The 144,179-nt window shown below is 29.9% G+C and overlaps 1 protein-coding gene and 2 long non-coding RNA genes across 8 annotated transcripts in view; 2 read left to right on the forward strand and 1 right to left on the reverse strand.

Annotated features, from left to right (window-relative positions):
• Positions 1 to 384: 384 nt before the first annotated feature.
• Positions 385 to 31,973, reverse strand: LOC122503125. The gene is made up of 5 exons (XR_006301709.1): positions 31,789 to 31,973; positions 1,136 to 1,256; positions 876 to 1,029; positions 641 to 785; positions 385 to 432 (listed from the first exon to the last, which is right to left on the reverse strand). It is a non-coding gene; the product is annotated as an uncharacterized LOC122503125 (long non-coding RNA).
• Positions 31,974 to 43,834: 11,861 nt separating this feature from the next.
• Positions 43,835 to 116,305, forward strand: LOC122503117 (ATP-dependent DNA helicase PIF1-like). Of its 6 annotated transcripts, none has more exons than XM_043613548.1 (7): positions 43,835 to 43,906; positions 46,370 to 46,512; positions 50,461 to 50,717; positions 63,013 to 63,306; positions 63,468 to 64,825; positions 65,504 to 65,647; positions 65,918 to 66,324. In XM_043613548.1, exons 5-7 carry the CDS (start codon positions 64,780 to 64,782, stop codon positions 66,322 to 66,324), a joined length of 597 nt encoding a protein of 198 aa, XP_043469483.1. In that variant the 5' UTR covers positions 43,835 to 43,906; positions 46,370 to 46,512; positions 50,461 to 50,717; positions 63,013 to 63,306; positions 63,468 to 64,779. The 6 variants fall into 6 exon arrangements, with proteins under 6 accessions (XP_043469483.1, XP_043469484.1, XP_043469486.1 ...); XM_043613549.1 differs by having other exon boundaries at positions 63,058 to 63,306; XM_043613551.1 differs by lacking the exons at positions 63,013 to 63,306; positions 63,468 to 64,825.
• Positions 116,306 to 143,574: 27,269 nt separating this feature from the next.
• LOC122503126 overlaps positions 143,575 to 144,179 on the forward strand; it is a 1,323-nt gene continuing 718 nt past the window's right edge. The window contains exon 1 of the long non-coding RNA XR_006301710.1: positions 143,575 to 143,760. This is a non-coding gene — a long non-coding RNA (uncharacterized LOC122503126). The remainder of the gene's footprint in view (positions 143,761 to 144,179) is intronic.

Below are 144,179 nucleotides of genomic sequence, written 5' to 3' on the forward strand. Positions count from 1 at the left end.
CTTTCTTTCTTTCTTTCTATATTGAAAAAAGAGTTAAAAATGAGTTAAAGCTTAAAAAACTTGCAGTAAAACTAGTAAAAATTAATTATTGTCTGATTATAGAAAACTATCTGATAATCAGAAAATTTTATATTATATTAATTTAAAAAAATATTATAATTAGATATAATATTAATTTCGGATTATAGCATATAATTTTGATAGATATTGAAAAAGTATTATTAGAGATTATTTATTTAAATACCCTTACCAATTCTTTTTAATTAAATACAATCGACTTTCGTTTATTTGTATTTTTTTAAGAATCGATCGAACTATCGTTAACGAGATATTCGATCGAAAGAATACGATTTGAGATAAATTCAGTTCTAATTAGACGACCATCTGTCATGTGTTCGTTGTTTTCTCGTCCTGGTCGTTCGACATGGAACACTATTGATATAATTAATATTAACTTCTAATTATTTACTTATCATTATATATAATTGATTTTAGTAGTTAGTTAGTCTTTAATAGAAACATGTAAACATTTATAACGTCACGTTTTCCCAACATTAAAAAAAATTAGAGCTTTTAAAAATTACTAGTTAGTAAATAAATTGTTTTTGAGAATAAAAAATTATTACTTCAACATACTAACTATCATTGTGAACTTTAACCAGTTCTGAAACAACAATTCGTATCAAAGCCCTTCTGTTTTCTTCGGTAAAAGATTCCTTTGCAGATTTCACTAATAATTCACCTTGTGGATGATTAAGAAGAGTCTCTTCAACTGACGCATAACGCTAAAAATTTAAAATATTTTATTAGTTTAATACATAAAGTGGTAAAAAATTTTGAACATTTAGGAAAAAAAATCCTTTTAATATATTTACCGTAAATTAAAAACTGGTGTAGTAACATTAATAGTATCAGATGGTGAAGTTGATGGACCAGTTGTATCGTTAACTGTTTCCGTGTTTCTTGTAAAATTATTCGAGCCTAGGTTTTGATGGATCAGACTTCCGTAGTTTTAAACTACAAAACGATCTAAAAATATATTTTTTTAAGTGATAGCAGCTACTGTTCTGTCACCGATTTTGGTTTTACTATTCATATTCAATTTTAATATTTTTAATATTATTAGATGACTAACTTGTAGTTTTTGATTTTCTCTAATTAATTTTAAAATTATTTTCCTTGGTCCCATTTTAATTTTCAAACAGATTAGATCTTCTTCTGTTAGTTCTAAAAAAAACTACCATTTATTTCTTCATCTGAAAAAAGAATAATAGATTAATATATTTGTTTAAGGATATCTGTAGAAATTAACTAAATTAAAAATATATATTAAAAAATATGTACAAAAACTAAAGTGTGAAATGCGACCTTTAAAACGTTACAGAATAATGTAACGAAAATTAATGTACAAATCATTTGAGTTAGCATTAGTCCAATAACAGAATGGTTTAAAGTGACCGAGTTCAATTACTTTGACGAACCGATAAACGCTATCATCTGACTGTTTAATGCAATACGAATTAAAATCAGTGTCAAAGTAAGATGTCAAACAAACGGACACTTTCAAATATACCAAAGAGTCTTCTAAAAGAATTATTTAATCTATGCACCCAAAAACTGGCAAATTATCGTCACGAATATGTGCAACTTCAATACAAACATACAATCCCTTACAGTACTTAGTACCATCAACTTTGAGAGACAATGCACAAAATATTTTATCTAAATCAATATATCCCAAATCGTATAAGCCTTGTTAGCTTAAAATGTATTCAACAAGATTTGTGAAACCACTTGTTCACTCGATTTTGTGCAATTTTACATCTCCGCATCCCCATTTGGAACTTTGCGTGCACTGTGAAACACGTATGAGGGTTTTTGGGGGATTTTTAAAATTGTGTACATTTTGAGCTCTTTGCTTATTTTGTGCATGTTTAGCTTCGAATCGAATACAATTATATTGAGCCATCGGGCCAGACCATTCAGTACATTCGGCATATTGATCGACATGATGAAATTTATTTATAATATTAATATCGGGAAACAATCGTTTGAAGGCCTTAATCAAATCTTTAATGAGTGCTCTCATATGCCAATTTTCTTCAGACGACCACCAATTTCTTTGTCAATAAGCTTCGTTTTCCGTATATAATTACGCACTACTATGTATATCATTCTAAAAGGAACAATTAAACACTTTTTTTAAAATTTGTAGAGGTGTGCAAAAAGCTCGAATAGCCGAGGCGAGCAGCAATTTTTTCGTGCCGAGCCAAGCACTTTTTTTTAAAAAATAAACTCCTAACTTCGGAAATGGTGACAGATTGCCTTCCAATTTTCACTATCATCTTTTGGTGTTAAGACGCGAATATACCATGAATTACGCGATTTTTGAGCAAGCCATCTAAGCATAACAGCAAGTAACTATCCTTGCCCCATCCTCCCGTATAAATAAAAGAGATAAAAAATATAAAATTTTAAAATTAACATCAATTTTTTTCAGTTTACGTATACTTCCATGTGGTGAAAGTTCGGCAACATTAAAAATATTTTAACCATTTTAATAGCTAAAGAACGTGATTAACGAATTTTTAAAGACCAATGAGTTTTTAGTTGAAAATTTGTCATATATTATATAAGCCGTTTAAAATTTTAAAAATTGGACATTAGATTCGTAATCCACGACCCCAAAACTCCCAAGTAACAAGTTTTAAACAAATCTAATGAGTTTTTGAAAACTTGTCTGCCATATTGCATCCGCCGTTTTGAATTTTAAAAATTGGATTTTAGATTCATAACACAGTGCAACAGCATTTTTATTTCTAGGATCGCATAGGGTGATTTTTATAGGTTTTTTGATTCCGAACGCAAATCCGTAATCAGAATTGAACCTTCCAATTCTATAACATGAACTGCGCTCAAAAGTTTAGCGTAATAGTAGTCAGTCGGACCAAAATATGAGAAAAATTCGAAGTTAAAAATAAACATTTTGAAAAACACTATCTTTTATAAAATAAAAATGCGCAACTTTTTTCTTTTTAAAATTTTTTTGTAGGGTGAATATTTTTGCCAGTAGAGACAAAAGACTAGAAACTTTTTGTTACACAATTTCATAAAATTTTAAAACATAAATTGTCATAACTCGGACAAATATTGACGGATTTGTTTTAAAATTGGTATGGAATCGTGTGAAGGTCTTTTCAAGATGATAAAATAATAAAAATATGAAAAATGACTTTTTGTTAAACAATATTTAATTATATATCGGGGAGTGTCGGTAATGACGCATTCTATGTTTTAACGACAAAAAGTCTGCGGGAACTTTTGCGTTTAACAAACTTTTAGTAAGGAAGTTTTTCTTTAGAAATCAAGGAAGTTTTCTAAAAAGGTTTTAGACCGATTGTTTAAAAGATAACAAAAATATAGGTAATTTAAAACATCTCGCGACGCAGCTCCGCGTCGTCTGACATGTGTGTTTTCGTCCCATTTGCATTAAACGTTACAAACGCATTCCCTTCCAATTTTTTTCCCTTTTTATTTTGTATTTACTATTATTATGATAACTTATTATTATTTATGATATCTTAATTAAAAAAAATCCCTTCCGCATGTGTAATTTGGTGAAGATAAATTCGATCAATAGGAAGGTATCAAACATAAAAAAGGATTATGTCATATTTAAGGTTGCGACGTATCGATGGTGTGGTTTACCATCCTCTTCATGCTAATTTATTTAATAAAACACCAAAATTAATAAATTACAATAAATAATAAATAACACAATTATATAAAAAATTATAGTACCTGAATATTACAATTTAGAATACATTGCTAATCTCCTAATAAGGGGAAAATAAGTTTTATTCAGAAAACAAATGTCTTCTTTCTTATTAATAGTAAAATCATTACTCAAAATGTGTATCATTTCAGAAATACACTGAGAGAAGACCGAGACGTAATAGTTCCCGCTAGACGTCGCTATGAGCTACTCTGCTTGTCGTGTTTGAGTTGTTCCGAATCGGGTGCTGAGACTCCCCGATCCAGTCAAACATTGTTCTCGCATGTGAGAAAACAACTGGTGGCAAACACTGAAAGTTCTGTATAATCTCGCTTCAGGACGTTCCACGTTTCGCATCGGGGCTTGAGACATCCCGATTCGAGGGTTCACATAAAAACATTCAAAAGTACAACTCAAGGCTCGCACGGGACGTATTAGTTCCCGGACTTCTCTCAGTGTAGATCGTTTTTTATAGTTTGGTTCGCGATCGAGAATAGTGGAATTACTCCAGTCAAAATCATGTTTAAAGTTTAAATGATGTGCACGTACCACTGATGTGTCATTTTTGTTATTCTTATGTTCGTTGATACGGACTTTCAGTGGACGCTTAGTTTGACCTATATAATTCGCTAGACAATCTTTACACTTAAATTTATAAACGAAATTCGTTTCTTGCCATTTTTCGATCGTATCCTTACCCAATTTTACAACTGATTTCAAATTTTTATTAACAATTGGGATAGAATGAATATTATATGACTTCAAAATTTTTGACAATTTAGTGTAATTACAATTATTAAAAGGTAAACAAACTCTAGGGATTTGTTTATATAACTCTGAACGATTTTTTTTGTCAATCAAATCTATGTTAGAAAATTTTTATTTTATTTAATCGAGATTTAATATATTTTTCAAAAAAAGTAGGGTAATCGTTATTTAAAAGAATTTGCTTAACTTTCACTAAATTGTCATTGTGAAACAAAGTGTGAGAAAGAAGAATCGCTCGATCTATAAGATTGTATACTATATTTTTTTTTGTTGAATTGGATGATTTGAACAGTAATTGATAAGTCTACCATAGGAAGTACACTTTTGGTACCACTTATAAATTATTTTATTACTTTCGACACATAAAGTTACATCGAGAAAATTAATTTTGTTATCAACTTGAAGTTCATGAGTAAATTGTAAATTTTTGTTATACGAATTGAAAACGGACAAAACTAGATCAACACAATCCTTGTGAACACATAAAATTGTATCGTCAACATATCTATAATAAAAAAGTGGTACACAATTATATTTAGTTTTCAAAACATTAAGGCAATCACTTTATAAATCATCCACAACAATATCAGCGAAGAATGGAGAAATGGGTAAACCTATTAGAGTGCCATCGATTTGTTTATAAAATTTTTTATTAAAAACGAAAAACGTGTTATTAAAAAGAAATTTTGTGCATTTTATAACTTCAGAGAATGGCGGTACTTCAGAAAACAAAGAACAAACATCTAGAGACATTAAAACGAAATCATCCGGAATTATTATATTGTCCAATTTTTTTATGAGATCAAAGCTATTATTAAGATGAGAATTTGGAACAGTAATGTGTGGTTTTAATTGATTGTACAGAAGTTTTGCAAGAAAATGTGTTGGACTATTAATTAAAGAAACAATTAGACGAAGGGGTACATCTTTCTTATGGACTTTAGGAGGACCATAAAACTTTGGTAAAACTGTGTCAGTTAGAGTCAATTGATTGCACAGCCACACAAAAAAATAAAGTTTCTTGATCTGAGGTCGAGACATATGTATTCCGATGTATTTCGATGCGCTGAATCCGAATCCGCCATCAGAATTTGGCCAATGGGTCCTGGTTTCGCCCTAACCTCAAAAAATGCCCTAAAATCGCTAAAATGGTCACTTTTGATTTATCAAAATTGAATCTAACCGCATGTTGATAATATTCTAAGATCCCTTAATTTAAATTAACTATTCTATAAGCTTTTCAATTGAAAATTCCTATAAAACATTAAATCTATCGAACCTAATCTCAAAAACACATCTAAGATTCCAAACAAACAAATTATACCATACACAGCACAATAAAAATTATGTAAGCTCATTAAAGTTACAACTTAGGTGTTTTTATGATTGCTGATTACGAATCCGGTGTTAGTTTATCAAAATTCAAAATGGCGGATCCAATATGGCGAACAATATAATTAAAATTTGTTTGGATTGGCTTAAAAATCGTTACTCGGGGGTTTTCGGGGTCGCTGATGACGAATCCCATGTCGGTTTCTAAAAATTCAAAATGTCAGATCCAATATGGCGGTCTTTATTATTTTAACGATTATTTTAAATTTATTACTCGCGGAATTTTTCGGGACATTAGATAACGAATCGTATATAAATTTTTATAATCTTAAAGTCTTACGAATTGTTAGAAAACAATTATTAGAAATTTAGTGAAATGGAAATTTTTTGACAAAAAAATTTTTGTACTTGGTTGTAGGCACCCTTGAAAAATCCGCTAAAAATGGAAAAATATTAAAAGAAACCAACACAAATAAAGAAGAAATAAAAGTTTATATATTTTAAGAGACTTCGCCGGAATACAGAACAAAAATGATGACACGTTTTCACACTATGCTCATCGCTAACAGAAGCATAATGCTAGCATGTGAAGTAGCTGTCCCGCATATCATAACGCACATCTAATGCACTGAACGACTATATTCATCGCATTTAATGGAGTTTTCGGCTGTCAATTTCCTTGGCAGAAAGTTTAGATAGATGAGTCAGTAGTCCACATCATTGTCAGTTGGTAAAGCCTCCTTAACATAAAGGTGCCGACAACCGGGAATGACAGTCATTTTTTAAAAAGACTGATGCAGGATTTTGGTTAAACACGAAGGTAAATCACAAAATATAATGACAACACTGCAAAAAAAAATTAAACCCTTTTTTCTGAACGAATCTACAGATTCTACACCCATATGTTGCTCTTTGAAAACAATACAAAATTACTCTTCTATTTATTTAATGCAAATTTTCTTTATTATGCTCTCAGCTATTACACGAATGCATATATTTGTTTAGTTATTAATACAAAAAGTCCGTATTGTCAACGAACACGACTAGCAATACTTAGATCAGTAAAGTCTGCTTGCCGTCGAAGTTTACGTAGAGGTGCCCACAACTGGCGCACTTCATCTAATAAATTTAAAATAATCGTTAAAATAATAAAGACCGTCATATTGGATCAGCCATTTTGAATTTTTAAAAACCGACATGGGATTCGTCATCAGCGGCCCCGAAAACCCCCGAGTAACGATTTTCAAGCCAATCCAAACAAATTTTAATTATATTGTTCGCGATATTGGATCCGCCATTTTGAATTTTGATAAACTAACACCGGATTCGTAATCAGCAATCATAAAAACACCTAAGTTGTAACTTTCATGAGCATACATAATTTTTATTGTGCCGTGCATGGTATAATTTGTTTGTTTGGAATCTTAGATATGTTTTTGAGGTTAGGTTCGATAGATTTAATGTTTTATAGGAATTTTTAATTGAAAAGCTTATAGAATAGTTTATTTAAATTAAGGGATCTTAGAAAATTATCAACATGCGGTTAGATTCAATTTCGATAAATCAAAAGTGACCATTTTAGCGATTTTAGGGTATTTTTTGAGGTTAGGGCGAAACCAGGACCCATTGGCCAAATTCTGATGGCGGATTCGGATTCAGCGCATCGAAATACATCAGAATACATATGTCTCGGCCCCAGATCAAGACACTTTATTTTTTTTGTGTGGCTGTGTTGTTGTAATGTTTATAATTCAAAAAGTCGTTGTCATTGAGCGATTTAAGAATTTTTGAAGTTTTTTTCTTTTGTTCTGATAATGCATTTTTTGAAAGAACAGTGTACGTAGAAGAATTAGATAGAATGTCATTACCCTTCTCAAAGTAAACAGATTTGTATAGGCAAACGGTTGAATTGACCTTGTCAGAAATGGTGAACATGATATCTTCTTTTTCTTCTAGAAATTTTTTGTGACAATTACTTTTTTATTTATGTTCCTCTCATTTATAGAAATATGTGGAACCTTATTTAAATTTGAAGAGAGATTATTTGAAATTTTGTCTCTAATTTAATTCTTAATATCATTACTAATATTTAAACTATTAATAGAAGATTCTACATTTTTAATTGTATCAATTACTTTATCTTTCGAAATGTCATTATTTGAACAGTAATTTGGTCCTAGTGATACAGTGTCAATAACATCATTAGGCAAACTTTTGTTGGTGAGATTTTTTACCCAATGATGTTTATCTGATCTTTAAGTAGATGGTTGAGATTTTTTTATTAAACAATTAAATTTTTTGAGAAATTTTAAATTATTACAAATGGAACAATATTTCTTATGAGACAAATCAATAAAGTTGTTTATAATATTTTTGTTTCACACATCACGAACATCAGTAAGCGATTTAGCAAGTGAACCTTTAACAGTTCATCTTGTTTTAAAGAATTTTTCTTAATTAAAAATAAGTTTTTACTAAAGTTATTCAAAATTGAAATTCGTGATGTGCATTTCAATATTAACTTTCTAAACAAAAAACTGGACAAAATTAAATTTGAAATTAACAATTCAACGTTAAAGAAAAAAAACTTTAAAAATTCTTAAATCGCTAAATGACAACAACTTTTTAAATTATAAACATCACAACAATCAATTGACTCTAACTGACACTGTTTTACCAAAGTTTTATGGTCTTCCTAAAGTCCATAAGAATGATGTACCTCTTCGACCAATTGTTTGTTTAATTAATAGTCCAACACATTTTCGTGCAAAACTTCTGTACAATCAATTAAAACTACACATTACTGTTCCAAATTCTCATCTTAATAATAGCTTTGATCTCATAAAACATTGGACAATATAATAATTCCGGATGATTTCGTTTAAATGTCTCTTGATGTTTGTTCTTTGTTTACTAAAGTACCGCATAATTTGGTTATTGATAGTTTTGAGCGTAGATGCACATCGCTTGCAAATTGTTAATGTTTTGAAAACTAAATATAATTGTGTACCACTTTTTTTATTATAGATATGTTGACGATACAATTTTATGTGTTCACAAGGATTGTGTTGATCTAGTTTTGTCCGTTTTCAATTCGTATAACAAAAATTTACAATTTACTCATGAACTTCAAGTTGATAACAAAATTAATTTTCTCGATGTAACTTTATGTGTCGAAAGTAATAAAATGATTTATAACTGGTACCAAAAGTCTACTTCCTATGGTAGACTTATCAATTACTGTTCAAATCATCCAATTCAACAAAAAATAAATATTGTATACAATCTTATAGACCGAGCGATTCTTCTTTCTCACATTTCGTTTCACAATGAGAATTTAGAGAAAGTTAAACAAATTCTTTTAAATAACGATTACCCTACTTTTTTTGAAAAATATATTAAATCTCGATTAAATAAAATAAAATTTTTTAACATAGATTTGATTGACAAAAAAATCGTTCAGAGTTATGTAAACAAATCCCTAGAGTTTGTTTACCTTTTAATAATTGTAATTACACTAAATTGTCAAAAATGTTGAAGTCATATAATATTCATTCTATCCCAATTGTTAATAAAAATTTGAAATCAGTTGTAAAATTGGGTAAGGATACGATCGAAAAATGGTAAGAAACGAATTTCGTTTATAAATTTAAGTGTAAAGATTATCTAGCGAATTATATAGGTCAAACTAAGCGTCCACTGAAAGTCCGTATCAACGAACATAACAATAACAAAACTGACACATCAGTGGTACGTGCACATCATTTAAACTTTAAACATGATTTTGACTGGAGTAATTCCACTATTCTCGAACGCGAACCAAACTTTAAAAAACGATCTATTTCTGAAATGATACACATTTTGAGTAATGATTTTACTATTAATAAGAAAGAAGACATTTGTTTTCTGAATAAAACTTATTTTCCCCTTATTAGGAGATTAGATTTAAAATAGATGCCACGTGTTTACCTTTGAGTTCATTGACTCCATATTTTAGAAGAGATGGCTTTTTCAAATATTTAATTTCAGTTTGACTTGATCGTTGTATCGAAATGACAGAATTCGTCGTGTGCTTGTCCCTTTTACGTTCACGTTTACGTGTTATTTATTTGTTTAATTTTATGTTTTACATTTATTTTTTAATCTTGACTAGTTGCAATGTATTCTAAATTGTAATATTCAGGTACTATAATTTTTTATATAATTGTGTTATTTATTATTTATTGTAATTTATTAATCTTGGTGTTTTATTAAATAAATTAGCCTGAAGAGGTTGGTAAACCACACCATCGAAACGTCGCAACTTTAAATATGACATAAGCCTTTTTTATGTTTGATACCTTCCTATTGATCGAATTTATCTTCACCAAATTATGATATCTTATTTAAATTATTCAAAATATTATAATGAAATAATAAAACGAAAGTGTAATAGTTTAAATTTCTTTTTATTTACTCGTTTTATAAACTTATTATTTATAATTTATTTATTCATATGTAAGTGTTAATCCCTGCATTCTTTTTTGCTATTCTAATCACAGTAGTTTTTGCTAGGGGGCCGTCCATAAACCACGTGGACAATTTTTCACCAATTTTTGACCCCCCCGCCCCCCGTTGTGGACAGTCGTGGACATTTGTCAAACCCCCTCCCCTCTATACAATTGTCCACGTGGATATTAACAATATTAAAGTCCGTATTCCGTTTGCATATATATATTTTGTCTGTTCACTTTTAGTATGTCTGTTCGCCGTTAGAGGGAGCAAAACGCCCCCCGCTGCGAGGGCTACTTGGAATTGAGTCCCGAGCAACCTTCACAGCGGGGGTCGCTTGGACCCTCAAACCCTCATTAGGAAAAACTGCTAATGACTTTTTCTATAAAATATAAATTTTTTAAATTGTAACATTTTTTATTTTTTATTAACATATTTTAATTCCTTACTTTCTCACGATTTTATACATATGTTGTTTACCAAAAAAATGTTAAAATTTAAAGATTAAGTTAAATATTTATTTAATAATAGGTATGGTTTTTGGTAGAGTTAACTTCATTCTATGTATCTGGAAAAATAATAAATTTTTTTAATTTTAACATTTTTTGGTAAACAACATATGTATAGAATCGTAAGAAAGTAAGGAATTTAAATATGTTAATGAAAAATAAAAAATGTTACTTTTAAAAAAATTTGTATTTTTATAGAAAAAGTCATTAACAGTTTTCCTTAATGAGGGTTTAAGGGTCCGAGCGATCCCCGCTGTGAGGGTTGCTCAGGACTCAGTTTTGACTTGGTGTGCCGTATGGTGGGGGAAGGCTTCTTTCCCTCACGGGACTAACTTGGACATCACTTCTTGTATGTAGTGTAGAGAGTTAACAATCGTGCTTCGTGAGTGGTATATTCATTTTTGAATATATCACATTACTATTTGATATACTTTTTTTTATTTTGGATAACATTAGATATTTTCTTTTCTTTTTTTTGTATAATTTCTCTACAATTGAGGAGCTGTATCGAAGAACTCGCTCGACGCTCGAACAAAAGGGATAATACCAGTCAGGTAGCAGTGAACGACCCAGAGGCCCTCACTGCTACCTGACTGGTATTATCCCCTTTTTTCGAGCGTCGAGCGAGTTCTTCGATACAGCTCCTCAATTTGTAGAGAGTTAATTAAAGTGTTTCGTGAGAGGTATAGTTATATTTTTTTAAATATTATATTATCATTTAATATAGTTTTTTTAATTTTGAATTTAAAGGATAAAGAAATTGACATTTTTTTCTGTTTTGAATAAAATTTGATATTTTTTCTGTTTTAAATAACATTTGATTTTTTTTATTTAAAAGATAAGAAAAGAAATATTGGATAAAATTGAAATTTGGATATTGGATGAAATAAAAGATAAAAAAATAAATATTGGATAAAATTGAAATTTGGATATTGGATGAAATAAAAGACAAGAAAAGAAATATTGGATAAAATTGAAATTTAGATATTGGATGAAATAAAAGATAAGAAAAGAAATATTGGATAAAATTGAAATTTGGATATTGAATGAAATAAAAGATAAGAAAAGAAATATTGGATAAAATTAAAATTTGGATATTGAATGAAATAAAAGATAAGAAAAGAAATATTGGATAAAATTAAAATTTGGATATTGAATGAAATAAAAGATAAGAAAAGAAATATTGGATAAAATTGAAATTTGGATATTGGATGAAATTGGAATTTAAAGTATTTAAAATTTAAAATGGATTAAAGAGAAATATATATATATATATATATATATATATATATATATATATATTGGATGAAATTGGAATTTGATGCATTTAAAATGGATTAAAGAGAAATATATTGAATGAAATTGGAATTTGACGTATTTAAAATAGAATAAAGAGAATATATTGGATAAAATTGGAATTTGACGAATTTGAAATAAATTAAATAGAATATATTGGATAATATTGAATTTAGGATTATTGGATATGTAAATTGGATAAATTTGGAATTTGACGAATTTGAAATATATTAAACAGAATATATATTGGATAAAATTGAATTTTGGGCTTATTGGATATATGTATATTGAATAAAATTGGAATTTGACATATTGAAAATGAATTAAATAGAATATTAGTTGTTGAATTCAAAAGCATTGTTTTATGGGTTAAATATGATTTGATTGGTTAAATATTGATATGTTGGTTAAATAATTAAATATTGGATAAAATTAGAATGTGGCTTATTTGAAATGGAGTTAAATACACTTTATTAGTTGAAATCTTGAATATTGTTTTATGAGTTAAATATTGGTTGGTTTGTATTATTGATATAGGAGACAATGATTTTGTAAGAATTGATGAAATTGTGATGTAGAAAATATAAATTGGGAAAACGTAATTATTATTATCAAAACCCACAAATTGGAATTAAAATTAGATTAAGAAGAAAATATTGATTAAAAAATGTCGAGAATAGAAGGCCATGTTAATTTAAGTGCTAGAGAATATAGAGAAATACTTAATAATAAAAAAATGTTAAGTGATAATCATATTTATGAATTTGGAAAAATTTTGGAAAGAGAATCAAAAAGAGGGGTCATTGGATTTGTACGTATTATGATGGAGTAAGAATTTATATTCCTTGATAAATTTTACATCCGTTTTCATTTATTTTGTTGTAATAAATTTTACGAGGCCTTATGCGGTTTAAACAATTTTATTTATTTTGACGACGTTTCGATACATTGAGTATCCTCTTCAGGTCAAATAATTGAAAATAAAAAACAAACAGTCGTTCCGTCATTTCATCGAAAAAACAAAAGAAAACAGAAACACCTCATAAAGAGGGTTTCCATTAATTTATTATTATTATTTTTTTTTTTCGATGAAATGACTGAACGACTGTTTGTTTTTTATTTTCAATTATTTGACCTGAAGAGGATACTCAATGTATCGAAACGTCGTCAAAATGAATAAAATTGTTTACACCGTATAAGGCCTCGTAAAATTTATTACAACAAGAATTTATATTTTTGATAGTCTTAATGAAAAATGTCTGAATGGAGATCAGTTGAATTATTTAAGTAGATTATATCCTTTTAAGCCACTAGTAGTTTTTGTTACTGTTGATCAACAACCAATGGGTAGTGTTGAATGCGGAGTATATGCAATAGCATTTGCAACATCATTATTTTATAATGTTATGCCAAACACTGTTAATTACGAAAGCATAAATAACAAAATGAGGCAGCATTTAAAAAATGTTTTAAGATAATCGTCTATGTCAGTTTTCAGAGATGAGAAGATCGAATATGAGACATTCGATTGTAGAGTGTGATTAGAAGCGTCTTTTGAAATATGAAAAGACAAATTCTTATAATTTTTTGAAGACACACCCTTGGAATAATGTAAATAATAATAAAATTGTAACAATGGAGCAGTCAAAGAATAAGTGTTCTTTGAATAAAAAAAATTATAATAATTTTAATTCAATTAGTAATAATGATAATAGAGGCTGTATAATTGAGTACTCCAGAAGTAAATTAACAATATTTAAGTCCGTATTCCGTTTGCATATATATATATATATTTTTTGTCTGTTCGCATTTAGTTTGTCTATTCGCCGTTAGAAGGGACATAGAGCCCCCCGCTGCGAGGGCTACTTGGAATTGAGTCCCGAGCAACCTTCATAGCGGGGGTCGCTCGGACCCTTAAACCCTCATTAAGGAAAACTGCTAATGACTTTTCTATTAATAATGAAAAATATAAATTTTTAAATAGTAACATTTTTAACTTTTAAATTAACATATTTAAATTCCTTACTTTTTCACGATTTTATACATATGTTGTTTACCAAAAAAATGTTAAAATTATATTTTATAGAAAAAGTCATTAACAGTTTTACTTAATGAGGGTTTAAGGGTCCGAGCGATCTCCGCTGTGAGGGTTGCTCGAAACTCAGTTTCAACTTGGTGTGCCGTATGGTGAGGGAAGGCTACTTCCCCTCACGGGACTAACTGGGACATCTCTCCTTGTATGTACACTGAAACAATTTTTGGGGTGGCTGCTGACTTTTAATGTCCGAAATTAGTGCCCCTTGCTCAGGGCTCGCAGCTCACCTCAAAAAAGCGAGCATCTACTCCCGAAAGGTGAGCTGCTGCCCCTGAGGAGTTGCTGCTTACCTTTCGGGAGTAGATTCTCGCCTTTTTGAGGTTAACTGCGAGCTTGAGGCAGCGAGCTCTAGCGGCACTAATGTAAAGCCTGCAGCCTCCCAAAAATTCTTTCAGTGTAGTGTAGAAAGATAACGATAGTGCTTCGTGAGTGGTATATTTATTTTTTGAATATATCACATTACTATTTGATATAGTTTTTTTATTTTGGATAACATTAGATATTTTCTGTTTTTTATATAATTTCTCTACAATTTGTAGAGAGTTAATCAAAGTGTTTCTTGAGTGGTATAGTTATATTTTTCTAAATATTATATTACCATTTGATATAGTTTTATTCATTTTGAATTTAAAGGATAGAGAAATTGACATTTACTTTTTTCCTGTTTTGAATAACATTTGATTTTTTTATTTAAAAGATAAAAAAAGAAATATTGGATAAAATTGAAATTTCGATTGATTGGATGTTGGATGGAATTTGAAGTATTTAAAATGGATTAAGGAGAAATATATTGGATGAAATTGGAATTTGACTATTTAACCCCCTGAAAAAAATTTTAATGCATTTTTATGAAACTTGGTACCCTAAGGTTTCTGGGATCACTAATTACTAATCTGACATCAGTTTTTCGAAATTCAAAATGGCGGATCCAAGATGGCGTAAATTTTTTCAAAATTCGTTGAATTTGCTTGAAACTTGTTACTCAGGGGTTTTAAGGGTCGCTGATTACAAATCTAACATTAGTTTTCCAAAATTCAAAATAGCGGATCCAATATGGCGGACAACGAAATAAAAAATTGATCAGATTGGCTTGAAACTGAATACTTGAGGATTTTCAGGGTCGCTGATTACGAATCTGAAATCAGGTTGAGTCGCGCAACATGAATCGAAAATGTGCTGCAACGCGCCCTCTTTTTTCTCAGTGCACTTACGAAAAAATCCTTAAATCTCACACTGGGTGTGCGACACCCGGGGACTTTTAAGTGTGTTCTTTAAGCTGGAATAGGATATTATCTTTTTGAAAAATTATCTTATATTGCTCAGTACATCTATTTTGAAGGAAAATAGGTTTCATAATGATTTATTTAATATTAATAATTAAAAAAGGGTTTTTTTAAACTACTGAAATCACCTTAAACCAAAAACTGGGTGTCAGACAAGCAGAAATTTTTCGCCGTCAACTTCATAAAGTTATCAAATACACAAAGACACTTGACAGACTAATATCAATCACGATACATGAAGTTAAGTACAAAATGTACTGTCCAATATCAACACATGTTCAATTTTTACGAATTTAAATGAGATATTAGAGTAAAAAGCTAGAATATGGGTGTCGCACACCCAGGGTGCGGTTTAAGGGTTAATGTTAATATTTCCAAGCATGTGAGTGTTTAGAAGCACTTGGGATAAATAATAATTAATTATTTTACCCAATTAATGGTATATTAGTCTCAAATAAAATAATGATTTATTATAAATATTTGATACAAACAAATCTGTAGTTCTTTGGAAAAATTATTTTCTTGATTCAAATTAATATTTGAATTAAAATAACATGAATTACTGAATCAAGCAATTTTCATAATAATTGATTTGAAGCAATATTTATTAATTTGAATTATTCCATTTATTTGACCTAAGTAATGCAAATTCGGTAAAAATATCTAAGTAATAGATAATAGACAAATAAAATATTTAATTGAATCAAACAATGTTTTCCATTTTTATTATTAATATTGATAATAATAGTTTAATATACCGACAGATTAGCTCAGTCGGATAGATGCCTCGCTTGGCGGTCGTTTTAAGGACCAAGGGTAAGTACCCTTGATTCGCGCCCTTTTGGCTTAGTATTTTTCCGGCACGTGAGACAATCTGAGCGGGAGGTTTGACGTCGAGGTATAATGATGTGGACCGTCGATTATTGTCCGGTACACACCATTAGAACTCGACTGTCGATAAACCGGTTGTACTCAGGAGAGGTTTTCTACAGTTTCCCTCTCCACTGGCGGGAAAACCCATTAGACGGGTGATCCCGGCGATTGGGGTACAAAAGATCCAAACCAAAAGATCCAAGACAAAAGGTCCAAACTGAAAGATCCAAAATTTGTAAGATCCAATAGACAGAAAATCCAATAGACAGAAGGTCCAAGTTACTAAAAGTTCCAAACGTACAAAAGATCCAACAAAAATAAATTCAAAAGAAGGATAAATTTATTGAATTGTTAAATATATAAAAATATAAATGTATAACCTAAAAATGTAAGTGGTAACCCAATGTATTTAAATATTTAATTTCTTCATTTTGTTGCACGTATTGATCGTACTGTGATACGATATTAAAAATCCGGTTTTCTATTGTTGAAAAATAATTTGTCGGCAAAGCCCTTATTTTTTGACCCAACTGAAGTTGCCTTTGCATGCATTCTGTTTCGCCTTGTTCCTGTTGCAATTCGTTTAAAAAAGCGTATAGGCTCGGATGATATCGTCCAAGAAGAACTTGGAATCTATTATGCCATCCCTCAGACGCGTTATTTGTTCTCGCAATTCCTTGAAGAACGGCATCATATTGGTTCCACAGTTTTGGCTCGTATTTTACAGGCACAGCTTTTCTTCTACCTCTAGCAGTCTTGCCACGAATATAAGTAACCTAAGAAGAAACAATTTATAATTATAATACATGATTAAATACATTGTAATATATTAAAATAATTATCGAAATTGTAACCTCGAAGTATTCTGCAACAGGGACAAATTCCTCTGGTACTTGGTCGAAAAATATATCAAAAACCTTAGGCACATCCGTAGCAGGTACAAACGCAAGAGCGCACATTGTTCAGGAAGTTTTGCTACACTGAAAAACTGTTAGGAGAGCTGTTCGCCCAATGCGGTGAACTGCTGCGTTAAAAAGAAACGCACAGCTCACTTTATTAGCCGCTCGCCAACGCCATTAGTAGTCAAGTTTAGGAGAGCAACTCGCCTAATTGTGATAGAGCTGTGAGTTTAAAGTTAAGTAGCGCTGCACAACAGTCAATAGTGAAACTGCTCTACCAACAGTTTTTCAGTGTAATACAGCATCAGGTATGTTCTGCAGTTTTCTGGCAATTCTCGAGGGTGGACATTCTGGATGTTCGATGGCAAGTCTTTTTAGATCAATTTTCTCTTTGAGAGCTTCTACTTCTTCAGGATCTGGTGCATGACCGTGAGAGTCGGCATCTCCTCCAGAAAGAATTTCAACATTATCTCCTATACTAATTGTAGTTGCCCTAGCGCCGCATTGCTTTTTTTCTTTGCATCTCCAATATATTTTTGTCCCAACTCCAGAACTGTGCTTTGTGTATAAATATCCACTTACATGTAAATATCTCGTTTTGCCTTTTGTTAAAATTTCAATTTCCATTTTAAATATAATTACTCAATAATTTTGAAACACAACAAATTTTGAACTACGTTGACAAACCTAAACTGACGGAAACTGTTATGAAAAGACGGTTATTCGAACAACTTAACAACTTCAAGTGTAAATAAAAAAAATGATTGTCTGAATTGAAAAATTGTTTCCTTTAGTATTTAAATTTAAATTTTTATTTTTGGATATTTAATTCCTTGGACTTTTTGTGTTTTGGATCTTCAAAGTCTTGGACTTTTCGGTTTGGACCTTTTGTTTTGGATCTTTTGTCCCTATACCGAGTAAATGCAAATGCGAGTACTCCTAATTTTTAAGTCGCTCTGTAGGCGCAAAAATTTAGTATTAAGTAAAATTTAAGAAATGTTTGTAACAAATGTTCTACGGTTGTAAAAACACTTGTATAGCCAAGATTGTAGGCTTAAGACGGGTGTATAAACCCCACGATGGTCAGGGTTTTAATTTAATTTTCTACAATTTGAACTGTATAAAATATTTTTTGAATTGTATGTTGAATAAAAGTAGGGGTGGATGGGGCAAGAATAGTTAGGTAAGACCTTTTCGGATCATGTTATAAAAAATCAGTAAATTTTCATTTTCTCTATTTTATTGGATTTAGACTATTTAATATTGATATCTGAAAGTAATAACAATATGTTCTAAACATTTTCTAAATTTTAATATTGAATAAAAATTCGTCTGAACTAGAACCTGAAAGTTAACGAATTTTCTTCAGACGACCACCAATTTATTGGTCAATAAGCTTCATTTTTCCGTATATGTGACCTGGTCTATGAAAAGGGACCTTACGTGTCAAAAAATCATTTTTTACTTTTTTGTTGATTCGGATAGGGTTTGAAATGCTCTTTAAGATGGTGAAAACCAAAAAATCATAAGTTGATTAGAAGTTTTTAAAAAAAATTTTGAAGTTAAAAAAAACAAGAGTAAAAATACGAAAAAACTGATTTTTTTTATTATACAAATTAAAATAACGAAGACGATAATCTTTTTATTATTTAGAAAAGTTGACAGTTTCTTTGACAACTGTCAACAGTTAAAATTCAAATTTGTTATCATATTCGTAATCAGCGAAAAAAACCCTTACAAACATGTGTCACTTATTTATACTTATTGTTGCAAGTTAGAAAACTTAGATTATTTTTTCTATGTTTAGGGAGTTTGTTATTAATTTATATAAACAATTAGTAAAAAAGAAATTTCATTACTTGTATGTTATTTATTTAGATACTGTGATTCACGGTAAAGAAAATAAGCCTAAATTGATTAAAAAATATTAATATTTAAAAAAGTTACAAGGGTTTTTCTAAGTTAAACTTTAACTGCTGTTTTCTCGAAAACTTGTTTTCGCACGTAAGGTCCCTTTTCACTGTCCAGGTCACATATAATTACGCACCATTGTGTATATGTATATGTTTACTATCATCTGTTAGGGGTCGTCCATAAGCCACGTAGCCCCATTTTTTGGGAATGATGACCCTCCCCCCGTAGTACGCTATTACATGTAGGGGAGAGTGGGGCAAGACGGGATACTTAAGGTTTAAAGCGCAAAAAAACGAAAATTATCGAATATATACTTTATTATTATTTTTAATTATCATTTTTGGAAATCAGTCTTTCGTAAAAAAGGCGTACAAAGGCTATCTGTTTCTTAAAAAAGCTTATAATTAATAATATTGAAAAAATTGCAAATCTCCCCATCTTGCCCCGCCGGCGGGTAAGATGGGGTACTTACAAAAAACAACCTATTTCTGTCGACAAATTTTACAAGTAAAAGTTGCATCTTCATCTTCATGCATAACTGCAGTGAGCCCATTGGCCGCAGACAAAAAAAGCAGGCCAGCCTTCATTTGAGTCTAAATAATAACCATTACAATAGAGACAAGGTGCATTTTCTACTTTACCATCGCTAATTGATGATTCAACCTGACAAGCTTTTTTCTTTTTGGTCACTCTTATTTTATTCAGTCTTGATTTTAGTAGTTTTCTTAACTTCTCTTATTTTTTTTTTGCTTAATTTGTGAACCCCGTCTTGCCCCACTCTCCCCTACCCCATCTTGCCCGCACCTACGAAATTTAATAAAACAATCAATTACTGCAATTTACGATTCAACAAAGAAAAAAAAAACATATGCTTCTCTTCTTCTGTAACCCTTGACAGTTAGAAAAAAATTTATACAGTTCATTAACTGTTATTATTAAATAATAAACGCCTCCTAAAAAAGTGAAAAAATGACAAGAAAATCGTCGAAAACAGTTTTTTTAGTAAAACAGATTGTAACCCCAAAAATATAATTATAATAATTCTTATTAACCTAAATGAAAAACAATCATATATTTTGGTGATATGTAAATATAATTTATTGTAAAGATCGAATTTAAGAATCTAATATTTTACAAAACAAAAAAAAACATCTTATTAATTTTAGCACATCAGAATAATAATAATATAACCGCGATTTTTCGTTTAATTTACATAAATATAAAATATAAAGATCCCAAAATGATAAAACAATATAATCAATTCATGCATTCATTCCACACCACAATACATACAAAGAACAATATATAAATAAACAAATTATAAATGTCAAACAAAGTATTAATGTTAAGTTAAGATTATTTGTCGATCGCTATTAATAGATCTTTTTATCGTTTCATTAATTCTTAATCAAATTGATTTAGGATTTCTTTCAAATTAATAATTTTTAATTGAGAATAACCATCAATAATGCTACTTTCTGGTGTGAATCCAATTCAATCGATCCTTATTGTTTCGAATGCCGGATGATTGAACATGAGGCTCTCTCGTTTCTTGTGTCTCTTTTATTTACCAAGAAAGGGGATTCGAGATCACCCAAATTCAGGATATCCGGATAACTCAGGAATCAATATCCTTTAAATCCCAGGAGCATTGATGATGGAGTAGATGATTCAAAAATCACAATTAGTTGAAAATCAATTTAAATTTTACACCACACTATAAAAAAACCATTTCTTATGAAAATCTTTTAAAGAAACAAATATAAACAATAATTATTATGAACTACTTGAAATAAAATACCTATAATTATTTCCACTAGATAAATTATGTGTGGTGTGTAACTTAGAAAACGATCAGCGACCGACTAACAATTTTGGTCACTCATTCTTTCCTTATCGTTCGTTCAATCCCCCACTCACACCTATCTCGTCGTCTTACAATATCTCCAAATTCTTGTGTCCGTTTGTTCCCATACTTTTACAATTCTATTCCCCACAAGATAAAAGATTTGTTCTCATGGCTTTTAGGTTTTATAAACAAGAAACTATCGTCTCGGTGCAGTATTGTGTAAAATATAATCGCGATTGGTTAAAAAACGTTTGTTAAATAGGGCCGGTACCCCGTCTTACCCGCTACCCCGTCTTGCCCCACTCTCCCCTATTAGCGCCATTTTTTCCCTTTGTCGTAGTCAATTGCTTGACCCCCCTCCCCTTCAAGAGGTTACATGGTTTATGAATGTCCCCTTAGTGTTAAGACACGAAAATATCATAAATGTTTCAACGTTTAACATATTTCTTAGAATTTTTAAAATTTCGACATCCATTCTTACATTTGTGGAACGCTATCAGATTTAATTTTCTAAATATTATAAAAAAAAATCTGTCCGCGCAAGCGCGGACACATTCTCATCCGCGCTTCGCGCGGGGGCTCGCTTCGCTCGCAAGTTTCAGCGCGCCTCGGGGCGCGCGATTATTGATCGTCGCGCTTCGCGCTCCGGCGATTATTTCGCACGTCGCGCTTCGCGCTCCGTGTGTTGTTGCGCGCTTCGCGCGCAAATGGCTCGCTTCGCTCGCCGGGGTCTGCAATTGTTGTGCATTATTTATGTTCTTATTTCCTATTATATGTTTCATAAAACAGTTTTTTTTTCTTAAAGTTACTACGACTTTAAGGATAACATTCTCATCACATGTTTTAGTTTGCTGATGATTGCGATATTAAGTGAATTTAAATGTATATTTTTGGTCTTGATGATTAAAATTGTAAAGTTATTTTTAATTATACTAACTCTCTTAGTAAAAACATGATTTGCAGAAGCAGCTAAAATATTTTTAAAGAATTAGTATCAAATTTTTTGTGTAGTGTAGACCGGAGCGTAATGACTAACTTTTCACTCTTTGTTTATTTACTCAGACATTTTTGTTTTAATTAAGTGTTTATCTCCTAAAAAAGTTACTCTGGTATATTACTTTCTCATATGTGATGAGAATGTAAAAAACCATTTCCAACAAGATAGGACCAAAAATTGAAATGTAAAATGGGGTCACACCAGCACAACTGTATTAAAAAAATTTTATTGATTTTCTAAAATGTTATATCTTTTATGAATATATTTTAGTTATAACATTTTAGAAAACCAATAAAATTTTTTTAACCCAGTTGACCTCGCCTGACCCAAAAACTTAAAAAAAAATTAAGTTTCTATGAAAAAATGTTGTAGAGAAAAGTTGTTTGTATTTTTCTAATCGAAAGTAATATAAAATTAAAAATATTGAAATTTGAAAAAATTGAATTTTCAAAATTTTGAAACTACTGTAGTTTGTGTAGTTTTAGACGAAAATGGCTGGCTAACGAACTCGATCTGTATTTTAACAGTAACTTTGTGCATGCAAAGTTGCAAGTTGATGCAATAAGTTTTTCAAGAGTTATCGTAGGGACACCATTGTGTCTACAGACAGACACGAAGACATGCATACAGACAGACATTTTTTCTAGACCATGTTTAACAGACTCAGGGGACTCCAAAACGTCGAGATTTCAAGAAATTAGCGAAAGTCAATTTTCGACCAAAACTAATACTTTCTCATGTGATAATAATGTAAAAATGATTAAAAACAAAAAATATATTCAAATAGTGCAATTGAAAATGAAAAAATCATATTTCGAATTTTATATCGGTTAACCAGAACTCAAAAAAAAATTTGTTTAATTTAGAAATACTAAAAAATTAAATTTTTAATAGCTTTAAAAAAAAATTTCTGAGTAATATGTAAAGCAATATTTCTAAACAATGTTGAGAGACAAAAAAAAATATTTTGATATGAAAATAAAATTTTTTAGTTCTAGATAAACCGTTTGGCTAAATCTGGCCCAAAAACTTGAAAAATATACCTGGCCCAAGAACTTAAAAAAAAAAATTAAAAAATTCATAACTTTTTTGTTTTTTGTTGTACTGAAAAGTGTCCAAAGGAAAAGTTGTTTGTTTTTGCACCAAATTTAAGGAAAAAATTTTAAAAAAATATTTTTTTGAAAATTGTAAAAAATACAAAATTTTGAAAATTTCAAAATTTTGTATTTTTGTTGTTTTTTGACGAAATGGGCTGCCCAACGAACTCAGGCTTCATTTTTCTGGACTAAAAAAGTGTGCCAAATTGCAAGACGATTCATAAAAATTTATTCGAGTTATCTTGGCGACAAATTTTTCTACAGACAGACAGACAGAGGGACAGACAGACGGACAGACACTTTTCTAAAAACCATTTTTTTGGAATCAGGGGGCGATGAAACGTAAAGATTTAGCAAAATTAGACATTGCTCAAAATCGCACAAATCCAAGACTTTCTCATTTTTGATGAGAATGTAAAAACAAATTTTATGGAAAAAATCAAAAAAAGGCAGAATTTTTGAAAATTTTGAGTTCTTTTTTGTTCCCAATTTTGTATTTTTACCTAAATTTGGCATCTAAAAGAAAAAAAGGAAGGTTTCGATATGTTTTTAATGTTTTCTTATGTTTCGGCTAATGCTTCACTCACTATAAATCTCAATTTTTTGTACTTTTTTGGAAAATTTTTTTTTAAATTTGTGTAAGAGATGCAATTGTCGATTCTAATGTTAAGAAAGGTGTATTAGCATAATATGAACTAATTTTTATTAACACGGCCCCAATAGGACAAATTTTCTACTGCAGAGAAGGCTGACAAAAAGTCCAAAAAAACAATAAATAGCAAATTTAAAAAAATATTACATCCTTAAAAACCCTTAGTTTTAAGAATTTAAGAAGGTCTAAAAGATCGATTCGGGAACCCATGTATTAAAAATTCTTTTTTGTATTTTTTTCTCAATTATTTTAAGTAAATGCATTATATCTCCAGAATATTGTGTTAAAATTAAAAGTCAATCGGAGCTAAATGGACAGATTTAAGAGTATTTTTATTAAAATATTTTAATAGTTGCAGAGACACCTTTAAACTTTGAATAACTACAAAACCAAATAAGATATAAAAAATTTGTTTGTTACTAAACATTTGTAGTATCATTATTAATATGGTCAGGATTTTGTCACCCGAAATTAATCCGGATAAATACGAACTCTATACGGTTTGTGAATAACTAGTGAATCCGGAGTTGGTCCGATGAAGTCCGAAACTAATCAGTTAATTTAAACTAGTGATTCCGGAATTTATCCGCAACATTGCCATTTATTCTCAGGTTTTTATCATCTGGAATTAGTGCGGACAATTTAGTGAATGTTAATAAAATGAGAAATGAAGGGATTTCAACTTCCAAAAAATTTTTAGGTAATTTATGGATGGCCTCTAACGATACATAAAGGTTTGAACGCGTTTTTCTCAGAATAACGTTTTCTGAAATGGAGGACACTTCATCTCTGAATCTATTGAATTGATTTTATTAAATGCTAGGTCGTTTGATTTTTTAGCTTGTCCTGTATGTGAATTCACCAAAAAATAGTCAAAAAATTAAAAAAAACATTTTTGTAGACTAGAAATATAATAAAAAAAGATGGTATATTTTAAAACAAAATATTGAAACATATTCAATTTTTTATTTTAATCGATTTTTCAGTAAAGGTGGTGGATTTATATGCAAGACACTTTCCTTTTTTAGAAAAACAGTTTGAATTTTTTGCTTCAGATTTGTCAATTTTGAGATGAACTGTCCGTCATTAGACAATTAACTTTTTAAAAGTTCGAATTTGATTTTATCTGTAGATTATGATATTAAAGGATAGGACCAAAAATTGAAATGTAAAACAGGGCCAGACCAGCCCAACTGCATTAAAAAAATTTCACTAATTTTCTAAATAGTTAAAACTTTTATAAAAATCTGTAGTTTACAACAAAACAAAAAAAAATTTTAACCGTTTTTAAAAATTTTAAACTTTTGTTATTTTTTTGCATAAATAAAATATTAAAACATTTATAAAAAAAATTTTTAGTTCAAAAGCAGTTTACAATAAATTAATGTCATTTACAATGATTACATAAAATTGTCCATTCTTTAAAAAAAAACATTTGCATGATTGTAGATTTAAAAATTCAATATTTTCAATAACAATTTAAAAAAAAGTTAAAAAAAATTTTTTTTTCTTAAATGTTCGTTGGTTTTATTGTAAACTAAATGTTTTTATAATAGTTATAAGAATTTAAAAATTCAGTAAAATTTTTTTAACACAGTTAAGCTGGCCTGGCCCAAAAACTTAAAAAAAAAAAAAAAAAAAAAAAAAAAAAAAACTTCTATGAAAAAATGTTGTAGAAGAAAGTTGTTTGTATTTTTCTAATCTAAAGTAATATAAAGTTAAAAACATTGAAATTTGAAAAAATTGAATTTTTAAATTTTTGAAAGTACTGTAGTTTGTGTAATTTTCGACGAAAATGGCTGGCTAACGAACTCGATCTGTATTTTAACACTAACTTTGTGCATGCAAAGTTGCAAGTTGATACAATAAGTTTTTCAAAAGTTATCGTGGCGACACCATTGTGTCTACAGACAGACACGAAGACAGACATACGGACAAACACTTTTTATAGACCATGTTTTTCGGACTCAGGGGTCCCCAAAACGTCGAGATTTCATGAAATTAGCGAAAGTCAATTTTCGACCAAAACTAATACTTTCTCATATGATGAGAATGTAAAAAATTCGATTTTCAGTGATATTTTAGGATTTTTTTAGTTTTTTTGACCATTTAAGAGACTATAACTTCGAAAATTGAGTTTCTATGAAAAAATGTTGTAGAGAAAAGTTGTTTGTATTTTTCTAATCTAAAATAATATAAAGTTAAAAATTCTGAAATTTGAAAAAATTGAATTTTCAAAATTTTGAAACTACCGTAGTTTTTGTAATTTTCAACGAAAATGGCTGGTTAACGAACTTAACCTTCATTTTTACACTAACTTTAAGTGTGTTAAATTTAAAAACGATCAGATAAGATTTTCAAAAGTTATTGTGCCTACAACATTTTGGTCTACAGACGGACATACATACAGACAGACGGACAGACAGACAGACAGACACACAGACAGACGGACTCGCCGGACCATGTTTTTTGGGTTCAGGGGACCTCAAAACGTAAAGATTTCATAAAATTAGCAAAAGTCAATTTTCGACCAAAACTAATACTTTCTCATGTGATGAGAATGTAAAAAGAATGAAATTAGTGTGAAAAATACTTAATTGAAGTATTATTGTTTCTGTTTGACGATAACTATTACTATTTAGAAATATGATACAAACCTTTTTAAAAAAACGGTTTATGAGAAATAGTATTCAATATTATGAATTGTTTATTTTATGAAGTAGACAGAAAATTTTTCAATAATTGTTAAGTAATTAATTTGTTAATTAATTATTATTATTATTATTATTATTATTTGTTAATTAATTATGCATAATTTGTTAATTTTTTTTTAAATGATATTGAATGCATTGGGTACTATTAATTAAAATTATTGCAAAATTTATTTATTTTCTTACATTATTTTTAAGATAATCAGGGTTCTTATGTTATGGCAGTTGCGCACAGCAAGTATTAACGCGCGTTTACGCGCGTTTGTTTTAGCTAGTTGCAAATTAAAAAAATAAGTTTTTTTTACTCCTGTATGTTAAAAAATAAAAAAGATTATTTTTGAACATATTTCAAAGCAAGAATGTCAGTAAAGTAAGGGAAATGTCAGGAAAAAATTTTGTCGGGGAAATTAAAAAAATTGTGACTTTTTTCGACTCATTTAAAATAATTGCGTCAAAATACCACAATTTTTAGTTAAAAAAAAGTACAAGTTATTTTGATTTTTATAATGCGAAAAATAACTATAATCAGGGTGGCCGCTGGACCGGAAAACCGGGAAATGACAATGAATTTTGAACTTGACCGGGATTTTGGATTTTTTTTAAAAACACACATTATTTTGTGAGAAAAAATAAAAATATTTATTTCAAGACTTAGGTATTAACTATATTTCATTAAAAAAGATTGAACGATCTTCTTTAAAATCTATTTATATTTTGTCAGAGAATTTTATAAAAAGTACTATAAAAATATTCAATTTCTAGAATTTATAAGAAAATTATGAATTTTGCTGTCCAACGTAACAGATTTAGAAAAAGAAAATATTAAATTTAATTTTAAATTCTTTCTATTTCTAACAATAATTAAACAAAATATAATTTTAATTAAACTTGTCAAAAAAATTTCAATGAGAAAAAATTTCACATCGTATAGAATAGTGAAAAATAAATCAATTTAAAAATTTTTTTGCAATAATATTATAACAAAACAAATAAAAATTATTAAAAATTTGAACTAATTAGAACAAAAGTGATACGAAATTTATAAAAATTAATTTTAGAATAATAAATAATGTATATAAAAATAAATAAAATTTCTTTTTTTAGAAAATAAATTTTTAAAAAATCGTATTTTGCATTAATATCAATTAGTTTTTTTTGCAATTATTGATAAGCAAACTTTTCTGTATTTTAGAATGTTAAATTAATAATTATTATAGATTGAATTTTAAAAAATTTCAAATTTAAGTTTTAGAAAAGTTGAATTTTAAAAGATTTTAATTAAAAATTCTGAATAAGTCAGTTTTTAAAAATATTTTTATTCACATTTTTTCAAATTAGTTATGTTTTTAAATATGTACCTAATATTTAATTGAAAAATTTTTAAATTATTCAAAATTTCATGAAATTGTCTTGTAAACAAGTGGATTTTAGAAATATTTTAGTTATTTCTAGAATATAATTGAATTGAAATTTTGAAAATAATTGTTAATAAGTTACAGTAGCAATTCTTAAAAATTATTCAAATTTAAAGAATTTAAAATTTGATTTTTTTTAAAATTTGAATACCTACTATATGGAAAAATAATGGATAATAATTAAATATTTATTTCAAAAAATCTATTTAAGTTCAAAATTATTTTTAGAGTAAACTAAAATATTTTTAGGTTTTAGGAAAAAGTCAAAGTTTTGTCTAAAAATCAGGAAATTCTTTCAATCTTTCATGGAATAATTTATTTTCAGAGTTATTATTTATGACCGGGAAAAATAATTTATGACCGGGAAATGACCGTGAATTTTTTTTTACAAAAAAATGGCCACCCTGTATAAACAAATCTTTTTGAATAGTTGAAATTTTGTAAAATTTAATTGAAAATAATTAATTTATTTTAAGTCTTTCGTTACAATTTTTGTAGAATAAAAAATCTTTAAAGGTAAATTTAAAAATGAAAATTAATGAAAATTAGCTTCTAATTTTTTAAAATTCAATATTCTCAATTACATATTTTCAAAAATTCAAATATATACAAAAAAATAACATTTTAAAATTATTTTTAACATTTTAGAGGAAACAATCATGTTAAAAATTTTTAATTAAAATTTATCAATCAAATTCAAAAATAATTTAAAAATATAACAGAATTTTAGAAGAACTTTCGGAAAATTATTTAAATTAATTGATTCAAAGACGAAGGTTTAGTTGCCCAGTAAAAAAAAGTATTGGAAGAGAGCGAATAGTATTGGCGGTGAGTTTCTGCCAATATGTTTTCGCGTGAAAACCGTATTGGCAGAAACTCACCGACAATACTATTCGCTCTCTTCCAATACTTTTTTTTACTGGGTGGAAATTGTAGAAAATAATTGAATTCAGGAAGGGTTATAATTGTCATTTTAAAAAATAATTAAAATCATAAATGTTACTCATTTTCCGTAAACATTCATATTTTCCTGTAAAAAGAATTTTGTCAGGGAAATTAATTTTAATATCAGTAAATTGTCAGGGAAATTGATTAACTGAAACTTATGATCATTCTGATTAAGCTTAAGATATATTTTTTGGAAATATCTTTGATTATATGTCCACGTTGACATTTGCTTTAACACCCCCCCTCCCCTTCATGGACAAACGTGGACTTTTGATTCCCCCCCCCGCCCCCCAAATGTGTCCACGTGGTTTATGGACGGCCCCTTACTTACTTTTTAAATATTTCAATTATTAAAAATAATAATTAAATTATTGTCATTAAATTAGAGAGAGAGAAAGAGATGACTTGCTCAGTATATAAACACAGTTTTAGATTCAACGGCTTTTGTCATTTTCGTCGATACCACATCTGGTTTTGGCAAATGACGGAATGCAAATTCTAGTTTTGGCAATTTAAAACGGCCAATGGTCGATGTAAATCTGCCACAACTAGTTTTGTCAAAACTGCTTAGGCCAAAACTAGGTTTCGTTCCAAATCACTCTACAAGTCACAATTTTTTGCCAAAACGATTTTTCTTTTTTTCTAAATCTTTGTAATTAAGTTTTTTATCGATCTCTCGAGCCCGGTTTTAAAATTTTGTTTTTAAACATTTTTTTAATAACAATAAGTTTTAAAAAAATCATAAAATCGTAAAATATATTTTTTTCAGCTTCAATCATTCAGAAAATTAATCAAAAAACCTATTAAAAGAATGTTTTCAATTTCTAACCTTAAGTACAGTTTAGGAAAGAAATAACAATTAATTGTTTAAACAATTTAATAAATTGGTATACTTTTGTTATACATCAGAAACATTTAAACATCCTTTTAATAGGTTTTTTGATTAATTTTCTGAATGATTGAAGCTGGAAAAAATATATTTTACGATTTTATGATTTTTTTAAAATTTATTGTTATTAAAAAAATGTTTAAAAACAAAATTTCAAAACCGGGCTCCAGAGATCGATAAAAAACTTAATTACGAAGATTTAGAAAAAAAGAAAAATCGTTTTGGCAACAAATTGTGACTTGTAGAGTGATTTGGAACGATACTTGCGCCGCCATAAGCGAATACATGCACGAGTCCCGGCATGCCGCGCTGGACATTTTATTTTTTTTCTCGTAAAGTTACTGTTGTCCCATAATTAAATTTATAGGAAGTATTCTTGACTTTATAGACAATAACTACAAAAAAAAATTCAAATCAAAGAGGTATTTTTTTCAAAATTTTGATTCAAAAAATTTTTTTAAAATTTTTTCGGGCAAAAAAAATTTTTTTTTTCTTTTTATTTTTTTCTTTAAAGTGCTTCTTATTATGAGCATTTTCCAAAAAAAATTATCTTAATCGGTTAACAAAGAAAAAAGTTATGTGCCTTTTTTGAAAAACCGACCAAAATTTTGAGTAAGCGGTAACTCAAAAAATTTTGAAAAAACTTTTATACATTTTTATTCCATGTATATAAGGGAACAAATTCGGTAAGTATTATTAATATTGCTAAAATCATCGAAAATTTTTCAGATCACTTCCCGTGGAATTGCTCCTTAGTTTTCTTAATTTCAACATTTTTTTACACGAATTTGTTTTTTCTTGTCCCTTTAAATTTTCATGCGCGTTTAATTTTAAGATAATTTCTGAAAAAAATTATTAAAAAGCAATTTACCTTTATGCGATAATTATCGAAGTAGTGATTGAATATCATTTTTTCGGCTCTAATACCTATTGGTATTGTTAACACTGCATTTTTTAACTCGTCAAGTGTTTTTAAAATTTCAAGTTTACTCGAAACTGACTTGTTATCGTAATTGTCGTACAAATTTATCGAACCGTTTGGAAAGTACGCGATTTTTACCGCTTTGCTTATCATTAAATTATTAGGAATTTTTACTCCTGTTTGCAAAACTAAATTAAAATCCTTTACTTTATCCTACATGTCAGAAATCATTGTAAATGGAGGGTCTCTTGAATTTTTTATTAATTCAAAATATTCCTCCGCCGTTTCAATGATTTCCACTTACTTTTTTTACTGCTATACAATTTAAAGTTTCGGTCACACTGGCAGTATGAATGCCCGCGAACTGGATATAAATGGACAACTTCTACCTGAATATGTACTGACAGTAATGAGAGGAAAGAAAAAAGCAAATAATTTTTATTTTGCCCTCCACAGGAATCGGAAAATAAATATATTTTGTCATAATAAGCCAACTTAAATTCGTTTTCTATTACATGCAATAAAAAATTCTAGGTAGTATTTCCCCCTTTTTTAAAAACCCTTCAAAAAATGTGAACATGTAACTTCGCTCATTACTGTCATTAAAAGTATGAAAATTAAAAATGTGTAACCACAAAAGACGCTTGTTAAATTGTTCTGAGACAGACAATTTGGACAAAGCTAGATTTTGTCCATAATCGAATTCGCAGCATAATCGATTTTTCTCTGATAACATTTTTTTTTCATTTCTGAATTGTACAATTTCTTTAAAGTAAGGTCTAAATGGTCAAAGTAATTCAGATTCGAGGAATCTCGTTTATAATGCGACTGCGAATGAGGTATTGATTGGCAATGTTGATGAATCAATGTCTTAATTTCTTCTGTTAATTTTGAAAAATGATTTTCGTGTCGACCTCTATTGTCATTAAGTTGGTCATTGCTGATCATTTTTTTTGCACAGTTGTAAATCTGCCTATGTTGATTTGCATTAATTGACATAAAAATTTCTGACAAACTAAAGCGGATCCTGTAATGCAATGAAATCGATATTCCCAGTATTTAATCTTCCCTACCTTTTCAATACGAGCTTTCAGCGTCATCATTCTACTTAAAGTTGCATTTCAGCATTTTGCACATGATAATCTCCAGATTCCCAAAACGACAAAAACAATCTTTCTGTTGCTGATTTGTGTAACACTCTTTCTTGCAACACTGCGAAACTTCTTCAAATAATTTGGCTTCAATTCTCTTTCCCGACATCGAAATGTATTCTTCTCCCTATGCAATAATATGAATAAATATTTTATTATTACTCTAATACATATTAAATATTTTGCAACTACAAATTACGTCACTAATAAAATATCAATCAGTAAATTTTTTTTGTATAAAAAATTTTTTTTTTAATTTAAAAGGTCGAATCAAATTGAGTACTTGAAAATTTCGAGTACTCGATACATCGAGCTCGGCTCGGCACAAAAAAATTGCGGGTCGGCTCGGCTATTCGAGCTTTTTGCACACCTCTACAAATTTTAAAAAAGTGTTTAATTGTTGTTTTTAGGAAGATATACATAATAGTGCGTAATTATATACGGAAAACGAAGCTTATTGACAAAGAGATTGATGGTCGTCTAAAGAAAATTGGTTAAACCTCTGATTCTAGTTCAGATGACTTTTAACACAATAATTAAAATTCAGAAAATGTTCAATACATATTTTTAACACTTGAGATATCAATATTGAATAGTCTAAATCCAATAGAATAAAGAAAACGAAAAGGTCTTACCTAACTATTCTTGCCCAATCCTCCACTATTATTTGAATTTAAAGCTTGAAAAATCTGAATTTAAATGCTATGTTTTAATCATTAATTATGTTTGTTAGAAAAACACTGTTTGAAGAAAAAGGAGTTGCACATTTTACAAAATAAATGTGTTCTGAATTCATAACTTTCTGAAGAGCAATATTTTCTGTTGTTAAATTTGAACACGTTTATTTTGTAAAATGTGCACTGCCTATTTTTGCAAGCAGTGATTTACAAATAAACATAACACAGCCACACAAAAAAAATAAAGTTTCTTGATCTGAGGTCGAGACATATGTATTCCGATGTATTTCGATGCGCTGAATCCGAATCCGCCATCAGAATTTGGCCAATGGGTCCTGGTTTCGCCCTAACCTCAAAAAATGCCCTAAAATCGCTAAAATGGTCACTTTTGATTTATCAAAATTGAATCTAACCGCATGTTGATAATATTCTAAGATCCCTTAATTTAAATTAACTATTCTATAAGCTTTTCAATTGAAAATTCCTATAAAACATTAAATCTATCGAACCTAATCTCAAAAACACATCTAAGATTCCAAACAAACAAATTATACCATACACAGCACAATAAAAATTATGTAAGCTCATGAAAGTTACAACTTAGGTGTTTTTATGATTGCTGATTACGAATCCGGTGTTAGTTTATCAAAATTCAAAATGGCGGATCCAATATGGCGAACAATATAATTAAAATTTGTTTGGATTGGCTTAAAAATCGTTACTCGGGGGTTTTCGGGGTCGCTGATGACGAATCCCATGTCGGTTTCTAAAAATTCAAAATGTCAGATCCAATATGGCGGTCTTTATTATTTTAACGATTATTTTAAATTTATTACTCGCGGAATTTTTCGGGACATTAGATAACGAATCGTATATAAATTTTTATAATCTTAAAGTCTTACGAATTGTTAGAAAACAATTATTAGAAATTTAGTGAAATGGAAATTTTTTGACAAAAAAATTTTTGTACCCGGTTGTAGGCACCCTTGAAAAATCCGCTAAAAATGGAAAAATATTAAAAGAAACCAACACAAATAAAGAAGAAATAAAAGTTTATTTATTTTAAGAGACTTCGCCGGAATAAAGAACAAAAATGATGACACGTTTTCACACTATGCTCATCGCTAACAGAAGCATAATGCTAGCATGTGAAGTAGCTGGCCCGCATATCATAACGCACTTCTAATGCACTGAACGACTATATTCATCGCATTTAATGGAGTTTTCGGCTGTCAATTTCCTTGGCAGAAAGTTTAGATAGATGAGTCAGTAGTCCACATCATTGTCAGTTGGTAGAGCCTCCTTAACATAAAGGTGCCCACAACCGGGAATGACAGTCATTTTTTAAAAAGACTGATGCAGGATTTTGGTTAAACACGAAGGTAAATCACAAAATATAATGACAACACTGCAAAAAAAAATTAAACCCTTTTTTCTGAACGAATCTACAGATTCTACACCCATATGTTGCTCTTTGAAAACAATATAAAATTACTCTTCTATTTATTTAATGCAAATTTTCTTTATTATGCTCTCAGCTATTACACGAATGCATATATTTGTTTCGTTATTAATACAAAAAGTCCGTATTGTCAACGAACACGACTAGCAATACTTAGATCAGTAAAGTCTGCTTGCCGTCGAAGTTTACGTAGAGGTGCCCACAACTGGCGCACTTCAGCTAATAAATTTAAAATAATCGTTAAAATAATAAAGACCGTCATATTGGATCAGCCATTTTGAATTTTTAAGAACCGACATGGGATTCGTCATCAGCGGCCCCGAAAAACCCCGAGTAACGATTTTCAAGTCAATCCAAACAAATTTTAATTATATTGTTCGCCATATTGGATCCGCCATTTTGAATTTTGATAAACTAACACCGGATTCGTAATCAGCAATCATAAAAACACCTAAGTTGTAACTTTCATGAGCATACATAATTTTTATTGTGCCGTGCATGGTATAATTTGTTTGTTTGGAATCTTAGATATGTTTTTGAGGTTAGGTTCGATAGATTTAATGTTTTATAGGAATTTTTAATTGAAAAGCTTATAGAATAGTTTATTTAAATTAAGGGATCTTAGAAAATTATCAACATGCGGTTAGATTCAATTTCGATAAATCAAAAGTGACCATTTTAGCGATTTTAGGGTATTTTTTGAGGTTAGGGCGAAACCAGGACCCATTGGCCAAATTCTGATGGCGGATTCGGATTCAGCGCATCGAAATACATCGGAATACATATGTCTCGGCCCCAGATCAAGACACTTTATTTTTTTTGTGTGGCTGTGTAATTAAAGGTTAAAAAGCTTTTAAATTTAGCTTTTTAAGATTTAAATGTATATATTATATATATATATTTTGAATTTTGAAAATTGAACATTAGATTCGTAATCAGCGACCCCAAAAACCACCAAACAACAAGTTTCAAGCGAATTTAATGAGTTTTTAGAAAAATTGTCCGCCTTATTGTATCCGCCATTTTGAATTTTGAAAACTGGACTTCAGATTCGTGATCAGCGACCCCTAATACCTCCGAGTAACAAGTTTCAAGCTAATATAAACACTTTTAACACCTTTTGTACTTTCGGGTGAAATTTTGCAAAAAAAATTGAACTTTAGAAATTGTTGATTTTTTATAATGCCATTCGATAGAACGCATATGAAAACATAAGAAATTATGATTGATGAATTTTTCTATTGATTTTTAAGTACCGAAATAAGTCATCAAACTTCATGACAAAATTTTGTACGTTTGGGCGTTAAACGGTTAAGCAAATTATTACTATTATGAACTGTAATGTTTACGGTTATTGGGTCGCTAAATACGAATCTGATGTCAGATTTAAAAAATTTAAAATATCGGATCCAATATGGCGGACATACAGTTTTTTAAATTAATCGTTTTTAAAGAAAATTAATATCTACACCGGTGCGATTTTTTGGTCGGCCCATAGTTGGGCCAACTTTTACAAAGTCGGTCCAACTTCTCGTGCCAGAGGTTGGGCCAACCATACAGATGATAACGGTTCGCCGTCTAATGGCGACGATGGTTGGCACGACAACTCAGAAGGAAGTTGGCCCAACTTAAAATGCATATGTTGTGCCAACTATAGATTTCAATGGTTGGTCCAAAGACTGACGCCAAAGTTGGCACAACTTTAGATGCGCAAGTTGGATCAACCACAATTTTTAAAGTTTGGTCAACTTCAACAGCCAAAGGTAAAAAATTATTAAAAAACTAAATTATTTAAACAATTAACACGTTATTATTAGCAGGAACATCAGATATAACCTTTACCTATTATTATTAAACACAATCTCATACATGGGAGTACATAACGTTAAATGTATATTAAAGCTGCAACAGTCGGGCCTACCGTGGCCCAGAGTTTGGCCGACCCAGAAAGTATAAGTCAATTAAACTGCATTTGACAAAGTTTTGCCAACCGTGGCAAAGAGTCCGGTCGTCCAAAATAATGTAAGTCAATTAAACTAAAATTCACAGAGTTCTGAAAACAGTCGGGCCAACCGTGGTCCAGAGTTCGGCCGACCAAAATAATGTAAGTCAATTAAACTGCGTTTCACAAAGTTTTGCCAACCGTCGGGCCAACCGTGGCCCAGAGTTCGTCCAACCAAGAAAGTTTAAGTCATTTAAACTGCATTTGACAAAGTTTTGCCAACCGTTGAACCAACCGTGGCCCAGAGTTCGGCCGTCCAAAATAATGTAAGTCAATGAAACTGCAATTTACAGAGTTCTGACAACAGTCGGGCCATCCGTGGCCCAGAATTCGGCCGACCAAGAAAGTTTAAGTAATTTAAATTGCATTTGACAAAGTTTTGACAACCGTGGCCCAGAGTTCGGCCGACCAAAATAATTAAACTGCGTTTCACAAAGTTTTGCCAACCGTCGGGCCAACCGTGGCCCAGAGTTCGGCCGACCAAGAAAGTTTAAGTCAGTGAATCTGCGTTTCTTGAGTTTTGCCAACAGTTCAGCCAACCGAAACTGAAAGTCTTTTAAACTACGTTTGGATGAATTGTGCCAACCTTTGTAGCCAAAGTTGGCCGACGGTTGGTTAAACTCTGCATGTAACGGTTGGCTTGCAAAGTCGGGCCAACTGTGGGCACTAGTACTTGCCAAAGTTGGGCAAACTCTGGCAACCAAAACTTCGCTTGCCAAAGTTAGGCCAACCTTGGGCCAACCTTCAAACTCTGGCGGCCATCCCAAATTCGCACCTGGGTAGGGATTTTTTGAGTCGCCCACGGTTTTAGGTCGCCCATGGAAATAAAAGCAGAATCTCCAAAAGAACTACGTGCGCACTATATAACTACGCGGTAAACTATACCTATATGTAAACCTCAGGTGCACACGCAATCCTATGCTTTCATACTCTCTAAATTTAAATAAGCGAAATTTCACTGTTTCACAGCGATAAGTATACAACTAATTCCAAAAAGCGTATATACGCTAATTTATTAGTGAAATTTCACTGATTTTTTAGCAAAATTTCACTAATTCGCAGCGTATATACGCTAATTGGAATCAGTTGAAAACTTATTGCTGTTTCAGATTTAGAGAGTATACAGATGCCAAGTCCCCACTCTTTCACGAATCTGCGTGGTAGATCCTCGAAACTACAAACATTTTATTTTTGTAGGCTAGAAACAGGTTTCTTTTATTTTCTGATTTTTATAGACAATAGCTTTGTAATCAACAACCTCAAATACTCCCCAACCAACAAACTTTAGGCGAATTTGATCCATTCTATATTGAATCCGCCATTTTGAATTTTTAAAATCTGACGTCATATTTGTAGTCAGCCAGCAACACAGAAAAACCCCTCCACGCCAAGTTTCATCAAAAGCAATTAATTTAAAAAATTTCTTTGTCTGACATATTAGATCCGCCAATTTGAATTTTTGAAATCTGACGTCAGATTAATTATTATCAGAGGCCCAAAAACCCCTAGACACTTGTTACATTAAAATTTAATGATTTTAAGGGGAGACTTCACCTTTATTTTGACCCCTATAAAATTAAATTATTAAACGAGGTAATATTTTTTTCTTGCATCATTTTTAACCTAAAAAAATAAAAGATGGCCAAAAATATTTAATTTCAATTTTTTAAGAGAGTAAAATTTTTTTCTTTTCACCTATTACATATTATTGCAAAACAATCGAGAAGTGTTTTAGAATTGTAAAATATGCATGGAAATAAATTGGCCTTAAAAATATTAAAAACTGTAACAGAAGATCAATTTTTAATATTCAAATCTTTAAGGGGTATATACTAGTATATACGTCCTGAAATTTTAAATAATGCGTTTTTCTCAAAACTACATTTTCCAAAACTGCGTACACTGTAACTCGCTCAATTTTTTACAAATTCATTTAAAATTTTAACTGTAACTTCTCAGATAAATTATCTAGGGAAATACACACGCTTTTTAAGATTCATAAATAATTAAAATTGTTATTAACAATTTAAAGTCTATTTTTAGTTCTTGATGCTTTTGCTTCTGTTCGGAGAATGTTCGTTGCACGCAGATTCGCTTCTCGAAAAAAACTTTTTTTATGTTTATCATCAGTCAAGACCCTATTTTATATCAAAAATTATAAATAAATTTTTTTTCTATACATAAAACGTATATATAATAATGCCTCAAAATCTTATTTTGATCCATAGAATAGTTTCCAAGAAAAAAGTTCCCAAAAAAAACGTTCATTTTTTAGTGCGCCTGGGTAGTATGTATGTTAGGATCAAAAGCCGAAAATGGCCAATGGACGAAAAAATAAGCCAAACCTAGTTTTGGCCTAAGCAGTTTTGACAAAACTAGTTGTGGCAGATTTACATCGACCATTGGCCGTTTTAAATTGCCAAAACTAGAATTTGCATTCCGTCATTTGCCAAAACCAGATGTGGTATCGACGAAAATGACAAAAGCCGTTGAATCTAAAACTGTGTTTATATACTGAGCAAGTCATCTCTTTCTCTCTCTCTAATTTAATGACAATAATTTAATTATTATTTTTAATAATTGAAATATTTAAAAAGTAAGTAAGGGGCCGTCCATAAACCACGTGGACACATTTGGGGGGCGGGGGGGGGAATCAAAAGTCCACGTTTGTCCATGAAGGGGAGGGGGGGTGTTAAAGCAAATGTCAACGTGGACATATAATCAAAGATATTTCCAAAAAAGATATCTTAAGCTTAATCAGAATGATCATAAGTTTCAGTTAATCAATTTCCCTGACAATTTACTGATATTAAAATTAATTTCCCTGACAAAATTCTTTTTACAGGAAAATATGAATGTTTACGGAAAATGAGTAACATTTATGATTTTAATTATTTTTTAAAATGACAATTATAACCCTTCCTGAATTCAATTATTTTCTACAATTTCCACCCAGTAAAAAAAAGTATTGGAAGAGAGCGAATAGTATTGTCGGTGAGTTTCTGCCAATACGGTTTTCACGCGAAAACATATTGGCAGAAACTCACCGCCAATACTATTCGCTCTCTTCCAATACTTTTTTTTACTGGGCAACTAAACCTTCGTCTTTAAATCAATTAATTTAAATAATTTTCCGAAAGTTCTTCTAAAATTCTGTTATATTTTTAAATTATTTTTGAATTTGATTGATAAATTTTAATTAAAAATTTTTAACATGATTGTTTCCTCTAAAATGTTAAAAATAATTTTAAAATGTTATTTTTTTGTATATATTTGAATTTTTGAAAATATGTAATTGAGAATATTGAATTTTAAAAAATTAGAAGCTAATTTTCATTAATTTTCATTTTTAAATTTACCTTTAAAGATTTTTTATTCTACAAAAATTGTATTTTTACAAAATTTCAACTATTCAAAAAGATTTGTTTATACAGGGTGGCCATTTTTTTGTAAAAAAAAATTCACGGTCATTTCCCGGTCATAAATTATTTTTCCCGGTCATAAATAATAACTCTGAAAATAAATTATTCCATGAAAGATTGAAAGAATTTCCTGATTTTTAGACAAAACTTTGACTTTTTCCTAAAACCTAAAAATATTTTAGTTTACTCTAAAAATAATTTTGAACTTAAATAGATTTTTTGAAATAAATATTTAATTATTATCCATTATTTTTCCATATAGTAGGTATTCAAATTTAAAAAAAAATCAAATTTTAAATCCTTTAAATTTGAATAATTTTTAAGAATTGCTACTGTAACTTATTAACAATTATTTTCAAAATTTCAATTCAATTATATTCTAGAAATAACTAAAATATTTTTAAAATCCACTTGTTTACAAGACAATTTCATGAAATTTTGAATAATTTAAAAATTTTCAATTAAATATTAGGTACATATTTAAAAACATAACTAATTTGAAAAAAATGTGAATAAAAATATTTTTAAAAACTGACTTATTCAGAATTTTTAATTAAAATCTTTTAAAATTCAACTTTTCTAAAACTTAAATTTGAAATTTTTTAAAATTCAATCTATAATAATTATTAATTTAACATTCTAAAATACAGAAAAGTTTGCTTAACAATAATTGCAAAAAAAACTAATTGATATTAATGCAAAATACGATTTTTTTAAAATTTATTTTCTAAAAAAAGAAATTTTATTTATTTTTATATACATTATTTATTATTCTAAAATTAATTTTTATAAATTTCGTATCACTTTTGTTCTAATTAGTTCAAATTTTTAATAATTCTTATTTGTTTTGTTATAATATTATTGCAAAAAAATTTTTAAATTGATTTATTTTTCACTATTCTATACGATGTGAAATTTTTTCTCATTGAAATTTTTTTGACAAGTTTAATTAAAATTATATTTTGTTTAATTATTGTTAGAAATAGAAAGAATTTAAAATTAAATTTAATATTTTCTTTTTCTAAATCTGTTACGTTGGACAGCAAAATTCATAATTTTCTTATAAATTCTAGAAATTGAATATTTTTATAGTACTTTTTATAAAATTCTCTGACAAAATATAAATAGATTTTATAGAAGATCGTTCAATCTTTTTTAATGAAATATAGTTAATACCTAAGTCTTGAAATAAATATTTTTATTTTTTCTCACAAAATAATGTGTGTTTTTAAAAAAAATCCAAAATCCCGGTCAAGTTTAAAATTCATTGTCATTTCCCGGTTTTCCGGTCCAGCGGCCACCCTGATTATAGTTATTTTTCACATTATAAAAATCAAAATAACTTGTACTTTTTTTTAACTAAAAATTGTGGTATTTTGTCGCAATTATTTTAAATGAGTCGAAAAAAGTCACAATTTTCTTAATTTCCCCGACAAAATTTTTTCCTGACATTTCCCTTACTTTACTGACATTCTTGCTTTGAAATATGTTCAAAAATAATCTTTTTTATTTTTTAACATACAGGAGTAAAAAAAACTTATTTTTTAATTTGCAATATCCACGTGGACAATTGTATAGAGGGGAGGGGGTTTGACAAATGTCCACGACTGTCCACAACGGGGGGTGGGGGGGGTCAAAAATTGGTGAAAAATTGTCCACGTGGTTTATGGACGGCCCCTAATAGAAATATATGAAATTAATTAATAATAATAATAATAAATGAGATTTTTTATAAAAAATGAGTGTGATTACATTTTTGACAAATATTTTACATTTAAAACGAATCTGATGAATTTTGGAAAAAATATCCGTTCTCATTATCACTTGTAATATTAAGCTATTAGGAACAGATTTTAACTTTAAAGTCTTGCAACTTTTTTGTGTATTCAAATATTGCCTTAATTTTTTGTTTCTTTTCTTGATCTTGGCGAGCACATTGAAGGGTTAAATAATTGTCTTGATCAAAGCTGTAATTTTAAGCAAAAAAGACGAAAAAGACGCATTTTTTCGAAATTACAAAATGGGGCTATTAGGATCAAGGCGGTAAAAACCGTTGGAAAACGTATTTAAAGTTAAAGAAGTTATTTTTATTGCTCGAAAGTAAACACAGAATATAAAACAAATGTAAAAACAAAACTAAAAGAGCGAATGTGTGTTTTAAACGTTGCTGTATCATCAGTTGAGGTCGATGATGGAATCACTGGTCGTTTTTTGTGACTTGTCGGTACCAACACTCTTTTACAATTTCCAATCATCTTTGAACACTAAAAACCAAATTAGGTGATAAAAAACAAAAGAAATTACGAAAAACTAACGTTCTGACAACACACTATAACAATACGGAAGAAATAATTGTGTTCCTTATATACCCGCCATTTGTGAATTTTATTTTTTGTTTCTAAAATCTTACTGTAAATACAAAATAAATATATTTATTACTTAGTGAACTCAATAAAGTTTACAATAAGACATCCTATTAATAAAAAACAATCACTTTGAGAAGTTAAAAATGAAACAACATACCTTAGCAATCAAATGTTTTCCACGTTTGAAACTTCACTAAAACACATTAAGTCACTTACAAGCTACTATTGTTCACAAAATAATTAATAATCACAATTATTGCATTGAAAAGTGTTGCCAGTTACCGCAGCAACAATTTTTCAAAAGCAAGTAACACAATTTATCGATAAACGGCGCCGATAGCATCAACTCCACCCGAAAACAGAATTTGGTTCCTAATAGCCCCTGTTTACGGCATTTCAATTATTAAAAATAATAATTAAATTATTGTCATTAAATTAGAGAGAGAAAGAGATGACCTGCTCAGTATATAAACACATTTTCAGATTCAACGGCTTTTGTCATTTTTGTCGATGCCACATCTGGTTTTGTCAAATGACGGAATGCCAATTCTAGTTTTGGCAATTTAAAACGGCCAATGGTCGATGTAAATCTGCCACAACTAGTTTTGTCAAAACTGCTTAGAACAACACTAGGTTTGGCTTATTTTTTCGTCCATTGGCCGTTTTCGGCTTTTGATCCTAACATGTATAACCCCTTAAGTTTTGCCGAAATTTTGAAAACCTTAAACCTTTAATTTTTTTCCAAACTGTGTATACTTACGTAATTTGATGCGCTGATAAAAAAACATCTCTTACAGTTTTTAATATTTTTCAACGTCAATTTTTTTTCAATGCATATTTTACAATTTTAAACAACTTCTCGCATGGATTTGCGATAATATTGCTCTAGGTGAAAAGAAAAAAAATTCTAACCTCTTCAAAAATTAAAATTGAATATTTTTGACCTTCTTATATGTTTTCGGGTTAAAAATGATGTAAGCAAAAAATATTATCTCGTTTAATAATTTCCCCCTTAACATTTTTATGTACGCCAAATTGGATCTGCCATTTTGAATTTTTAAATTCAGTAAGATTTGTAATCAGCGACCTAAAAAACCCCTAAATACCTATGTTTTATTCAAATTGATTGATATACAAAATTCTATTTAAGCCATATTGGATCCGTCATTTTTAATTTTTAAAATTTGACTTTAGATTTGTAGCCAGCGACTCCAAAAACAATAAGTAGCATACCTGCCATTCGTAAAATTGTCGATCCTTGCCCACTGTGGGACCCAGTTATTTTATCAAACGTGACCTTATAGTGGAATTTATGTTTGTTTGGAGTTACATAATTGAACGAGTAACGAAATAATACTTGTTTCTAACAAATTAATCATTATTTTATGGAAAATTCGAAAAAAAATTTACGATTTCTGTCTATTGTACGGCATATATAACTCTAATTTCGTGATCACTATGAATTTTATTTGTGTAATACATTCCAAAGTTTAAGAAAAAATTGTTTTTAATGACAGAATCGCAATTTGCGACTTCAACTTTTGTTGATGATGAAAATGACAATCTAAATGAAATGAATTAATTATAAACAAGCGAGCGTTAGCGTGTGAGAAATATGTCCCTAATATTATAATAAATATAATATAATACTTTTTAATATTTCGAGGCAATATTTCCAAGCAATGTTCTCACAGGGCATATTAAATGTAATATTAATAACTGGGCATTGTTGGAAATTTTACTATGCAACATTTACAGAATATTGAGCATAATTATGCTGTTTGGGTACATTTTAATTTGTAATGATGCAGTTTACTATTTACAAGCGAAAATAGTTACTGCGACTAGATATTTGATATTGTGATTCCGCATTTTGTTCTTTACCTTATAAGTAGATATTGAAGAGTGACTAAAGAAATGAATGTAATCTTACTTTCTTGCTTTTCAGAAGGTAATGATTCATTTTAACCTACCATTAACACTGCGTCAACACGTTATCAAAACCAGATAAGAACTTTACATCTTTATCGAACACAAGGTATCAGTCGTGAGTTTGAATTGACCGTGTACAAATTGTAGTTGAATTTTAAAGAAGTTTATATTTAAAACAGGTGTGAGTTAATAACTGAAATCATTCTTTAAATTGTGTACCTATATTTCTGCTCTATTTTAATTTTAAATAAGTACCGATTTCTTCGACTTATTTTCTATTGGTTTTGAAATATAATATCATATCAGCTTACTGTAAATAATGTATTGTTTATTTTAATTAATTACACAGGTCAACAAAAAAAGACTTACTTTTTTTATGAGATATCGGAATGGTTTCCGATGTATTTTTGGACGCTGAACACGATCCCGAATTCCAAAATTGCCCATCACGTCAGGATTTTGAGAAAAGTGGGGGTAAAGACCCCAAAAACGCTTTTTTGAGGATTTTCAACATTTTTTTTCTCTTTAACCTGACGTGCTAGAAACTTCCACAAGGTCTTAAATTAAAGCTTGTAATGTGCACTACAAGACCCATATCCATAAAATAAAAAAAAATTAAAAGCTTTTTCAAAAAATGGAGTTGAAGACACCAAAAAGGTGTGTTTTTGGATTGCATTCATAGACTTCATGCAATTGCTTGGATTCGATTGAAAATTGTTACTCGGGGTTTTTGGAGTCGTTGATTACGAATCCGAAATTAGTTTTCAAAAATTTAAAATGGCGAAACCAAGATGGCAGATGTAAAAATTAAGAATTGCTTGGATTCGCTTGAAAGTTTGTTACTCCAGGGTTTTTGGGGTCGCTGATTACGAATTCGCCATTTTAAATTTTTGAAAACTAATATCGGATTCGTAATCAGTGACCCCAAAACCCCTAAGTAACCATTTTCAATCGAATCCAAGCAATTGCAAGAAGTCTATTAAAGCAATCCAAAAACACACATTTTTTTAGTGTTTTAAACCCCATTTTTTGAAAGAAATCTTAATTTTTTTTATTTTCTGGATATGGGTCTTATAGTGCACATTACAAGCTTTAATTTAAGACTTTGTGGAAGTCTCTAGCACGTCAGGTTAAAGAGAAAAAAATGTTGAAAATCCTCAAAAAAGCGTTTTTGGGGTCTTTACCCCCACTTTTCTCAAAATCCTGATGTGATGGGCAATTTTGGAATTCTGGATCGTGTTCAGCGTCCAAAAATACATCGGAAACCATTCCGATATCTTATAAAAAAAAGTAAGTCTTTTTTTGTTGACCTGTGTTATTGTTCTCTTTACTTTTATTGTTACAATCTTATATTTTTCTTAGTAACCTGGCTTCAACTTATTAGAAATATATAAAAAAGTTTAAGAGAATTATAAGAAAAATAATAATAAACGTAATTAGAGTAAAATATTTCCTAGTTAATACTTTATAGTTATTGTCAAATTATTTATTATCAGCTTCAAAACTTACAGTAAAACTTAAATAAAATAATTAATTAATCTATTAATTTAATTTATTACTTTAATTAATTTTAATAATTATAAATAAATTTAATTATTAACCCATTAACCTAATAAGTACCATGTAGAAACCAACCAATGTATTAAAAAAGTAACAATTGGATTCATAGGCAAATTGAAAACAGATATATATAAGGTAAATGTACCAATTTGTGAACGTGTATCGATTTGTGAACATTAACGGAAATATGTGCAAATTTAAATATAAATCAATTGAATATAGTGGTACAAGTAATTAATTCCTATTGTATAAAGTATTTTTTAAAATAAAAAACGGTAACTTTTGCTAATAAATGGTTTAATAATACAATAAAAAAATGAATAATTATAGCCTTTGCCATTTGCAAGCAATCAAGAGAAACATTTCACCAACGTGTATCATTTGTCATTTGACCGGTTAACACTTTAAAGTTTAACATAGCAAAAAACTAAATGTTTATAAATTAAAGTGAGTATTTATGAGATTTGATACTAATTTACCTTTTCAACAGCTGTTACATGTAAAGGTGAGTGTATTCTAGCGTACACATGAAAAATACAAATCGGCACACGCAAATTGCATATGCTTCTATTTGTGAACGAGAAGTAAAAACTGTTTATTAACAATGAAATTTTTATATCCTATAAATGTAAATACCTTTTCTACGTGTAGTAATACCTTTTCTTTTCTAAGTGTAGTAGAAATTTAAGTAATTCACAAATTGGGACATTTACCTTATTTTTTTGTTTTTAATTTTCAATTGTTTAAACAAATTAATAAAGATTTACCAATTTGTTCATAAAATTGTTATAAACAAATTATGCAGGCTAAAGGGTGTTTTATCCCAAGTATAATCAAATGGATTTTAAGTAAATGTAGTTTTGAGGAAGAGCAATTGATTCTACTTTTTTTAGTTGGTTCTTTATGATCTAGATATACATATGTGACTGTCCGCGACAAAAGGGACCTTAGCTCCCATGTATTTACATGGAGCTAAGGTCCCTTTTGTCGCGGACAGTCACATATATCAAGGTAAACCAGGTACCTACGTATGTAAACTGATGCTTTTAATTTTGAATTTTTCCGTTTCATATTTGTTTCAGGTTATTAAATTGAAAATGGTTTTAATTAAAACATGATGTTCTCCTGCTTTCCAAAACCAAATATTTTAAGCCAAAGGGGTAGTATTAATCTTACTCCTCTTTCGAGCAGTGAAGAGTCTATTTCGACAAGCAATTATCAGATTGTAAGTTTTTAATATCATTATACTAGAAAATGAAATTTTTAATATTTAATACTAGAACTAATGCAAATATTCAATTTTCTGGATATCATAAGATTGGTTACATATTTAAAAACTGTCCGCTAATTTATAAAAGTAATTACGCCAAGATGTATAAATTTTACATAAGTGTTGACTTCATATTTATTTAATTTAAAGTAAATTATTAAATGCTTTCATTTTATCGTTGCAAAATATTAAAATTTTATTTTTCGTGTCTAATAGGGTAAGAAATGATAATGTGAAAATTATTTTAAAATTATTTAAATATTCAAATTTGAAAAATTGGTTTTTGATAACATCTCTCAGATTGCATTCAAAAGCTAAAACATTTTTGGTTACACTTCTCTACCAATATTGCACTTTTGCTACATCTTTATTCCATCTTTAAGATATTTTAATGAATCTAGAATATTTAAAAAAAAGAGAATTTATGAATATTTCAAAGAAAGAAATTAGAATCGAGAAAAGTTGAATTTAGAATAAATACTTTAGGTTTTCTCATAAAAATAAGTGAGGTTAGGTCCAATACAGTTTTTGCATGTAGATTATTTTCTCAAATAATTATTTATAATTATTTTTTCTAATATAAATAATATTCATATTATTAATAAGTAATAATATTAATAATAATTTATTAACTTAAATTATATTTGAATGCAATACTTATATTTGTCAATGAAATGTTTGCTTCCTGGTGGAGGAAGCTTTGTAGTCGTTTAATTTATAGAATTTTTAAAAAAGCTTTAAACAAATTTTCCTTTATATGGGAATGTGTTATATAAGTGTTATATAATCTTATAAAATAAGTGTTATATAAGAATGTGTTATATAATCTGAACAAATGTCCAGATGTATGTATGTGTGTGTTAGTGTGCGGATTCTGTTTTATATAAACACGATAACTTAAAGAGGTTTCAATGAATTTTGTTAAAAATTGCTAAGTATATTTATTATTATATTATCTCGAAATTGATTGGTGGATTTTGAAAAAACATCGGAAAAAATTTTTTGTTGACATTTTTCAAAGCAATTTTTTTTCAAAAACATTTTTTTAAGTCGAAAATTGAAATTAATATATGGTAAAATCTTATCTTTGCATCAAGACGAATCGATTGGTCTATATGAAGTAGGTATAAATTGTATGAGAATCTGTAGACTTAATCATAACACAGGCCGACAAAATTTCATCAATTGCATGTTGCCTAAAATGTTATTGCTGATTCTTATAGGATTTTGTCCGTAGAATCCAAATTTGACCTTGAAAATATTGGATTGGCTCTAGTTTTCAAGCAACTTACGTTTCAATACGCAAAATACGCATTTTTGGCATTTTTTGAATAAATGTAAAACCAAATACCGAAACAGTAAATTTGTCCGCATAGGACCAAATTAAAGCTTAAATACTACATATAAATCTGCTACGAAATATAAAAATTAAAAATTTCGGACTAATTTTTAAAAATAGTTTACACCTTTATGATAAAAATGACAATTAAAAAAAAATTCTCCATATTGAATGCGCCATTTTGAATATTAAAATCTGAATACAGATTTCTAAGCAGCGACTACAAATACCCCCGGAGAGACTAATTTTTACTTAATTTGTCTTACCTGGTGAAAAGTAATGTTATTTTCAATACGTTTATGAAACAGCGTATGTTCCATTGGACATTAAAGGTTAAAGCGTATATAAATTAAATTTTTTGTTTTTGGATATTAAAGAGCAGTATTTAAGCTGTAATTTGGTCCTATGCGGACAGATTTACTGTTTCGATATTTGGTTTTACATTCATTCAAAATATGCCAAAAATGCGTAATTTGCGTATTGGAACGTAAATTGCTTGAAAAATAGAGCCAATCCAATATTTTCAAGGTCAAATTCGGATTCTACGGACAAAATCCTATAAGAATTGGCTTTCATTGGTTGGGCAACAAAATTTTGTTGGAATTAAAGCCGAAAAATTCGCATTTTTATCAAAAAATCAGTTCTTTCAGCAAAATTATGTTGCTGTACAATAAAATCTTACATCTTATATTTTCAAAAAGTAAGTTTCATTTTAAGTTTAATTTTATAGAATTAAACAAATTAAAAACTGAAAAATTCGCACTGTTATTAAAAATCATTTCCATCTTCAAAATAAAAAAAATATTTCTAATTTTTAATATTTCTGCACGGAAAAAATTAATTTAGCAGATTTTACGAAACTGTTACGGAGTAGCGGATACAGCTTCTTATACGAAACTGAGTTTAGTAAAATGTAAGGAATATTTTAGTATAAACTTTAAAAATATTCAGTATATACTACGAAAGTTCTGTACTTTATTTTGAAACATTCCTTACATTTTACAAAACTCAGTTTCGTAAAAATAGGCCAGTCGGTGAGTGCAAAAAGTGCAACCTGAAAAGTCTAAGTAGTTTCTTGTAGTTTGACGGCCCTATATAAAAGCCCCATAGTTTGCTCTCGATTTCCAGTTGCGAAAAATGGTGTAAACAATCGTTAAAATTCGAAAAACGTGGTTTTTCGATGACTGTTGCTTGCGGTTAAATTTTAGGGGAAAAAGTTGTGATTGAAAGTTACAGAGCTTGGAAATATATTTCGAATGACTGGTCGTAAGTTAAAAACGGTTAATTTGTTTAGTTGCAAATGAATCTAAACCATTAAAAATAGCACTTTTTTAATTGTTTAATAACTTTGTTAATAATTATGGAATTTGATTATAATTAAAAGTTGTTAAAAATTTTTTTAGTTTATTATTAAAAATATTGTATTTTGAAAAAATATAAAATCATTTTTGGATTCAGCGTAAAAAAATACATCAAATTAAAAAAAGAAAGATTAAAATTGGCATATAATTAACGAAGTTATTACCATTTTTGCAAATTGGAACGGCTGAATTGAGTTATGGCGGCGAGAATCACGCTCCTCCGAGTAGCCCCACTCCGCCGTTCAGAGGTTGAAAAAGGATACGTTTACTTTTACTTGATATAAATAAAAAATAAATGCACAAAACATTAAATGCATTTAATGCATTCTTATGTCTCTTTCCTCCTCAATACATTATTGATAATGGAGGAATGCATTCTAATGCATTCTTATGCCTCCTTCCTCCTCAATACATTATTAATAATGAAGGAATGCATTCTTATGCCTCGTTCCTACTCAATACATTATTAATAATGTATTGAGGAGGAAGGAGGTATAAAAATGCATTAAAATGCATTCTAATGTCTCCTTCCTCCTCAAAACATTATTAATAAAGTATTGAGGAGACTTTTATAATAATATAATTATAATATAATATATAAATATATAAATATATAATTTAATAAATATATAAATGTATATAAATTTCCATAAATTACCGCGAAAGTTTTTAATAATAATTTAAACTTTACATATTTTTATGAATTATGGCGAAAATTTTCATAAATTTCTATAAATTACCATACATTTCCATAAATTACCGAAATAATAATTTTTAAATGAGATTTACGCTATAATATTGTTTAAATTACCGGAAAATTTTTTTTGACAGAATCTGTCCAAACAGTGAATTTGTTAATTACTATACTTATGTTGACAACAAAAATTATAAACAATTTTTCCGGCCCGCTATGGATTTTTCTTTCTGGAGCCTTTATCTTCAAAAAAATATATTAATAATAATCATAACGATAAATTTTTTTTTTAAATTTCATAAACCAAATCGTGCGCTACGCGGAGAATCACCCATATATGACCGATGTTATTCCTGAAAAATCAATGAACGTTATAGATATTATCAAATTTTCAGAATTTGAATGACATTAAGTATTGTACCTGTTATAATATTAATTTGTCTATCCCCATAATTAATTTATTTCATTATACTATTAAGATAGTTACTAACAAAAAAATGAAATTATAGATAAGGTCTCTCCCAGATACTACCATTTTAAATGGAACAGCACCTACTTCACCTTCAATATTTACAAACTTTTCTTCTTGTTCCTCGATTCACGAGAGTTATTTTGAGGGAGGAGTTGATGCGCAGAAACACCAACTGTCATCACTATCTTCAGAATTTGATTGCGACATGGCGACATGTAATCCTAGAGGAGGTGTTATTGGAAGGACACCTACTTATCCTTTTGCACCTATAGCAACCTATGAGAAGGATTTTAGGTATGTAAACATTGTACATAGAATTTGTACATTCTATATACTAAATTTAGACTCCTTATTTCAGAAAATTTAGTTTTTCGTTGAGTTAATACTAATTAATTATAAAAGTTGAATTGAAAAACTGAATTCTTTTCAGTATGGATCCAAAATAAATATGGTTGAGAAATTCAATTATTTAATATTTATTAAAAAATCACAGCGAAAAGAAAATTAAAAAGTATATTATAACAACCGATTTAGTCCTACACGGAAAAAATTACGGGACATTAGATGCGCCAAGGACCGTGTCAACAACAGTACATTTCATTTTGCATGTCTGAGGTGCCATTTCGAGATATCAGACGTACGTAATGCACATCAGATACGCCAAACTGGCACAGATAGCGTGCAAAATAAATGTAAAAGAAAATTTGACACAACCTGTACATCTGACGTGCCGATACTTTTTCCGTGTAAATGTCCGTTTTTCTTTGTACAAGTTTGAGCTTAATGTTCTATGTTACGTTTTTTTAAAAAAATCAGCATATCTGCGTTTTTATGGTTTTAAGTATCCACTTTTTGTTTAAAAGTAACTTAGTCACATTATTTCAATTTTAAAACAATCATTTTAGAATGTAAGAAATTAGTAAATAATTTAATTATGCCTAAAGAACTACAACTATAAATAAATTTATTTATAAAATTTAATAGATTTTAAATTCGATCTGAAAAAAGTAAGTAAAGGTTGATTCCATTTCAATTCAGACAGGCTATATGTGTGTAAGTCAAATTATCGTTTTTTATGAAAATATATTATTTTCACACAATTTTAGACGACACGTATTTTTCCGTTTTGCAAAAAAAATTATTTAACGAAGTTAGGCGCATTTAAATTTTTAAAACTCCGAAGTCTGATTACAAAAAAATGACGGTAAAAAATATTAAAATTATTGTATCTTTCTTGAATCTGCATATAATGTAATGATTCTTTTTGTCCTTGATTCCGGATTAAATGTTCTTCGAAATCCCACAGGTTTAATTGAAAAATTTTTAAATTTAACAAAATGTCGGCTATTTTTTGAAAAAAATTAAAATCAAATTTTACATGGGAAATTTTAAATGCTCGGTGGCACGTGTTTATATTAATATTTTTTAAAATAAAAAAATACGTATCAATTTTTTTTGGCATTGGAACAAATTGCGGGGGTTTCTTGCTTTTCTCCACGAAAAATTTTTATACAGTGAATTTTTGGGCCACCATACTGCACATTATCTACTTACTAAAAAACTTGTTTGTTTAATTAACATTTAAAGTTATGTAACTTTGATGAAAATTTTTTTTATCATTGCTAACAAATATTTTTAAAAAGATTAGAGCATTAGCTTCAATTTCCACTTTGGATCATGTAATTCCGATGTATTATTGACGAGTTATAAAATATTTAGTTACCCCGAGTATATACTCGGGGTTAACCGTTTTGGTACAGTCAATTTACCCCGAGTTAACTCGGGTCAAACCGTAGGAAGGTTAAGGCTTCTGAAACAATTTCAAAACTCTCCGTTTTTGAAGCCTTTTTCTCTTTTGTCGCACACTTCACATAGTCAGTCAACAGAGGCAAAATACTCTCAGCTCTTTCAGCAACGGAGGCATTTTCGATCCATCGAGTGTCGCAGAATTTGCTCGGAAACACTATATTTTGCGTAATTAATATAGGCGGTCGTAAGTGCAGGTACATTTTTAAAACGATTATGGGCAGAACGCAAAAATTTTACTACCGTCCAGTTAGCCTTCTTGATGCCAGTTTTTAAAGATCCAGAAACTGTGTGTAATCCACAAGGACCCAACTTCAAAAGCTTCCTGTCTTCAAGTTCTTTGATTAGTTCCAATAAATCAAAATGAAGTTTTAAATTCACATTTGGACCGTCCATGGAAAGTTAAATTATTTTTTTTTACATTTTCTAAAGTTAAAGCTTCTTCGAGCCCGTTAAGCAAATCAACAGCTTTTGTATGACCTAAAAAACTAACAAAACATACTTGCAAGAAACTTCCTGTTTTTCTTCGTTTTAAAACCATACGTTTACGTCCATTTGTTGGCGTTGAGCAATTTTATTAAGACATTCATGAAATCCATCTACTATTCGGTCACATGAATTGATTAAATTTTACAGACACTGCGTGATATATGGAGCTATACCGTGTACAATAGTAGTCAAGTTTTGTGCGTTGCATTTTAAATTTAGAAGCAATTATGCTATCCGTAAACATAATAGAAAACATAGAGGCAGAACTAGCAGCACTTTGAAATGATGAGTGATTCATAATATTTTGAAGACAACATAATATCTCCGCTTTAGTGACTTTATCATTCAGTAAATATTTTTGCATAGCAGTGGTCGGTGCTTTTAAACAATTCGCTGAAGACAGTGTCTGTGAGTTTGCATTTTGAGAAGTATTGTTATTGTTAACAATAGTAACCTCTTTATCTGTAAAAATATTGATCTGCCAATTTTTTATAAAAATATATTATTGAACACATTTTAATTGAAAAAATATTAGAGGTAAAGAAAAATACCTATTATATTAACTGGTGCTACTGTTAGTGAAATGTGTGTCTTCGATTTCAATTGGTGACTTTTCAGTGCAGATTTTCCCATTGACGATAAATCTAAATCTTTTTTACACCATACACATAATTATTGTTTTTGTTTTGAATTTAGGATGTTCTTTAACCCACGCAAATTCAGTTTCATATTCAAGTCGATACGATGTCGTACTTGGTTTAGACGACATTCTTATACATATACTTAGTAACAATAATTTCACTATTATTTATACACTGACCACATATTTATCACGTTACTTATTTGACTCTATTTATTACATTATTGGTTTTAGTTTAATATATATTTATATTTAACTCATATAGGTTTTAGTATTTGATATCCATTAAGAAATATCTTTTATTCTCATTTTTATGTAATGAAAATAATGTCATAAAAAATTTAAAGCAAAAAAAAATTTTTTGTTATAGTTATTAACAATTAAAGTTTTTAACAATATTAAATAAAAATATTTTTTTCTTGAGTTCTTTTTAACCGATTTTAAAAATCAAATAGGCGTTTTTTTGTCTTGAAGCGTAGAATTTAAAAATATATTTTCTTTAAAAAATTTTTTATTGTTTTTTAAATTATTTATTTATAATATTATAATAAAAAAATTGGACAAGTGCGAGTTGCACTCGCACTGCAATGGCGGGTTCCGTACAAAAATATTAAAACTATACTTGTAACATTTATCGGTAATTGGTAGAATTAAAATAAACAATTAAAAAAATATATTAAAATCATTTGATAAAAAAAATAAGTAAAAAAAATTAAAGTGTTGTATATCTAATATTGTAAACAATAATAAGTAAAGGAACAAAATTTTCAAAATTAGTTCCTCTACTTATTATTGTTTACAATATTAGATATACAACACTTTAATTTTTTTTTACTTATTTTTTTTATCAAATGATTTTAATATATTTTATTAATTGTTTATTTTAATTCTACCAATTACCGATAAATGTTGCAAGTATTGTTTTAATATTTGTGTACGGAACCTGCCATTGCAGTGCGAGTGCAACTCGCATTTGTCCAATTTTTTTTAATTATATTTTTAAATTTTTGTAAAAAATTTTTAAAAAGTCTGATAAAAAAAATTTAATTTTTTTTTAGATTTTTAAATATATTTTTTGTGATCAGACTGTAAAAATAAACTAATTAACCCATTTTTAGTTAATCAGATTAAATAATGTAGAAATTAGAAAAAAAAAATTTTCCAAAAAAAATAATAATAAAAAAAATTAAAAAAACGCCTATTTGATTTAAAAAAAATAGCCCGCTACTTATTACACAGCTAGTTCTCTATATTTTTCCTGTAATATTCGCATTAAAATACACCAGTATGCCAAATTTTAGCCCTCCATGTTGAATAGTTTAAAAGTTGAGGGGGGGGAATGGTCACTTTTTATGCATTCTTGGCCAAAAATCTTGTTATTTCCTTGACAACGCTATGGCCATCACCTTTAATCACATTCTCTATATTTTTCCTGTAATCTACGTGTGAAAATACGTATCTGTACCAAATTTGAGCTCTCTAGGTCAAATAGTTTAGCCGCTAGGGGGGGGGCAAGATTTGGCTACGGACACAAGAGTCTCACCAATAGGGTTCTGCCGATACACTGTAGGTGTACGGAACCCTAAAAACAGTCTTCTTCACGCTATACGTAAAATTAAAAAATACTATCGTATTCTGCATACATTTTCGAGTAAGAAACCATTGAGAAAGAAAATAGCCCGCTACTAGAAATAACAATATTAAATTATTTTTGTCGCCGAGTAATCCGTTTTTTTGGTGTTCGCTGCCGCTGCGCTGTTTTCGCGTTATACATCAAGTTTAAATTTTAGGTTCTTTTGTTTTTTAATGTTTTTTGACTGGGCTCATATCTTAAATAAGAAAATGTCTGTTTTAATTCAATTATATTTAATATTTATAAATTATTAAAAAGAATACAAAAATGTTAATTAATAGCTTATAATAATTTAACATAACTTTATTAAATCTCACATGTACTTCAGTCATTAATTCTTTACCGTACACTTTACAAAGTTGTCTGATGTTGAAATTATTCTACACATTATATTTTTCGAATTATCTGGTTTTATCAGACTGAAATTTTTTTTTAAAACTTTGCTCTCTCTATTATATTTAACTGTGGAACTGAATTCAAAGTCAACATTTTTAAAAAATCCTTTTGCCCATTTAAACAAGGTTGCGGGGGATGTTATTTGGTCATCGACTGGACGTTGAAGACTGGCCTTATAGGCCAAATTTTTAACTGATCCACCAACACCATCGCACGCCCCTTTCCTGTGCGAAGTCGCGAAAAAATTCCACTGGACTGAGAAACCAAATTCTTGCTCGTAATTTGAAATATTCAAAAAATTATATTTATTTTTATATTGTGCCCCAGATCCATCAGAAAAAAAATTAATTTTTGCAAATTTCTCGGTCCATGAATTTTTTGCAAATATGCAATCATTTTTGTTGTTGAATAAATTAACAGTGACAGAATCATGCTTATTGCATTCCGAAATTATATCAAAATTATGATGCTCTAATTTATACTGCTTGCGGTAATATATTACGTAAGGGTGAAGCGTAACCTGATCGTTGTTCCAATGATGGGATTGAATAGCATCTTGAATCACGAAACTAAAATTTTCAGAAAAATCAAGCATGACAACAAATTCCCCTGGTTTAATCGTCGCTTTCAAATGTATCAAATAGTTTGATTGGGATTCAGCAATAAAATCGTGTTTTAACAGAAGCGGTAATTCAGTCTTCAGCCCTTCAAGGAAATCTTTTATCTCTTCAGTCTCAATCGACAATTCACACCTATAGTTTAATGTTATTAATAAATATACATATATGAATAGCGAATTTCGAAAAGGGCTCAACTTTTGATAGGGCAACTCGAATATCGTCTAATTCTATTAAATAAGCGTCAAAGTTTTTTCCATCATCAGAATCTTTGCTTTTTTTAAATTTCATTTGATTTTCATTTGGCCAAACAGTACTAGATGTTCTTTTCGATTCATTACTATTTGGTTGAAAAAAAAGGATCGCGACGTTCATTATCAAGATCAGAACTATCGTCTAAACAAGAATTTTCTGGTTCAGGTGTACAATCGCTAAATGATCGCAGTGGTTTCGAAGAATTTTTCATAATCGATCTTCTGCATGAATCACAAATATATTTTCCAATTATAGTCGAAAACACTGAACTCCAATTGTCAGTCACTTTTTTCAGATTTCTATAAATGCACAAATGATTTTTTTTTGCACATGGATTACAGCACTTATTATTTAGGTTGAACCATTATTTATAACAATATTATAAACATTAATTTGCCAACGATTTCTCAGACATTACAAACATATTATGACCATAAACAAATCATCGCAACGCAGACAAACATTAAAAAAACAAAAGAACCTCAAATTTAAACTTGATGTATAACGCGAAAATAGCGCAGAGGCATGCAGCGAACACCAAAAAAAAGGCTTACACGACGACAAAAATAATTTAATATTGTTATTTCTAGTAGCTGTCCATTTTTTTTCTCAATGGTTTCTTACTCGAAAATGTATGAAGAATACGATAGTATTTTTTAATATTACGTATAGCGTAAAGAAGACTGTTTTTACATTCTCATCACATGAGAAAGTATTAGTTTTGGTCGAAAATTGACTTTTGATAATTTTATAAAATCTTTACGTTTTGAGGTCCCCTGAACCCGAAAAACATGGTCCGGCGAGTCCGTCTGTCTGTATGTATGTATGTATGTATGTCCGTCTGTAGACCAAAATGATGTTGACACAATAACTTTTAAAAATCTTATCTGATCGTTTTTAAATTTAACACACTTAAAGTTGGTGTAAAAATGAAGGCTAAGTTCGTTAACCAGCCACTTTCGTTGAAAACTACAAAAACTACGGTAGTTTCAAAATTTTGAAAACTCAATTTTTTCAAATTTCAGATTTTTTAACTTTATATTATTTTAGATTAGGAAAATACAAACAACTTTTCTCTACAACATTTTTTCATGAAAACTCAATTTTCGAAGTTATAGTCTCTTAAATGGTCAAAAAAACTAAAAAAATCTTAAAATAACACTGAAAATCGAATTTTTTGAAAGGAATAAAAGTCAGTTAACTGATTTTGACATATTCTCACCCTAAAAAAATTGAAAAACATAATTGTACACAAAAAAGTTGTAATTTTAGGAAAAACCACTCTCTATTTATATTTTTTGTGCACTTTTTTGAAAAAAATTCAATATTCCGACTCCATTATCTCTGACATTATTGCATATGCGATTTTGCTACCAGAGACTTTTTTTCTCGGTTTTGCATAATCTACAACTTTGCAGTTGACAACTTTTTGCTAAACCCTAAACTTTTCGAGTTATTTCCAAAAAACTAGTTTTTATTACATTCTCATCACATGAGAAAGTATTAGTTTTGGTCGAAAATTGACTTTTGATAATTTTATGAAATCTTTACGTTTTGAGGTCCCCTGAACCCGAAAAACATGGTCCGGCGAGTCCGTCTGTCTGTGTGTCTGTCTGTATGTATGTATGTCCGTCTGTAGACAAAATGTTGTTGACACAATAACTTTTAAAAATCTTATCTGATCGTTTTTAAATTTAACACACTTAAAGTTGGTGTAAAAATGAAGGTTAAGTTCGTTAACCAGCCATTTTCGTTGAAAACTACAAAAACTACGGTAGTTTCAAAATTTTGAAAACTCAATTTTTTCAAATTTTAGATTTTTTAACTTTATATTATTTTAGATTAGGAAAATACAAACAACTTTTCTTTACAACATTTTTTCATGAAAACTCAATTTTCGAAGTTATAGTCTCTTAAATGGTCAAAAAAACTAAAAAAATCTTAAAATAACACTGAAAATCGAATTTTTTGAAAGGAATAAAAGTCAGTTAACTGATTTTGACATATTCTCACCCTAAAATACTCGAAAAACATAATTGTACACAAAAAAGTCGTAATTTTCGGAAAAACCACTCTCTATTTATATTTTTTTTCTAAAAAATCATTAGATTCGCTTGAAACTTGTTACTCGAGGGTTTTTGGGTCGCTGATTACGATTATAATGTCCAATTTTTAAAATTAAACATGTCCGCTTTAATATGACATACAAATTTTTAATTGAAATTTGATAATGACGTTCTTTAGCCATTAAAATACTTAAAATTTTTTTAATGTTTTCCAACTTTCACCAAGTGAAACGCTAAAAGTCTTTTTTTAGGGTTTCGTTGCCAAGGGCCAAAACCTTTAAAGCGAGACTTCGGTGTCCGTCCGTAATTCTTACGTCTTAAGTTTTAAGTCTTATGTATTAAGTCTCAAGTCTTATAGCGAGACTTCGGTATAAAAAGTTCTTAAGTCTTAAGTTTTAAGTCTTATGTATTAAGTCTTATGTCTTAAGTCTTAAGACAACATTACAACCGTTGCTATGTTAATGGTTGACATAACAACCGTTGCCATGGCTACCGTTGCAATGTTAATGGTTGCTAAAACAACCGTTGCCGCGGCAACCGTTGATATAGTAATAGTTGCCATAGCAACTGTTACTATAGTAATAAAAAATGTACAATCTTAAGTACATAACAAATTTAAAAAAAAATTATTATTTATTTATTTTTTTGTGATTGTAGGCCACGAAACCCTATGATTTAGGCGCATTGCGCCTGCTTCTCTCATTGATTTTTTATTTTTCAAATAAATTATGTCTTTTTTTAAATATATTTTTTTGGATTTAATATATTGATAAGTAAAATTATTCGAATTAAAACTGTGAATAATGATTTTTGAAAGGTTTTACAAGAGCTGCAAGCTGGAGATAAAAAAATTGTTTTTTTCAATTTGACCTTGAAATAAGTAATGATTAAAATAAAGCACATACATTTCCATTTTTTTACCTTTAAATTCAAAAATTATAATAACAAATAAAAAGAAGAAAAACACACAAAAAATGAAAAAATAAAAAAGAAAAAAAATATAAAGTTCAAAAATAACAAAAAAAGACTTTCCAGTTCGCGTTTACCTTCACGTGGTTAAAGTTGGCAAACATTAAAAATATTTTAAGTATTTTAATGGCTAAAGAACGTGATTATCGAATTGCAACTGAAAATTCGTCTGTCATTTTGGAGCGGCCATGTTCAATTTTGAAAATTGGATTTCAGATTCATAATCACCGGCCCCAAAAACCCCCGAATAACAAGTTTCAAGCAAATTTAATGAGTTTTTAAAAAAATTGTCCGACATTTCGGATCCGCCATTTCGAATTTTGAAAATTGGACTCCAGATTCGCAATCAGCGACCCCTAAAACCCCCAAGTAACAAATTTTAAGCTAATCTAATGAGTTTTTGAAAATTTGTCGGACATATTAAATCAGCCATTTTGAATTTTGAAAATTGGATTTCAGATTCATAATCAGCGACCCCAAAAACCCCCGAATAACAAGTTTCAAGGAAATTTAATAAGTTTTAAAAAAAATTGTTCGCCATATTAAATCCGCTATTTTGAATTTTTAAAATTGGACTCCAGATTCGTGATCAGCGACTCCTAAAACCCTCGAGTAACAAATTTTAAGCGAATCTAATGAGTTTTTAAAAATTAGTCGGACATATTGGATCCGCCATTTTGAATTTTGAAAATTGGATTTCAGATTCATAATCAGCGACCCCAAAAACCCCTGAATAACAAGTTTCAAGCAAATTTAATGAGTTTTTAAAAAAATTGTCCGCCATATTGGATCCGCCATTTTGAATTTTAAAAATTAGACTTCAGATTCGTTACCAGCGACCCTAAAACCCCTGAGTAACAAATTTTAAGCTAATCTAAACACTTTTAACAATTTCGTACTATCGAATCAAATTTTAAAAAAAAATTGAACTTCAAACTCCATTTTTGAGCCGCCATTTTAATTTTTAATTTTCTCTATAGTCCTATCTTCTAGGTTATATATGGGTGATTTTCACGTAACTGTGCAATTTTAAGATCAGTTTTAAAAGAAAAAAAATTTTGTTTTTTTAATGTTAAATATCACTTTTCCTCATCATTAGAGCATAATATAGTTGTAATTTGAACGGTTTTACTTCAAGAAGGACCCTTTTTTTCTTTTTCTTGTACCAAAAAAAAGCTTAAGATGTGTACTTTCAATTATCTAAAACGAAAAAATGACGCTTTTTTCGAATTATGAAATAATTAATTAATAAAAATTGAAATATTTTACAACAAAATAAAGTTAACGCAATTCTGAAGTTACTACTGTAAAACATTACAAAAATTAATGTATATGCTCCGAAATTTTTATTTTTTGTAAACTACTATCATATTCGTAATTAGAGATCCCAACTATTATCATATTCGTAATCAGCGACCTTAAAAACCCCCGAGTAACCAGTTTCAAGCGAATCCGATGAAATTTTGAAAAAAGTGTTCGCCATATTGGATTCGCCATTTTGAATTTTTAAAAACTATTATCATATTTGTAAACAGCGACCCAAAAACCCCCGAGTAACCAGTTTCAAGCGAATCTGTGAGGTTTTTAAAAAAATGTGCACTTGCTGTATATTATTTATTAAAAAGTCAACTTTGAACGCCATTTTTGATCCGCCATTTTGTTTTTTTCTAATTTTTATTTTACAACATTTTAGGTTAGACATTTTTGACGCGATATTTTTACCTTTGAGACGTATTCCTTCGCCATAAATAATAAAAAAAATTTGATTTTAAAAAAAAAATCTTTAAAAAATTGTGTTTTTTTTAAATTACTGTATGTAATTTGTTTATTTATAAATTTTTAATATTTGTTATTGCAGCATTCGAAAGAGCGGTTCCTGAGCTTTAAGAAATGTCTATTGCAAAATTTTTAGCAATCCGTTTTCATACTAAAAATTGCTCCCAAAGTTCGGATAAAATTTTTGTACATTTGGTCCTTAAAGGGTTAAAAAAATAGCTAATTTTTAAGGAATGAAAAAAGTGTAACCTTGAGTGGACCACTCCTAAAAAATTGTAAAAGTTATTCTATTTTCTTTAATTTATTTAATATTTCTGATATATTAAAACAAAATTTATGCTTATGCAGCTTCAGACCATGATTGTGTCGCAATATTTACAAGTGAAACCACTTTTAATAATTTTGGCACATATCACATCAATATCACAAAAAAATTAATAAAGAACATAAAACATAGTTTCAAACCAATTTATTGTCAATTTATTTTCTTAAAAATGGTAAACTGACATTAAAAATATAAAAAAAACAGGCAGTCCTCTCATGGTTATAAACAGTGGTCCACTCATAGTGAAATACAACTTTTTATGGCAGCCACCACAATTTTTTTTGAGTCAAAATTATCACTTAATTAAACTAAGACAATCAATTGCAATGTCCAAAGTAGTAGGAAAAAAATAAGTTACCTTTTAAAACTTAAATTTTACACTACTTTTACACTTCTGAATCACTTTACTCATTGTAAGAGCGACTTCTTTTTTGGTTTGTATTCTTAAAAATGCGTTACATCAAACAATAACGTACATGTTTATCGCGGAACTTAATTTCTTACAGTTTCTAGGTGCGGTGCTGCTATTCGTTTTATTTATTTCATGTTTCCGCTGTCAGATAACTTAAAAACTCAGGTGGTCCACTCAAAGTGGCGGTCCACTCAATGTGACATTACCCTAAGTTTTTCAAATTAGTTTTAAAACTATTTCTCCCGTTTCTCTAATAACTTGAAAAGTGTATTAGATATTAAATTGTTATTCATTTAACCATAAAATATTAATTTCAAGTTTATGAAAAATATCATATTCAAAACGTTTAAAAAAGCTCCTGTTGAAATGATGAGATTAAAAGTTATTTACATGTGTTTAAATGATAGTATTATAATTATCATAATGTATTATTGTAAAATGTATATTTAAAAAGAAAAAGTGTTATTTATTTTTTGAGTAATATAAAATTTGAAGAAAGGTTGTTAATTTTTAATAAATGATGATTTTAGCAAAATCTTAATGTTTTATTTTACATTTTCTTGTATAATATTTACAAAATTTTTTGTTTAATATCTTATTCTTTTTTAATTTACTCTGAAATATCTACACAAAAGATTTAATGAATAAGAAAGGATCAAAAAAATGTTTACGTAACATTATAAAAACAGAAAGTTCAATGCACAAAGTAGCCCCATCCCGGGGTCTATTTTGTGCACAACTTTTAATGACTACAACTCCGACAAAAAAATTTATTTCATTGACTAACTCATAGGAAACCTTCAGAAGGAAGTATAACATAAGCGAAAGTTGATTTTCTTTTAATTCTGAATTTGAATAAATCACTGAGTTAAAAAAAGCATTTTGATGCACAAAATAGCCCCAGCAAAAATATTTACTATTTACTATCAGCTTGACATAACCAGAGAATTTTATTTTCATAACATTATGAAATTAGCGCATAAAACTAATTTTAGAAAAGTATTCACAAATAAAAGCGTTACGATCAACAGTAATACTGTGCTTCTGCATGGTTGACATAAAGACATTTTAAATTAAGCACCGAAAGTAAAGCCGTGTTTTTTCGAATATTAAGGTGTTTTTTAATAAGTCAACGGTTGCTGAAGCACTGAAATATAAAAGGACACAACTATGTCTGTCCTCTTCTATAATATGTGTTATTGCAGCAACTGTTGATCCATGAATTTGCACCTTTACACTGTACGCCACAGGTGCCACGGAGCCAATATTTTATGTAACACTACGGAGCTGAAAAACATATTAAACATCCAGATGGATCTATTGCAAAGTGGAGTCATTTTCAAACTGCGTATGAGCTGGATTCTAAATCACAAAAAATGGTGAGAGCATTACCTCGAATTAAGGAAGGCCACGTGTATAAAAAAAAATGAAAGTCGATGTGGCTGCGCAAGTGTATAGCAGATCGGTGGCATCTTTTATTACGACAGCTAACAGTTTAGGTAAATTTTTATGATTTATTTATTTACTTACAATAGACACGAAATATATTTTTATATATTTAACGTAAAATAAATAATTAAAAAAACATAAGCATGAATTATGTAATAATTTATATAAGATGTGTTATGAATTGTTTTTTAATTAAAGTTTTCTTCTACAGCACCCTCTTTAATGCCAAATGAAGCACTTGGTGCTGCCAAGTTAGCCCTTTTGGCCATGATAAATTTTGGAGTGAAACGCGTGGAAAATTCCTGAAACTGCGCTTTGTAACAAAAAAAGGAGAAAAGGTTGCTGATCCTCCAAGCTCAATAAATTTCAGACGAAACCTCTCTGCTATGCCCTTAATTTAGAAATGGCTTCAAGAACGTGGATTTTTATCTTTTAAACCGGGTTTCCTAAACCAAGCCATTTTAGAGAACTTTTTTGGATGTTTACGGAGCCACAGTCATCGTTTCGTACATCTAACGTGTCAACAATTCGATGGACTATTTAAAACTTTTCTTATAAACAATTTAACATCGCCGCATTCAGTGGAAGCGAACTGCAGAGACGATGCTAGTAACGTTTTAGAATCTCTTGTCCGATTTTTACAAAACACGAATAGTCAACAAACTCCACCCATGGAACTGCAAGAAAAAGAGTACTTTGAAGAAAATGAGTTAAAAGATAACTAAAGCACCAGGAAATGAAGTTCTAAATCTTGCTTGGTTGAGATATTCAGGAGATTTTTTTTGAATAAATTGGCTAAAAAAATGCCATGTCTAAAAACATGCGCACAATGTAAAAGCAGTTTTTACAGTAGTAACAGTACTGGTAGAAATGTTCCAGAAATTTATGAACCAAGGAGAGAAGGACGGCGAAGAGGTGTGACTTTGGACTATTTCGAACGAGGTTACGTTCATGGGATGACTGTTGTTCGCAAAAAATTAGCTTTAATTGCATTTCAAATAAATTTGAAGGAGAAATTGAAAATTTACGCCACAAGATTTACATTTTATTACATTTTATACAAAAAAAGTAATTAAATTCTCCACAAAAAACATTTATGGGTTTAATAATTAAAATTAAAAATATATGGATTTTTATTTCTGTCAGATTTTTGAAACGCCCGCCCTTTACTTATTAGTTATATTGTACGCCGATAGGCTGCGCGTCTATTACTACGCACTCTGCGTTTGCGCCTCTTCGTTATACTTTGTATTATCTCTCTTACGTTATAAGAACGACTGTGATTTCTCCTCGTGTGTTCCGCTTTATATAAAATGAGTGTATTATTAATAATAAAGTTATAAATATAATTTGACAATTATAAGTGATGAGTGTTAACTTTCTTTCATGAAAATCCCCACCTTCTAAAAGGTTATGGGCACAGACAAACTTTAAAAAGTGTTTTCACGAATCCACCGCGTGAGTTTTGTTTAAAATAGTAAAAGAAAAAATCGAGATTGGAAAAATACGAAAAGACGAGAAGGATGTCCGAAGAAAAACAGAAGATCATTCCAAGTGTGAGCAAAGCTGGTGAGTAAAAATAAAAATCATAAAAGATGTGAGTGATAATAGAATTTGAGAAGTTGCAACACGTCGTCAGAGATACACGTGCGGAGAGCCACATGTGCACATGGTCATAAGAATATTAAAAGAAGAGTTTATAAATATTAAATTAAAATTAAAAAGCATATTTGTGTTTAATTTGAAAATTAATGTATAAATATATTCATAAAAATTTAACGAGTTAGAAATAGAATTCACAGGCTCAAACTTGTTTAGTAAAATGCCGATATAAGAAAGACAAAGAGAAAAATAGACGCCATGTAAGAATAACAAAGAAGCAAATACAAGTGAGTGCGAAGGTGATGGTGGGGATGGGGGGAGAGATACGTACTACAAAATGTTCGAACAAAGGATGAGATATTATGCGCAGTGGCTCGATCTCTCTCTCTCTCTCTCTTTCCTTGGGTCACCTTTGCATGAACTTAAAATCAAAACAAACACAAGTAAAATGTCATGACATTGAAATAGTATTTCAAATAAAATCAAGAAAAGAATATTATATTACAAAATAATAGAATAAAAATAAAAGAAAATTGTACAATATTACTAAATTAAAAAGATATATAGTTTAATAAAAAGAAATAAAATTGATGAGTATAAATATAAATAAAAGATGAGAAGTACATAAAAAAAATTATATTTCAGATGAAGCGACGTTAGAAAAACTGTGGAAAAATTTGGATATAACGTTTGGTTTAAACAAACATCATCCAGAAGATGAGATCCAAATTACAACAGAAGGAGAGAATATCACACTAAATATTGATAACAGAGTATTTTATCACACAGGTGAGCTTACAATTATTTTAAATATATATATTTATTATAAATAAATAAAAATAAATTTTTTTAAATAATCCGAGAAGTTTGCATGAAGATGTTTACTTGATGTTCGGTAATACATTGACATGCATCCTAGGTCAGTCATAATGGTGGTTTTGCTGTGCGAATCATCACGTGACTGATCGTTCTAAAAACAGTTATACTTGATGTTGGGTTAACTGATTTTGGAACATAGTCCTTATAAAAATTAAAAATTAATTAAATTCTAATTTATAGAAAAACGAATGCTGACAGACAGAACATGGGATGCACTTCCATTGTGGTTAGATGAACAAATCCTACAAGATCAACCTGCTGTCATGCCAAGGACGTTCTCGGGTAGCTCGGTCACAGAATTAATGAAAATAGATGAGGAGAATGAGTCAACAAAAATAGATGAGGAAAGAGAAAATAATGAAGATGAGAAATTATATGAGAAGGATGAGACAGGAGGGAAATTAGTAAAATTAGAATTAGAATTAGAATTTCTTTATTTGTTTAAGGAAACCATGAGAACAATTTTTACAGAGCAGCATTCAACAATCATAATAAAAAAAAGAAAGATAGATAATACAATAATAAATAGAATAATCTTGTGCATACAAATACTAAATAAAGCAAAATTTATACAGCAGAAATTATAAATTACCAAATGACTGAGCGGTCAATGATCACATATATAATATAATAAGAAATTCAATTAAAAATTCATACTGTCACACTGTACCACCTACAACTACATATTATGAACACATCATAAGCAACATAAATAGCATATATGAATTTAAATACACATATTTATACATATTTACACGTGCGCCACAAGATAAAAATAAATACAAAGGTAATAAAATCCATAAAAGAAAAGTACATAATTATGTATCAAGAAGCAATAAATATGTAAAAAGTTTTTTTCTAAAAACGAAAAGACTCTGTGAACTTGTTATAGAGCAGGGAAGAGAGTTCCATAGTGACGCAGCAACAACAATAAAAGAATTTTGATATTGACTAGTTCTACACCGAGAAATTCTTAGAACATTAGGGCTTCTAATCTTCCTGGTAGTGATCTCCTGTCTGAAAACAAATTTATTAAACAAATACCCAGGTTCTTCAGAATTTAGAATAGAATATGTCAAACAACCAATATTTAATAAGCGTCTATGTTTAACTGTAAGCCATCCCAGTCTTTCACGATAAGGAGATATATGTTCATCCATTTTCAAATCAAAAATAAATCTAATACATGAGTTAAGGAGTTTCTCAAGTTTATAATTGAGTTCATCAGTAATATTACTATAGACCGCACAGCAATAGTCAAAATGAGGAAGAACCAAAGAAGAGACAAGCTGAAGAAGAAGCGACTGATGAGACGAAGAGAGAAAAACATGATGACTCTGTGACTGCATTTTTCAAAACTGGTGATTAGAAACCTACCTCTAGTAATTTTAATCCTAAACCCACAATTAGTAGTAATATTAAATGCAATTATAAAATAGATCAGTATAAATTAACAAAAAAACTTGAAACCTCTGATTTTGAACCCCCAACTAATAAAAATGAAAATATTTCAGTTGAAGATAGAGTGACCAGACAAGAAAATAAAATTGATAAGTTGATTGTAATCGTGAACAAATTTTGCGAACTTTCAATACAGTCAACTGAGTAATTAACAAGCATTGTTACCCAAATTAAAGATGTGTTAAAACACATAGAAACAGATTCACCAAGCCGTGAAACTTTAAGAGATCTCACAGGTTTACTTAGAACTGACTATGTGCAACAAAATAGAAAAACCAATGAAAATATCAAAGCTTTAGAGGGAATAGCCAAAACTTTTAGACTTGCACAAAATGATATGATGCGCGAAACCAATAAGGTAATCAATGATGATTTACCATCAGATGAGAAAGGAACAAACGATATAAATGATAAATTAAAAATAGAAATCGAACATAAAGTAAAAGAAACTCTTATAAATTTAAAGCAAAAGAATTTAGTAGAAAACTCTGAAAATAGTGAAAACAATTTCAAAAATTTAAAAGTAAACGATGTGGTTAAATTTGAGATTATAAATAAAGGTGGGAATTATAAAAGAGATTACAAATTAACAAACAATGTAGAATTTGAACATTTTAGAGACTATTTCACTTCGGAATTGAGATCTAGCGACCTTTTACACATAATAGATGACAATATTGTTGAAAAAGAATTTGATGAAAAAATCTTAAATGAACAAAAATTTAAAGTTAGAGACATTTTGATCAATCATTTAGATAGCAATTATCACGCAAAGGTCATGCAGTTTCAAGATCCAAAACAAATTTTGAATAAACTTGCCGAAATTAAAAGATGCGAAAGAAATGTCAATTCACATACAGTCAGAAAACAATTATACAATATGAAATATATTTTTGGTAAAAATACAGCGGGTGAGTTTATTGAAAAATTTGAGGACACGATTCGAAATTATGAAAATTCAGAAGGTTCTGTTTCTTTCTCTGAAGATGAGAAGAGAGATGCTTTCTATAATGCTATTATGGTTTCTGTACCTTCTGTACAAACCATTGAATTTGTATCGAAAAATACAAAAGGAAAAAGTATCTCTTATGATCAATTAAAATTGTTGGTTTTGCAGGATGAGACAACGAGAGGAGAAAAAGAAGATGAGAAAGAAGTGAGAACTCTAAACATGGTGAAAAATGATTCAAAGGTGCGATGCTATGAATGTCAAGATCAAGGACATATAGGTGCAGATTGTTCAAATCGTGGAAGAGGAAAGAAATGTTACAAGTGTAACAAATTTGGCGATCACGTTGCAGCTACATGTCCAACTAATCAATTCAATTATGATTATTACAGTAGAGGAAGGGGTTACGGAAGAGGAGGTCACTCAAGGTACAGAAATTTAAACAATTCAAATAATTCGAATAATCAAGGGCGAGATTTAAAAAGAAAAATAAACGTTAATTACCCAAATTACGGTAAAAGAGGGCGAGGAAATTATACTAGAGGGGGTTTCAAACAAAATAACCAAAGATATCAAAATAAAAATTACCACAAGAAAAATGAAAAACAAGAAAAACAATTAAAAAGGGAAAATCAACCAACTAGAAATGATAACATGGGTGAGCAAAACAAAATTCATAATAATTTATAAGTATACTGATATGTCTAATAATAATTATAAAAATTTTTATGATGGGATTTAAATTAAATTTTTAGCTGATTCTGGGGCAACTGATCATATATCAAATTCCAAAATTGTATTTAAAACTTTCGAAGAAACAAATAGTGGAGTTATAAAATGTGCAAATAAAAATGAATCGGCAGACTTAAAAACGGAGGGAGTAGGGAAAATTGAAATAAAATTACACAATGGTGAAATATTTAAAATTGATAAAGTCTTTTTTGCGGAAGCATTGAAAGAAAATTTACTGTCTTTAAGAAAATTCGCCGAAATGGGTTTAGCAATTTATTTAGATAAAGAAAAAATTGATATATTTGATCCTAATTCAAATGAAAAACTATTGTCAGGTGTGTATAAGAAACCATTTTGGGAAATAGAGTTAGAAATAAATAACATTTCAGATAATGGAGAGAATTTTGATGATTTAATAAATAAAGATGTGTTCGTAAATCTAACTGAAAAGGAAAATAATACTCATAAATATCTCACAAGAAGCGTTGTAAACAAAGAAAAATTAATAGAATCAATTAAAAATGAAGAGTCGATTATTTTAAACAAAGAAAATGAAATTAATATAAATAACGATGAGGAAATAAATAAAAATTCAGAAATTGAAGTGAAAAACAAAATAAACAATAATCCTTACGAACAATCAAATTTTGATGTGACAATATGGGACCGAAAATTTCATGACATAAATGATTTACCAATAATAGAATTACCTGACGATGAGAACTTTTTATTAACTAACACAAAAACAAAAGTAAACAATAAAGCTTTATTGTGGCATGGCAGATTTGGTCATGCTTCTATAGATTATCTAAAAGCATTGCAAGGAAAATTTCCTGAAAATAAAAATCTAAATTCTGTAGTTTTTAATAAAGAACTCTTAAATTGCGACGTATGTTTGGTGAGTAAAATCAATAAATTACCATTTTCATTAACTAGATCAAGAGCAACTGCTCCTTTACAAATCATACATGCTGATGTAATGGGACCTATTTCTCCCACTACATATCCCAAAAATTACAAGTATATATCTGTCTTTATCGATGATTTTTCTCGTTTAGCAATGGCTTATCCAATGAAAATGAAGAGTGAAACTGGTAAATGTTTTGAATATTTTGTAAGAAGTGCACGAAATTTAATAGGTCATGATGCGAAAGTATGTTATTTACGTTCAGATCAGGGCACTGAATTTACAGGTGGGTACACGATAGAAGTATTACAAAAATTAGGTGCGAAATTACAACTGGAATGTCCTGACACACCAGAACATAACGGGGTTGCGGAGAGATTCAATCAAACTATACAAAAGAAGGTGCGTTGCTATATGTTTGATTCAAAATTACCAGAGTATTTATGGGACTTAGCTTTAACAGCTGCAGTTTACGCATATAATCGAACTCCACATAAATCAAATAACATGATAATATCCTTAGAAAAATTCAGTCCTGATCACAACTTTGACATTAACCAAATTAAAAGATTCGGTTGTATTGCTTATATTAAAGTACAAAGAAAAATTGGTCCCAAATTTAAACCAGAAGGAAGACGAGTTATATTAGTGGGTTATACACCGACAGGTTACCAGTTATTAAAACCGGAAGATGGGAAATATTACGAAAGTAGAGACGTAAGGTTTAATGAAAAATTAGTTTATGGAGACAAATATAAAAGAAATGAAATACAAAATTTCCCAAGAATAGAAGATGTGACAAACAAAGAAAAATGGTTTACTAAATTTGAAAAAGATGAAAATGATAAAGAAGAGTTAATAAAATCGGAGGGAGAACACAAACGTAAAAGAGGGTGACCACGCAAAAATTTAATAAGTAATGATAAGCAAATTGAAATAGAAAATGAATCAATATTAAAAATCAATCAAGATAATACAGAAACAAATTTACAATTAAACGATGAAACAGTTCATGCTTTACTAGCTGATATCAATTCAGAACCGATAAATTATAATCATGCGATGAATTCAGTAAATAAAAATTTATGGAAAGAAGCAAAAAATGAAGAGTTAATGTCTTTAGAAAAGATGAGAGTTTGGAAATTAATCAAAAGACCAATAAGAACAAAAGATGGACAAAAAACAACTATAATAGATTCGAGATGGTTATTTAAAAGAAAGATAGATTCAAATGGTTGTGAAAAATTCAAATCGAGACTAGTAATAAGAGGATTTAAAGACAAAAATGTATATGAGTTGTCTGAAACATATGCACCTGTGTCAAGATTACCTTTAGTACGAACAGTTCTAGCTATTGCCAATAAATTCAATTTAAAAATTTATCAAATTGATGTCAAAACGGCCTTTTTAAATGGTGAGATAAATGATGAGGAAATATATATGGAAATACCTGAAGGAACAAATCACAATAAAAATGAAAGAGAACAAATGGTGTGCAAATTAGAACGAGCGTTATATGGACTACGTATTAGTTCTAAAAGGTGGAATGATAAATTCACAAAAGCAGTCTTAGATATAGGTTTGAAAAATTCAAGAGTAGAACCGTGTTTATTTATTTGGCGAGAAAATGCGAAAATTTTAATTTTACTTCTGTACGTAGATGATATATTAATAACAAGTAATGATGAGGAAAAATTGTCGGAAGTTAAAAATAAATTGAACGAAAAATTTGAAATAACTTGTTTAGGTGAACCAAAAGAATTTTTAAGTATTCAAATAAATCATGATAAAACGAATAAAATTATGGAACTACATCAAGAAAAATTCATAGATAAAATATTGATCAAATTCGGTTTCAATAATTCGCATCCACAAAGAACTCCCATGAACACATCTCAAGTAACTAATAGAGAAAGAAAGATGAGAGAAGAAGAAATTGATGATGAGATTTTGAATGAGATCGAAACAAAAGCTAATTTTCCTTATCGTCAAGCAGTAGGTAGTTTATTATATCTAGCAGGAGCAACTAGGCCGGACATTACTTATGCAGTTAACGTATTAAGTAGACACCAGGTGAATCCTACTGAAGATGATTGGAAAATGGTAAAAAGAGTTTTTAGATACTTAAAAGGTACTAAAAAAATTGAGTTTACGATATTTAGGTAAAACTGAAAATCTAGAAGGATTTTCAGATGCTAGTTTCGGTGATTGTAAAAATTCATTGACAACTAGTGGTTATTTGATTAAGTTGTTTGGAGATACTATTTCTTGGCGAACACATAAACAATCATATGTGTCACTGTCCACTTGTCATGCTGAGTATGTGGCGATGAGTGAAACAAGTCAAGAATTATTGTCGATGTATAACTCCATCAAATTAATCATCACAAGGCCACTATTGCCGATGGTTTTATGGTGTGATAACAAAACAGCGTGTATTAATGTAGAAACAAACGGTGGGAATAAATTAAGGCACATCATTGAAATTAAAGAACATCACATTAAAGAATGTGTTGAGAGAAAACTTATAGTTGTAAAATGGATTAAGTCAAAAGAACAAATAGCAGACATATTCACAAAACCATTATCTTTCGAGTTGCATAAAACATTAACTAATGAAATTATGAATGTTTAATAATCATTTTTATTTACAGATACTAACTGAGGAATTATTATCATTAACAAGATGAGGAATTATAAGAAGAGTTAACAAGTTATATTTTAATTTTTGTATTAAAAGAAAGACTGACATTATTTTGTTTTTAAATAAGTAAAGAGCAAACGGGAGGGAGTGTCAGATTTTTGAAACGCCCGCCCTTTACTTATTAGTTATATTGTACGCCGATAGGCTGCGCGTCTATTACTACGCACTCTGCGTTTGCGCCTCTTCGTTATACTTTGTATTATCTCTCTTACGTTATAAGAACGACTGTGATTTCTCCTCGTGTGTTCCGCTTTATATAAAATGAGTGTATTATTAATAATAAAGTTATAAATATAATTTGACAATTATAAGTGATGAGTGTTAACTTTCTTTCATGAAAATCCCCACCTTCTAAAAATTTCATATTCCCATTTAAATAATAAATTAATAGGGGAGAGTCTCCAGTTGTGAGACGGGTTTTATTTTTGACCCGTAAATTGTAAACGGGTAAACGAAATTGTAAATAAAATACACCGTTCGAAAGGTAACAGAAATACGCAACTTTTATTAAAAGAAAGTGTAGTGTTTCGATGAACTCAAAAAATTTTACGATACATTTTCCGAGCACATCGCTTTTTTCAAAAAAAAACAATGTCTCCAGTTGTGAGACACTCATTAAAAATTGCTAAAATTGAATCAGTTTGACATAAAACGTTATGTTTAGTAGAAATAATTAAATATATTAATAATATATATTATTATGTACTAAATAATAATATTTATTCGCCAAAATATGACTATCAAATAAGCACAGTTTAATAGCTTCAACAAGAGCATTAAAATTGATTTCTTCTGAATCAATTGACTTTTTTCCACTTGAAATGCCCAAAAATACTAGAAAAAAAATCAAAACAACATTTAAATAGTATGCCTGCAAAGTCGTATTTTTTATGCTGCCCAGATGGGTGTTGACACCGTCTCACAACTGGTGATATGCTGTGTCTCACACCCAGAAATTGGCGCTATTTTGAAAAAGGAAAATTAAATTATTTTCAACCGTAGATTGGAACAATGCAATATTGCATCACAAAATATAAGGAAAACACTAAAAGAAAATGCATGACACTTACCTTTTCCAATTAATTAACTTGGAAAAAAAGTACTTTGCATTTATTGAAAAAACGCTTTTTAGTCGATTATCACACACAGTGTTGGTATTTAACAAAAACAGTTTATATATCCGCTTCGGCGTATACGAAAAAGTTGGATCATATAAAAAGAAATGTTTTTATATAAACCAATCGTCTTTTTAATATTGCATGTTAAAAAAAATTGACTGTCTCACAACTGGAGCTGTCTCACAACTGGAGACTCTCCCCTACAATTTCTATTTTTGTGTTTTTGAAAAAAATTACAAGAAATAAAAAGTTAAAAAACTTAAATTTTATTTTTTGTTTATAATTATACAATTTCTTCTAAACTATTTTTGAAGATTCAAGTTTTTAGAATTAAAAAATTAAAAGTTAATACTTTTTCATCCTTCACTTTTATTTCCTTTATAAATTGATAATAGTTATAACTCGAAATTTCGAAAGAATGGTGATATTATATTAAATTATAATGATAGTAATATGATTTAAATTGTATTTTATTATAATCATCTTTGTAATATGACACAATTTGAGTCATATTCCTATCATTACAATTCAGTATAAAAGTAGTGGGGAACTAGTTCAGCATGAACAACTGTAAGTGGCTCTATAAATCGTCGTCAAATTTTTATCTGTGAGTAAACGTACTGTGGACGCATTTTCGATGTGGTTTTCAAATTCTTGTGATGGTCTTAGATTAGTGTTAGTGTTATCCCGTGCATACCCAAGGTACCACATCACACTTGCAACGTGGGCACAGCATCCAACAATCCTAGCACCAGCTTTGCATTGACAGTACTGTAGTGTATAGAGGGCAGTACTGAATGCGGCACTTACGCAGTACGCAGAGATGGTTAGCGACCACGTGCAAGGAGAGATGCTAAGCAGCCACGTGTTACAAATTGTGTTAAAATTAATATAATTGTTCATTTAATAAATTCAAAATAAATTTAAAGTTACACAAACTAATTATTGTTTTCTATATTGGCGACGAGGTAAAAAATTTATAAAAAAAGAAAGAAAAGAAAAAATTGAGTAAGTACACTTTAAGTTAATAAAAAAATATATATAATAATAATAAAAGAAAAAAGTGTGTCGTTTAATTTGATATTCCGTGCATAGACTTAACTCGGAAGAGTTATTTAAATATGGACACACGTTGTGACGGTCCAAAATTGTAATTCAATATTGGCGAAGGTCCAGTCATGGACACGCTACAGGTCCAGTCATGGACGATTAAAAAAATGTGACGGTCTAAATTATAGACACACATAACAAAAAAAATGTGACGGTCTAAATTATAGACACACATAATAATAATAATAATAATAATAATAATAATAATAATAATAATAATAATAATAATAATAATAATAATAATAATAATAATAATAATAATAATAATAATAATAATAATAATAATAATAATAATAATAATAATAATAATAATAATAATAATAATAATAATAATAATAATAATAATAATAATAATAATAATAATAATAATAATAATAATAATAATAATAATAATAATAATAATAATAATAATAATAATAATAATAAAAAAATGTGACGGTCTAAATTATAGACACACATAACAAAATAAAAGTAATTAAATAGTCACAGTATGGATTATCTTTCTAAACGCAGATAATTGTTTACTTTGCTCATGCAGGTATATAGAATGACTTCACTGACACCGTTGGAGAATTTTGATTGTGAAGGAGATCCTCATGCTCTTGGTTGTAAATGGGAAAGATAGAAGAAAGGTGTTAATATATATTTAGAGGCAGCGAGTATAAAAAAGCAGGAAAAGAAAAGAGCCACTTTATTACATTTGGGAGGCCTTGGACTACAAGAAATTTTTTACAATTTGCCAGGAGCTCATGTAATTGTTACCAAAGATTCAGGGGAAGACCCGTACAAAATTGCAATTGAGAAGTTAGATGAGTATTTTGCCCCAAGACAAAGTAAAGTGTTCGAGAGGCACATGTTTCGACTTACAAAACAAGAAGCAGATGAAAAGTTTTACAAATTTTTAATTCGTTTAAGACAACAAGCAAACAAATGTGGTTTTACAAATATGGAGAAAAATATTATCGACCAGATTGTTGAAAAATGTTCTTCAGGTGTTTTATGAAAAAAGATTTCAAAAGGTGGTGACAAAATGACCTTGCACGACATTATAATAGAAGCAAATCTGTTGGAAAAATGAACGAATGAACGAATAAATGAATGAAATGAACGAATTTGACAACAGAACATCGTTGAGCAGTGCAGTCAATGAAATTGTCAATAAAAGGCTCAAAGGTGAAAAAATGTACCAGATGCGGAAGCTATAAACACGATTCTCAGTCTTCCGAATGCCCTGCAAGAAAAATTAAGTGTCACAAGTGTGGCATAACAGGTCACTTCCAGAAACATTGTCTGACGAAAAAAAGTTTCCAAAAAGAAAATCAGAGAATACGGAAGGCAATTTAACCGAAAAGAGACAAAAATCTGACGAAAAAAGGACGATGAAGAAATTGACTGTTTTCCACGTTGATGACGATACTATTATTGACTGTTGGATTGGAGACGTGAAAACAAAATTGTTAATTGACTCCGGATGCAAATGCAATTTAGTAAAACATGACAGACAATGGAAACAAATAAAGTAAATGTATTTGATATAATCAAATCACCAAATAAAACGTTTTATGCTTATGGAAGTAAAAGTCCGCTAGTAGTTTTAGGATCATTTAAATCTGTTATCAAAGTTAATGTCAAGGAAATAGTTGCATCATTTTATGTTATAAAAAATGGAACAAAAGATCTATTAGGAAAATTAACTGCTACATCTTTAGGCGTACTCGAACTAGGGACTAAAATAGATGCTGTTGAACACAAATCAGAGAAATCTCCTGGAATAGATACTGATACGTTTCCAAAAATTTAAAAATGTGATGGTTAAAATCCTTAATAATGAAAGGGTGAACAGTTCAGAAGAACAATAATTGAAAAAAAAGAAAGTTGGGGAAGAATGGAGACCTGTAATTGAAAAATAAAGAATGAAAAAAAGGAAAATTTATAAAAAGGAAGAGATGTAGTGTATAGAGGGCAGTACTGAATGCGGCACTTACGCAGTTCGCAGAGAAGGTTAGCGACCACGTGCAAGGAGAGACGCTGAACAGCCACGTGTTACAAATTGTGTTAAAATTAATATAATTGTTCATTTAATAAATTCAAAATAAATTTAAAGTTACACAAAAAAAAATTATTGTTTTCTATAAGTACCAACCAGCAATAGGATTTATTCCAATATTGTACTGAATCCACAAGTTGTAAAGTTTTGATGAGGTATGGCGAGACTGAATCTGTACTCTAATTATCGATCTTTCTTGTCAATGTATGAATAGGGAGTATAAACCATCAGCCGGTAAATGTTTATCTGTATAAGATCTAGTTTGCTTAATCTGGTATACATCTAACGTTAATGACGTTAATTCATCCAAAGTAAGTTTTGGGAAATCATTAAGAACAATATCAGCGAATGGTTCAAAAATGACTCGCTTTCTTGCCCAACCCTCTCTTTCTACTAGTTCTTGCAGATGATTGGGCTGTGATACTGATTGTAGCATGCGATTTGCAATTATCTCATCTTCTGGCTTGCTCTTGACACGCGGAGGTCGAAAGGCATTGCACAAAGCGCAAACAATACGGCTGTTTTGAAAGACATGATCTAGTGCTTTCTAAGTTTTTATTAAGCTATTCACTGCTTCAACAACCCATCGAACTTTGGTGACTAGTCTTGATTCATTCGCTTCAAGAGTGTTGTGTTGTTTTCCTTTTTCTAAGATGTGAGGCATCTTTGATACAAGATCAAGATCTTCTAGTAAACCAAGGCAGTCTATAAATCCTCGATCAACAATAAAGATATCATTACTATTCATCCACAGACGTAATTTTGATGAATCTGATCTTAGTAACGATGTAAAAATGCTAGCGTCATTATTCTTTCCATTGGCATAATATGGACCTAAAACATCTATTATATAACCAGTAGTTGTAACAATCATAATAGGTTTAACCAAAGGCCGACCTTTATGCACGGAAAAAGTTTTTCTCTAGAACGAATAATAAGAACTTTTTTTGAAATAAATATTTTATTCATTGTCTGAATGTTCTCGTTTAATTTGCCTTAATTTATAAAGGATCTCGGACGTTAAAGATTATAAACTAACTTTTTTTGAATATAAACATAAGTTCCGTCAGCTACGAGAATAGCTTCATCTTGATTATTCGTGAACAAGATTTAAGCTATTTCAGTTGTATGCTTATTGATAACTTCATCACGTGAAATGTGTTCAATACCAAGAAATCGCGGAACAAAAGATTTGCTTAGAGCATTTCTAGCAGTTGCAGTCGAACGGCCAATATTCCTTTTAGTCATGGCAAAAAGAGTAGACAAGATGGAATGGGAAAGACCCGTGCGCAAATTCATTAAACATAATGCAACACACTTTCGCGGAGAACAATTAGCAGTATGCCGAATATTATCTTGGACGAATCCAACAACCTGATCAAATTGACTTTTATTTAGACCTGTTAGTCAAGAATAATCTTCATCATTCAACGCGCTTGTATTATCAAAATCCAAACCTTTCTTTCTTGCTTTTTCCCGAAGACCGTTTAAAAGCTCCATTACCTCAGTCGCATTTAGATCCGTAAACGGCGATAATTTCATCATATTGACTGCATTACTATTTAAAAATTCTTTCTCTAAATGTTTATTGCAACATCTAGAATTTTGTGGAAAAAAAATGTCATGGTCAACAAATACCTTTAATCTCGCCTGAGGTGAAATTCTATTTCGACCATTTACACTTTTGCAAATAACACATTTTGACTGACAAGCAATACATTTCGAAATTGGTAACCTTAGCTTCCTTGCATTACTCGGGTCTTCAGTGAAATCTTCAATCTCAGGTTCAACATTTTCTTTATAACTAATCTCTTGAATCTTCCTTTTACTCAATAGACCACTATCACACAACTTTGAATCGATTTCGAGCTACGTATTGTAAATATTATTTAACATGTTCAATGTTTAATTACACAGCCCCACAAAAAAAGAAAAGTACACTGCGCGAAAGTCCACAGTACCATACCCCTATGTATTTTGATGCGCTGAACACGAATCCGAAGTCAGATTTGCTCCATCACGTCAGGATTTTTTTCTAACCTCAAAAAACATGTCAGATTTTATGTAATTTATGTAAAATACAAAATTTTTTAAAAATTGATTAGATTTGTCTCAAACTTGTTTCTCGGGGGTTTTTAAGATCGCTGATTACGAACCTGCAGTTAGTTTCTAAAAATTCAAATTGGCGGATCTAATATGGCGGACAAATTAAAAAAATTTGATGGATTTTCACTTTACTTGGTATATAGGGGTTTTCGGGGTCGCTGATTACAGATTTACAGTCAGATTTTAAAAATTCAATATGGTGGATCCAATATTGCGGTCATTTTTTTTTAAATTGATTTATTTTGCTTTAAAATGGGTACTCAGTGGTTTTTTGGATCGCTGATTACAAATTTCAAATCAGACTTTAAAAATTTCTAACAACTGGTCCAATATGACTTGATATGCAAGCATTTTGTGAGTCGGTAAATTTAAAAGTTTCGAAAAGTTTGTTGGTAAACATTTATGCATCAGGAAATGGAGATTTTTGGTAACCTGAATGCCTAAATTAAAATGTATTTATTGAGACGACATCTAGGAACATTTCTAGAAAATTAGGCATAATTTCTGGATGAATTTCAATTCAACAATTGCAGAATACTTTTCTCTTGGACGCAGGCCTGCTAGGACATAATACAGTATTGTATTTCCGTTGTGCTTTGGCACAATATTAATCCTGCTGCTTCGACAGATGTAGTAGGCGATGACAACTGCCCCGAAAGGGGATGTGTAGAATGATTTGCTTCCTGTCTATCGAAGTAACGAAGCCAGCGAAGGCGCGCTGCCTTGCAGGGGGACGTTAGGGTGTGAGGATGATACTGTAGTGTGTCCGACGACGAGTTGACAATGTCCTCGTCAAAGTCGGAAAGCTTTCATACTTAGGCCTAGGGAGGTATGAGAGTTATCACCCCTAGGACGGTGGACTCGCCTGCGATCGGACCAGGATCCCTAGCGTGCGGGTATTTTCCTAAATATCATGGCTTTCAAAAATCAAAACAATAAAAAAACTTCAAACGCTTGAAAAGTTCTTTTTGGAGTGTCAACCTTACAACATACATGTGACAGCAATGCAGATGTATTTTGTTACGTATGCGGACAATTTGATATCCCGAAAAATCGCAAATTAATTATTGAAAACATTAAACAAATTTATAAAGATTGTTTTGATTTTGAGATAGTCAATCAGAATGAAAAATGGGTTCCACATACAATCTGCAGTTCCTGCTACACAATGTTAACTCGTTGGAATGATACGAAAGAGGATAAACACCTGAAGTTTAAAAAACCAACATTGTGGAAAAAACCATTAAATCGAGAAGATTGCTACTTTTGCATGACTAATGTAAAGGGATATAATAAAAATAATAAAAAGAAAATAATTTACGCATGTGTAGTATCTGTGACAAAACCCGAAATTATAAGTCATTTAACTCTTTCTTCTGCAAATATGAAAATCGACAGTTCACCATTAGAGTATGTACTTTCCCATATAAGTGATGAGATTAGTAATATGTAGAAGACAATGATGATATTTATATTTTAGATGGTTATCAGGAAGAAAAGGTTAAAGAAGGCTTTACGCAAGAAGAGCTTAGCAACCTCATCAGAGATTTGAAATTACCCAAAGATGGAGCAGAATATCTAGCTTCAGTTTTAAAAAAGAAAAATTTGTTATCTAAAGGCACCACAGCTTACTTTTATCGTGACAGAGAAAAGGAATTTCGGAAATATTTTACAAAAGACGATAACCTTTTATTAGTATATTGTTCTGACATTGAAGTATAATAATATTATTATTATTATTATTATTATTATTATTATTATTTTATTAGTATAAATGAATTGAAACCAAACGTATATGAAGATCAACATTGGAGGTTATTCATTGACTCTTCTAAAAGAAGTCTAAAGGCAGTGCTAATTCATAAAACTAATGTTTTTGCTTCAATTCCCGTAGCCCATTACACTGAACTTAAAGAAGATTATGAAACTGTCAAATTAGTTCCAAGTACCTAGAACAAAAATTTCCAGAGTTATCTAATGCTAAATTAAAGGAAGGAATTTTTGTTGGGCCGCAAATTCGCAAACTAGTAAAAGATGAAAAATTTATCACAGTAATGAGTAAAAAGGAGAAAGCTGCATGCATGGCTTAGTTTTAAGGGAGTTATTGAAAACTTTCTTGGCAACCATAAAAGCGAGAATTGGGAACTAATAGTGAATGGTATGATCAAAAACTTTCAAAAATTGGGATGCTTGATGAGTTTGAAGCTCCATTTCCTACATTCACATCTAAGTTACTTTCCGAAAAGTTTAGGAGACTACAGCGAGGAACAGGGAGAACGGTTTCATCAAGATATTAATGAAATTGAGAGCAGATATCAAGGCAGATGGGACGTAAATATGATGGCTGACTATTGTTGGATGCTAAAAAGGGATATTGTTCCAGGAAGAGTAAACTTAAAAAGAAAACCACTGCACAGGTCTTTCGAAGACAAACGATTTCGTTACCATAAGCAGACATAAATAAAAATTACATTATTTTCAAACGGACATCTTGATTTTTCAAAATCTAATTGAAGATTTGTTATCAGTGATCCGGAAAACCAGAGTACCCATTTTAAAGGAAAATAAATCAATTTTCAAAAAAATGACCGTCATATTGTATCCGCCATATTGTTTTTTTAAAATCTGACTGCAAATCTGTAATCAGCGACCCCGAAAACCCCTATATAACAAGTAAAGTGAAAATCCAACAAATTTTTAAAATTTGGCCGCCATATTGGATCCGCCATTTAGAATTTTTAAAAACTGACTGCAGATTCGTAATCAGCAGTCTTAAAAACCCCCGAAAAACAAGTATGAGACAAATCAAATCAATTTTTAAAAAATTTTGTAATTTACATAAATTACATAAAATCTAAATAGTTTTTTCAGGTTAGAAAAAAATCCTGACGTGATGGAGCAAATCTGACTTCGAATTCGTGTTCAGCGCATCAAAATACATAGGGGTATGGTACTGTGGACTTTCGCGCAGTGTACTTTTCTTTTTTTGTGGGGCTGTGTAATCAGATACCTTAAAAAAAACCCGAGTAACACGTTTTAATTATATCTAATCAAATTAAAAAATTTTTTCAATTGATTGGATCCGCCATTTTTATTTCTAAAAAGTGATTTCATATTTGTAATCTGTGGCCCCATAAGCTTCCGAGTAACACGTTTTAAGCGAATCGGATCAAATTTGAAAATTTTTTCCGACATTTTGAATTTTTAAAAAGTGACTTCAGATTCGTAATCAGCGACCCTAAAAACCCCCGAGTAACAAGTTTTAATCGAATCTGTTCAAATTTGAATTTTGTCCGCCATATTCGAATCGCCATTTTGAATTTAAAAAAAAACTTTAGATTTATATTCGGGGACCCTAAAAACTGTTAAAGAATGAGTTACAAAATAATTTACCCCGTTTTTTGCTTTTAATTCATAATTAAGTATTTTGATACACGGAGAGAAATCTGTTAGGATTAATGCTCGAAACTTTTCATATACTTTTTCCATAGATTCTTTGATGCTAAAATCCTAACAGAGAGCCTATTTATTGCTCGAGTCCGCCTGAATATTAGGCGGAGTCGACTGATATTCAGGCGGACCTCTTATACTTTTCGCTAGTAAGTGCTTATGCTATATTCATAAACTCTACTCTATGCATTATTCGCAACAGATTTCTCTCCGTGTATTTTTGGACCTTTTGACTTTTGACAGCTCTATTGGCATCGGAAATGAAAATTTGCTAAAAACGCCCATCGGCATCTTAAAGTACATGAATGTAGAAATCTTTTAAGCCCTACAACGTTTAAATCCATCAAAGAAATTTTTGTTTAGAGCTCTGTCCGTGTTGACGTGGAATTTCCCTTATTTATATCAAATATGCAAATATTTTTCATAATTAATTATTTTAATTTAGACCAATATCTCTTTAATTGCGTTAAATAATTATTTACGTAGTCCTTATACCAAATTTATAATAAATAAATTAGTGCTCTTCCATTTGCATACGTAAAAGTATTAGTACACTAAAACTTAGACAAAAAGAATTTTAAAAATTTGAAACAATCTTATAAACCCCTTCGCTGTTTGGAAAAATAATCATATGATTGGCCCAATATGTTCAGCAAAATCTGGTAGATGAATTTTTATGAAACTTAGTATACAAAGGTTTTTGGGGTCGCTAAATATAAATATGACGTCAAAAAAATTCAAAATGGTAGATCCAATATGTCGGACAAAATTTTTAAATTTTAAACAGATATTATAAACAAAAAAATCAAGGAACAGAAAGTGTAATGTAAAACCTTTGCAGCCTCCACGCGGCACATTCTGGGGTCATGATTCGTTTTATCAGCTAATGCAAAGGATATAGAATAGAGTACAAAATTTGATAAAAATCGGGATGAATTAAAAAAATTACGTCCCTCCTTTTGAATTTATAATTTTTTATTTTGAACGACTTTAAATTTAGCGACCCAAAATATCCCTAGATACTGAAATTAATAAAAATCCAAATAAATTTCAAAAATGATGTCCGACATTTTGAATTTTTTAAAATGAATTAAATTCACCGACTCCAGAAACCCTTATACACTAAATGTGACTTAAGGGGACTTTCTGGTTTAGAATTGACAAAAAAGGAAGGTTTTAAAACTTTTATTGTAAGAACAGTATTAAAGAAATTGTAAAAACTATTTTTGGACATTGTAGCACATTGCGTAGAGAAAATTTAAAAAATATGTTTGAGTGTATTTAGTTCAATTTCATAGCTGTAGGTGGCGTCTTCCAAAAGATACCTTTTTTTTGGTACGTTAGATTCCGGGCAACCTGTAATACATAAATTCAAGTTCCAAACGGGAATCTCTTCATAAGGATTTATTCTTGTGCCTAAACCTCAAAAACGATTTTTTTTAAAGGTTTTTTTATTTTATATGTACATTTTTCTCAAAAACTCGCAAAAACGCCGTGTTTTTGGGTCAATTTACCTCCATATAAAAACACAGGCGGTAGAAATATGAGTTTTTAGAGGTTTAGGCACCAGTTTTTTAAATAAAGAATCGAAAAATTTTTGTGATTTCAAAATCGGTTCGGTAGATTTCGAGAAAAGCTCTGTACCAGTTTGAAAAATGAGTTTTCGAGAAAAACGCGTTTAAAGTTTTCATAACATAATTCATTGAGTCATGAATATCAAACAACTTTTTATTACAACAGAACTTCGTATCCCGCTGTTTTTGGGGTCGCTGATTACGAATTTGATGTCCGTTTTGGAAAATCCAAAATGGCGGATCCAATATGGCGGACGAAAAAATAAAAATTCAACCGGATTTGCTTAAAACTTGTTACTCGGGGGTTTTTGGGATCGCTGATTACGAATTTGATGTCAGTTTTTGAAAATACAAAATGGCGGATCTAATATGGCGGACGAAAAAATAAAAATTCAACCGGATTTGCTTAAAACTTGCTACTCGGGGGTTTTTGGGGTCGCTGATTATGAATTTGATGTCAGTTTTTGGAAATTCAAAATGGCGGATCCAATATGGCGGACTAAAAAATAAAAAATTAACCAGATTTGCTTAAAACTTGTTTCTCAGAGGTTTTTGAGGTCGATAATTACGAATTTAATCTTAAAGGGCTTAGGGGGTTAAGTGTGCAAAAACTGCCCCCGCATCTATTTTTCTCAAATTTGGCCCATATATTACTATCCATATGACTATAACTTTCTGCAATTTTGAACTCAAAATTCGCTTTTTTGGGGGAGTTATGGAGGGGGAAAGCAAAATCAAAAAACTTATTTTTCTCGAAAACTACTGAACCGATTTTAATGAAATTTTAAGAGGTTGTAAATATAGATAAGACGATTTTAGAGAAAAAAAATCAAAATTTTTTTTTCAAAAAAAATTTTCGAAAAAAATTTTTGAAATTTTCAAAAAATTTTTTTAGGGTTATTTTTTGAAGTGACCACTTTCTCTTTTATTGTAAAAAGTACCTTATAATGTCCCCTTTAACATATATTTTTTCCAAATTTTTTAAAAATATAGTTTTTGAGTAAAATGTCAAAAACTATGGTCATGCTATTTGTCACGTACGGTAATGCACATATATACATATGGGCAATTTCATGTGATACGGTATAGCCAAATAAGTATGGAAAAAGTGACCCGAATATATTTTTCCCATTCATTCCTACCCACTTAAAAATAACTTTTTGAAATTTTTAACTCAAAATTTTGAGTTTTTTGGAACTTATGGAGGGGAAAAAATCGAAAAACGCATTTTTCTCAAAAACTACTGTATGCATTTTAATCAGCTTTGAATATGTTGAAAAGAGAATTAAAGAGATTCCAAAAAAAAATTTCAAATTTTTTTTTCAAAAAATTGTAAAAATCTTTTTTTTTTTGAAAATTTTAAAATGAAAATTTTTTGAAATTTTCAAAAAAAAAAATTTTCTAGTTTTATTAAAGTGACATTTTTATGTATTTTCATATTTCATTCTCTTATGTGATGTACTTAATAAAAAAATTTTGCCCGACATGATTTCAGGGTGTCACGGTAAATAACTCAAAAACATACCCGGTACATTTTTATGTTGTATGTACATGATTAATTTTAAAAAACATGTCAAATATTTTTGCAACTTATTACTAGTGGGTTATTGAGGTTGCTAAATACAAATCTGAAGTTGATATAAAAAACTATTTTTAGACAAACAAAAAAATTTGGAAAATTTTAAAATCAAATTTTAGGATATTTTTTGAGTTTTTTTACCGTGTCACACTCTAAATATCTCAATATCGACATTATTTTTTAAAAAGTAAGACCGTTAAAAAAGTTAAATAAAAAAAGTGTGATCTACCGCTTCAACAATCCAAAAAGAAAAAAATTTTAAATGCCCAATCAAAATAAAATTTTTTGGATTTTTCTTTGGAAATAATTTTTTTAACATCGATTTCAGATTTGTATTCAGAAAACCCCTAAGTATTAATTTGTAATTAAATAAATAATTAATTAATTAACCATTTACATACAACATAAAAATATACCGGGTATGATTTTTGAGTAATTTTCCGTGACACACCCTGAAATCATGTCGGGCAAAATTTTTTTATTAAGTAGATCACATAAGAGAATGAAATATGAAAATACATAAAAATGTCACTTTAATAGAACTAGAAAATTTTCCTTTTGAAAATTTCAAAAAATTTTCATTTTAAAATTTTCAAAAAAAAAGATTTTTGAAATTTGTTGAAAAAAAAAATTTGAAATTTTTTTTTGGAATCTCTTTAAGTGTCTTTTCAACATATTCAAAGCTGATTAAAATGCATACAGTAGTTTTTGAGAAAAATGCGTTTTTCGATTTTTTTTCCCCTCCATAAGTTCCAAAAAACTCAAAATTTTGAGTTAAAAATTTCAAAAAGTTATTTTTAAGTGGGTAGGAATGAATGGGAAAAATATATTCGGGTCACTTTTTCATACTTATTTGGCTATACCCTATCAAATTGAAATTGCCCATATGTATATTATGTGCATTACCGTACGTGACAAATAGAATGACCATGGTTTTTTGACATTTTACTCGAAAACTATATTTTTAAAAAATTTGGAAAAAATATATGTTAAAGGGGTCATTATAAGGTATTTTTTACAACAAAAGAGAAAGTGTTCACTTCAAAAAATAACCCTTAAAAAAAATTTTGAAAATTTCAAAAATTTTTTTCGAAAATTTTTTTTGAAAAAAAAATTTTGATTTTTTTTTCTAAAATCGTCTTATCTATGTTTACAACCTCTTAAAATTTCATTTAAATCGGATCAGTAGTTTTCGAGAAAAATAAGTTTTTTGATTTTGCTTTCCCCCTCCATAACTCCCCCAAAAAAGCAAATTTTGAGTTCAAAATTGCAGAAAGTTATAGTCATATGGATAGTAATATATGGGCCAAATTTGAGAAAAATAGATGCGGGGGCAGTTTTTGCACACTTAACCCCCTAAGCCCTTTTGAAAAATATGTTTGTCAGTTAATTAAGTTTATTAAAATTTTAATCTATAAAGTTTTTATATCTTTTTTCTTACCATTAATCGGCCATTCCCGGTGAATATTGTAAATCCTCAACCTCAGTCAACAGTTGTAAACGGTCCGCCAATGCCTTTTTCTTCTGAATTCGGCCCTCTTTTACTTTTACTCCATTAAATCAAAATCCAATTAGAATTTAGGATATATACACTGAAAAAATGCTATTGAATCTAAAGCATATGCTATTGCGAGCTACCAAAAGAAGATAATGTTAAATTAATAGCATATATGAACAGTTCGACAGTATTACTTTCAAAATTGATAATGAAGTATTTGATTCAAACGCAATGCTTTAAGATTTTGAACATATGCTATTCATTCAACAATATCTGTTTTTGGCAGCCCGCAATAGCATATCTTTAGATTCTATAGCATTTTTTTTCAGTGTATATGTATTTAAAACGTTCCTAGAACGTTAATGTTTTGTGCCTATATTCATAACTAGCAATCTCAAAAGGCCACAAGTAACCATTTTCAACTAAATTTAATTAATTTCTTAATGTTTGTCCGCCATATTAGATCCGCCATTTTGTATTTTCAAAAACTGACATCAAATTCGTAATCAGCGACCCCAAAAACCCCCGAGTAACAAGTTTTAAGCAAATCCGGTTGAATTTTTATTTTTTCGTCCGCCATATTAGATCCGCCATTTTGTATTTTCAAAAACTGACATCAAATTCGTAATCAGCGACCCCAAAAACCCTCGAGTAACATGTTTCAAGCTAATATCAATAAAAGAGGAACGCCAAATATGTAAATAAGTTAACTGTAGATTGTTGTTGAAATACATACCGTCATAAATATTGTTATAACTTTTGTTTTTGTACATATTTTTTAAAAATCGTTTTGGGACAGTAATTCTATGATACTAAGGAACATTTTTAAGCAAAAAAAAAAATCGATTTTTTTGAAATTCTAAACCAGAAAGTCCCCTTAAATTAAAAATAAATTTTTATAAATTTTACTTGTTTTTAAATTGTTATATTATTTAAAAATAATAAATAATCATTTATTTATTACTTAATTTAGGATCATTGTAATCAATAGTGTGTTAATAATGATATAAAACAATTTATTTTATAATTTACATAAGAAATTGCATTCATTTTGCGCTAAGAAGTTTACTACCCAACGGTCGTTAACAGGCAACGGGTTAACAGAAAAATAATTTTTAAAATTCAAACATATTTTTTTATCTAAATTTACTTGAAAAATCTACATCATATCATGTTTTATATTTTTTGAAGGATAGTTTTTTGTACAAAAAAATTATTTTAAATTGAAATTTTTGTGTATAACTTTGCCGACCTGCAATTTCTAAGCAATAATTACACGTTAATGTCTACAAGTAATTCCCATTCTGTAGAAAATAACCTTTAAGGGGTTAAACCACTCTAGAGCGTCAAAAAGAGGTTCTAATTTGAACATATTTTTTAAAAAAAAGTTTAAAAGTAATAAAAAATATGTTTAGATATCTCTATTAGGTACACTTTAAAGAGAAAAAATATACTTTATAAATTTTTTTTTGTTTAAAAACAGCAGATGTACATGTACGTGATGGAAACCCTTTGTAAAAAGAATTCCTTTGCGGCCGGAAAGGTTTTTGGTACAATTTTCATCCTAAAACAGAAAACAAATTTTTTTCTATTTTTACATCTCAAAAGCTAGAGAAAGACGTAGGGGATTTTTTTTAAGTCGATATTTGTATTTTTTTAGTTACTAACAATTTAGTGCCTATTTTTTTCAGTCAAAAACTCAGTTTTTCCATAAAATGTTCACCATTTTTGCAAAAATCGTTTTAAAAAAAATTCCTTACGTCTTTCTCTAGCTTTTGAAATGTAAAAATAGAAAAAAAAATTGTTTTCTGTTCTATGAAAATTGTACCAAAAACCTCTTCGGCCGCAAAGGAATTCTTTTTACAAAGGGTTTCCATCACGTACATGTACTTCTGCTGTTTTTAAACTAAAAAAATTTATAAAGTATATTTTTTCTCTTTAAAGTATACCTGATAGAGATATGTAAACATATTTTTCATCACTTTTAAACTTTTCTTTAAAAAAAATGTTAAAATTACAACCTCTGTTTGACGCTCTAGAGTTGTTTAACCCCTTAAAGTAAGCTTAAGATCATTAAAAGTATTCATGTTTTTAGAAGTTATTTAAATCCCAACAAAAACATCTTTGATGCAAAAAGTTCCGCCAAGTAAAAGATTTTGTGACTGTCCAAACAATTAGTGAAATAAAAGTTTACCAAGTAAAATTTATAATTAAAATTTTAATAATGATTGATTTTAAATATTTTCTCTCCTACACAACTGGAAGTACATATTGCAGTTGAAAAAAACAACCTGGGCTTAGCTGTTGTTATTCTACATTGCGGCTTATTACATTTCCGAATTAAGTCAATGTTCTTCATAGCATTTTGAATTGTAACAAATAAAATTAACCTTCATAATTAACATTCACAAAAAACGAAATCTAATTACTCGTCATAATAAAAAATTTTCTAGCTTTCAATCCATAATAATATTTTAAAATATTTAACAAATCTGTTAAGTATAGTTTCGTCTCTACGTTTGTATAAATGTCAAAAAATCAAATTTAAGAAAAAAACTAAAGTCTTTCAAAAAATATTTAACGTATTGAAATTTTATGCAATATATATAGAGATTTCAACCCAATCAATAACATTTTAGAATATTTTACATATCCATTTAGAATTTTAATCTCTGCGTTCGTCTAAATGTCAAAAAATTCAATTTTTTTGAGAAAAATCAAAATTTTTAAAAAAAATATGGAGTGCATTAAAAATTCCTGGAATATATATCGAGATTTTAACCCAATTAATAATATTCTAGAATATTTTACATAACCGCTTAGAAGTTTAGCCTCTGCGTTTGTCTAAATGTCAAAAAATTCAATTTTTTTGAGAAAAATCAAAATTTTTAAAAAAATACGAAATGAATTAAAATTTCCTGCAATACATATCGAGATTTCAACCCAATCAATAACATTCTAGAATATTTTACATTTCCGTTTAGAAGTTTCCTCTCTGCGTTTGTCTAAATGTCAAAAAATTCAATTTTTTTGAGAAAAGTTAAAATTTTTCAAAAAATTCCAAGTGTATTAAAATTTCCTGAAATGTATATCGAGATTTTAACCTAATTAATAATATTCTAGAATATTTCAGAAATCCATTTAGGAGTTTACGCTCCACGTTTGTCTAAATCTCAAAAAATCGCTTTTTTTCGGTTTTCCTAACCTAAATTCTATAAAACTATATAAAATATTGAATAAACTTAACAAAATTCTTTCTTTTTTGATTCTTTATCTAACGAAAAAAGAATGAGCCAAATCGATTAAGATTTACTCGAGACATTCAATTTTATCGAAAAACAGCCGATATTTCGAGAATATATATTCGCGGTTTTTGCTTTTTACTTGGCGGCGATTCTCTACCGCGAATCTTGATAACCTAAATTCTATAAAACTATATAAAATATTAAATAAACTTAACAAAATTCTTTCTTTTTTGATTCTTTATCCAACGAAAAAAGAATGAGCCAAATCGGTTAAGATTTACTCGAGTTATTCAATTTTATCGAAAAACAGCTGATATTTCGAGAATATATATTCGCGGTTTTTGCTTTTTACTTGGCGGCGATTCTCTACCGCGAATCTTGATTTTTGTAAAACATTGACAATAATGATTTTTTAAAAATATCTTACACAGAAATGGATTGTTAAATCTTAATACTCAATAATCTAATTCTTTTCACTTACATTACAATTCAACACTTCTTATTTTGGAAATTTCATATATTGAACATTTTGGGCTTTGGAAATTTTGTATTGTAGAAAAATAATTTTTTGATTGTGTATGGAATAAAAAATTCAATTTTGAAGTTCTTAATGTTCTTCGCATGCTTTATAGTGATAGAACACTACTGCGCATGCGTTATAGTAATAGAACACTACTGCGCATGCGTAATAATGATAGAACACTACTGCGTATGCGTTATAGTTACAGAACACTACTGCTCATGCGTAATAATGATAGAACACTACTGCGTATGCGTTATAGTGATAGAACACTACTGCGCATGCTTGATACTGATAGGACACTACTGCGCATGCCTGACATTGGTAGTACACTACTGTGCATGCCTGACATTAGTAGAACATTAATGCGCATGCCTGACATTAGTAGAACACTACTGCGCATGCCTGACATTAGTAGAACATTAATGCGCATGCCTGACAGTAACATAACACTACCGCGCATGCGTGATACTGATAGAACTTTACTGCGTATGTGTTATAGTGATAGAACACTACTGCGCATGCGTGATACTGATAGAACACTACTGCGCATGCCTGACATTGACAGAACACTACTGCGCATGCCTGACATTGGTAGAACACTACTGCGCATGCCTGACATTGACATAACACTACCGCGCATGCGTGATACTGATAGAACTTTACTGCGCATGCGTTATAGTAATAGAACACTACTGCGCATGCGTTATAGTGATAGAACACTACTGCGCATGTCTGACATTCACAGAAAACTACAGCGCATGCGTAACATTGTCCGAACACTACTGCGCATGCGTAATATTGATAGAACACAACGAACGATGAAGTACGGAGTTACACGACCGACGTGTATATATATTATATATATATTATATATATATATATATATATATATATATATATATATATATATATATTTTTTTTAGTGATACCGAACGACCAAACGATGAAGTACGGAATTACACGAACGACAAAACGACAGCGAATATGTTAATATTATAGGAGATATGTATTTGTTCCTTGAAGGGCTTTAAGCCCTAGGAACTTGATTTTCTTAAATAAATAAACTTAGATTTACAAAATAAATAAAGGTAATTTGTTTTGTGAAAATGATTCACCATATTCGTCAACCTATACAAAACATGAAAAACTCGAGAAACATAATCTATCACAAAATGAAAAATATCGAAACGTAGATACATATAAAAATGCACTCCAAATAAGATAGGCTATAGGAGAACTCACATAAAGTATCCTATTTTTTAAAACAATTTGTCAGCGATATTCAATTAAAAAATTTAAATTTTTAACACTCAATATACAGTGGGCGATCCCTAAAATATCACAGAAACTAACATTTAGTAAATCTGATTAATTTTTCATTTTACGTCAACCCTATTGAAACCGTTATATTTAATTCCGAAAGGCTGACATTAAATTCCTAATCATAGACCCCAATAACCCCCGAGTAACAAATTTTAAGCGTACCAAATTGATTCATAGTATTTTTAGGTCCGCCATTTTGGATCCGTCATTTTCAAATTTTGAAAATGTGCCATCAAATTTGCAATCTCAGACCCAAAAAACCCCAAAATTACAAGTTTTAAACAAATCCGATTGATTTTTAATTTTTAAGTTCGCCATTTTGGATTCGCCATTTTGAATTTTGAAAAACTAACACCAAATTCGTCATCAGCGACCTTAAAAACCCCTGTATTGTTAGTTTGTACAAAAATTATAAACTTTTTAAAATTTTGGTCGCCATATTGGATTCACCATTTTTAATTTTAAAAAATAATATGCAATTTTGTAAATTTCTCATATAATTTAACATTAGAGGCCCTTTAGAATTTTTAAAATTGTTTTTTTCTTCGTTTTTTACCATGAAACAAAATTGGACATAGTGTTTTTTGTCATTAAATTCTCTATAGTTCATTTGAAAATTAATATTTCAAAAAGGGCCCAACGGCATTAAAAAGCTGACATTATTATCTTTAATTTGAGCTATTATAAAAGATTTTTGGATTAAATCTGTAATGGAGAGAGGGGGTGGCCCACTTGAGAAAGAATGCCTCGTATCGTCGGTTGGGGGCAGCAACATGCCGACTCAGCTAAACGATGAAAAAGATGCCGTTTCAAACAGAAAAGTGAAAAACATGCTATTTCACGAAAGTTGTGGAAACTATGCCTCGCCGCGAAAGCGCTGAGAAACATACCTTCTCCAAACGAACGGTGAAGAACATGCCTTTTCAACCGTTTTAATTTAATATTAACGGTTGAAAAGGCATGTTCTTCACCGTTCGTTTAGAGAAGGTATGTTTCTCAGCGCTTTCGTGGCGAGGTATAGTTTCCACAGGTTTTGTGAAATGGAATGCTTTTCAATTTTCTTTTTGAAACGGCATCTTTTTCACCGTTTAGCTGAGTCGGCATGTTGCTCCCCAAGCGACGGTATGTATTCTTGAAATGAAATTAAATAAAAAAAAAATGTGAAAAAAAACCTTCTTTAGTGGAGGGGAATCAAAGTTAACTATTTGTTAATTAATATTGTTTATTACAATTTAAATAAATTATTTTATGTTTTAATAATTGTCTGGTGGTCATATTAGATTATTTTGAACTGATTTAGATTATATAAGAAACTAAACTTCCTTCTTTAAAAAATTGTATTAATTTGTTAACTTTGATTAAAGTAAAAAATTGTAAATAATTAATATCTAAAAAATCGGCCTCGGGGTATGTTTTAAGAATTTGTTACCCTTTAACTTAAAACAAAGAAGACTCAAATCGGTTAAAAATTGTAGGCTGTAGACTTTTTTGAACAGTAAATGATAAAAAATCCAACTGTGAGCCGGCGCGCGAGAGTGCAATTAAAACCTTGAAAATTTATTACTAAAAACAAAGACAAATGCCATTCAGAAATTTTCACGGTTTTTTAATGAGATTATTTAAAAAATTGATATTTTTTAATTTTCAATTTTTTTACATTAAACTTCAATGTTTTTAAAGGGGTAAGGCCACAGTAGAATTTTCAAAACATATTTTTTTTAATAGCTGAAAAAATTTTTTGAACCTTGTAGAATATAAAGCAAAAAGGTTTTATACGTGTCTGAAATCGATTTAATTGACATTTCGAGCCCTTTTACCGAGCGCGCCGGGCCGTTCTGCAAAGACTACCTGCGTCTGATGGCAGATGCCATCAGATGCGTCTGTTGGTCAGAAACTACTTAGATGATGATAATACAAATACAGAAGGATGTCTATATGATGCTTTAATTACAGATTAATGGTAAAAAATTTTAAAACTAAAATTTTTCATTTCTTAATACACTGTAAAAATAGGGAGTTAAATTTTAACTCCCCAGGGGATTCTATAAAAGTCGCACCTATTGGGGAGTTAATGCCAATGGAGTTGGATGAAGAGAGTTAAAACTTTACACCCAAATGCTAACTCTCCAAGGAATAAATAACTCGCGCGGGTGTTGATGAAGGGAATTAGTAAATTAACTCTCTTTTAGAGTTGATTTTTAACTCGAAAAATTTAACTCCCGAGTCCGTTAACTCCCTAAATATTTTACAGTGTAGGTATGTTGTATATATTTCAAAACTTTAAACGCGTATTTCTCAAAACACGTTTTTTGAAATCGGCACGCAGCATAACTCAAACAGTTTTCAATTTTTTAATCGGATTTTTTCTTACATTTTTATAATAACATTTCAAAGAGAATCACGTAGGGAATTTTCAATAACTTAATATATACATTTGTTATGAACAATTTAGTGCCGTTTTTTTTGGTCGAAAAATGAATCTTTTTTTTAAATGCTTGCCAATTTCACAAAAATTAATATTTTTTAAATCCCCTACGAGATTCTCTAGCTATTGTCTTGTAGATAAAGAATTTTTTTTTATTTTGTTCTAAAAACTTTGCACCTTATGTGCTGCGTGCCGCGGAGTAATTTAAAAAAAGCATCTTTTTAAAATGTCAGTAACTCCGCCATTTTGTATTTTTTGTTGCAAAAAATTTAGATTTTTTTGTTCAATATATGACTAATAACATACTACATTATTATAATTGTATTCGCTTTCCTTCCAACAAAAAAAAATTCTTGAAAACTGGTTTTTTTGCGTTTACAATGGCCTTACCCCTTAAGTAAAAAAGGTCCTAAACAAATTTAAAAATATTTTTAAAATAAGTGAGTTATAATAAAATAAAAAAAATGTCAGAAATTAAATAATAATCAAAATATTTAATTAATATTTTGTACAGTTGTTTAGGACCCAAAATACTATTAACCCTTTCGTGCCCCTGGTGAATCTAGCGTTTGGATTTGCTTCCAAATTGGTACTCGGGGGTTTTCGGGGTCGCTGATTACGAATCCGATTTTCAAAATTTTCAAAATTAAAAATGGCGGGTCCAATATGGCAGACAAGATTTTAAAAATTGCTTCTATTTACTTAAGTTTAAGTTTTATTGATAAAATAGTAAAAAAAATAATCCATGCTCAATTTTGTAGAAAATATGTTTTTGAATCCACAAAAAATTGCCAAATGAAAAAATTAATTTCCATAATTTTTGAAACATTTTTAATAACACTTTTTATTTGTACAATTGTTAGTCTATTCTGGTATATCAAAATTCATTTATATAATTTTGTAACTAATTTCAGATCATATTTTTATTCTAAATTTTTTGTATATTTTAATTTTTAGATAAAAATTAGGATCTGAAATTAATTGGTTAATTTTTATAAGAATTACATAAAATTTTCTAAGTGGGACATATATGTCCCGGAGGCACGAAAGGGTTAATAAACAAAACAAAAAAATCTGAGACATGAACCTTAAGTCAACTGCGAAATGACTCCCCTATTATAAATGAAAGATCTGGAAAGCGTTCTGAAATGGAATTAATAGTTCTGACTATTTCATCCAAATAAACATAAAAATTCATTCTCTGCAAAAAGTAAGTCAAACAAATCAATTATCCGCAATATTATTAAAGCCATGAAGATTCCAAAAATGATCCTAGGTTGCAACTTACTGTGAGAAGATGAACGCAGACTTGACTTAGAAAAATTTATCCCCGAACAAATACCTCTTCTCTGCTATTCTTTACATTGGATCTTCATTTTCTTGTTAAATCTCTGTTCTCTTATACTAGGCGAATCGCGAGAGAAGGATGCATCGGGTTTCAAGTAATTCTCAAGCAGTTTATTATTTAGCAAAGATTTGGGCTCCAAATTTGAATTACTTTTAGGACGTCAACCTCGGTGGGTTTGAATGAAGATCAACCCAAAGATGCTTGTGTATCAAAATTTTTTTCTGATTTTTTTTCTAGGATGTTCCCTGATAATTGAACCCCTTGATGCAAGAACCAGACATAGACCATTGAAATTAAATGGGTTGCGTCTGGTTCTTGCATCAAGGGGTTTAATTTTGAGCCCAAAATGAAAAAAATCGCTTGAGCCGTTTTTTAAAAAACTATTTTTTTTGATTTTTTGAAAATATCAATTAACTTTTTCTGTAAGAAAGTCAAGGCTTTAAAAAGCTTAAATCGAACTGTGATATAAAAGTCAATTATCAAAACAATTTCTATTGAAAAACAGAACTTTCAAATGAGCAGGAGCTGCCAAATAAAAGTTATCTTGAATGAAAATTTAACACATGACGAATTTTTGAAACAGCAATAATAGAGAGTGAAGCTGCATTTGCACGAAGATTTTCTCGTGCAAAGTGTCTCTTAGTGATTATGTTACACAGGCCTCGAACTAGGTACCTAAATTAGGGAAAAGTACGTAATTTTTAATTAAGTCCCTAAAAGTCCCTAAATCTGAATAAAGGTACGTAAAATACGTATTTTTGACGAAAGGTACGTAAAATACGTACTTTTGAGTAATGGAGATTCTACATTTCGTTCAAACATGCGTGAGCGGTCCACTTTTTCGAGCGAAGTGTATAATCTCCATAAAAGTCGTTCGTCACACTCGCTCACGGTGGTCATTTTCTGAAACATTGATTGTTTCAAATTAGAAGTCATGTGTGTGTTACCCCCACTACCAAGAGTTCTACCTGTCCCTACACAGAATAGAAAGTAAACAGAAAATGGTGTCTAAAGTCGAATTTTGAAAAGAATATTCTTATCAATGAAAAACGTATACTCATATTATACGTATAATTAAAACAGTGCTTTTATTGAAAACAGTAAAAAAATTGTATCGTTTACTTTTGTTTTTATTTCGTGTTTTCAATCGCGGTATCGCATGTGATCATGGGCTTATGTAAATTTTCATTAAAACTATTGGAGAAAACGGATGAAAATGGTCATTTTGTCAAGGAGTGGGCACAGAAACACGACGATAATCATATCTTTTGCAATTTGTGCGTCAAAAAAATCAATATTGGTAAAGGTTTTGTTGCAATAGAGCAACATGCCAAAGGGAAAGGACATAAAGCAAAATGTTCACAAATGTTGGCAAAAAGTCAGCTCGTCTTAGTCAGTAGACGACCTTCTGACTTTGAAAATGTTGAAGCTGAGTCTGTTCGCCCTGAATCTAATATGGTACAATTATATAGCCCACGAGATAAATCAACAATGGCCGAGTTGCAATGGGTTATGAAATGTGTCATATGTAATTGGTCAGGAAAATCCTGCGATGGTATTCGATCTCTTTTTTGTTCTATGTTTGGACAGGATGCAGTTGGTGACTTTTCGATGAGTTCAACCAAATTTCGTTATATTTTGACTGAAGCTTTGGGACCTTTTTTTCGAGACGAACTTCTTGAAGATATGGTTGGAGCTTATTATTCTCTGTCATTTGATGAAACAACGAATTACACAAATGCTAAGGAGCTTCAAATAATTGTAACATATTGGTCAGAATCTGTGGATTTAGTAGTACATCATCATCTACAGTCATTTTTTATTGGAAGTGCCACAGGAGAAATATTATGTGAGAAAATTAATGAAGCCATTGATAATGCTAATCTTCCTCGTTCGAAGATTTTAATGCTCGGAAAAAATGGGCCTAATGTTAACAAAAAGGTGGAACGACTTCTAAATGAAGAAGTTGTAGAAATTCGAGGCAAGCCGCTCATAAATAATGGTCCGTGTAATGTTCATGTAATACATAACTCATTCGAAACTGGAGTTAATTTATTTGGACAGGACGTTTCTGAAATTGTAATAAGACTTCACAATTTCTTTGATGATAGGCCTTTGAGAATAGAAGACTTTCGTTGTATCCAAAGAGAGCTTGATTTGCCTGAACATAATTTTGTTAAGCATGTCAGTTCTCGATGGCTTACTCTTGAAGACGCATCAAAACGTTTGAATGAACAATGGAAAGTTGTTTTAAAGTATTTTCTTGAATTTGTTTCTCTGCAACGAAATGACACTCTTAAAAGCAAACCATTTCAAGATATCGTCGAACTCTTGAAAATTAAGCATATAAAAGCTCAAATTCTATTCGTTTTTTCAAGTGCTAAAGTATTCAACCGCTTCACAGGAACTTTTCAAAAATCAGAACCTCTTATCCACATTTTATATGACGAGTTAAAGCGATTGGGAAAAACTCTTGTTGGAAAGGTGTGCAAACCTTCGTCTATCAAAAAACTTGGACTCACCGAAAAAGTTCTTGAATTACAACATCGGTTGCTAGCTAAAGATTTAAAACTTGACGATGAAGTAGAGATCGAATTATCGCAGGTAAGTTACAAGTTTGTAATAAAAATGTTAATTAACACAAATATTTATGATTTATAATATAAAACGTGACGCTCTTTGAGGAAAAAGACTTTAGAAGCAAAAATTTTTTGGTTATTTTTTGAAATTTTGAAGTGAAAATAAACAAAGACGATCAACTTTTAATGCAAATCAATAATGTGTAAATCTATTACTTTCAAAATATTCAATAAAAACTGATTTCAACTTCACAGAAACAAAAAAAAACTTTTAATCAAAGTAAAACTGTCGTCAAAATAAATTATACCTCATATGCTTCTAAGGTCCCTTTCTTTAAAGCTCGTTAGAAAAGTGTTACTTTTTTTATTTTTTAGCTAAAAAATAATTAAATTAGAATCAAACAATTACAATTTATTGTATTTAATATAAAAACTGCAATAATTTCTTTTTTATTTTCAGTTGGATGAAACGATTCAGTTGGATTTCAGAATTCGGGCCCAGAAACATCTCGTAAATGCCTGTAAGTACATGCTGCAAAAAAGTGCAATAAACAGTGATTTCGTTAGATACTGCCAGTGTTTGCAACCAAAGCAGCGAAAGTCATCATCTAGTATTGAGAAGATAGTGAAACTGGCACGAGTGCTTCTAATGAATATTAATACTAATTTGCTGCGAGATGAATGGAGACTTCTGCAAGATGAAAAAGATAAGCTCGCTGATGTCCGCCTTGATAAATATTGGTCGCAGTTTTTTCAGTTGAAAACGCCTCTTGGTGAATTAAAATACCCGTCAGTCACGCGTGTTGTAAAAGCAGTTTTAAGTTTGTCACATGGGAACGCTGAAGTCGAAAGGGGCTTTTCTTATTCAGCCAAATATCTCACCGAAGACAAAGGGGCAATGAGTGAACGTACTTTGAACGCAGCAATGACTGTAAAAAGCGGTTTGAAAAAATATTCGAATAAACCAGAGTTGGTCTCAACTAGTAAGAAGCTCTTAGGTCTTGCGAGAAATGCCTCTACTAATTACAAGCGATACCTTGAAGAAGAAAGGAAAAGAAAAGAAGAGGTCATTCAAAAAAAGAAAGAAAATGCAGCGAAGGAAGCAGAAAAGGAAGAAAAAATGAAAAGAATGACAACTGAAAAAGATAAAATTACTTCACATGAAAATAAGGTAAAGGAGTTAAAAAAAAATGAAGACTCAAAGAGGAAAATAGAAAATAAACTTTTTGAAGAAGCAAGCAGAAAACTAAAGACCGCGATAGAGAGAAAGAATCTCGTAGAAGTGGAAGTTGCCAAAACTTTATTGGATAAAGTGAAGCAAGCAAGAAAAGAAGCAGATAACCAAAGAAAGGAAGCAGACATGGTACAGAAAGAAATTTCGAAAAAGAAAAACAAACTGATTACAGAGTTCTTCAAAAAATAATTTCGTTTATCGTTTTGTTCTTCTTGCTTATTGTAAAGTAAATTTAAAAGAATATTTTATTTTATTTAAGCATTTAAACCAAATTTCTAATCCTTATAAATGTTTATGTTTTATAAAATAAGTAATTTTTACATTTAAAATGTTAATGTAAGTTAAAAATAAAATTTAGACCAAAAAATATGTTAATTAAAATTTATGGCGTTGTTTATAACTATATTATCGCAATGTGAAATTTAAAAGTTGCACTTTAAATAAAAAAAGCAAAAAAATTTGGTCCCTAAATTGGTCCCTAACTTTTCATTTTTTGGTCCCTAAAGTACGTAATTTTCAGTGTCGAAGGTGGTTCGAGGCCTGTGTTACATTTAGTAAACACTTTAGCAACACGATCAATAAATTTATTAGTCCAGACAATTTTTAATTTGGAAGTACTTGTCCAATAATCTGACCAAAATTGAGCTGATATTAAAATCTTTTTATTTTCTGTTAGTTTGTAAGAAAGTTATACTTCTAAACATTTTCTAATACTTTTAAATATTGATCTATTTCATCCTTTTTGCTTTTATCTGACAATACATTTTTATCCCCCAATTTTTACTGTCTGTATAAAAGAGTATCTTCCTCTGTAATATTTTCAGTACGAGACATTAATATTCTTGTGGCATCATCGTCAATGGAAGCTTGTTGGTTTTCTATAATTTCGTTTTGACCAGATCCTCTAAATAACATTTGAAATTCTCTTATATTTTCTAAACTTCTCTATCTAGAGTTTTTAATTTTGCTGAATTTAACATTCACGACATTCGTCTATTAGATCTGTTAACCCATTAAGGACCAGACGGACGAAAAATTTCAACTGACTTTGAGGACCTCGTTTTTTATTAAAATGCATATAAAAAAATTAGCATATACCATTTTTAATGTAAAATTTACTCCTTTTTCAGATTCTGCAGTTAAAATTTGTTTATACCAGATTGTTAAAAAGTTATAAACAATTTTTTCCAAAAAACACGATTTTTCGAGAAAAAAATTTCATTTCATACGTATTTTCACCTGAAAAAAGTAGGTGGATACTCTTAAAAGCTCAAAATATCGCGTCCATAAACCCTCAGCTACAAAACCCTGAACCGACCAATTTTTTTTTCAAAATGACGGACGCTAATATGTCGGCTAAAACTAAAAAAATGACTCTCATATGAAACATAGTGCTCTAACTTTTTCAAGTCACTGAAATCGCCTGTAATTCGTATCTCGGGGGTTCTTGGGGTTGCTGATTACGAATATGATGTCAGTTTTCAAAAATACAAAATGGCGGATCCAATATGGCGGACGAGTTTTGTAAAAATTAATTGGATTCACCTCAAACTCTCTACTCGGGGGTTCTTGGGGTCGCTAATTACGAATAAGATGTCACTTTTCAAAAATTCAAAATGTAGTATATAATATGGCGGATAAGTTTTGTAAAAATTAATTTGATTCACCTGAAACTCTTCTTGGTGGTTTTTTGGGACCGCTGATTCTGAATATAATGTCAGTTTCCAAATCAGCGACCTCAAAAACTCTGAACTTGAATTTTAAAACTGCTACCTGAAAAAGTCATGAATTGAAGTCACAGGGAAAAGCTTTGTTTTTTCTCTCTGTGTAGGAATCCAGCCTTAAACCTCACAATGGGTGTGCGACACCCAGGGGCTGTACTGTGTGTTTTCTCTAAGCTGGAATAGGATATTATCTTTTATAAAAATTATCTTATGTAGCTCAGTACATCTATTTTGAAGAAAAATAGGTTTCATAATGATTTTTATAATCTTAATAACTACAAAAAAAATTTCTTAGACTACTGAAATTACTTTAAACCGATAACTGGGCATCAGCCACATAGAAATTTTTTGCCGTCAACTTCATAAAGTTATCAAATACACAAAGACACTTGGGAGAAAAATGTCACTCACGGAACATACTGTTAAGTACAAAATGTACCTTCCAATAGCGATACATGTTCAATTTTTACTAATTTAAACAAAATATTATGAGTAAAAAGCTATTATTTGAGAGACGCACACCCAGGGTGCGCTTTAAGGGTTAAATTTTTAAGAACTGACATCATATTCATAATAACCGCCTCCAAAAAACCTCCGAGTAGAGAGTTTTAGGTAAATCCAAATTTTTTTTTCAAAACTGATACGCCATTTTGAATTTTTGAGAACTAACATCATATTTGTAATCAGCAACCCCAAGAACCCCCGAGTTGAAATTTTCTGGCGAATAATTTTTTTTTACAATATTGATCCGCCATATTGGATCAGCTATTTTGAATTTTTAAAAACTGACATCATATTCGTAATCAGAGTCCCCAAGAACCTCCGAGTAGAGAGTTTCAGGTGAATCCAATTAATTTTTACAAAACTCGTCTGCCATATAGGATCAGCCATATTGAATTTTTGAAAACTGACATCATATTCGTAATCAGCGACCCCAATAACCCCTGAGTAACGAGTTTTAGGCGATTTCAATGGCTTGAAAAAGTTGGAGCACTATGTTTCATATGAGAGTCATTTTTTTAGTTTTAACCGCTATATTAGCGTCCGCCATTTAAAAAAAATTGGTCGCTTCAAGGTTTTGTAGCTAAGCGTCCGTGGACGCGATATTTTGAGATTTTGAGGGTATCCACCAACTTTTTGCAGGTGAAAATACGTCTGAAATGACATTTTTTTCTCGAAAAATCGTGTTTTTTTGGAAAAAATTGTTAATAACTTTTTAACAATCTGGTATAAATAAATTTCAACTGCAAGATCTGAAAGAGGAGTAAATTTTACATTAACCTCTTGACTGTGGATGACGTGTATACACGTCATGAAAAAAACTGGCCCAAACAGTGGATGACGTGTATACACGTCATGGCCCGAACAAGAAAACATCTTAACGTATATTCGCAAAAATTCTTACCCGGAGGTTTTTAAGGTCGCTGATCACGATTCTGAAGTCAGATTTTCAAAATAAATAATTTTTTATCCAAAATGGCCGCCAAAAATTTTGAAAAATTTCAAAAGTAGATAAATTCTTTTAAAAATTCTTACTCGGGGGTTTTTGGGGTCGCTGATCACGATTCTGAAGTCATATTTTCAAAATACATAATTTTTCATCCAAAATGGCCGCTAAAAATTTTGAAAAATTTTAAAAGTAGATACATTTTTTTAAAAATTCTTACTCGGGGGTTTTTGGGGTCGCTGATCACGATTCTAAAGCAGATTTTCAAAATAAATAATTTTTCATTCAAAATGGCCGCCAAAAATTTTGTAAATCTTTTAAAGTAGATAAATTCTTTTCAAAATTCTTACTCAGGGGTTTTTGGGGTCGCTGATCACGATTCTGAAGTCATATTTTTAAAATAAATAATTTTTCATACAAAATTTCCGCCAAAAATTTTGAAAAATTTCTAAAGTGGATAAATTCTTTTAAAAATTCTTACTATTTAAACTTTGAAAAACTAATAACAGATGCGTAATTAGCGACCACGAAAACCCCCGAGTAACAAATTTTAAGCGAATCTAATGAATTTTTCAAAATTGTGTCTGCCATTTTGGATCCGCCATTTTGAATTTTAAAAAACTAATGCCAGATTCGTAATCAGCGAACACGAAAACCCCCGAGTAACGAATTTTAAGCGAATCCAATGAATTTTTCAAAATCGTGTTCGCCATTTTGGATTTGACATTTTGAATTTTAAAAAACTAATGTCAGATTCGTAATCAGCGACCACGAAAACCTCCGAGTAACGAATTTTAAGCGAATCCAATGAATTTTTTAATATCGTGTCCGCCATATTGGATCCGCCATTTTGAATTTTTGAAAATTAACACCGGAATCGTAATCAGCGACCCCAAAAACCCCTTAGTACATAGTGTCATGAAAATTTATTCACAAGAAGGTCTTACACATTTTGGGACCATTTTGTTATATTTTAGCTGCACACTGAAGGGGTTAAAAATGGTATGGTTGCTTTATTACTGAATCAAAATAGCCTTTTAGTAAAAACTTGCATACTCGAAACCACTTACCTTCTTCAGCAAGACTTCGATTTTAAAGATCTTTACATAAGTTTAAGCAATCAATTTCACTAATATTCCTTTCTTCTTTTTCCAGCAACGTAGACTCTAATTAATAATTAGAATAAGTAATAGATTCAGACAAATTGACGACGGTGACCTTCATTTTGAAAACTTTCATTTCCGATGTAATTTGTCACCCTGAATCCAAAACTGGAAGCGAAATTGCTCTATCACGTCAGGATTCTAAGATATTCTAACCTAAAAGAGTAAAAAAAGGCCATTTTTGGCAGCATTAGATTCTCAATAAAATTTACAACAAATTTTTTTTATCATTGGAACAAATTTTAAAAGAAAGTACAATTATTCACCTTTTAAAATATTCTACACCCGATCCGATCCGAGTTTTTTCACTAAGGTACAACAATTTAAAGTTTCGGTTACACGACCTAAAAACTGAAAAAAGGAAGAAAAGAATAATTGGAAAGTACTTTAACTTAAGCATCTGAATCTTAATATTTTGGGATCGCTGATTAGAAAACCGATGTCGGATTTTCGAAATTCAAAATGGCGGATCCAATATGGCGGCTGTCAAAATAAAAAATTGATCGGATTCGCTTGAAACTTTTTACTCGGGGGTTTTTGAGGTCGCTAATTACGAATCTGATGTCAGATTTTCGAAATTCAAAATGGTGGATGTAATATGGCGACATATTTTTAAAAAATTTAACGGATTTGCTTGTAACTCTTTAATCGGGTGTTTTTGAGGTCGCTTATTACGAATCTGATGTCACATTTTCGAAATTTAAAATTGCGGATCTAGTATGGTATTGTATGTTAGTAAAATCGAAAAACGTAAAATTCGAACATTTAGGGCATAATTTATACTCTCTTTTAGTAAAAATAATTAAAAGTTTAATTTTCTTTATAAACCTTTAAACATTTTTCTTCAAAGGATCTTCGTATAGTTGGTTTCGTTTTTAGAATATAATACAGAATCACTCCTTTGTTTGTATCTGGACCTGTAAATACATCTTTTCTCAATTTCGATATCTATCACGGTGGGTTTGAATGAAGTTCAACCCAAAGATGCTTGCGTATCAAAATGTCTTTCTGATTTCTTTTCTAGGATGTTTCCTGATAATTTAAACCCCAAAATGAAAAAATCGCTTGGGCCGTGTTTGAAAAAGTCATTTTTTGATTTTTTGAAAGTACCAATTAACTTTTTCTCTAAGAAAGTAAATAATAGTATGTTTTTATTATAGATTTAAATTTCTTAAATTAACATTAAGAAACGGTCCTTAGATGTTGAATATATACGCATCAACTAAAACGCTGTAAAAAATCTATAAAAAGCTCGTTAGAAAGTTGGTTTTTTAAAAATTACTCCCTTCCATTGCATTTTAACTTGGTAAAGATTCTCACAAAAATTAAAGCTTATGCAAATATCTGTAAATTGCAAAAATTTAAAGATTTATCTTTAAAACTGTCGAAGTTATGACCATTAAAGTATAAAAAATTTATCACAATAAATTATTTTCTTTTTATTTCAATAACGTTACAGTTTTAATATCTTTGGTATAACGATGTTGTATTAATTAATCACTATCACTGAAAATTTAAGAAAAGAGAATATCAATATTATTTTGAAATGAGAATCTTATTACAAGCGTCATATGTGTCATTTGTGATTTTCATAATAATGTAAAAAAAATTAGTAATGTCAAAAACTCACGCAAAAATGCATAATGAAAATTTTGTTACCATAATTTCCAGTTTACCTTGTCTAATCACCGGAAACATTCTCTTTGTTTTACCAAAGCACAACAAGCAAATTTGTTGCTTATTTACATTATGCGTTTTTGTGTGTTTTCGACATTATTAACTTTTTTTACATTATTATGAAAATCACAAATGACACATATGACTCTTGTAATAAGATTCTCATTTCAAAATAATATCCTTTTTTTCCTTCTTACATGACTTGAAGCTAGGCCAACTGTCAGAACACACACTTATATACCAACGAGTTTTGCTTTTCTACAAAACGACTTTTTGAGGTTAGGAGTACTCGCATTTGCCTGGACAACCCGTCAATGGGTTTTCTCGCCAGAGAAGAGGGAAACTGTAGAAAACCTCTCTTGAGTACAACCGGTTTATCGACAGCCGAGTTCTAACGGTGTGTACTGGACAATAATCGACAGTGCACATCATTATACCTCGACGTCAAACCTCTCGCTTAGATTATCTCACGTGCCGGAAAAATCCCAGGCTAATGGGCGCGAACCAAGTACCCTTGGTCCGCCCACCGAGCCAGGCATCTATCCGCTTTTTTTAATTTTAATCCTTTAACTGTTTGAGGAAAATACAACATGATTGTCCCAAAATGCCCAGCGGAATCTGATACTTTTTCAAATAGTATAATATATTTAAATTATAACTAATTATTCAATTATTGTAAAAAATATCAATAATGACCCTTATAATGTCTTATAATATTGATATAAAGAAAAATATTTATCAATTTATATACAAATTATATTTATTTTGAGTGAAAATGAACACGACCCACGGATGGGTCGGAAACAGTTATGGCCAAACTTTTTCACGACCCACCAGTGGGTCGGAAACAGGCAACGAGTTAAATGCCAATGATTAATTAATAAAGTATGATTTCATTGTATGCCCTTTCGGGCCTTTACAATCTCCTCAACATCACTACTAAACTTTTCTCTTTGGGATCCCTACTTTTGCGGCTGCAGCCGACTTAGGTTAGGAGTACTCGCATTCGCCTGGACATTTGGCCAGGGGAGAGAAAAACTGCAGAAAACCCATATCCCGAGTACAACCGGTTTATTGACGTCAAGTCATGAATGTACATTTGGATAGCCATCACAAATGCACAAACATAGCCTCGGCGTCAAACCTCCCGTTTGATATATCTTGATCAAAGAAAAAACCGAGACTATAGCGTTTCACAGAGGGTTCTTTGGTTCGGTTTTTTAGTTCTAATTAAGATAGAAATCTCTACTTTTTTTGGATGTTCTCAAAATTATGTTCACTTTAATTTACCTATAAGTAGTAGTATTTTTAAATTTACTGGAAGCAAGTTATTTCACAAAAACTGAAACTTTGATTTTTTCGGGGGTTTTTTTAACTGTTTTTAGATTTTTTACAGGGTTTTAGTTGATGCATATATTCAGCACCTAGGGACCGTTTACTTATGTTAATTGAATTGATTAAAAACCTATAATAACCTTACTATTATTTACTTTCTTAGAGAAAAAGTTAATTAATATTTTCAAAAAATCAAAAAAATGAGTTTTTTTAAAAACGGCCCAAGCGATTTTTTTCTTTTTGGGCTCAAAATTATCAGGGGCCATCCTAGAAAAGAAATCAGAAAGAAATTTTGATACGCAAGCATCTTTGGGTTAAACTTAATTCAAACCCACCGTGCTATAGGTGCGAAAATCTTTTTTTCAAGTACTCAAGACTTCGAATTTCACGTTTTTCGATTTTACTAACATATAATACCATATTAGAACCACAATAATTTTAAATTTCTAAAATGTGACATCAGATTCGTAATAAGCGACCTCAAAAACACCCGAGTGAAGAGTTTCAAGCGAATCCGTTAAATTTTTTAAAAATATGTCGCCATATTACATCCGCTATTTTGAATTTTGAAAATCTGACATCGGATTCGTAATTAGCGACCTCAAAAACCCCCGAGTGAAAAGTTTCAAGCGAATCCGATCAATTTTTTATTTTTACAGCCGCCATATTGGATCCGCCATTTCGAATTTCGAAAATCCGACATCGGTTTTCTAATCAGCGATCCCAAAATATTAAGAATTAGATGCTTAACTTAAAGTACTTTCCAATTATTCTTTTCTTTCTTTTTTCAGTTTTTAGGTCGTGTAACCTAAACTTTAAATTGTTGTACCTTAGTGAAAAAACTCAGATCTGATCAAGTGTAAAATATTTTGAAAGGTGAATAATTGTACTTTCTTTTAAAATTTGTCCAATGATAAAAAAAATTTGTTGTAAATTTTATTGAGAATCGAATGTTGCCAAAAATGGCCTTTTTTACTCTTTTAGGTTAGAATATCTCAGAATCCTGACGTGATAGAGCAATTTCGCTTTCACTTTTGGATTCAGGGTGACAAATTACATCGGAAATGACCTATCCCGTTTCTGGGTCTGAAATTTGTAGGCCTGTATTATAATCTAATACAGGAATCTTGCTTACCTTAACCCTTTGAGAGGCGGTAGGACGTATACGTCCCATCTATAAGAACCTCAATATCTTTGAGGAAAATTAATATTTTTGAGTCAAATTTAGTGCGTTCTCGTCAGGAAGAATAGAGCTTTAAAAATATGTAACCTAGATCATGTTGAAAAAATCCTTATTGTTTAAAAAAATTCATAAATTTATTGTTAAAATCACGAAGTTTTTAAACATTTTATAATCGACTCAAAATTGTTACTCGGGGGTTTTTGAGGTCGCTGATTACGAATATGACATAAGTTTTCAAAAATTTTTAATGGCGGATCCAATATGGTGGACATTTGTTTTATTTAATCGGATTCGATTGAAAATGTTCACTCGGGGGTTTTTGGGGTCGCTGATTACGAATCTGATGTTAGTTTTTAAAAATTCAAAATAGCGGATCCAACATGACGGAAGATTTTTTAAATATTGTCTAGTTTTACCTGAAACTTGTCACTCGGGGGTTTTTGGGATCGCTGATAACGAATCTGATGTTAGTTTTTAAAAATTCAAAATGGCGGATCCAATATGTCAGATGACAAATGTAAAAATTTTTTAGATTGTCACCAAACTTGTTACACGAAGGTTGTTGTAGTCCCTGATCACCAACGTTTAGTTTTTTAATTTAGATTGTCGGTTAATAATAAGCGGAGAAATTTTTAAATCAGTGACTTCGAAAATTCCCAAATAACAATTTTTAACCCCTTAACTGCCGGCTGAAAAACACTAAATGTGCCTAGAATGCTAGAAATAAAAAATTGTCTAATTTGTCTGAAACTTGTTACTCAGGGGTTTTCGGGGTCGCTGATAACAAATCTGATGTCGGTTTTTCAAAATTCAAAATAGCGCATCCAATATGGCGGACGGCTTTTAAAAAATTAATCCAAATTACCTGAAATTTGTTACTCAAGGGTTTTTGGGGTCGCTGATTACAAATCTGATGTCGGTTTTTCAAAATTTAAAATGGCGGATCCAATATGGCGGACATTTTAAAAAAAAATTAATTCGCTTGAAAATTATCACTTGGGGGTTTTCGGGGTCGCCGATAACCAGAGATGTTAAAAATGGGTCTCAAAACCTATTTAAAATGCTAAATACTAAATGGTGTCACAAAAAGTATTTCAAATATAAAATATAAAATAGTTTTTAAAAAGTTATTTAAAATGCAAAATAGAAAATACGCATTTTCAAAATGGTTTTACAAAAGAAAATGCTTTTTTTAAATGAACTTTATTTTTACGTAACTTTTTGACTTTTTCATAAAATAAGATTGTATTCCTTATGAAACTGTTTTATATATTATTCTATTATTTTGACTTTATACAATAAACTACTTTTTTGAAAAAATTGTAAGAAAACTTTGTCAGCAATTAAATAAAATATCTTATTTTCGAATGCTTAATGTGAAATCCTACGTAAATATTGAAACTTTGAACCTAAAAATTTCCGTTTTTAGTATGAAGAAATGAATATTTTCTCATAAAGTTGGGTAAAATTTAAAAGAAAATGAATCAGCTGAAAAATCTCCTTAAAAGAAAAAATTGCTACAATATAAAAAAAATTTTCTAGTATTTTGCATTTTCAAATACAAAATAATGAAAAAACCCATTTCAAATCAAAATGCAAAATGGTTTTCGGCAAATGCATTTAAAATGTAAAATGAAAATAGGCATTTTGCATTTTGCATTTTGCAATTGAAATAGATTTATTTGAAATAGTTAACATCTCTGCTGATGACGAATCCGATGTCTGTTTTTCAAAATGTCAGATCCAATATGGCGGACATTTTTTTAAAAAATTTTGTTTTTATTATAAAAGCAGAACAAGAGTGACAAGTTTCAAGCGAATCCAATTTTTTTTAAATGTCCGCTATATTGGATCCGACATTTTTAATTTTTAAAAACTGACATCGGATTCGTTATCAGCGAGCTCGAAAATCCCCGAGTGATAATTTTTAAGCGAATCTAAAATTTAAAAAAAAAATGTGTGCCATATTGGATCTGCCATTTTGAATTTTAAAAGACCGGCATCATATTCGTAATCAGCGACCCCGACAACCCCCGAGTATCAAATTTCAGGTAAATTGGACCAATTTAAAAAAAAGTCATCGGCCATATTGGATCCGCCATTTTGAATTTTGAAAAACCAACATTATATTCGTATTACTTATTTCTTTGGAAAAAAATTTATGTCATAATTTTAAAAATAAAAATATAGAACTTCCAGGAAATACATTACTTTTAGTTCTCAGACAGAAGATTTTCGTACAATTTTTTTCATTCGACAGTTTTTTAAACTGAATGTACAAACTCAAAATTCATTTCTTTTACAATAAAATCGACTAAGACAAAAAAATAATGCATTTAATTTTATGACATATAACTGAAAAAATTATAGGCAGAACTACTAAATGCTTTCAAGGCCGAAATTAGAGCTCGTGTTTCAGGGCTCGCCTTAAAAAGGCGAGAATCTACTCTCGGAGAGTGAGCAGCAGCTCCTGAGTAGCAGATTCTCGCCTTTTAATTTTTTTTTAATATAAAGTTCATAAAAACAAATACATATTTGGTAATAAATATAACTTATAATAATATTTTTTATAGTCAAATCTTAATATTTAAATCTTTGGAAAATTGTATAATAATATTATGAAAATAAAGAAGCCCCCAGAAAATACATTAGTTTTCGGTTTCAGTCGATTTTTCTCTAAGTTTTTGAATTTAACAGTTTTCTTCCAATTGAATGTATAAACTTATAAACGTAATATATTCAAAATTTATTTGTTTTTATTATTAAAGAGAAAAATCGATAGGGACACACAACTAATTTATTTCCTGTGGAATTCTTAATATTTATTTGCTTTATAATTAACTTACAAAAGTAGGGCAGTCTTTTTTACTTAAATGCCTATTTTATATCTATTATCGCTCATGCTTTTTTTCTAAAAGATTATAATATTATGAATTGTATAAAAAAATAAGTTACAGTTTTTTAAATAGTTTTGATTTTTTTAATAAAAAAATTCTTTTAAATAAATATGTAATGATCTTAAAATTTGCCAAAAGGATTTGCTCGCCGGATGGAGTCCGGGTTCTTAGTTTAGTTAAATTCTATCAATTTATCAAAACAATATTTATCTTTAGGACCGTTTTATACCATGATTTAGAATAAGGTGTAGTCATTAATAAGGCATTAATTAAACCTTCGTAAGAAAGTATATTTTAGTAACAAATAAAATAACAAAAATACAAAATAACAAAATAGTATAAATTTAGAAAACAGAATGATCGTAGAACTTTAAATAGTAAAATTTAGCTCGCTAGTTAACCTTCGAGATTAACGAGTAATAATTAACGATACAATAACTATTAACTCTAGTGATTTTACTTAGTTTACCGTTACACTATTGAACGTTTCACTTATTGCTTAATTTCCGAGTTTTACATTACATTACGTTACTTAATTTTACTAACGAGCTTACACTTAACTAGATTTAATTAAATAATGATTGTTCTGACGCTTATACTCGCAAGGGGTGGTTTCTAGAAATTACCCCCTAGACAACGTTAGGGACGAAAACGGGATTGTGCACACAGGACGGTTAAATGACTTAAACCGGAAACGGGATATCGAAATTCGAAATTACGTTCGATATTCATGTCCTGCCCGAAGCTAGTGCGAGTAATGTGATGGCTCAGGTTGCATCTCCACCAAGTGGCCCCTTGGTGTGGAGAATTCACCTGGTGCGTCATCTTCGTCGAGAGAGTTGCTCCTCAACTTGACGAGGATGGTACAACTACGTGTGTGTGTGTGTGAATAAGAGAGCAAAGGGTGTTACCCTGGTCACGGTTGCCCCCGTGCCCCTTGGTACATCTCCTTCTAGGAATTATTACACAGAGCTAGTGGTAGCGGTAGCCTCCACATTTCACCTGCCCTTTGCAAAAGGTAAAAGGGTTAAGGAGAGTGTAAGAGTGAGTTGCTGTCGGTTTATCTCGGAGCAAGCCCCGAGTCAGTTCGACGGCGAACTGAGGAAATTGTTACTGCAAGCAAGGTATATAGAGGTCTGGTCGATATCCAGGTAAGTCTTGCGGTGGGGAGCGTGACGTTGCCGCGACGCGCGGTGTGTGCGCGGTGGCTACTCTCTTCGCGACTAGCAGGCTAAACGTGCTGTAGTATATATAGATATACTGTCTATACGAAATATCATTTCTTACGTTAGATTTTAAATGCTATCGTTACAAATAAAAATATTTATTACTATTTAAGGCTTCCGTTTCCGGTACCGTTGAGTTGTGCACGCGTTTGTAAAGGGTTAAGAGTTTTTGGCAAAATTTTGAGTATTTTATTGAAGGGTGGGTAGTGTAGTGTTTGAGATAACAAAGGAAATAGTGGTGGTGAAAGTAAAAAGAGTGTATGTGTGCGAGTGGGTAAGTGTGAGTGATAAAAAAGGTAAAAAAGAGAAGTGAATGTTGTGAGGTTAGGTTGCTTGAAGTGAGAGAAAAGAGAGAGAGACAGTGGGAAATATTGAAGGATAAGGTAGATTTCTGGAATGGCTGAATTTGATTCAGGTAGTGTGCGAGAGAGTGAGAAAAAGGCGCGAATATTTAAAAGAGGGATTGGGAAGAATGGAAAGGTGATGACGTGTGAAGACTGTATGGACTTGATGGAGTTAGTGGAAATGTTGAATGAGGCAATGGAAGAGCGTTTTGTGAGAGTGAGGAAGAATTTTGAAACGGTATGTGAATTAGGTGATGAGAGGGGTAAAGAGATTGATGAATTAGATGAGGAAATGGAAAGGATGCAGGAAAAGTGGAAAAGGTGGGCGAGTGAGTTGGAAGGTATGAGAGAAAGAGTGGATGATTTGGAGAAATTTATATTAGAGAAGAAGGATGAGGATAAGAAAATGGAGGTTATGTTAAAAAAGGGGGTGAAAATGTGTAGTGAGGAGAGTGAAAGTGTATATTATGAACAAAAGGTGAATGAGCTGGAAAGAAGAGTGGAATGGATGGAAAAGGATAAAAGAAAAAGAAATATAATGATTAGGGGTATGACTGCAGGTTTAAGTGAAGGAAAAAGAGAGGTGGGGGGACTGGCTGAAAGGATAGGGGTGAAAATTAATATTAGGCAGATGAAAGCGATGAGTATGGATGCGAATGGAATTCCGAGGATGTGGTTAGTAGAACTGGGAAGTGAGGAGGAGAAAGAGGAGGTTATGAGGATGAAAGGAAGGTTGAAAGGATGTGTTGAGAGAATAGATGAGGATAGAACGTGGAGGGAAAGAAGAATAAGATGGTTACTGGGAGAGAAGGCGTGGATCGAAAGAAGGAATGGAAGAGAAGTAAGAATGGGTAGGGAATGTGTGTGGGTGGATGGGGTAAAATGGTGCGTGAGAGAATGTAATGGACGAGTGCTTGAGGTTGGAATAGATGATCGGGTGAATGGGGAGAAATGAAGATGGAGGTTAAGGATTTAAAGGGGTGGGGCGTTAATATGGAATCAGTCAGTATGGACAAAGGGAACTGGAAACGGAAGCCCTGGCACTGGCGAATTTTGAGTGGATGAGTGTGATGAGAATAGGTTAAGTTGCGTGTTGGTTAAGTTGTTGATGTGGAATAGGAGCGACGTTATAGGTTAAGAAATTTTGTACATATAGAATAAGTTGACTTGTAAATGTATCTGGGAGTCTCGAACCCTGCTTATTGCAGGGAGAGTAAATAAACAAATATATATTTATTACTATTTAAAAAATTAAAGTTATTAAATGAAAGAACAAAAATTTTGTAATTAAACGAGAGATTAAAAATGTTATTTATCTGGAAAAGGAAAACAGACGATGAAGAAGCAGCACTTAACAGACTTATGGCTTCTTCGGCAATGGTGGGAACTCGCTTGACTTAGGAAACTTCTGAAAATAAAATTATTAAATGAATATACAAAAAAACACAATATAATAAACATATAAATAGAACAAAATCATTAAATGAATATATAGAAATAAACAGAAAATAGTTAACAAAAATAAAACATAGTCAATCAATAAATAAAATAAAAATAAATAAGTCAACAAAACTAAATAGAAATAAAAAATAAAAAAAATATAACAAAAAAGAAATATAATAAATTAGAATCTTAAGAAAAAATTAAAATAACAATAAAATAAATGGACAAGTTAACAATAAAATAAAAAAATTACAAATAAAATAACTTAATTACTAATAAATAAAGTAACAATAAAATAAATTAACATACCAACAAAAATAAATAAATAAATGTGCTAATAACAAAAAAAAATAAAAAAAATAAATTAATTATTAATGATATAAATATATAAGTTAACAATAAAACAAATAATTATTATTTCAGTACTTTTTCAGTCCATTCTTCCGGCAGGGTAAAGAAAGAACAAGATAAAAGACGCTTTAATTTTCAAAAGGTTAATGAAGTTGCAGCCATTTTTTCAACCACAGCAAAAGGTGAAATACCAGAGTCTTATGTTACAATACGTAATAAAAATACAAAAAGCTTACAGTATGTGAGTTCTACACGGAAAAAGTTTCGGCACGTCAGATGTACAGGTTGTGTCAAATTTTCTTCTACATATATTTTGCACGTCATCTGTGCCAGTTTGGCGTATCTGGCACACAACAGTATCTATAACTTAATGAAAAGCAAAAAGAAGTTGTTGATAGAATTTTAAATACAGTTAACGATCAAGATAGTAACAATGATCGATGTTTCTTTATCCACGGACCTAGTGGATCAGGGAAAACATTTATTTATACAACCTTATATCATATTTTAAAAAGTCAAGGAAGAAAAATGTGTACTATGGCATTTACTGGAATTGCGGCAACATTACTTCCATATGGTAAAACAGTTCATTAAACATTTAAATTACCAATTGCAATATATAGTGATTCCTCACAGACTATTAAAGTACAGTCCAAAGAGGCGGATTATTTAAGAAGAATTGAAGTATTTATTTGGGACGAAGCGCCGATGGCTCCAAGACACGTTTTAGAATTAGTTAATCGCAATTTGCGGGATATTACAAATGACAACAGACCATTTGGAAATAAAATAATGATACTTGGGGTCGACTTTAAGCAATTACTGCCTGTCAAAATAAATGTTACTCGTAGTGAATTAGTTGATCTTTGCATTAAATTCAGTTCCATTTGGTCTGTATTTTATCAATTTTCTCTGACCGCTAATATGCGTACTTTGCCTCACGAAGTTGAATTTGCTAAATTTTTATTGTCAGTTGGAAATGGAACTGATAACGATAATGATGACAATTTACATTTACCAGAAAGTTGCATAGCACCACGGAATACAGACATTGTAGAGGATATCTATGGGGAAGTAATTAGGCAAAAACAATTTGAAAAGTTATCGAAAATGGCAATATTATCAGCCAGAAATGTTGATGTTGATGATTTTAACAAAGCTGTCGTTGAATTATTGAATCCTGAAACTGAAAAAATTTATACCAGCGTCAATAGCACTAAAAACTGTGATAATGTCGAAATGGGCGAGGCTCTTTTACCAGAATACTTAGAGAAACTAAATACTCCATGTTTACCTCCTCATGAATTACGATTACGAGAAAATTCTGTTATCATGTTAATTAATAAAGGTTTATGTAATGGGACAAGATTACAAGTGTTAGAATTAGGAAATCATTTACTGAAGTGCAAAATATTAACTGGCGATAAAATAGGACAAATAGTGTTTATCAATATAATAACATTGTACAGTGACGATCGTTATCCTTTTCAGTTTAGTCGAAGACAATTCCCAATAAAATTAGCTTTTGCAATGACAATTAACAAATCACAAGGGCAAACGTTTGATAAAATTGGAATAGATTTAAGACGAGATGTGAAAACATCTCATGGACAACTTTATGTTGCTATGTCGCGTGTACGATCTTGGGATTTTTTAAAAATATATTTAGGAAATCAACGAGAAAGTAATATTGTAAAAAATTATGTTTATAAAGAAATTTACACTTAGATATTAACATTTTTTATATAATTTTTATTATTTTCAGACACTGTATTAATAAAAATTTAATATGTTCTTTCACTAGAAAATACAACTCAGGAGGGTGCAGACCCAAGATAGCGTGAAACAGAAAACATTTAGAAGAAAACGTAAAGCAAAGCAAAATTTCACGAGTGAAAGGAGCAATTCCACGCCAAGTGATCATAAGAATTTTCGATGATTTTAGCAATATTGAAAATACTTTCAGAATTTGTTCTTTTTTATACATGGAATAAAAGTGTATAAAAGTTTTTTCAAAATTTTCAAAATTTTTTGAGTTACCTCTTACTCAAAATTTTGGTCGGTTTTTCAAAAAAGGCACATAACTTTTTTTCTTGTTAACCGATTAAGATAATTTTTTTTGGAAAATACTCATAATAAGAAGTACTTTAAAGAAAAAAATAAAAATTTAAAAAACAAATTTTTTTTGCCCGAAAAAAATTTCAAAAAATTTTTTGAATTAAAATTTTGAAAAAAATATATCTTCGATTTGAAATTTTTTTTTGGTAAATATTGTCAATAAAGTAAAGAATACTTCCTGTAAATTTAATTATGGGACAACAATAACTTTACGAGAAAAAAAATAAAGTGTCCAGCGCGGCGTGCTGGGACTTGTGCATATGTATTCACTTATGGCGGCGCAAGTTTCGTTTCAAATCACTCTACAGGTCACAATTCTTTACCAAAACGCTTTTTCTTTTTTTCTAAATCTTCGTAATTAAATTCTCTATCGATCTCTCGAGCTTTATTTTTGAATTTTTGTTTTTAAACATTTTTTAAATAACAATAAGTATTAAAATAATCAAAAAATCGTAAAATATATTTTCCTTAGTTTTATTGATTAAAAAAATTATTTAAAAAACCTATTAAAATAATGTTTGATTGATAAAAAATAAAAAATTATTTAGTTAAAAATTGTTATACAATAAAAAGTTATTATTTTGTTATAAACAGTACTTAGGGTTAAAAAATTTTTTTTTAATCAATAAAACTAAGGAAAATATATTTTACGATTTTTTGATTATTTTAATACTTATTGTTATTTAAAAAATGTTTAAAAACAAAAATTCAAAAATAAGGCTCGAGAGACCGATAGAGAATTTAATTACGAAGATTTAGAAAAAAAGAAAAAGCGTTTTGGTAAAGAATTGTGACCTGTAGAGTGATTTGAAACGAAACTTGCGCCGCCATAAGTGAATACATGCACAAGTCCCAGCACGCCGCGCTGGACACTTTATTTTTTTTCTCGTAAAGTTATTGTTGTCCCATAATTAAATTTACAGGAAGTATTCTTTACTTTATTGACAATATTTACCAAAAAAAATTTCAAATCGAAGATATATTTTTTTCAAAATTTTAATTCAAAAAATTTTTTGAAATTTTTTTCGGGCAAAAAAAATTTGTTTTTTAAATTTTTATTTTTTTCTTTAAAGTACTTCTTATTATGAGTATTTTCCAAAAAAAATTATCTTAATCGGTTAACAAGAAAAAAAGTTATGTGCCTTTTTTGAAAAACCGACCAAAATTTTGATTAAGAGGTAACTCAAAAAATTTTGAAAATTTTGAAAAAACTTTTATACACTTTTATTCCATGTATAAAAAGGAACAAATTCTGAAAGTATTTTTAATATTGCTAAAATCATCGAAAATTCTTATGATCACTTGGCGTGGAATTGCTCCTTACTAAAAGAACAAGTCTTTTTGACACTGAATTTAATAACTCAATTTCACGATCGAAGAGCCCACAGTGGGCCAAAATTGTTGATTTTTGGCCAAAAATCATTATTTAAAAAAGCAAGATATTTACGAATAACAAGTATGCTACCTACAGTTTTTGGGGTCGCTGATTACGAATCCGAAGTCAGATTTCAAAAATTCAAAATGGCGGACATAAATTTTTTTATATGAATCAATTTTAATGAAGCATAAGTGTCTAAAGGTTTTTTAGGTCGCTGATTACGAATCTAAAGTCAGATTTCAAAAATTCAAAATGGCGGATCCAATATGACGGACATAAAATTTTAAAATCAATAAATTTGAATTAAACATAGGTATCTATGGGTTTTTTGGGTAGCTAATTACGAATCTGATGACAGATTTTAAAAATTCAAAATGTCGGATCCAAAATGGCAGACATACAATTTTTAAAATTAATCGATTTTTATGAAACTTTGTATCTAGGGGTTTTTTAGGTCACTGATTACGAATCTGATGTAAGAATTAAAGTGGATTTTAGATTGGGTGAGATTCGCCTACAATTTTTTGCTTGGGAGTTTTTAAGTTTGGTGATTACAAAACTAGTGCCTATACAATTCAGAAAATAAAAAAAAATTTCCTGTTATTAGCCTACAAAAATAAAACGTACTGTAGTTTCCAGGATCTATCACGAGAAGGTTATAGGTAAAGATCCCATTTTGTATTTTTTTTATATTTTAAATTTTTTTTAGTTTTTTTGGTTTTTTTACACCTGATGTTTACTTATAGGTATATAGTTTATCGCGTGGGTATATCAGGTGCGCATGTAGTCCTATTGGAGAATCTGCTTTTATTTCCATGGATCAGGTAAACACTCCATTTAATATCTAAATCTGATTTCAGAAACACAGTGCTCATTTTTACATTTTTAAAATCTGACAACAGTTTCGTAATCAGCAACCCGAAAAACCTCTACATACCTATGTTTCATTGAAATTAATTAATTTAAAAATTTTTATGACCGGCATTTTGATTTTTTGAAATTTGACATCAGATTCGTAATCAGCGACCCAAAAAACCATAAAGTTATTATAAAAGAGTGCGTAAGCGACCAAAATGTTTCTTAGGCGCATAGACGGAGACAGCCATACGAAAAGTAGACCCCTTTTCTTTCTTTCTCTAATAACGCATGCGCGATAGTGATAAATTTTTTTTAAATTATTGTGATAAATTTTTCATTTTTTACTAGTTTGCGAATTTAAGCACTAACAAAAATTCCTTCCTTTAATTTAGCATCAGATATCTCTGGAAATTTTTGTTCCAGGCACTTGAAACATTTTCCTTCTTTATCTAAAGACTTTACAAACTTTTTCATTACACCTAGTTTAATATGTAAAGGTGGTGAAATTACCTTTGTAGGTACGTAATGTTTTTTTCGATCTCTACTGTCCCACAAACATAAAAAGCAAGGTGTTTTCGTAAAACCTGCTTGTTGGCCCAACATGATACTTATAATTTTAAAATCTCCACAAATTTGCCAACTGTGTTCTTTATATTTAATTTTCTCTAAAACTAATTTGACAGTTTCATAATCTTCTTTAAGTTCAGTGGAATGGGCTACGGGAATTGAAGCAAAAACATAAGTGTTATGAATTAGCACTGCCTTTAGACTTCTTTTAAAAGAGTCAATGAATAACCTCCAATGTTGATCTTCATATACGTTTGGTTTTAACTCATTTATTAGTCCTTCAATGTCAGAACAATATACTAATGAAAGCTCATCGTCTTTTGTAAAATATTTCCGAAATTCCTTTTCTCTGTCACGATAAAAGTAAGCTGTGGTACCTTTAGATAACAAATTTTTCTTTTTTAAAAATGAAGCTAGATATTCTGCTCCATCTTTGGGTAATTTTAAATCTCTGCTGAGGTTGCTAAGCTCTTCTTGCGTAAAGCCTTCTTTAACCTATTCTTCCTGATAACCATCTGGAATATAAATAATGTCTTCTACAATATTACTAATCTCATCACTTATTTCGGAAAGTACATACTCTAATGGTGAACTGTCGATTTCCATATTTGCAGAAGAAAGAGTTAAATGACTTAAAATTTCGGGTTTTGTCACAGATACTACACATGCGTAAATTATATTATTTTTATTATTTTTATTATAGCCCTTTACATTGGTCATGCAAAAGTAGCAATCTTATCGATTCAATGGTTTTTTCCACAATGTTGGTTTTTTAAACTTTAGGTGTTTATTCTCTTTCGTATCATTCCAGCAAGTTAACATTGTGTAGCAGGAAAGATTGTATGTGGAACCCATTTTTTATTCTGATTAACTATCTCAAAATCAAAACAATCTTTGTAAATTTGTTTAATGTTTTCATTAATTAATTTGCGATTTTTTGGGATATCAAATTGTCCGCATACGTAACAAAATACATCTGCATTGCTGACACATGTATGTTGTGAGGTTGACACTCCAAAAAGAACTTTTAAAGCGTTTAAAGTTTTTTTATTGTTTTGATTTTTGAAAGCCATGATATTTAGGAAATGCCCGCACGCTAGTGATAATGGCCCGATCGCAGGCGAGTCCACCGTCCTAGGGGTGATAACTCTCATACCTCCCTAGGCCTAAGTATGAAAGCTTTCCGACTTTGACGAGGACATTGTCAACTCGTCGTCTGACACACTACGGTATCATCCTCACACCCTAACGTCCCCCTGCAAGGCAGCGCGCCTTCGCTGGCTTCGTTACTTCGATAGACAGGAAGCAAATCATTCTACATATCCCCTTTCGGGGCAGTTGTCATCGCCTACTTCATCTATCAAAGCAGCAGGATTAATATTGTGCCAAATCACAACGGAAATACAATACTGTATTATGTCCTAGCAGACCTGCGTCCAAGAGAAAAGTATTCTGCAATTGTTGAAATGAACTTCATCCAGAAAATATGCCTAATTCTCTAGAAATGTTCCTAGATGTCGCACAGTGGTGCAAACCTGCAAATTGAGTTTTAAAAAGGTCTACAGGCCTTATTTTATAACCGATTTTATTAATCTTTTTTTAAATGAAAGCTTACAAAATTGCAAAAAGCTTTGTCGAGCCTGATTTTGAAATTTTTATTTGTTTATATTAATTTGTTTATTGCAAAGTTAACCAAAAGGAAGAATTTTTCAAATAATTTGTTCTCCCATTTATAAAATCAAATATTTAATATTTAAAACTAGTAAAAATTAATGTTAGTGTACTCCTTAAATAAAACAAAAATTAAACAGGTGAAATTTTTAAAATTATAAACAAATTAAGTTAACAAACATTGACAGCTATAACAAATTGTAAGAAAAGACAATATTTTTAATGGATTTTGATAAAATTCGTTGCTCGGAGGTTTATGGGGTCGCTGATTACAAATTAGATGTTAGTTTTTTAAAATTCAAAATAGCGGATCCAATATGGCGGACGTCAAAGTTAGAAATTCGTCAGATTTACTTAAAAATCGTTACTTGGGGGTTTTTTGGCTCGCTGATTACAAATTAGATGTTCGTTTTTAAAAATTCAAAATGGCGGATCTAATATGGCGGACGTCAAAGTTAGAAATTTATCAGATTTACTTAAAAATCGTTACTTGGGGTTTTTTTTGGGTCGCTGATTACGAATCCAATATCATAAAAACATGCATCCTATTCAAGAAGCATATTTTCTATTAACAGTTAATTTAGCTTTAATGTCGAATTAGAGAAATGTTTATTTATGCCGAAAGAGAATGCCAACGTTGGCATCGAAACTTCGCGTGGACGATTGTTATTTTAAATGTTATTGTAATAATTGCATAATCATTTCATCTACAATTTCTGATAAATTATTTTTCCATGAATTGATTGTGTAGATGTACAAACTCCCTTAATGTTAAAAATATGTAATTCGAAGTTTGTATGAACTGTGTTTATTACATAAAGAAAAACAAAAAATCAGCATTCAATCTGCCCTTTTCAGAGCTAATACATTGTTTCAAACACCAAAAAATTAATCATCATTAGCCTTGGTAAGTAGGAACTCCGGAGTAATGATTTTGAAGTAAATCAGATTTTGTATTTTTGACGTCCGCTATTTAAAATGTTAAAAAACTAACATCTAATTTGTAATCAGCGACCCCAAAAACCCCCGAGTAACGAATTTTATCAAAATCCATTTAAGATATTGTCTTTTTTTACAATTTGTTATAGCTGTCAATGTTTGTTAACTTAATTTGTTTATAATTTTAAAAATTTCACCTGTTTAATTTTTGTTTTATTCAAGGAGTACACTAACATTAATTTTTACTAGTTTTGAATATTAAATATTTGATTTTATAAATGGGAGAACAAATTATTTGAAAAATTCTTCCTTTTGGTTAACTTTGCAATAAACAAATTAATATAAACAAATAAAAATTTCAAAATCAGGCTCAACAAAGCTTTTTGCAATTTTGTAAGCTTTCATTTAAAAAAATATTAATAAAATCGGTTATAAAATAAGGCCTGTAGACCTTTTTGAAACTCAATTTGCAGGTTTGCACCACTGTGTGTCGTCTCGATAAATACATTTTAATTTAGACGTTCAGGTTTACCAAAAATCTGCATTTCCTGCTGCATAAATGTTTACCAACAAACTTTTCGAAACTTTAAAATTCACCGACTCCCAAAATGCTTGCATATCAAGTTATATTGGAACAGTTGTTAGTAATTTTTAAAGTCTGATTTGAAATTTGTGATCAGCGATCCGAAAAACCACTGAGTACCCATTTTAAAGCAAAATAAATTAATTTTCGAAAAAATGACCACCATATTGGATCCGCCATATTGAATTTTTAAAATCTGACTGCAAATTTGTAATCAGCGACCCCGAAAACCCCTATATACCAAGTAAAGTGAAAATCCAACAAATTTTTTAAATTTGTCCGCCATATTGGATCCGCAATTTTGAATTTTTAAAAACTGACTGCAGATTAGTAATCAGCAATCTTAAAAACCCCCGAGAAACAAGTTTGAGACAAATCTTATCAATTTTTAAAAAATTTTGTATTTTACATAAATTACATAAAATCTGACATGTTTTTTGAGCTTAGAAAAAAATCCTGACGAAATGTAGCAAATCTGACTTCGGATTCGTGTTCAGCAAATCAAAATACATAGGGGTATGGTACTGTGAACTTTCGCGCAGGGTACCGTTGCTATGTTAATGGTTGCCATAACAACCGTTGCCGTGGCTACCGTTGATATAGTAATGGTTGCCATGGCAACCGTTACTATGGTAATAAAAAAAATTTTCAATCTTAAGTACAAAAAAAATTTCTAAATAAATTATCACTGATTTATTTTTTTGTCATTTTAGGCCATGAAACCCTATGATGTAGGCGCATTGCGCCTGCTTCTCTGACTGATTTTTGGATATAAATTGACAATAAATTGGTTTGAAACTATGTTTTACGTTCTTTATTAATTTTTTTGTGATATTGATGTGATATGTGCCAAAATTATTAAAAATGGTTTCACTTGCAAACATTGCAACACACACATGGTCTGAAGCTGCATGAGCATAAATTTTGTATTAATATATCAAAAATATGAAATACATCAAAGAATTTAGAATAAATTTTTCAATTTCTTAGGAGTGGTCCACTCAAGGTTACACTTTTTTCATTCCTTAAAAATTAGCTTTTTTTAAAGTAAATTTTTTCTTTCAAATAAACTTGTGACATCAGGAAGAATGTAAATACGACCTTTAAGGACGGACTTAAAGTTCTTCAGGTCCTGCTGGAAGAAGCAAAGACGAAGCACGCGGAAGCTGACGAAGCGGATATGCACCTAGAATGTACTATCGGCATGGCAGAAGGTAACCGTGAGGACAGAAAGGAGAGGCGAGAGCGTCGCTACAAACGACAGTTAAGGCGTGCAATCATAGACGCGCCGAAGAGAAGACGTAGTTCCGGCAGTCCAGAGGGGACTCAAGACGCAACTACGAAAAAGAAAAAGGAAGAAGCACCTCCAAAGAATGTGGACAAGAGTGCGGAGGATAAACTGAAGCCAGAATGTCAAAAAGGGAGCAAAAGACAGCGAGGGGATCGACAATGGTCATCCGAGTGGCTCAAGGTCGGACGTTTGCCGACGTTTTGGGTAAGCTTCGTAAGGAGGTTGATCCGGATGTTAGGGGAGACTTCCTGATTAAAATCAGAGGCGACTCCAATAAAGAGGCCTTCACTGCGGAGGTTTCCAAAGCGGTGGAAGGCATGGGTAAGGTACAGTCTGTGGATCGAAGGGCAACGCTGGAGATCCGCGACTTGGATTGCCTTACCCAAGTAGAAGAAGTCCAACAAGTGTTAGAAAATGTCCTGAAAAAGCCAGAAAGCAGGAAGGTGACGGTCCTTGGACCAAATCGGTGAGGGATGAAGCTCGCGGTTGTAGTCACCGACTCAGAGGAAGCGAAAAGACTGCAAGAAGTGGGACGCATAAAGATTAACTTTATGTCGTGCCCAATTAGAAAGAGAGTAATGGCCACTAGGTGTCATAGATGCCTAGATTATGTCCACATAGGAAAAGAATGTAAGGCGGCGGACAGATCGACTGTGTGCTTTAAGTGCGGAGAAGTCGATCATAAGTTCGCAAACTGTAAAAGAGGCCCAAGCTGCTTTTTGTGCGCTGAAAAGTTTGGCAATAAGGTGTCAACCACCCATATTGCAGGCAGCGGAGGATGCAGAGTCTTTCGGACGGCCCTTGAGGAGGCGAAGAAGACTCTCGCAAAGACCGAAAGTAAATAAGAATTATTAAAAGGAGCGAATAACTTTGAATAATTTGTTTCATTTATATAAATTACTTTTTTGGGTTTTTACTGTCCTTTTACATTTTTATTCTTCTCACTTTTATATATTTGTTTATTTATTTATTTGTGTTTTTATTTAACTTGTCCTTTTACAATTTCACCTTTTCATCTACAGTGGAACCTTGATTATCCGAACTAACCTAGGTAAGGCCGGGTTCGGATAATCGAAAGTTCGGATAATAGAGGTCTTATTGATTTTCATCTTTTGTTTTTATTCAAAATTGTAAATGGATTCATAGATTGTCCCGAAATCTTGTCCAGAATAGATTTCTGCGCTCCTTTTAGACGCCTTACGAATTATTCTCTATTTTTAACTACAACTTGTAGAAATAATTTTTTATATAACAGAATACTTAAAGAAGAAAATGAAATTTCTAGCTCTTGGTTTTTTTCACACTCCTTTTCCAAATTTACAACTGAACTACATGCCTGGCTTTATCTAAATGAATTATAACTCAGCATAACTTTTTTTATTATGATTTATCCAATTTTTAATTTATAAGTTTAGTACTTTGTACGAAAGGGCATATTTTTAAGCTCGTTTACATATGTAAATAAAAGATAAATATAATTATTATTAGTTTTAATTAATAGAGTAGACTTGGGTAAACCCGCTCATTTTTTTCAGATCGGTAAAAATCTAGGAAATTATTCTCTAAATCCAAGTTAATTTATATCATTTGAAAGCTTATGATTTCAACTAAGAAAATAAAAAGGAGTTTTTCATTGATCTTTTTTAGTTTTACTTAGAGAAACTTTTTAACACACGTATACCAAATTTTGAAATCACAATTTTCCAGCAGTGTTGCCAGATCAGCTTTATGCTTTCCCCCTACCAGCTTTACCATTTCACCCGCAAAATCCCTTTACTTGAACTGAAAAATCCCAATATTTCTCCCTACATTTTTACTATATTTTAATGAACGAAAAGTACTAAACTTTTAAATGAACGAAATATTTTTTATTAAAAATATTTCAATAGATTACTGAATGCAATTAAAATTTAAAAACTTGAGTTTTATAATTAGAATTTTTATTATTTATTGCTTCCTCATAGAGGAAGGATTGTATTAGCAAATTTTTTGATTGTGATTTTTTGACATATTTATAAACTTTTCTTCAATATACCTAATCTTTTAGTACTTTATGCACGAATGGGCATTGCCCCTATAAATGTTATAAATAAATAAAAAAAATTTTTGAAGTAATTTTATCTCAGAAGTCCAAAGAACGGATTATAAAAATTTGTCCCGATGTGTGTGTGTGTACTAACATTACATTTGCCTCAATATCTTAAAACGAGAAAGAGCTAAAGCCCTCAATTTTTTTTTAAATTGGAGGTCTCCCCGGGGGACATAAAATGAGAGTATTTTCAGCCCGAATCATAAAGTTTAACTATATTTTTTATGCATTTTTTATTTTGTAAAAAAACGTTTTTTGGCCATAACTTAAAAAAATTTTAGGACACCTATAAATGTTTTTCTTTAGTTTTGTAGAGTTTTTTCTAACGCATCCTTTCAGCCTTCATTGAACATTTTTTGTCTATATTATCCAGAGATATTAAAGTTTTAAAAATCTAAATTTTTCGAAAATAACACTTTTTTGAAAATTTTGTTGAAAAATATAAAAGTACAGTACCGTCCGAAATTGTCAGTCCACCCATTTTCAAAGGAATGACAAAAATTTTTTAACATAAAATTCATGAAAAGTAAAATTTTTTTTGGTTTATATTTTGAAAGACGATAAAATTTTGAAAAGAATAAGACCTTACAGAAGTCATTTGGCCAAAATTTGTAGAAGATATTCTTAAAAATCGTCATTTTCAATGTTTTACAAAAATGTGAATAACTTCTAAAATAATGAACGCTTTTTAATAATCTTAGGCTTATTTTAAAGACCATTTTCTACAGAATAAGAATTACTTATAGGCATTAACCTGTAATTTTTAACTTGGAATAAGCATGACGTCAAAGTTGGACAAAAAAATTCAAAAAATTTGAAATAATATTATTAAAAGAAAAATAATTTTTGAAATTCAAACATATATTTTTATTAAATTTTCTTGAAAAATCTACACCATATCATGTTTTATATATGTTCTAGAATAGTTTTTAGTACAAAAAATTGATTTCAAATTTTTCAAATTTTTTTGTCTAATTTTGACGTCATGCTTATTCCAAGTTAAAAATGACAGGTTAATGCTTATAAGTAATTCTTATTCCGTAGAAAAAGACCTTTAAAATAAGCCTAAGATTATTAAAAAGCGTTCATTATTTTAGAAGTTATTTAAATTTTTGTAAAACATTGAAAATGACGATTTTTAGGAATATCTTCTACAAATTTTGGCCAAATGACTTCTGTAAGGTCTTATTCTTTTCAAAATTTTATCGTCTTTCAAAATATAAACCAAAAAAATTTTAGTTTTCATGAATTTTATGTTAAAAAATTTTTGTCATTCCTTTAAAAATGGGTGGACTGACAATTGCGGACGGTACTGTAACTTTAAAAGTATCATCACCAACTTGTAGAGCATTAAAAAAGGCTTCGATTGACCTATTTTTGAACCTAGTTCGGTCAAAAATTATAAAATTATTGGTATTTGAAAAATCAAAAATTGTGGAAAATATCATTTTTTCAACATTCTTGTTTATTAACTTACGTGTAATTATTAAAATATTATAACCATCTTATAGAATATATAAAAATATATTTTTTGGACCAAGACTTAATGATTTTTAACTCTTTTATAAAAATGAATTCTTATATTTCAATTATTAGGGGAGACTGGGGTAAACCCGCTCACTTTTTTCAGATCGGCTAAAATCTAGGAAATTATTCTCTAAATCCAAGTTAATTTATATCATTTGAAAGCTTATGATTTCTACTAAAAAAATAAAAAAGAGTTTTTGATTTATCTTTTTTAGTTTTACTTAGAGAAACTTTTTAATAAACATATACCAAATTTCGAAATCACAATTTTCCAGGGTAAACCCGCTCACTTTATCTTTTCAAGACGGAACAGTTTTATTTTTTAAATATTAAAGTTCGTCTTATTCCTGTCTTAAGTATGATTTATTATTGATAATTTATGAGTTATATAAACAACAAATTGGTTTAATAAATAATGAACATAGATTTCATAAATTACAACTATGGATTTAAAGAGTGTTATATTTTATTAAGAGAAAGTGAAATGTAGTTACAATTTTGGTTTTAATAAGTCATAAATTGTGTTATTGTTAAAATATAATACGTGAAATTATTTTATTCTAAATTTTAAATTTAAAACTAAGTGAGCGGCTTTATCCCGAGTGTATTCCTCACATTTTAGAATAAATTTAATTAAATCTTTTTAAAATAAGACAAAACTATATATGTACTTCGAAGAAGGACATCCAATGGCAACAAAAAATATTCGCCAGATAAATTAAAACTCAAAAATAATGATCGAAAAACTTAAAAATCCAAAATACGTTTTTTTCTGACACCTCTAAAAACATTTCATCGTCTCTGATTCTATGTTGAATTCATGAAACTAAACGAAAGTTCGTTAATATAAGTTGAATGTTAAGTACTATTCACAGTACCAATATTTCCATCTTAAGTTGAGTTCATAGCGTCAAATCGCTAGTAAGCGGGTTTACCCTGTGCGCGGGTTTACCCCAGTCTCCCCTATTATTATTTCTATGAGGAAGCAAAGTGTTCATGAAATGAACACCAAAATTGTAAAAATGTACAACTTGGCAGCGGTTTTTGTTTTTATAGTGACGCTAAATAATAGTAATAAAAATTTAATTTGAAGAAGAAATAAATAAATTTCGTTTATTTGAACGTTTAAAGCTTTAGAATCATATTTTTTGAAGTATGAACTTTGCGTTATCTTATGAATATTATAAGTTCTTTTTATACTCATTTATTAATTATAAGCTAATTAATCGACGGTTCTGATCGAGTAATGCAGTTACCTTACTTACGAATATGGTGTTTTTTTAAGTAAAACTAGTTTTGTAGTTTAAAAAATAATTTATTTAATAAAATTAATCCTTACGTCAATATTTAGGAGATCATCTCTATCAAAATTATTTACTCTATGTCTCTAAACACATCTAGCAATTTTTCATCGAATTCGCTTTGGTACATAGCTTCGCTATTAAATTTATTTAACATTTTGGTTGTTGGTTCAAAATTCGCACATGTATTTGGCAATAAATAGGGTAATGTCACCTTGAGTGGACCGCCTAAGCTTTTTTTCAAAAAAATTTTTTATGAAAGCAAATTAATCGGAGGTTTCTTTTCTAAGCTTTAGTTTAGATCCCTAGATAAAAGTTTATCCCATAATAGCTTTGATTTTTATTTATGTGAAAGAAAAAATTGACTTTTAAAAAAAGCTAATTTTTAAGAAATGAAAAAAGTGTAACCTTGAGTGGACCACTCCTAAAAAATTGAAAAAGTTATTCTAAAATCTTTAATGTATTTAATATTTCTGATATATTAAAACAAAATTTATGCTAACGCAGCTTCAGACCATGTATATGTCGCAATGTTTGCAAGTGAAGTACAATGGTACACTGACATTAAAAATGGAAAAAACAGGCAGTCTACTCATGGTTACAAACAGTGGTCCACTCATGGTGACATGCTACTTTTTATTGCAGCCACCACAATTTTTTTGAGTCAAAATTATCACTTAATTAAACTAAGATAATCAATTTAAATGTCCAAAGAAGTAGGAAAAAAAAAAGTTACCTTTTAAAACTTAAATTTTACACTACTTTTACACTTCCGAATCACTTTACTCATTGTAAGAGCGACTTCTTTTTTGTTTGTGTTCTTAAACATGCGTTACATCAAACCATAACGTATATGATTATCGCGGAACTTAATTTTTTACGGTTTCTAGGTGCGGTGCTGCTATTCGCACTATTTATTTAACTCTTCTGCTGTCAGATAACTTAAAAGATCAGGCGGTCCACTCAAGGTGACATTACCCTATCTTATCCATAAAATAGCATCTGCAGTTGTTGTAGACATTCTGTTACGCAACTTATCTTCTATAATATTTGCAATGGAAAACGCTCGCTCTACTAGAGCATTAGATATAGGAAGACTTAAAATAGCTAAAGCGAGCTTTGAATTATGTTCAAATCGCTTATCTCCTCCTGCGTTGACGGCCTCGTTCACATTTGCCCAAAATTCATCTGAAACTGTGTCAGTGATATCGAGACGATGAATTAAGTTCCATTCTTTTATAGTGTCTTCCACATCGATACACACAGTTTTAAACATTATTACTGCAATCTCTGTTATATCCTCTTTAATTTCCTTACAAGCAACATCAGGTGTAAAAAGAGAAATTTTTTGTAAAATTTTAATATTTTCCGGTCCTCTAATTTGAATTTCCCCAGATAATTTTATGAAAAAATCTCGACATCTGCGTTTAATAATCGGAAGTGTTTCTGGATTACACTGCTTACTCAATGAATTAAAATAATATCCGAAGTAAATTGAATCAGATGGAATTAAAATGATTTTTTAATGGAAATTCTGATAAATCGTTTTTATCAGCTTTCTCTAAATAGTTCGGAATTACTATTTTTTAAAGAGTTGAATATAAAAGGTTGTTTAACCCTTTAACGCCCGACTTTTTTGTAGCAGTGTAATTTACGTCATTGCTCGTATATAAAGGTTTTCGGGGTCACTGAATACGAATTTGAGGTCAGATTTTAAAATTTAAAATGGCGGATCCAATATGGCGGCCATCTTTTCTAAAAATTAATTCAATTTGTCTGAAAATTGTTACTCGGGGGTTTTTGGGAGCGCTAATTACGAATCCGATGTCCTTTTTTCATAATTCAAAATGGCGTATCCAATATGGCGGACATCTTTTCTAAAAACTGATTCAATTTGCTTGAAAATTGTTACTCAGGGGTTTTTGGGGTCGCTGAATACGAATTTGAGATCAAATTTTAAAAATTCAAAATGGCGGACCCAATATGGCGGACATATTTTCTAAAAACGGATTCAATTTGCTTGAAAATTGTTACTCGGGGATTTTCGGAGTCGTTAATTACGAATTAGATGTCAGATTTTAAAAATTCAAAATGGCGGATCCAATATGGCGGACATCTTTTCTAATAATTGATTCAATTTGCCTAAAAATTTGTAGTTGGGGTTTTTCAGGACCGCTGTTTAATAATCCAATGTTAGAGTCTATGTTAGGCAATTGTTTTTGTATAGTCACGAATGTAAACGAACATTTAATTTTGACATCGTTTTCTCATTAGGCATTTGTTTATCGCATTGTCACAAATGTAGATTCATATTTTATTCGGATCGCGTTCTCATGTTAGGCTTTTGTTTTCCGATTTTCACAAATATAGTCAAGCATTTTAGATTGATTTCGTCTTTGCGTTAGGCATTTGTTTTTCTGATTATTACGAATATAGAAATGAATATTTCATTAATCATTATGATGCCGGTTTTGCGTTAGGCAATTGTTTTTCACATTGTCACGAAGGTAGACGAACATTTTATTCTGATCTCGTTTTTATTTGGACATTTTATACACTAAATTAAAACCGCTATTTTACATTTTAAAAAATTAAAATCAAAATCGTAATCAGCGACCCTGAAAACCTCCGAGTAACAATTTTCAGGCAAATTGAATCAATTTTTATAAAAGATGTCCGCCATATTGGATACGACATTTTGAATTTTTTAAATCTGATATCAAATTCGCAATCAGCGACCCTGAAAACCCCCGAGTAACAATTTTTTAGGCAAATTACATCAGTTTTTAGAAATGACATCCGCCATTTGGATAACCCATTTTGAATTTTTAAAATCTGGCATCAGATTCGTAATCAACGACCCCGAAAACCCCCGTGTAACAATTTTCAGGCAAATTGCATCAGTTTTTAGAAATGATGTCCGCCATATTGGATCTGCCATTTTAAATTTTTAAAATCTAGCATCAAATTCGTAATCAGCGACCTCAAAAACCCCCGAGTAACAATTTTCAGGCAAATTGAATCAGTTTTTAAAAATGATGTCCGCCATATTGGATCCGCCATTTTGAATTTTTAAAATCTGATATCAAATTCGTAATCAGCGACCCCGAAAACACCCGAGTAACAGTTTTCAGTAGCTTTGTTTCCTTTTATTTTCGAATTTGTAATTTTGTTGCAAATTTTGCAACAAATTTTTTATTATTGTTGTAATTACAAAATTGTTATTTTTTTCAAAATGTAAATTTTTTTCATAAAGGTTTATAAATTTGTGGGTCATGAGCGTTTAGAAATAAAAATTATCTTAATTTTTGTCAAAGTTATAGATTTTAGAAATCAAAAGTGGTTTCGATCGAAACCGCTGGGCGTTAAAGGGTTAAATCCCGAAGCAATTTCAGAGGTTCTACCGCGTCCGACTAAAACTGTTTGTTTACAGCAATTACATCTTTGAGAGCATATTTCAAAAATAATAAATACATTTTATTTTCTACGCAACGATACATTTGATATAATGCTTCAGCCTTGAAACTTATGTCTCCACGATCTGTAATCCTATTATTAGTATTGAAATGTAATTCTAAAACATCCCATTGATTAAGAATTGCTTCTACGGCGTTAAGTCGAGCAAGCCAACGTGTACCGGATAATTTGGAAATTTTTCTAGGATTAGAGTCGGCAATAATATTATGTAATTCGCTATATTCGACATTTCTTTTTATGCTTTTTGAAAACCAAGAGTGACTTTCTTTGACAAGAAACTCTAATTTTTTTGGCAAAATATCACATGCACGCTCGGCAAAAAAATGCAATGAGTGTGCGACACACTTTATTGTAACGAGATGAGGGACAATTTCTCAAAGTTTGGATGAAACTGAATTATTTGCTCCTATCATTCTATTCGCACCATCGACTCTAATTCCTACGAGGTTCTCTATCTTTATGTCGTCTTTTTTAAGTTGCTCTATTAAACTGTGAGTCATGTGCTCTGCTGTTCCGGAATCCAAGTGTATAAGGCGATAAAAAGTAGTTCGTATTTTTTGAAGAGAGTGACTAAAATAACGCACCATTACGCACATGATTTTCTTTGTGTCTACTGTTGTAGATTCGTCTATAATTAGAGAAAATTTCGAATTGTCTATATCTTCTATTAATTCTTCCAGTAGACATGATGAAAGCACATTTAGAATTAAAGCGGTACACTTAATGCGATGTAATTTTATAGTTTTCATTAATGCTGAATCTTCATCTAAGTGTTGAACTACAATGGACAAATGATCAAATGCGTTGATACTGCAGTGTTCTGCCACAAAAGCATCAATTTTCAATTCAGCCCTTTTTCTTTTAATTTCTATTGTCTGTTTTGCGTATTTTTCTATTTTAGGGATGCGTTCGATGTCATTAGCTTTTGCCACATTTTGATTATGTTTCGATGTATTCGAGTGAGCTTTAAGTGATTTGTGATGTGCTATGAGCTCATACATGCAGACAAGACAATAGGCTTTAGTGCTTTCTCCAACGCATGGCTTTAACCAACCTAAAAATAATAGTTAAATCAGTTAATTTCCACAAATTATCAATTACTCAATTCTAGTTATAGAAATTAATAGAATTCTACTGACAATTGAGGCTCCGCATCTTAAAAGGGAACTTTCACAAGCTCACGTAAAAATCGTTGGCCCCTGGAGGTAAAATTTTGAATTTGTTCAAAATCAAAATTTAACGATTGCTTCTTATAGAGAATTCTGATGCGCAACTTTTTTTTTAATAAAAAATTTTTCTATTGTTTACCGTTTTTTATTTATTTACAAAAAACGTAATTTTTTAGAATTGGAAATTTCAATACATTTTTATGATCAACTCGCGATTTCTTTGTTAAAAATGAATATTTTTTTACGAAATTTTTATAGGATATTCTTTTAACTATACTAAAAGCAAAGGCATATTTAAAACAATTTTTAACCGAATATTTAATTGTTTAAATAATTTTTCTTGAAAACTGATTTTCTTAATTTCAATTTAAAAAGTTGAGTGAGGAATTTTTGAATTTGGAAAACTTCCAGTGACAAAAATGTTCACTAGTATGTAAAGAAGTTTTCTGGAAAATATTAGATCTTTAGTTAATGATTTGAAGAGTTGCTCGCAGGCATTCGAACAGATAAGACGTGTTTACGTGTCGCTCTGTTCCTGTTATTCTCGCATTTGTTTTGCTTACACGTTCAGTTTTATAAACGGATTTAATTTTTGGTTTAGTATGGTGTTTTATAATTAAATAAATCCAAAATGACAACTAATGATGAATTGAAAGATTTGTTAGTGTCTTTAAATAAAAAAATGGACTATGTAGAAAGTGAAATTAGTGGTTTAAGACAAGAAAATATTAAAATTTCACAAAGTGTCGCAGAGCAGAATGGTAAATACCAAAAATTAAAACAAGAGAATAAACTTCTGTTAAATAAAGTGAGTGCATGTGAGAGTAAAATAGATTACCTTTTAAATAAAGAGAGAGTAAACAATATCGTCCTATTCAAGGTCAAGGACACTGCAACTGAAAGTTTAAACCTGAAGGAAACGGTGAGATTAATCTTTGAAAAAACCGAGATAAATATTCAAGAAAATGATATCACGGAAGTAAAAAGATTGGGTAAATTGGAGGGAAACAGACCGATCCTCGTCTCACTCGCAAATCAATATTGTAAAAAAGAAGTTTTTCTGAAAGCAAAAAATTTCAGCAAATTGAATATAAACTTCGCCAATGATATGACAAGAGAGCTGAGGGAAAAGAGGAAACATCAGTATAATAAACTCCGCGAGGCAAAAACTCGTTTGGAACAACTAGGGAAGGTGGCTGTAATCAAGGGCCCAAAAATATTAATGGATAACGTGTACTACGATATTGAAGAACTTCACGAACTCCTACAGTCTTGTCAAGTTGGAGAAAATGGAAACGATGACAACTACAATGGAGATAGTGACGATTCTACCATTTCAAGAGCATCCACTTCCAGCCAAAAAAGGATTAGAACACCTGGACCCAAATCCCTGTTGAAGAATAAAAAGCCGAAACCTTCAAAGACAGGAAAAAAACTCGAAGATTTTTTCCGTCCAAAAGATGAGTCTATTAAGCAACCTATTCAAACTACATAGCAATTTTCACACAAAAGTTGTTCAAAAATTACATTTTGGAACGTCAGGGGCCTTATAAATTTAACTGATTTGATACATATTGTTAGTATTAATGATATTATCTGTCTCAACGAGACATGGGCTGTGAACGACCCTTCTGTCACCTTCAAGAGACACTTTAACGGTTTTGATGTTCTGTACTCTCCAGCGACGAAGACGGCGACAAGGGGAAGAGCGAAGGGAGGAATCATCGTGGCCTTCAATCAAAATAAATACAACAAGGAAATTATAGGAATCACCGAGGACTGTATGATTGTGAAATTCGTAAATCGATATTCTAAATTTGAATTCATAGTAAGTACTGTTTACATTTCTCCTACCAAGGACCTTGATGTTTTTTTGTCAAATTTTGAAGATTTAATTGATCAGATAAGTAATAAATATCCTAATTTACCTTTTTATATTGGTGGCGATTTTAATTCTCGCATAGCTGATTTAAATCAATTGACAAACGAAATAATTGATGAAAATTGTTATGTCAACAGCGAAAGATTTAACTTAGATAAGAAATTAGATGTAAGGGGTAAAAAACTGGTAACTTTTATGGAAAGAAATGCCTATCTTGTTTTGAATGGTAGAACTAAGGGAGATATTCCTTCACGATACACACATGTAAGCACTTTGGGGAAATCTACAATAGATCTCGCTTGGACTAATATTATAGGTCTAGAAGGGGTGGAAGATTTTTCGGTTGATTATATTTCTACGAACTCGGATCATTTCCCGATATCAATAAAAATGTTAAAAGCAAATGATAAAATTTTATTTGTTAAGGACGTGATTCGTTTAAAATGGAAAAGTGAATTAAAGGAGGAGTATACATCTTTTATGAGTGAAACACTGATAGATATTGGAAAAAAAGAGAATATTAACGAATTGTCGAACGCTTTGGTTAAAAATATTTGTGATAACGCGATTAGTTTGGGTATGCGGGTAAAGGATTGCGCGATAAAATCCAAATCAAAACCTTGGTTTGACAGCGAATGTGTTTACTTTAAAAATAATATGAAAGAGTCATTAAAAAAATGTAAGAATAATAACTTTGCTACAATAGAAATGGTCCAGGATTATAACGATAAGAAAAAAATGTATAAAAGTCTTCAAAAATCAAAAAAGGAAGAATATAAAAATTCGTTGTTAAGCCAATTATCTTCGGTGAGAAGCTCCGCTAATTTCTGGAAAATTATAAACAAATTCAGAACCCGCTTGACTATAGAGGATCAAATTGATTTAAAAGAATGGTTTTGCTATTTTCAATCAATATTCCCATCGAACTCGAATATTCCTTCAATTGTCATCCCATTGACCAACCCACTTTTAGACGAAGAAGTTACTTATTTAGAAATAAAAAAGAGTTTGGGAAGATGCAAGGAGGGTAAGTCTCCGGGCTCTGATGGGATTTCATATGAATTTTTAAAGAATCTTCCAGATATATGGATAAATTATTTTCTAACTTTGTTTAATAAAATCATGGAAAGGGAAGAAGTACCAAATTCATGGGCAAATATATTAGCAAAAATGATCTTTAAAAAAGGTGAAAAATCGAACCCGGAGAATTACCGTCCAATTGCACTCGTAAACAACTCTGCTAAAGTTTTTACGCAAATTCTCGCTACGAGATTAAATAAATGGGTTGAAGAAAACGACCTTTTACCCGAATGGCAGACGGGATTCAGAAGGAATAGAAGTTGTGTTGACAATATTTTTTCATTAAATGCATTAATACAATCCCGTTTATGCCGGACGGGTGGAAAGTTGTTTGTATTGTTTATAGATTTTAGGGGAGCTTTCCCTTCAGTCACGCATAAATTATTGTGGGAAAAATTATACAAAATGGGAATAGGAAGCAAATTTATTAATATATTAATAAATCTATATTCTAAAGCCAAAATTGCAGTCAAGGGTTTTTCTGGTATTTCAGAATATACAAAGGTTACTAGGGGAGTCTTGCAGGGAGAGGTTTTGAGCCCTTTGCTCTTCTCCTGTTTTATCGCGGATTTCGAGGAATTTTTAAAATCAGAGGGGATTAGGGGAGTTTCTCTAAGTCACCTCACTGAAATAATTTTATTTGCATATGCAGACGATATCGCAATTCCTGCTGATTCCTATGTAGAAATTTAAAAAATCCTAAAAGCTTTAAAAAGATATTGTGAACTTAATAATCTTGAAGTAAATATGAAAAAAACCCAGATAATGATTTTTAGAAAAGGTGGTCATTGCCACAATCATAAATATAATTCTTTCATGTACGACGATAAAGAAAAAATCGAGATAGTCTCGAGATATGATTATCTGGGTGTCACTTTCTCTCATTCCGCAACCTTTTTGAATGCAGCTGATAGTGCCATCAGTAAGGCAAATATGGCTCTCGGTGCTACAGTTTCGTTAATTAATCGTTTAAACTTAAAATCGTGGGAACCAGTCAATAAATTGTTCAAAAGCCTCACAGTAAGCAATTTAAGCTACGCGATACAAATATGGGGATTAAGATATTTAGAAGATGTTGAGAAAATCCAAAACTCATTTTATAAAAAAATTTTACATTTACCCCAGAATACACCGAATTATGCTGTGAGGCTGGAAACAGGAGTGGCAAATTTGTCAGTAGTAGTTTTTAAATTAACCCTAAATTATATCGAAAAAATTTTGTTAATGGAAGATAATAGACTCCCTAAATTATGTTATTTACGTTTGAAAAACCTTGCTGACGGCGGTATCGACTGCAAACATAAACATAAATTTAATTGGTATCTGCAGGTGGAATCTATATTTGACCTCATAGACGAAAAAACAGAATGGGAAAATCTTACTGGTGTTCGACTACAATTTAAAAAAAAATTATTTATTGATAAATATAAAAATTTTTTATATATAGAGGATTTAAAAAGACTGAGTGAGTCCAGCTCACTGCAGATTCTACCACACTTAGCGCTGCTTAGAGGACCACAAGAATTTAAAAAAAAAAATTTTCCCTTAGATCATATTAGAGTATTTAGTCAAATTCGTCTTCTAAATAAATTTTTCACTAGAATTAAAATTAATAAGAAGACATACAAGTTGAGTGTGGCGGGAATTTGCGGCGGGTGTGGAATGAATACTTCGGAATTGTCGTATCACCTTTTCATGGAATGCCCTTCTCTATTAGAAGAGAGAAAAAAGTATATTTGTGCGAATGAGGAAGAGTCGATTGTTAAAACCGTTTTTATGAGTTTCTTAGAACAACCTCAACAAATCAACATGTTAAATCTGTATCAATATATAAAAGCTATGTGTGAAAAATTGGTTACAATATAAAATTTTTATAAACAAAATGTAAAATAGTATGTATAAAAAAAAAAAAACTGCGGCAACCTCTTTGTATTGACTCCGGTCATAAAACAAATAAATAATAATAATAGTTAATGATTTAAAAAAGTTAGAAAAACAAAACGAGCGTTGCGTATTTTGTGAATTGCGACGCGGCGTGGTAGTGTAACTGGAAGCCCGTTAATATATCGTTTACTGGAAGAAAACATTATAGACGCATGAGTCAATTTTTTCTTTAAAATTTACTTATGAAAATGCATATTTAATTAAAAATAATTTACATTATAAAATTATATATAACATATATACATTAAAATTATAAGAGACTTAAAGTAATTTTTTTTTGTTTTCTAGGCGTTTTATTAATTTTTTTTCTCTTTTGTCGAGTATTTTTTTGTTGTTTTATTTTTTCCTGTTTCTTAAGTTCCCCTTTTTTGTAGTAACCGTCTTCTTTGCTTTAATTTTTTCCTGTTTCTCGAGTTTCCCCTCTTTTGTAGTCACCGTGTTCTTAGCTTTAATTTTTTCCTGTTTTTCGAGTTTCCCTTTTTTTGTAGTCACCGTGTTCTTTGCTTTAACTTTTTCCTGTTTCTTGAGTTCTCTTTTTTTTGTAGTAACCGTGTTCTTTGCTTTAGTTTTTAATTATTTTTGTTTCATAGTTTCTTTTTTTTGCTTTTGATTCATTTCGTTTCGTTGTCATTTTTCCTTTTTTTAGTTACCTTTTCCTTTTTTTTAATGGCTTCTTTGAATTCGTTAATGACTTAGCTTTTTGTGACAGTGATTGCTTCTCGTTTTCCGCGTTTTGTGTAATGTCCTTTTTGCCCACTTTTTCAAAATGATTTTTAAAAAATTCTTGCTTATTTTTTGGGGGGTTGGAATAGTATATTTTAAATTAAAATATTTAATTTTTTCTCCATTTTGTTTAGCTCAACCAACAAATAGAAAAAAACTTTGATTAATAAGGAGGAGTTTGTTTGTATAACAAATTTTTTGCATTAATAATTTTTGAATTTATATTTTTATTACGATATTTTAAATAGTTTAAACGAGTTTTTATATGTTTTTTAATAAATTCAAGGGGATAATCATTATTAATTAAAATTTTATTGACTTTCATTAGATTGTCTTTGTGAAAAGAATGGTGTGATAATAGGGTAGCTCTGTCCACGAGATTATAAACTATATTTATTTTTTGTTGTGATGGATGACTTGAAAAGAAATTAATAAGTCTGCCAGAGGAAGATGGTTTTTGGTACCAATTATAAGTAATTTTATTATTTTTGTTAATTATAGAAATATCTAAATAGTTAATTAGATTGTTTACTTGGAGTTCATAAGTGAATTTTAATTTTGGATGATAAGAGTTAAATGTGTCGACTACTATATCAATGTGGTCTTTATGTATACACAATATAATTATAAATATAATTTAATTGCAAAAATTGTCCTGCGAATTATATTGGCGAATCAAAACGTGCTCTGAAAACACGTATTAACGAACACAAAAATAATAAAAACAACACCAAAACTGTAGTCAAAGCGCATCAATCTGAATTCAATCATGAATTTGACTGGGAAAATGCAAAAATTCTTGATCGTGAACCAAATTTCAATAAACGATGTTTTTCTGAAATGCTTCACATAAAAATTAACAAACATACAATTAATAAAAAAGAGGATATTTTATACCTAAATAAAATTTATTTTCCCTTAATAAGCAAATTAAATTCATGATTGATTTCTTTCTTCAAAATATTGTCACCTTGTCATCGCCACGTGCTGTTTACATCTAAGTTCATTGACTCCTCCAATTTATCTAGAGTTCTATTTTTCTGTAAAACGATTTTAGTCTTGACGAAACGCTCTCTAAAACTCGACGTGCCAGTTATTACTGCGCGAATTTAATATGTAACGTTTTTTTGTGATGTGGTAAATACCTTTTTTAAATTTATTACTTTTAAATTAATTTAATTTTTTTTAATTTTTATATTTTATTCTTTTCGTCTTTATTTGTGGTGTAAATTTATTGTTTATTTACTTAGGCCTAGCCTGATGATGATGACAAACCAAGTCATCGAAACGTCGCTATCTTTTTACTTATTTGACATCAATAAAAATATGACATAAAACCAATATGTCTATACTTTTACCTTCCACGGATCGAATTTCCTACTTACTTTCAATATAAAGGATAGTATTATTACAGTGGCTAAACCAAATATAAGTTCAGCAAAATCCTCTACAACTGTTAATACATCTTTAGCAAAAGATAATGTAACTGTTACAGCAAATTTATCAAATACGAATATTTCTGGTCGTCAAAAAACTGCAGCTTATCAAAGAACTCATCGCCAAAAAAACGGAATTCTGCACAGAATCAAAATTTCTCTGACAGTATTTCAGTCTCGCATATAGAAGAACATTTTGCTGGTGCGATGATCATTTCATGTGAGCATTGTAATGCTAAACATTTCCAAGCAGAAAGAGTATCTAATAAAAAAAATTCATTTCATGATTGTTGTAAACATGGCGTCATTCAAGTCATTCTTGAAGATCTACCTGCTCCTCCACTCATATTACAAAATTCATTTGATGGCACCCACGAATTATCTAGGCATTTTCTTCATAATATACGACCTTACAATAATTCATTTGGTATTGCTTCTTTCAACGCTAACTTAGTTAATTTTAACAATTGACGACCAGGACCATATTGTTTTAAAATACATGGTCAGGTTTATTATCAAATGAATACATCTTTGTATGCAGAAAGAAACGAGACGCATGCTTATTCCCGAAATCTTTTTTGACCAAATAGTTATTTGATATAAAACTACTTAACTTAAAATTCACATAATATGCACATTATTTGACATAAATTTCATAGCACACAAAAACTATTTAACATAAATATCATTTGTCATAGAATTCATTAAACAGAAATATTATGTTACATAAAACTTAGATAACTTAATTCCCATCTGACATAAAAATTATGTAACATAAATTTCTATTGACATAAAAAACATTTAACATAAATTTCTTTTAATATAAAACTCATTTAAAGTAAATTTTATTTGTTATAAAATTCATTTGACATCAATTTCATTTGGCATAAATGTCATTTAACGTAACTCTCAATTGACATAAATATCATTAGACATAAAATTAGTTTGACATAAATTTCATTTGACGTGAATATCATTTAACATAATTATTATTTAACGTAAAATTAAATTTATATAAATTTCATTTAGCATAAATGCCATTTAACATAATTCTCATTTGACATAAAATTTACTTGACATAAATTTCATTTGGTGTAAATCCCATTTAACATAATTTTGATTTGACATAAAGTTAATTTGATATAAAAAACATTTAACACAATTCTCATTTGTCATAAAAGTCATTTAACAAAATTCTCATTTGACATAAAAATCATTTCACACAAATTACATTTTACATAAAAATATCGGTGCCAATATTTAAAAGTAACCAATTAGATATTATCAACAACATTGTGATTCGCCAATTTTGAAATTCGCGCCTATATTTCTAGGTCAAATGATCTTTATGTAAAATGAAATCTATGACACCTGAATGTTATGTCAAATGAGAATTATGTGTAATGACTTAACCGTCAAATGAAATTGATATCAAGTGAACTTTATGTCAAATTAATATTATGTCTAATGGGATTTATACTAAATGAAATTTATGTCAAGTATATTTTATGTCAAATGAGAATTATGTTAAATGATATTTATGTATGTCAAATGAGAATTACGTTAAATGACATTTGTGCCGAATGAAATTGATGTCAAATGAAATTTATAAGAAATAAAATTTACTTTAAATGAGTTTTATGTCAAAAGAAATTTATGTTAAATGATTTTTATGTCAATAGAAATTTATCTTACATAATTTTTATGTCAAATGGGAATTAAGTTATCTGAGTTTTATGTAACATAATATTTCTGTTTAATGAATTCTATGACAAATGATATTTATGTTAAATGGTTTTTGTGTGCAATGAAATTTATATCAAATAATGTGCATATTATGTGAATTTTAAGTTAAGTAGTTTTATATCAAATAACTATTTGGTTAAAAAAGATTTCGGGAATAAGCATGCGTCTCGTTTCTTTCTGCATACAAAGATGTATTCATTTAATAATAAACCTGACCATGTATTTCAAATCAATATGGTCCTGGTCGTCAATTGTTAAAATTAACTAAGTTAGCGTTGAAAGAAGGAAAACCAAATGAATTATTGTAAGGTCGTATATTATGAAGAAAATGCCCAGATAATTCGTGGGTGCCATCAAATCAATTTTGTAATATGAGTGGAGGACAGTTATTTAACCTTCATTTGGACAGTTATTTATTGTTGATCAAAACGAAGCTTCCGAAATGATGGAATAGATACAGCCCTTCGGGATTGTAACCTATTTGCACAGTCCTACCGTATGATGCATGAAGAAATTAAAAAAACAATGACTGAAAATAATGCATAAATTGAGCCTGAGATGCAATTATTATTTTCATTAAAGCCTGGAATGGATAGTAGACGTTATAATTTACAAAGTGTGAATGAAGTTGCAGCAATTTTTACTACAACTGCTGATGGTGATCTTGATTATCATACTCATAAAAATTTCTTTTTCAATTTTTCTTTAAAACATTTATTATATTTGCGCCATTATTCTCATTGTAAGTACTTTTGTTTAAAAAAATTAAAATATTAAAAAAAGGAATGCGCAAGAGAAAAAACGCGCGCGCGATCGTTCTCGTTTTAGTAAAAAATAGAAATTATTAATTAATTTTTTAACAAAATCTCAAGTATTTTTTTTAAAGAATTAAAAAATTTTCGAAAATTTTATTTTTTAATCATATACTTATTGATCGTCACACAGTGGTCGGAGAGACCCTATTTTATGCGAAAAATTAGAAAGACTGCACCGATTGCAACGAAACTTTAGGATATTCTTAATTTCGTCATACTAAATAAGAATAGGGGAGGATGGGGCAAGGATAGTTAAGGGGCAAGGATAGTTAGTTGCTGTTATGCTTAGACGGCTTGCTCAAAAATCGCGTAATTCATAGTATATTCGCGTTTTAACACCAAAAGATGATTGTAAAAATTGCAAGTCAATCTGTCGCCATTTGCGAAGTTGGGAGATTATTTTTGAAAAAAGTCTGTTTTGCTAAAATGTCAACGTAATGTTTATCATATTGTTTTCTACATTAGAATTTCAGAATATTTTTTACGTAAAATGTTTTACGGAGTTGAATTTCCTGCTGAACACGAATATCGTATTTATTTTCAAATTAATTCACGTCGTTCCTTAAAATTTAGAAAAAACTGAAATATGGACTCATGGGGCAAGGATAGTTAGAGATAATACGGCACGGTAAAAGCGTGTTAATACCATTGAAAATTTTATAATTATAAAGTGTTGCGAAAAAAGTGCTTTAAATATCGCAAGGAAGAATTACGCAGTTAATTACAGGTAAATATAATTTCTGAGTATAATATATGGGTTACACTTTTCCCTTTTTAAAAATAGGAAATGTTTTTAAATTTATACCACAATCATAATAAATTTTTATTATAATTGTAAAAAAATAGTTAATAATATAATTATTATTTAATTAATAACTAAAATTAAATTAAAATTACTTATTTGTCTGTTGGGTTGCTGCAAGTGATTGATAAAATGAGATTTAGGTTAACAATAATAATGACATTTAAAATACACGTGGGATTTTTAAAATTATTTTAATTTACTAATGAGAAGAAATTTAACAACTCTCAACTATTATTCAAAGGTTTATAATATAATAAACAATTTCATGTAAGAATTAAGTTTTGACATTTCGGAGAGTAGAGAAATATTTGAATCCCTAAAAAGAATTTTATTATTTACAA

The sequence above is a fragment of the Leptopilina heterotoma genome, unplaced genomic scaffold (assembly GCF_015476425.1).
Source record: "Leptopilina heterotoma isolate Lh14 unplaced genomic scaffold, ASM1547642v1 Lhet_245, whole genome shotgun sequence".
NCBI lineage: Eukaryota > Metazoa > Arthropoda > Insecta > Hymenoptera > Figitidae > Leptopilina > Leptopilina heterotoma.

Coding starts and splice junctions, on each gene's coding strand:
- LOC122503117 (XM_043613547.1), top strand. CDS start 115,148: ATGGCTCCAAGACACGTTTTAGAATTAGTTAATCGCAATTTGCGGGAT.